Below are 126,727 nucleotides of genomic sequence, written 5' to 3'. Positions count from 1 at the left end.
TTAGGACTAGCTAATCCTCCCTTTCCACATGGGATTAGTAGTCCCCTCCTAAGGAGGTGTTTTTGGTGGGCCCGGTATTAGCAATCCCATCTAAGACTAGGATTAGATAAAACAAACATGATACTAAATTTAGTCCAAGCCAGTCCAAGCCAATCCTGTGTACCAAACGAGCCCTAAGGGCCCATTTGATAACCATTTCTATTTTAGTTTTCAATTTTTAGTTTTTGTGCTAAAGTATAGAGGAACAAGAGAGTGAGAATAAGAGTGGAGATGAGATTTAGAGGGAAGATGAGAGGGGAAGATGGGAGGGAGGAGTAACAAAAGTGAAAACAAAAACTAAAAACTGAAATCTATTTGAAATTGTTTTCACTTTCAAGTTTTTGTTTTCACTTTTGTTACTCATCCCTCCCATCCTCCCCTCTCATCCTCTCTCAATCTCAAGATAAAACCTATGTCGTTGCTCTCAGGTTAGGATTTGATCGTGGCGAAAATGACTATAAGGTTGTGAGGTTGGTGAGGTTTGCACGAAATGGAAGTGTGTTTGAGGTTGAGGTTTACAGCCTTAGATTGAATGCTTGGAGAAGAATTAGCGCAGTTCCTCATGTTTCATATGCCCATGTCATTGTTTGGGTTGACAAATGTGCATTCTTGAATGGACTTGTGTATTGGATTGTAGTGGAGATGCCTTCTGATAAACCTGAATGTACATTCATTCTTGCTTTTGATTTCAGGAGTGAGGAGTTTAAAAGTGTTAGTGAAGTAATCACAGCCGGTCAAGTCTCCTTGAATGTCTTTGGAAAATCTTCATCTTCATTGCCTTAGCTGTGATTGATTGTAATCCCTAATTAGTTGTAATTTGATTGTAATTCCTAATTAGTTGTAATTGATTGTAATCTCCGATTCTTACCTTTTGTAACCCACACAGATTGTATATAATCTGCATCAATAATATTGAAATATTCACTGGGAAGATTTTCCTTACATGGTATCAGCCTTCATTTTCTTCCTCTGAAGTTTTTCTCTCTTCGATCCCCATGGCCACTGCCTTTGCTTCCTCTGCTGCCTCCCTTCCTGGCCCCAATACCAGTCACTTTCTCAAGCTCGACTCCAATTACCTCTTATGGCTTCCCCAAATCAAACCATTTCTCATCGGCCATGACCTATGGAAATTCATAGATGGCTCCAACCCCAAACCCTCTGAATTTATCACATCCACTGCCACAACTCCATCCACTCCTCCCACCACAACCACAGTTACCAATCCCAATCCTGCCTTTCAAACTTGGTACCAACATGACCAATTAGTTTTTAGTTATATTACCACCACTCTTACACCTGTTGTTCTCTCTTTAATAGTGGGTCATGACTCTGCTCAAGCCATCTGGGAGTGCCTCCAACATCATTATGCCCAATGCAACCTTGCTAGTGCATCCAGTCTCAAATTTCAGCTTCATGACATGTGCAAAGGTTCTCAAACAATTGATGAGTATCTCAATACCGTGAAGTCTCTCTCCGATGCTTTCTCCTCCATCAACAAGCCAATCTCAGACGAAGACCTCGCCACTGCCGTTCTACGCGTTCTCGATCTGGACTTCTCCATGCTTGTCACCACCATCTTGAATTAATCTGCCCTCCCCAGTTTCATTGATCTTCGCTCTCAGCTGCTGGTCTTCGAAAACCAATCGTCCAGGTCCTCAGCAAGCAACACCACTGCCTTCATCACCACTCACAATACATCCGCTCATTCTCTCCCGCAAGGCCACACCAACTCGCAACAAGGCCCTTCTCCTCAGCGCGGTAGCTCTCGTGCTGGTCGTCACGGTGGGTATCGCAGATTCTCTCATGGAAGTTCTCGATGTGGTGATCTTAATCACTAGCATAACAATGCCTTCCCTGGTGCCGCACCCACCTGGAATCAACATTGGATCGGTTCCACTTCCACCCGTGGCCCAGCTCCCAAGCCCCATTGGAACCAACATGGCATACTAGGCCCACCACCACCTATTTGGTGTCCCACATGCTCCACAAATCAGCACCTTGCTGCCCAATGTCCACACAAGTACAGTGGCCCAGACTTTTTTCCCTCATTTGCTGGCACCCATGCTATCCAGCCTTAAGATCCCCATTGGTATCCAGATACGGGTGCCACCCATCACATGACAGGCAATATTCATTCTCTTCAGCAACCCCAACCATACAATGGTAATAACTCAGTCTATATGGGCAATGTTGATTCTCTACCCATTTCCCACACTGGTAACCTTCCACTTTCCCTTGGACCCTCTCAATTTTCTCTTCGTAATGTCTTCGGTGTTCCTAATCTTACCAAAAATCTTCTTTCCGTTGCTAAATTTACTCATGATAATCTTGTCTTCTTTGTCTTTGCTCCCACTTTCTATCGCATTTATGACTTACAAACTGGTGCTCTTCTCCTTCAGGGCCCCTGTAAGGATGGGTTGTACCCCTTAACCTTGTCCTCGCCTTCCACTTCTCCCGTTCCTCATGCCTTTGTCACCACCTCCTCATCCACCTGGCACAACTGTCTTGGACACCCATCTTCTTTAGTTCTCTCTCGTCTCCGCCCTCACTTAGGGTCTCAATTTCAATTAAATAAGGAATTTTGTACGGGTTGTGCTCTTAGTAAGTCAACCCAATTACCATATTCTCCAAATCCAAATCATGCTACCTCTTTATTTTCAATAGTTCATTCTGATGTGTGGATGTCATCTATTCCTTCTGTGAGTGGCTTCCGTTATTATGTATTATTTACTGATGATTTTTCTCGCTATTCGTGGATTTATCTTATGAAACGCAAATATGAGGTTTTCACTCACTTCAAAACTTTTACAGCTATGATTCACAATATTTTTCACTCATCTGTCAAATTTCTACAAAGCGATAATGGTACCGAATACACCAATCACGCCTTCACTAATTTTTGTACCACCCATGGAATCCAACAACGTTTTTCCTACCCCCCACACGCCCTAACAAAATGGCCTTGCTGAACGCAAACACCGTCACATTGTTACCATGATCTACACCTTCCAATATTCCTCATCGTTTTTGGGCTGAGGCTGCACTCACTGCAGTTCACTTAATCAATTTACTCCCCACCCCTGTCCTTAATTGGGTTACTCCATATTCTTTACTCTTTTCTTGTCCTCCTATCTATTCTCACCTTCGTGTCTTTGGTTGTTCCTGTTTTCCCCATCTTGGTCCCTATGTCCCCAACAAACTTCAAATTCAATCCTTAGAATGTATTTTCCTAGGCTATAGCCTTCACCACAGGGGCTACCGATGTCTTAACCCAACCACTGGTCGGGTCTATGTCTCCCGTAATGTTATATTTAATGAATTGTGTTTTCCTTTTAAGTCTTCACATGTATCTAATCCAACTGCCACGGTTGAACTTGATATATTTCCACAATGTGGTTTTTCTGCTGAATTACCCGCAATTACTACCATAGCCCAGCCTCCACCTCTTGCCCTTGCTGGGCCGCCACCACCATTGATCTCTTTGCCTTCCTCTCTAGGCCGGTCATCTTCTCTAGGCCCACGCCTCTCTCTTGTCCAGCTAGCTACCTCCGTCCAGTGCACTGGCCCATCTTCATCAATGCTTGCACATGCTCCTCTTCCATCCCCCGCGGCGGCCCAACCATCTCATCCAATGACTACAAGACTTCGTGCTGGCATTCTCCAACCCAAAAGTCGAACTGAGGGCACTGTTCGGTATCCCCTTCCTCATGGCTTAATTTCTGCTATTGAATCTCATGAACTTACTTGTTTCTCTCAGGCTAACAACCATGCTAAATGGTGTTCCGCCATGACTGATGAAATCAATGCTCTCCTTAAGAATAACACATGGTCTTTGGTTCCTCCCTCTCCCTTACACGCTTCAGTTGGTTGTAAATGTGTATTCCGCATCAAGCGCCACTCTGATGGTCGTCTAGAGCGTTACAAGACTCGCTTGGTTGCCAAGGGTTTTCACCAACAACCGGGTATTGACTATAACAAAACCTTCAGTCTGGTTGTCAAGCCCGCCACTATCCGTATTGTCCTCAGTCTAGCCGTTTCTCGCAGATGGTCTCTTCGCCAATTGGTTCGGGGTGGAACCTCAACTTTCTTCATCCATTGATCAAGTGGCTGACCTTCTCACCAAATCCCTTCCCAAACCGCGCCACAATAATCTCCGATCCAAACTAGTCCAACCAAGCTCATCCAGTTTCCAAGGGGGGTGGTGTTAGTGAAGCAATCACAGCCGGTCAACTCTCCTTGAATGTCTCTGGAAAATCTCCATCTTCATTGCCTTAGCTGTGATTAATTGTAATTCGTAATTAGTTGTAATTTGATTGTAATTCCTAATTAGTTGTAATTGATTGTAATCTCCGATTCTTACCTTTTGTAACCCACTTGTATATAATCTGCATCAATGATATTGAAATATTCACTGGGAAGATTTTCCATACAAAAAGGATTAGGGTTCCTCTTCATCAAGGGCCTGCATATTTTTGTGAAAGTCATATTCGAGTGCTTGAGAAATCACCTTCATTTTTCCATCTAAGACATGGGCACCTAAATTGTTTTTGTGACATATAGGTTCTTAAAATGGATACTTGGAAAATGACCCACTTGATTCTTCTTCCCAAATGGGGATTTGTATCATGGCCTTTGGGGTTCAAAGCAAATTGCAGATTTCTTGTGGCGATGCCTCTTCCAATTTCACGTCCAAAACAAGGTGCAAAAATGGTTTTATATGATCCTAAGTTGCACCAAGCTAGCTATACCGAAATCAAAATTAGAGATTTTGATGGGCATGTCGATGCTTATAGAGAGAGGTTGAGGTGAGGATATCCTCTCTATCTTCCAAAAATGTCATCTATAATAATAAGAGGAGGATAGGGGAGGACTGAAATCGAATATACCCAAGTGGTTGATAACTGAGTTTGGGTCATCCATAAATGTAGTGCGAATAGTTTTTATTTTTCATAGAAGGGAAAACTTTCACTGTTCACTCTCTCATCATGTATAGGGTTTTAAAGGAAATTTTGAATATGTGCAATCACTCACAAACCACACATACATATATCATATAAATTCATGTACAATTTGAACAGAGACGAATGAACTTATGGTTCATTCAGAGTTAAGTAGCTAAGTAGTATAAGTAGGTTTATTGTGACTTTGTATGTAAGAAATCAAAAGAACATGCTAACTGTTTACTCTAAAAAGCACCAAGAACCCTTTTGATTTGGTCTCACATTTTGTTGTACTTTTAAAATATCATGCCACATGCTCAACCTTTGTTTCACAATTAAAAAGCTATATTAAAAACAATTATAAGTAGGAATTGTATGGAAAGCTGGCCGGCATGTTTGGCTTGGAAAATTCTTGAAAAATTCACGAGGATATCATTGTTTTGCTATTCCAACCAATCACATTCTGCCATATATATAATTATGTGGCTATATGCCTTTGACTGAATATTGATTCAACACTGCTATTCTAAAATTTGCCTTTGGCGTTATATAATTATGTTTAAATTGGGGCTTTAACAATTTTTATGCATTTTGTAATTTTGATTGAAGTCCTATCATTTATATCCGCGCCAACATTTTAGGATTAATAAACTACACTCCGAGTTACATTTTCGTTCATAAACTCCAAAAATAGCAGTCATCCTGGTTGAGGTCTTGAAGATAACACTTGTAGAGCTATCCTCTCTATCTTCCAAAAAGTGTCGTCTATAATAATAAGACCATAAGCAAATGAGTGTCTAGTTTGCGGTGAACTGAAATCGAATATACCAAAAGCAAAGTGGTCGATATCAGAAAAGGAGAGGACTGAGGTTGGGTTAATCCATAAAAAGAGTGCACCAAAAGAAAGGGCCTAGCTTGAGAGGTGACCTAGTTCCAACAGAACATACCAAATTGGCCCAATGGTTGCTGTTCTAACCCAACGATTTAGAACATTTTAATAAACGCTGTCAATAATCCTATGCTAATTAATTGTTCCAATTTTGAGCCTTTTGAGGTTTAGTGTCTGGCAGTCTGGTTACTTTGAAATTTAGTAAAGTTATGAACAATAACCTACATATACCACACTAAATCACACATGTCATAGATCGAATTAAAATTGAATCATAAATACATCTCACTTGTACAAGAGACTTGATAACGACGTGATCTATAAATGTGGACAAATAATTTTTATTCTTCATAGAAAGGGAAGCTTCACGGGTCACTCCCTCATCATATATAAGATCTTAAAGTAAACTTTGAATACGTGCAATCACTCGCAAACCACACGTATCTAGTTAATTTACGTTAAGTTTGACTACCAATGAGTTTACAGTCCATCCAAGGTTAAGTAGCGAAGTAGTACAAGTAGGTTTATTTTGACTTTATATGTAACAAATCAATAGAACATGCTGACTATCTACGCTAAAAAGCACCAAGAACCCTTTTGATTTGGCCTCAGATTTTGTTTACTTCTAAAATATTATATGCCACATGCTCAACCTTCGCTTCAGAGTTAAAAAACATATTAAAAACAATTATAAGCAGCACGAACACGATGTTGTTTGACAATTTTTTTAGTTGACTTAAGCCTTGAGAGTTTCTTTTCGCATGCAATGCGTGCGGGTGAATATAAATACAGAAGAGCAAATGGAAAACAGGTTGGAGTTTTTTTGCAGAAACCTATGTCGAAAATCTGATCGATATAGTTGACTAAGGGGACACATCCATGGAAATCTTGGATCTTGGTCACTAAAATAACATTTTTAGAAAAGCACAGCACCATTTTTTCAAAACTGTCTAATATTATTGTTGACCAACCTGGTTTTCATTTCATGTCATGTGTAAGTGAACTATTTGTTTCTTTATGAATTTGTTGTTGCAAAGACACAACCTTTTTTGTCAAATGAGGATCCAAATTCCACGCACGAAGAATGTGTGATGTTTCTGCATCTTTGCTGTCTTACCAAGTTGTTTGTCTCTTGGGTTGGTCCAGCTTGCTTGTGAGATTTGTAAATGTCAAACCAATCTTAATTTTATATTCATAATATAATAAGAATCTATTTCCCTATGAACCATTCAAAGTAAGCATAGGGGTGGAATTACTTGGCTCACGAATCTTTGTCTGCTTGATGCTTTTTTTTTTTTTCTCTTTCTCAAAGACAAATTTCTAGGAGTGCATTTAGAAATGGAAAACAGAAATGCTCATTTGACTGTCAAAGCTAGTTGATTTTTATGGTCTCAAAGCCTTATAAGTAAAAGAATTCAAAATCCCAATGGATCTTAGGCCTAGGGGACCTTACCTTCCCACATTTGCGGCAGAATAGTAGACTAAAATGGTTGGGATTATCTAACTTGTCATTTTACAGTCATCAAACCTCCAAAAGTTTATTAGGGTTCATTGTTCATCCACATATAGTATCAGTAGGTTTAATAGGATCCATTATATGTAAAAAGGAGAAAGGAGTCTGATGAGAGAAGAACTTAATGACAGATTAAAAAAAAGGAGAGGAACTTGTATATTAATAATAAGAACTTGTATCAGGTTTAATATATGATTCAATTTATTTCTCAGAAATTAATTTACTCCAATATCCCAAATTGATTAATTGAAATATCATATTATAGATAACAATCATTAATTTAAATACCCTAAACCCCAACCCGAAATATCAGATTATATTACATTTGATATACAATACAATACAACAGTCCTAATCTCTTGGACCACAAGGGTCCAAGAGATTTGTGGTCACTCACCGTTGGATGTAAATTCAACGGTTCACTCACTCTTGCACTCCTTTTAAGAAACTTTTTTGAACCATTGGATTAATATCCGACGGTAGGTGACCACAATTTCTTGGACTCCTGTGGTCCAAGAGATCAGGACATAGCATATATATATATATATTGACTAAATAACAATCATTTGATTATATAGGCGCATTTCACAATAAATATAATGGACAATATGAGTGACTTATTCCCCATGTTATTCACATGAGAGGTACTTTTTCAACATACTTTTTCTACATATACTTCTGTCATGCAAAAAAGTTATCATAGCGGAAAGTGATTAGTTAGGGATAGCAAACAGTGATATTCTCGTAATATACAAGTTCATTTCTTCAATTTTAAAAAAGAAAGGTAAAATTAAGCTCCAATTCTCAATAGGTCAGAAGAGAAGTGAAATGTCAACAAATATCAACTTATATGGGTAAAATTAAGCTTCAATAATGAACAGGTCAGAAAAACAAGCTGTTGTTTTTGCAGAATACAAAGTGGTCTGAAATTTAAATCTCTTCGAGCAGAAAAAACAATGAATTTGATGCATTTCCTCAACAAATCACCCCAACCTTTAGATAGTTGCCCTTCACATAAAACAATTACAGATTCATGGTCCCTTGGAAAGCCAGAACAACCCCCATACTGAGAGCCAGAATTTCAAGTTGCAGGGTTCCATCCATAAGGGTATTCAGGTCGACCACTAATTTCTCTATTATTTAGCCCTTCTAATTCCAACACAAAGATCCCACTTTCTGGTATGAAAAACACAATGCAATCTCCAGCAACAAGCTTCTTCTCAATATTTAATTTACTCCAATATCCTAAATTGATTAATTGAAATATTATATTATAATGCATTTGATACAATGGATAAATAACAATCATTTGATTATATAGCCTCATTACTATAAAATATAATGGACTTTATGAGTGACTTCTTCCCCATGTTATTCAGATTAGAGGTACTTTTTCTACATACTTTTGTTATGTAGAAAAGTTATCATAAGCGAAACGTGATTAGTTAGGATATTAAAGAAAAACACAACGAATTTGATGCCATTTCCTCACAATGAATTTTCAACTTGTTTCCCATGCCCTTCACATAAAATAATTACAGATTCATGGAGCATTTTGCAACCCAAGCTTTCAAATTTGTTTCCATATCAGTTATGAAAGAAAATGAAGAAAAAAGAACAGAGACATAGAGCATGAAATTTGCAGACTAGAATCTGGCTTTTAGAAAGAATACATAACCAGGTCCCTGGAAAAAAAAAACTTGAAATTGAATTAGAATAACCCACAATTTGGTGGAGAGGGATTTAACCCGGATTTACTACAAGAAATTGAAACATCAAAAGAAAGATCAAGAAAAGCAACTGTACAATAATGTCAATAAAAGAGAGTTTCTCATTCTCTATCTTCCTACATTTTCATTGCCTGAATCTACGAGTACGGTTATGTACCAGAGAAGTTTATTTACTTCTATGGTATCTTCAAGATCCATTGGTCCTAAAGGCAAGGCATGAAGCATCACGGTTATGGACCTCAGCCCATATAAAGTCTTCTAGCTGTCTTCAAAAACTCACTGCCAAAGCAACCAAGAAAACACACAAAACATCATGAGTGTTGCTCACACATCTTGGAAAGCCGAGAAAGAGAAAAAGAAGGTACAAGATTTCAAAAGCAATAAATATTCACAAAAGTACCTGAAGGGTTCATCTTCAGTGTGTTTAATAGCACCTTCTGCATCCCGGTAGAGCACATTTCTCAGCATCTCAGAATTTTCCAAGCCAAACATGTCGGCCAACTTTCCATACAATTCTTTGTATGATCCAAGGACAGAGAGATCAAGGGTCCCCACATCCCCCGATTCAATGAACACTTTGCAATAACTTGTATCCAAACTAACATTGCTTTTCTGATGATCTTTGTTCCAGGGAGACCCTTCATCAGATGAATTTTCCACTGAACCATTGCGATGTAATGCAGAGCCAGAGCCATCAGAACAATTTCCTTTTTTCTCTGGATGCCCATCTGATGAACTACAATCACCAGAGGAGCTCTTAGACATCTGTTGCTCTGTAAGAATTAGCTGACCAAACAATAATATGTGAGGCGTCTTTATCTCACCATTGCCCTTCAAATGCTGGGAGGGAATTCCCTTTGTCAGACAACAAGAAATATTCTCATTGCTTTCAGCCATGTGCATGAAGTTGCCCTCAGGGATTCCAGAAGGAGCAAAATGACCAAGTTTTTGATAGCCAACTGGAAACATACCCGAATGAAGTTTGTTGAAGAAGACATCCGATGAAGATAGTCCAAATTGAGCTTGCCTGGCTCCCTGTATGCCCGCTGATATTTTGTCTGATACACTACATAAGGGGTTGCTCGAATTTAGGAAGTTGCTACAAACTGAAGGCATTGGAAGTTGGCTAACAAGGGAATAGTCTGCTGGGTTATGTTGAAGTCGCAGCTTCTTTCTTGGCGGAGAGAAGGGAGAAAGATGGATGGCTGGTATGCTTGATACCAATTCGACCAACCATGGGCTAACACGTTTCACATTTTGGAGCAGATCCGGCTCGTCCCATGAAACCTGAAATGATGATATTTTGTTTAATGACTGGCAAGATGATAACTGCATATTTGTCTACTAACAGTTTTAGTATAATTGATATCATGCATATATACTAGGCTAACAATTTTGCAACAGTTTGGGAAGCATTAGTGAAGATAAGTTTTATGCAAAATTTGGAAAGTTAAACTCTGTCTAATAAAAACTATGTAGAAGGTACATGTAACCAACCTGTAGAAGGCGCCATGGAGACTCAGGCCAACGGCTGGGATCTGCAACCTGAACATAAGATATGGTTCCCATGAACCAGCTTATCCGAGAAGAATCCTCAGTTTCAAAAGGCATTTTGAACCTCATTCCTGAGCACCATTGAATTTGCATTGCAGCTCTAACAGATGTGGCCTTAACACAAAACTCTGGTGTGCTTGCACGAGGATAGTACACAACCTCAAAGGGCTGGCCACTGGCAGCAAGAGTTGCAGCTTCAATAACATATTCAGCCCTGATTTTACCTCTCCCCTCGCTACTAGAATTTCTTTCCATCAAGTTATTGCCATTCTCTCTTGGAAAGCCAGAATAACCCCCATAATGAGAGCCAGAATTTTCAGCTGCAGGGTTCCATCCAGAAGGGTACTCAGGTCCACCACCAATTCCTCTTTTAGCCCTTCTAATTCCAACACAAAGATCCCCACTTTCTGCTCTGAAAAACACAATAGAATCTCCAGCAACAAGCTTCTTCTGGTTCACAAAATTACTCCATCCTGTTGTCAAGAGGTGACGACGAGGGGTACCTCTATAAATATGCCTAAACTTCCAAATCTCACCGTGCACGTCCTTAGCAAGAATGGTCTGAACAGGAGGCTCAGCGGAGTAATCCAAGCGAGGGAAGATAGTCTCTGCACAGTAACGAGGCACAGAGAACCCTCCCCCATTGTTAGCATCAGATTGGGTCAATGTCTTGGCAAATGATGTGGGTTTTTCCGGATTCTCAACTGTTACATTGTTTTCCACAAACCCATCCTCAAGATCAAAAGCATTCTCTCTTATTGGTATCAGCCTTATTTTCGCATAAACCTCATCCGTTTCACGATCTGCCATATATCTAATAGCAGATATCCTGGAAAGAATGAGTGGAGGAATTCTAGAATTCCCAAAATCTACTTTCCCATGGGCACACTCAGCATGTCCCTGAGGAAAGTAGAAGACTTTAGAGTTGATGTGTGGCATTTGAACCATGCCACCAGCGCACGCATGCCAGAATTTAGAATCCAACCAATTCTCTGAGTTGTTGTTCATAGGTTCTCTTACAGAATCCATTACTGTAATCATAATGTCAAACAAACTATTGACCCTTTAAAGCATAAAAATTCCTTGTCTGGCTTATTGCTTGCCTCAGTGAAAATGCAGCTGTTAACACATGAGAATTACAAAAACAAAAGAAAAAAAACTTCAAGTTAGATATGTTATTATTGGTAAGGGAAGAAAAGCCATAATTTCTTAAAAGAAAAAAAAAACTCAAAACAGAATTTAAATTTTTTTTTAAATAGCAAAAAAGAAACTGACAACTGGAGAAGGAAAGTATCAAACTATCAATCACAAGCTAATGGTCAATGAAAAATCCAGGAACTTTTCAAGTTCAATTGCTGGGAATTATGAGAACACACAGAAAAGCCAAGAAATTTGGAAACAACAAGAACCAACTAACGGAGCAGAAACATGAGATTTAAGCAAGACAAGTTAACAAGAATCAATGATTACCTCTCTTTCAGAAGAAGCAAAAATATGACAGATGAAGGTCCACCAGGATTTGGAATTCCCCTGAAATATGAAGTCCAAAAAATCTAGAGAGTTGGTGTGTGCTGTGACTTTGTGGATGTGAACTGTCAAGGGTCGGCTTCTCTGTCCTTTGTCTCTCTGTCTGTGTGAAAAGCTCAAGTGGGTTCTCTCAGAGACACACAGAAACAACAAGTGAAGGCTGAAAAAGAAGAAGAAGAAGAAGGGTGTTGCTGAGGCTGAAGCTTCGTTGCCGACCAGAGCAGACTGTGTTAGGAGTGTGTGTGAGAGAGAGATTTAGACGACAAGGGACACATACCAAAAGGCAAAAGCCTCCCCCTTTTTTATATTATTCTTATTTTATTTTATTATTATCGCGGGTCCAGAGATTTACGTGCTATTTTCGACAGTTTCGGATCGCAAAAGTCCAACTGGCTTTGCCAAATTTCAGGTGAATTCCCTCTCTCTCTCTCTCTCTCTCTCCTGTTTTTCTTTTCTTTTTTCACAATTTCTGTTCCCATGATTTTAAATATTGGTAACATTTTATTTGTTTTGCTTGTGTCTATTTATTTTGTATGTATTTTGATGAAACATGTGCAAAGAAAAGTCAATGTTACTTGGAAGGCACAAGGCTCATGGCACAAAGTAAGCTAATTAAGTGGCATTAAACATTCCAATAAATTTAAGCTCATGCTCCATTAAAGAAGCTCATTAGTAGTAGTGAACACTTCCTACGAATTTCAAGGCCATTTATTTTAGTGTCTCGCACTTTGGAAGCCATGAAAACTCATATCTCAAGTCAAGAGTCAGAGAAACTCAATAAATCCACCGGATTTCAACTTGTGTTTGTGCTCTCTAAAAACCACATCCTTTTTAAAACCCTTTACCTCTTCCTTTTTCTTTTGTCACGAACTTTGTGTCTTCAAAAAGTTGATCAAACGTTATTATGCTCATTGAAGAATTTAGTAAAGTTTGTAACGCCTTCATGTTATATTCTCTTACTCGATTTCACGAATATAGGAAGCTTAACGCTTGTAAATTAAATTAACAGAATTTGCAAAAGTCAACTCGTGTTTTTCACACACAACACATCGGCAAGTTTGACTATTGGAGTAAATCCCTCCACATAAAAAATAACAATAATTACTTCTCTCAAAATTTCCAACTAATAATGTGAGAAATTTTTGAGTTCTATAGCATTAATTATTCAATAAAATATATAACAACCTACTCGTAATAAAAACAGGTTTATTAAAAAAATTATCCAATCAATTGAATATACGAAAACATAAAGTATAACTAATTAAAATGGGATTGGAAAAATGAAAAAAATTAAATAAATTTGAGAATGCGAATAAATCGCAAAATTGTTACAAGATGGCGACATTCATGCCACTGCTGAAATCAAGGCAGTGGTTTTAACCAAAGTACGTGGACTCCTATGGTCAAGTTTTTATTGTCTGAGGCCCTAACTCTTCGGGGCTAACCAAGGTTAAGTTCGTGTTTAGTGACTTAAGTTAACTTAATCCGGGTTCAGTTTGAGTTGTAGTGCATTATAAACCCTGGTCAATAGTCCACAGTCAACCCCCAACGTGTGACGTGTCCATATCTCTTCACTGGTTGTTTGTTGTGTCCCAGATTTGTTGCTCCTGGACATGATCTTGTCGTGCTGTTTCTAAGGCTAAGAACAGGACAAGATCATCTCAACTACCAGGTTTTTGAATCTCTCTTTTCACATTATCTTTTTCATTTTGTTTTTGTTTTTTTTATCACTTAACCAATAAAGAAAAAAAAAAGATGTCATGCCCTAAATATATAAAGTAGATAGAATAAAATTCGCAATTGTTTTACATTCGTGTAATTTTATGTGGTCTTAATTTTACCAGAGTATCGGATGGAATTTCTACTCATATGTACCGGGACCATTCAATTTTCTAACTAATTAATTACATGTTATGTTGTAATGAAATTTAAAATTGTTATAAATCTGTGATTTTATGTGGTCTTAATTTGATTAGAGTGGAAGTTCCCCTCATACGCACCACGACCGTTCAATTTTATATATACCTAATCGATTTTTACGTAAGAGATTAAGGCAGGAATTAGTGTTAATATTTTTGGAATAGAGAATGAACTTGATAATGGAGGCACCAAAAGCGACGTCTAATACATTAGGACAAATTAATATGACAAAAAGATGGGATATAAAGAAAAGCCAAATCATTCGGCTAATGACTTCGGTCGGTCTAATAAGGGATAGTTGTTAGCTTTCTCAAATATGAAAATGCAAAAGGGTTTAGGGTTTCAATCATGTGACATGCACGTGAGTTAAGTTTTTAATTGAGTTTTGCTTCATTTCTTTATATCTCTCTCTGAAATTACAATCAATTTTGACTCCATCAAACTTGACAGAATTACAACCAAAACTGTTAAAAGAAGACGTGAGTAGGAAGTGACCCTGTAACCAGACATATATGTGCTGCAACTGGACATTGAGATGTAGGGATCAGACCTAACCAGTTGGAGGAGATGCAGACACCTGACAGCAACACAAATTTGATCTAAAACTCTCATCAAAACCCTAAACATATATCTTCTTCCTCACCAAACTTTTACGACTTGACCCCAACAATTTATTGTGTTTAGTTAATGTGGCATCTCATCAATGTGGTTGGGCATTTTTCTTAGTCTCCGCCATAACCACAAACACAACAAGTGCCTCCTGACCAACCTTACGCCCCATTCAAAGGGTCTCTAAATGGGTGTTGTCTTGTCACTTTGGGGTTCATTGTCCATCTCAGATGGGCCTTTGATAAGGACTTTTGCCACAAAATTATTTAGAGTGATGTGAGGATTGAGAGGGAATTGTTTAGAACTTGAAACGAGTGTTGTGAAGTTTAATTGTGATTATTAATTTCTTCTATCTCAAGCAACAATAATGGAGATCGCATTGCTATTTTGAGTACTCAAAAGTCAAAATGCACTCTACTTCTTCTCAAAGGGAATGGGAACAATTTTTCACATTTCCTCCTTTAACACGTGTGATTGAATTAATAGTTAGACGGATACTTTAAACTTTGAAAATAAGGAACACGTAGAATTTCTGAAATGTACATTTGATTAGATATTGTGATATACTTTTGACATTATGTTTCATGTGACTCGATATTGAAGTTGATATAAGTGAGTTTTTTACCTGGTTAATTATTAGTAAGCACGTTTTAAATAAAAACAATATTATGATAACTCTAAAAGAATATTAACAATTGCAAATGATCATGTCCTAAGTTTGATTTTCCTATCCCAATATCTTTTGTATAGAAATAGTGTTAAAATCTATGTCCATAAAAAAACCGAGTGAATCATCTATATATATAAAGCAAAAAGTAGAGAATGGTAAAACATTCAAAATATCAGAAAATGCCCTTGATTAATGCAAACATTAAGAAGTGAAATTATTAATTAAATGAGTATAATATGGTAAATTCACACTTTTTTATATTTAAAAAATTAAAATTAAAAGAAAAATATGATAATGAATCCTATTTTTATGAAATAAAAGTTAACTACCCATTATCTTTTTTAATTTTAAAATAAATTTAAAATTTATAAAAAAATATCTCTCGTAGACGCGGAAGCGTGTGCGCGTAAAGACTAGTCAAAAAATAAAGAAAAGAAGTTAAATGTTAATTTTGATTTTACCGTTTGATTGAATCGGCATCGAGTAAAAGAGGGAACACCGACAACTGAGAAAGCAGAGTCACAGCACAAGCAATAGCAGCCGTCGCTACCATTCACCGGATCTACTAACGTAATGTTTTCATTTTCAACGACATTTGTAAACGAGCGGGTGCACTTCCTCCACATGGCTGCATCGAACTTGAGATAGTTTCCCCATGGGCCCCACGTCCTGTTGTAAATCTCGTCAGTGAGATAGATGGGATGGGATAATGGAAACATGACGCGTCTAGGTGACTGGGTCCCACGTCCGAATCTGTGTCGTTTCTTCTGTTGGCCCTACAACAGTAAAATTGTGAAAAACTCAGCCCACGTACGTAACTCTAGATTAAAAAGACAAAAAGATAGCTGAATGCAATTTTGGTTGCAATCGGAATAACACTATTTTATTATGCTCTTTTAATTAATACGGTCATTAGCATCTCATAAATCGCTATATGATATTTGAATGAGTCAAAATTGATGCACTCCAAATCTAATTACTGTAATTACATATCTTATATTATTAATTAACTATTCGCTTACTATGACATTTTTCTCCGCTTTATTTGAAGAAATTCCAAATCCAAAGCACTACCTAAGCATTGTAGAGATGCCCTTATATAGCAGATTGTGAAATGTAGCTTACGGATCATAATCCGGTGATGTCGGATTTGTGTTTAATGGCAGATTGTGAAATGTAGCTTAAGGATCATAATCCGGTGACGTCAGATTTGTCATTTCCATTAAACACAAGTCTTATTGGAGTAGGTCGGGTCATGGTAACCTTCATTTTCTCTCAATTTTAATGATAAATGCAATTTCCTATAGATAGAGTAGACAGATTGGTGTGAACCAGTCAAGTTGATAGTACAAAGTGTTTATTATATTTCGATGGCTTTGAAGTAGCAGGTTTAGGGGTTTTAATCAAGCTCTTAGCGTGGGTGAGGAGCCACACTAATTGCATTAAAAACGCATTAAGGAGGCTGCAAAGCAAAGCAAAACAAATCAAAGCAATAAATTTTCTGGTCCCCAAGTTGCTGAGAGCAAAATAGTCGTCGCTAAAACATGCAATGCAATTTGCATGAACATATACATACTGTACACATTAACATCAACAACATTGAATGCTTACACATGGAGACCACATAACATACGCAGCGGCTGCTCTCTCTCTCTCTCTCTCTCTCACATGCCGCTCTGCCAGCCATGGCCGCTGCTCTCGCTTCCACACTCAATTAAGCCTTAATTAATTGGTCAACTTAGCCGCTAAGTTTCATTTATTTTTATAATATTTATGACTGACAAAGATCAATTCAATCGAGTCATTGACTCTGTAAATTAAAATGGTTGATTTATGATCCCAAAGTTTACAATATTTGTTGCTTGCTTTCAGTTTCGCACTTGTTCTTCGGACTAATGTTTGTTTTATGAAACAATCTTATGACCCAAAAACAAGTTGTCACACGTGAGGTTGGGGACAATTTTATCAAGTTTGACTGCCTGCCGGCCATAATTTGTGAGTGAGCATAAAAGTTTAACATATGCACCCGTATGAAATTGTAACAATTTGGCTCCACCTTAAGTCGGTTATGAGAAAGTATGTTAAGTGATGATATGTCATGTGCCGGACTCAACTTTTTTCACTTACCTTGAATAAAGTAAAATCGCTTTCCTACCCATGTGCGACCAACTCACCGACAACTAAAGTTCATAACCGGCTTGTAAACGTCGTGAGTTATAAGTTGACAAGCTCAATTCAACAATCAACATCCATCTAATTTCTCATGTTGCACACAAAATGATTCATTACAAGTTTTTTCAGTGGAAAAAAAGAAAAAGATATGGGCCTAAAGAAGATTAATGACGATTCAGTTGGGCCATCTCCAATAAAGGGTTTTATCATCAACAATGGCTGGAAAAGGTGTAGCCCAATCTCAAAACAACACCACCAAGTCATTCTAGAATAAGGATGTTATCTAAGGCCCTTAGATGAGGTCATATCTCTTAACCGTTGGATCAAACTAACTAATTTAATCCAACAGCTAACTAATTTGATCCAACGGTTAAGAAATAGAGCTTCATCTAAAGACCTTAGATAAGGCATTTACTATAGAATTCTAACAACATGAACACCACTGAACCCAAGTGTCGAGTTTTCAAGTTTGGTAGACATTTCAATGACGGGCATTGTAACATCTGATTCCCAAATCTTCCATTTTTAAACTGGCACAACACCAAAAAAATAAGGCCAGAGAAAATTGTTGGGTTTGGTGCAGGATTTGAAATTCCAGTTTGGGTTTTATTTTAGGCCATGGGCACCAGCTAAATGCTTGGGCTTGAAAAATATCCTTTACGAAAGAAAAGCAAAATTAAGGGGGCTTAACTTCACCATAACTTGATACTTTAATTATCAATACAAAAAGTATTACTATTAGTTAAAGAAATTACCCACCACCACTCGGAGCACAATTTAAAGTTTCACCACAGGATTTAAAAAACTCAGGACCGACATGTGATATATAATCCTAATATGGACAACAAAATTTTCTTAAATTTGCATCTTTTTTGTCCCCTGGTTGCTACATGCATGTAACATGTGCATGCAGGAGTGAGTGTATATCCTTAATGTGATTCTTTAAGTGCAATTATATATTTGTTGTTGGAATTTACTTGTTTTTCCTCTCTATTCTCTATATTGCAAGTGATCTAGAGAAGAAATGTTGTTTTTCTGCTAGTGTGTGGACCGTGGTGCTTGTGTGTGTATTCATTCTTAACCAACTTAGAAGACTGATAACACCCAGAAAAGAAAGGATAGAAAATTGAGATATATGATATTAATACTTATGCATATATTACACTATGTAGTATATTCTGAGACTAATATGGTTTCCTCATTTACTCTCCTCCCTTTTGGCTAAGAAATCTGTGTATTACGTGGTTAACATGGTTTCCGAGACAGAAACACATATTGGCTCCGTCTATGTTCTTAAGTAAACAAAATCTCTCCCATTTGATTCTTCAGCCTTAGTCATATTCTCATCAGTTTCTTAAGACATGGGGCATTCAGTAATACCTTCTTGTTCTTGATCTTGTGGTTCAACTAAATCTCCACAATTCTTTAAAGAAATCATTATGTATGTACAACTAAAAACTTCCATAGAATACAGTGGACCTTTGAGTAGTATACTCTTCATGGAAATACGCGTTAGATCCACAAATAATATACCGTTATTGTAATAAGTCTCATGGTTGAAAAATATGCCATGCTCCCATTCGCCACACTTAGAACGTCTAAGCCTCCCAAGAGGAAGAGGAAGAAGATATTGTTCTATATCTATTTTGTAATTTAGCACCCATTGTTTGTTATCATAATTATTTTTCAATCCCCATGTCTTCATATATTTATCTTTTGATGAAGAAAAATCCACTAGGGCCAAAGATCCCTTAAAATTAAGTGAAGAAAATTTCAGAAACTCTGCTTTTTCTCTAAACTCAAATTTCCACCCTCCAAAATACAACTATTCATGTATTTTCAAGACTCAAAATTTTTATTCCTCCAACCTTGCAGACTCACAATTTGAGTCCACAACTTTATTAAATTGTTTAAGAATGATTAACACATAATTTTTTTGTTTGTCGTTAATTTTTCTTGACATTATTTTTGTTTCAACCTTTGTGATTTAAGTTTGTGAACATTTTAACCTTAAAAAAATAAAATTCCAAAGCATAATAGAATTTCACTTAAAAATAAAAACAAGTAGAACCCATCTTTTGCAATAAATAAAAAATCACCCAGCTTTTTTCAGCCGTTGGATTCCAATGTCTTTCTCTCCTGAAGCTGCCATGTGTCGTGCAAAAGAGCTGCTGGCCAGACAGCTTCGCTGTCATGCAGGGCCCACCTCTTTTTCCTTTTCACATGGGCTGCAAAATAGAGCTTTGGGCTCCACACAAATTACCAGTCCATGAAAAAACTTGGACTGGAATTCCACCCCAAATTTTACCTTTCTCAAATTTCCACCCCCTAAAATACATGGGTTGGAGAAGAATTTTGGGCTCAAAACTGAAAATTTAGGTTTCCACCCAATGGTTGGAGATGGTCTAAGGCAACGGGATGAGGAGTCCAAAAGAAATCCTCTTTCTAGGAGTCAAAAGAAAGTATACATAGAAACATGAAAAATAAGTTGTTATCATCTCCATTAACCTAACCAATGCGTGTCTACATGTGCAGATGCCGACTTGGGGCTTAGATAGCATAGAGGAACTGAGGGTAACTCCCGCCATATATAATCCTAACTTTTTCATCACTCTCTCTGACCTGTAAATTGTAATAATGGACAACAAATTTTTCTTAAACTTGCATCTTTTTAAGCTTTTTTTTGTGTGGTCAAAGTGGACTTTCATTCGTAAGTAAGGGTTACAAATGAAGCCCAACATAGCAAAGGTCAAAAGGCCCAAAACAAACAAAACCCTAGCAACTAAAACAAAATAACAGAAGGCAGCCGCCATGAACATCCCTGCAACAGGAGAAGCAGCAAGCAGACAGCTACACACCAGGGCCAAAACAAAACAACAAACTTCCACTTCAACACAACAAACAACAACCCTAAATCCACTGGAACAAAGCCTTAAAATTGGAAAAGCATAAAACCAAAAAAACCCCAAAAACGAACTCCACTGCGACGCACTTCGCACCCATTGTACCCAAAATCGCATCCAAGGGAACAACAGCCATACATCAAAAGAAACTGAAGGCCAAAACCAGCACGTAGCCAGCAGAAACAACAAGAACCAATTCGTGGAAGGTGGTGGTGCGAGCACTCGAGTTGAAACCCTAATGTTGATATATATATATATATTTATACTTTGTCTTTCATAATTTGAATATCTTTACGCACCACTGTATTAATTTGCAAATCATTGTGAGCTACCACATCATGGTCCAATAAATAATATACATAAATTTGAACATACCATACAATAAAGATTAAATTAAGAACATTTTCAATGGTATGTTTACTAATTCATAATCAGATTAGATTAGGAGGGAATTGACTTGAGGATGAATTGAATTGAGGAGAGTTAGAATTCGGATTCCTATTGAAGTTGTTTACTAAACCATATGGAATTGGAATAAGAGTGGTACTAATTCCTTATAAGTTGTTTACTAAATTCCCATAAATTGGAATTGAAACTAAATTGATTACTAAAATGTCCTCCTTGTTGGGTTAAAGTATATGGTAAATTTAGAATTTTAAAAATCGTGTGAGGATATAATGAGTAAAAAGGATGAATTCATAATGGATTAATTTTCTAGAAATTAGAATACCACTCCAATTCCTCCAAAATCATGGGTTGAATTCCTAATTTTATGTGGGTCCCACGCCCATTTTAATTCCTCCATGTAAAGTAAACATATGAGTATACGTAAAATGAAGGAATTCAACTCCTTATTTGATTCCAATTACGGATTAGTAAACACGCCACAATAGTAGTAGCAAATTAAACTCTTAAAATTAAAGTTTGTTGATTTATGTGGCAATTTGAAAAGATTTGTTTGTTATTGTCACACACCTTTACTTTTTACCATGACTAGAAAGTCTAAAATTGACCCCAAAAATGAAAAAAAATGTCACATCACATGTAACAATCAAAGTAAGGTTCTGACTATTTTTTTTTCCCAGTACAAATCATATGAACTTAAGCTATAAGCTCATCCTATAAGCATTGGGCCTATCCTATAAGCTATAAACTCAACAGTGAGGAGTTTGGTTCAGCCTTTGGGTCATCATAGTCAATTTTGGGGCCAACCCCAATTAAATCATGTCCCCCAAACGTGGCCCTAATTTCTGCAAAACATAGTCATCATTGAAATCTGAAAAACCAGCAGCATTGTTTTGCAATTAGGTTTAACTACCCAACATTATTTAAACCAAACTTATTAGGTTGCCCAGACTTTTCATTCTCATGTCTCACACAAATTGTTTCTTTTTCTTTTTGATTGGTTTTTTATTTATTTATTTAATGTCATTGCAATGTCATATCAAACCTTCCCAATGAAGCGTTACTTAAAACATGCATTTGAGATGATATCATATCATATGATTAGCAGTCCAGTCAGCTTAAGAAAATGGAAGTAATTATCTGAAATGATTGATGGTAATTCTGTTTGGTTTATGCGCATAATCAATACTATCGTTGTTGGTAATAAAGTTGATCTTTTTCTTTCATTTGGTTTGCGTTTGGTTAGATTGAGACGTCTTGCCAAAGTCCTTGACATACGACCTTAGCGACATTAATCACCATTTCTAACCTCCAAACCCAGTCCAAAGGGTATAATTTGGGTAAATTTTTACGTGTAACTCAATATCTCTTCACATGATATTACTAATTCACTCAAATCATAACACACAGTGAGCAACGAGTTTATATTTTAAAATTTGATGTTAACAGATATACATGTGTTATAACATAAGTGAATTGATAAGTCAAATTTCTCGTATCTTTCGCATTGTCAATGATGTACTTAATTCCGACCCAAGTTGGGTCACTTCAACTTTCAAGTTCAACTTTAACCTGCCAACCCTAACTGTGTAGCAATGACTTTGGGCAGTAACTAATGATAATAATACTTAATTACTAAAGTAATGTCCTCCTAACTTTGATTTCAATGCCATCTTAATGAGTTTGTTTCGTCAGATGTGGCATGTGAAACTCTTAACCATAATTAAAAGACGACCTTCTCTCTCTCTCTCTCTCTCTCTCTCTCTCTATATATATAATATGACTTTTCACTGGCTTTGTTCGATCAACATCTTCATTTGAATCATTTCTCTTTTTATATTCAAAATAAAATTAAATAAAAAGAGCCCTTCTTCTTGTTTTGATCATGAGGGGTTCATTAGCCTTTAAGCAACGGTGTTGCGAAGAACATAAAGCATTATTTGTTAGCGCATTCTTAGCACCACACCATAAAGGCAAAATTGGCAAAGCATGCCACCTTAAAAAAACGTAGTTAATCAGTTAAAGAAAAACATTACGCAATTGCCCAACTGAGCAAATCAGAATCAGATCCATGCACCAATAAAAATATATATGTGGATTGTGAATCTTCCAACCTCTTACTATTTCAAACTTAATTAATTTCAAAGATTAATCAAAGGAGATACTCCTTCTTTCTGGCGGATCACAATTTGACATAGATGCAAAAATAATTTATCAAAAACACAAAAAGAAAAACTTCTGCTCACATGTCACACTGCTATTAGCAAGAACGTAGGAACGTCTTTTTTTTTTTTTTTTTTTGGGATAAAAAACGTAGGAACTCATACTTACATAATAAGGATGGAAGAAATAATATGTATGAATATTAGGAAATTGACCCATGACCATATGTCATACTTCATTTCATGAGCTTGACCTTTCAGAACAAGTGGAAAAAATGTAATAGGGTTTAAGGGATTGTAGGTTCAAATCTATCATATGCCAAACAGAGCCCTAGCTAGTAGGCCCATTTGCGTTATTGTGTCAGCATCCAAACAGAACCATGTGCCTTTTCTTAAATAATTGCAAGGAAGTCTTGCAGATTTGACATATTTTGTTCTCGACTTCTCATCAAATTGTTGAGGGTTGATTGATGACCCTCTTGCAAACTTGAAATGTGCACAAAATTGATGACCTAAAAGCACCAGCAACTGGTAATATTTGTATACAAAACTGATTGTTGCAGCAACAAACTGTCATCATTTGATTATGCTTTCCTGCTTCTTCAAGCAAAACTTCTGGGGTCATTTTGGTTGGTTCAGTAGGCAACAAAAGGGCAAAACCCGAAAACCCGAAAATAATAATGAAAGAAAGAAACCATAAGAAATCTCAAATTCCAGTACTCATTTCAGAATTTTGCTACTACAAATGAACTGCAAAAAGAATTCCCTTGCAAAGGAAGATAAAAGGAAAATGAATGCTGAAGGAGACAACACAGACTCAACTTCTAAAAACCTTAAAAGAACTACTAGCCATCATCATCACTACATCTAAAGTCTACCATTAAACTTGCATCTCTCTACCCCCCCTTTTTTTTTTTCAGGTCTCTCCTCTACTAGCTAAATATATGGTCATCTAATTTGCTCCTATTTCCCCCCCCCATTCCATCCCTGTACAAAAAACCAATGAACAAAGAAATGAAATGACACTAAGACAAATAACATAACAGAGGAAGAGAGAAGGAAACTATGTTTCCAACTAGGAATATTATCCTCTACATCCTCCCTCGCATCACATGTAATCCATGGAGATGCTGCTGTTAGTATTCGGAATGAGTTCGGGAGTTTCGCTCATAGCTGTTGCAGTCTCTCCAAAAACAACCAACTCGCCACCCTTGGTTCTCATCTCAAGAACCTTCTTATGGGAATTGGAGTGCAAGGATGGAACAAAAGTAGGACTGGCAGCAGGCCGGTACTCAGGAAAGAGCCGGCCTGACTTGTAGCGGACGCCACAGGCATTGCATAGGGTTTTTGGTCCCATTGGGCCTGCCCTCCACTGGGGTGTCTTAGTAATCTCACAATGCAAGCATTTTCTCACTGCTGCCTGTGTAGGACCGGAATTTTGATTCCCCTCCAAAGGAGCCAGGGGAAGCGACACCTTGAGCTTCTTCTTCTTCTTCAGCTCCCCAGAAGCTTGTTTTGGTATCTTGATCACAGGACGAGACTCTGCAAAATTCTCAGAATCAGAAGGGACCTTTGGGGCAAGGAATGGCTGAGCCTGGGGGGCCTCTGCCTCAGTAACAGAGGAAGCAGGGGAAATGAGTTGAATTGCGGGGCGAGGGTTGAAGGTGGCCGGGCGTGGACGCTTGCTGCGAGCACGTCCACGCTTACCGGGAGCAGCGACCGGTCCAGGACTTTGTGGCACATTCTTGTCACCAGAGCAAGAGCTACTGCTATCAAGCACAGAAATTGGGCTGGAGGTCTGGAACTGGTGGTGGGATGTGTCCTTGTTGATGAAGGAGTCTGGTTTGTTGATGGTGAGGCTTCCACCAGAGAAGGAATCCTCAACAAAGTTCGACAGCCATTCCAATTGAACTATGTCTTCAATCTGTGACAACAAAGAAATGAAATTCAGGCCAATTAAGTTCCCAATTCAAGTTCGAATTTCAAATGAAACATTTTTGTCTCTACCCAAATTCAAATTTGATTAACAGATAATAGTAGTTGACCTCCAGTTCAAGAAGAAGAAGAGAAAAAAAACCCCAACAGCTCTTTGACATGTCATATGTACATGAAGAGTATTGACCGCAATACCCGCTCTTTGAAATTTGAGTGTACTCATCACATGACATGTCACATGTCACGCCCATTTCAATTTTTCACCGCGCAATTATGAAATGAAACTATTCAAACTGTTGATGAAACCCCCCCCACCCCACCGACATACTAAACGACGGCGTTACGTGGTCAAATGACTAAAATACCCTAAAAACTGTTTTTACCACATCCAATCATTCACGAACAACACTATCCTCTCAACACCACCCACCCACCACATGCGGCACCAGAGGACCATGCCCACCTTTACGCGGGCTTGCCAGCCTGGCACGTCAATTCTAATTTTACGAAAATCATGTAAAATCAAAATAAAAAATAAAAACTGTCCTAATTTCAACTTATGACGTCATCGTCACATTCATTTCACGCAAATCCCGTGAAACCGACACTGCTAAATGCCACGGAAGCACCGAGAGAGATAGCGAGAGGGAGGGAGTGTGACTCACCGGAACGGAGAGCTCGGCGGAGAGGTCGGAGGCGGAGTTGCCGGCTGAGAAAACGGCGTCGTTGGGAGCCGGGAGCGAGCCGGACTGGTTGGGCCAGAGGGAGTTGTTGTTAAACGCAGCGTTACAGTCAGGGGCGGAGCCCAGTCCGGACTCGACGTCGTCGTTTGGGAAGTCGAGGAGGTCGTCGATGGTGTCAAAGAAGCTCCCGCAGTCTATCTCGTCGATGAAGTTTCCGATCATTGTCTCTGAAAAATTGTCCTGAGATAAAAAAATAAGAACGAAAAGCCAAAAATCAGCGACAAAATCACTTCGTAGAATTTGAATTTGAAGTTATAATTTTTATAGGCAATGTGGCGCATAAAGCGCGTGGCGCATTTTAGCAGCGATACGCAATTAAACGCAAAGGTTCTTCCGGTGCCACTTTACTTATTTCACACTGATGACTTGAATTTCTGGAAGAAAAAAATAACGAAAATTAAAAAGAGGCGAAAATCAAGGTGAATTTGGAGCTTTCAGTAAAGTTACACCACACATGGCGTAGGGTAGCGCCAGCTGGTACCAACTCAAACTCCGAATTTTGCTTTTTGTTGTTTTTCTTTTCTTGAAAACCAAGATAAGGAATTTTTGGCTGAAAAAAGGAAATAAAAAGAGAGAGAAAATTGAACGAGAGGAAGCGGAGGCAGAGAGCAGAAACCAGTTCAAAATGCGTTCAATTTCTGAAGTGAATGCGAACGAAAAACGAATAAAATTCATTTGTTTAATTTGAAAATTAGTGAGAGGAGGAGTAAAATATCAACGAGTGTTTTCCGTCATTTTCTGAGAAACCAAACAGCGAATTCAAAAGAGGGGTGTGAAACTAGGGAAAATGGAGCGCATCCATTGCCGACGCTACTGAAACTGTGAAATTTGTAGAGAGAGAGTGGAGAAATGCAGAGCCAAACCTGTTGAGTTTTGGTTTTGAACTCAAATTCACTCCCGCCTAAACAAAAACTCAGAGGAAACGAAACCAAAGCAGCAGAGACCAAAATTTGCAGCCAAAATCCAAACGAAGCCCTAAACTGCCAAAACCCTATTCCTGGTTGAATATAAGGAACGGAGAAAGAAGAGAGAGAGAATGGGTTTTGAATGAAGAAGTGAATTGAGTTTTGAAAGGAGAGAGAGAGAGAAGGAAAGGGCTAAAAAGGAAGAAGAAAGAGAGTGATGTTGTGTAAAATGGTAGGTGAGCATCCTCCTTCATTGCTAGCTGTCTTTTACTATCGTCATCTTCAAGCCTCCCCACGGGCCCCACACCTCCCTCTCCTCTCCCCTCCCACCGCTCTCTCACACCTTTTTTCTCCTTTTCCATTTTTAAAATTTTCACCGCGAAAATGCAAGAAAATATAAATTAAAAAAACCAGAGCAAAACAAAGCAAATCAAAAGCCCAAAAAATACTAAATAAAAATTAAAAAAATGGAGGTGGGGTTTTGGTCTTACTTTTTCGCTTTCAGCTTCTCGGGCTCTCTGCTTATCGCTTGCTCGCTCTCTGTTTCTCTGAGCGACTGAGACAAGAGATTACTTATAGAAGCCTCTCTGCGCCTTTTGTCAGCCTTTAACCGCCGTTTCTTTTTACCTTTTACTGCTCTTATTTTTTACCCACCCCCTCCTCCACAAAGTGTTTCTTTAACGGAATTCCAGCCCTCCGTTTTCCCTCAAAACAGCGACTTCCTTGTCCCTTTCTTACACGCCTAAACGCGTTACTCCGTTATCCTTATCCCCTCCCCTACCCTCCCCGTTACGCGTAAAAGTTTGAATATTACTGCCCGCCCAACATGGCAACGTATTTAAATTTTAAAATTAGTCGGTCTTTTTTGGCAGTATATCCATCACAACACATGCTTGCCTTTTTCTTTTTTTCTTGTTTTTTATTCCTTTTTTATTTATTTATTTATGGATGTGGTTTTGGTTTTCCTTCTATGCCATAAATGGTTTATTATTACCAGCTGTTTTTTATTTATTTCCAACCAAAGCTTTACCAGGAACCTTCTCAGAGGTGAGAGATTTCAATGGGAACACTATTTATTACATTTTTGTATGTGGACAAATTCCTGGATTTTCCTTTCCTTATATTTACCGAGGTCGAGATGCTATTTTCTCATGCTTGGTAAACTAATTAAAATTGCCACATTTGTTAAACTTGTCTTACTAACAATAATGGGGATGTGATTTGGTTGTCAATAATTGCTATGTAATTACATATGTCCTGATTTAGTAATAAGTTACGATAAGGTTAGAGTAGATGTGCTGCGAGAGAGCGATTGAGTTTACTAATCGTGGGAGTTGATTTAGGTAATGAAGATATTATTGCATAAGTGGGTATGAAGCTCACTTTAAGGAGTTCAAAAAGATATTACAAATATTCACATAATGAATTGAATCTTAATGGTTTACACGACGAGTTACTACAATAAACGAACTCTAATTTATTATTGAAGTTGCTTAGAATTATTCACATTAGAGGTTTCAAAACACCTCACATATATGTTCACCTCGTGTCAAAATCTACCCTTTTCTTCCCATTAAATTGCTTGTTATTGTCAGATTATGAGTGAATGGGATTGACACCATCCAAATTTCATCATATGATTCATATCCACCATATCCTCAACTATTACCCAAAACTAGAAAAATGTTGCATTTTAATGCATCACCTTTCAAGACCCAAATTGATGCAATTCCTGCATGAAGGTGACACCGTACCCAAAAAACTATATATCTATACGTACAAGTACAACTACAAGGCAATAAAAAATTTGGTGCAACTCGGTAATTTAGGGTCCCTCTTTCGGTAGAACAAAGAGTGAATGATTAGTTTTAGTGCTTTTAATTTTTGACACATAGCTTTAGTGTAGGTCCACGCGGGTTGAAATACTGGGGGCCACTCTCACCAATCATGGCGGTAATGGTATGAATTACTTGTCCGCTACCATAGAATTCGTATGCTACAAATATTTAACGACTGATGTTAACATTTTTCGTAACTTATCGTATTGTATGTCGATAAATTAACACTGAAAATCGCAAAAATGGTGAGAGATAATGGTAAATGCCTAAATGGAATTACAACATGGACTTTATGCAAAGTGGGTAATCACCAGCTGTCATTTCTAACATCCTATTACTTTAGGATGATACCCTCAAATCTCCACTACCTAACGCCATTCGAGCTTTCTGGTCAAAATCAAAGAACAAAAAAATAAACCTATAGTGTGCTCGAATTAGGAAAGTGTACCAGCAAATCAATGTATTAATGTGGAAATTAATTAAAAAAATAATTTCATAAAAAAGTGAGAGAAAGGTTAATAAAAGTGACTTCACAGCTGAAGCGTGTCTCATTTGGGCCTCTTGGCAATGATGGGCTTTCTTCTGCTTTCTCTTTTTTATTTATTTATTTAAATTTTTATAACTAACTTGAGCTCTACTCTTTGCATCAATCCCTTCTAAAATACTCTGCCAAAATTTAAAAAATAAATAAGTAAAATTTTTAAAAAAGAAGAAAGAGGACCCTTTTATTCTTTTATGATTAACTTGGGTTACACTCTTTGTATCACTTCCTTCTAAAAGACTTTTCCATATTCAGGAAAAAAGGGGAATTTGGTTAAAAACCCATATGGACTTTTAGCCAGTCAAGGTTTAGGCTTCTTCCACCATATTGAAGACTAGTGGGGTAAGTGACATAACAAAATATTAGGTTCATTTGCATATAAAATTGATGTCATAATTAATTTATCAACCAGTTTTAAAAGAATAGAAAAAAAAACCCTTTTGGACTTGGTACAAATTAATATATCTAGAGTCATGTTTTGAGAATATACGAAATCTTCCTGATATGCTTTTTGGGAGGAGGAGGGGGTGGGAAGATTTCTTAATTAGTGTTAAATCAATGCAAGGACGTCCAAAGGACAATTATTTAGTAGGGTGATCACCCTCAACCAAGAAAGAATTATTTCTTCCCTTCAAAGATAAGGAAACTAGGGATTTTTATGGTACGTACCATTCTTTACACAAATATATAAGTATATATAAATATTATGGTATAAATAATAGAAGCACCGACGAAATGCATTATATAACTTAAGGCAACGTGCATGCAAATGGCGATAGATTAGTGCCCCCATTAATTATGCATTTTGTATCCATTTAATCCCCAGCACGACGTCGTTGGGTGGACCAATTAGTGGAAGTAACATCTCTATCTCTCTGTGTCGAAATTACTAATCTAGAGAACATCAAATTAAATTGCACCATGAGTATCTGTCGCTGTATTATCATAAAATAAAATTCAAATCAATTTTAATAAATAAAAGCAAATCACACTCTATTAGTTGCTCTCTCTGCAATCGACAATGTGTCGGTAAGAAAAATGCTGAGGGAAAGTTCACATCTGCCGCTGTGCACATGCCATTGCAACCCTCTACTAACCGTGCATAATGCCAATTTTTAAATGCCACGAATATCATAATAAACTCAAGTCATTGTAGCTTTGATTAGCAACAAATTCCTCGCGCTTAGTTCTAATTCTTATACATTCCCGGCTTCATTGATTTCTCAATCAGCAAACCTTACGAATTACTTTAAATACATCGAATTCGACTATGATAGACACAAAACGAGACCCTATGTTATTTGGTAAGCATCTCGTGTATTTTTTATTAAGGTCGAACCGATTCGTGGGGCACATAACATAATTTCTTTTTAATTATGTCATGAAATCGGTTTAATTAAAAAATAATTAATTCACTGTGTAGTTGGTCATTCACTGTCTCTAAACAGGGGCAAGTCGTACTCAGAAGTATAACATTTTTCTTCCAGAAGGTGCATATTACGCGCCAACAAAACAGTTTTTTTATGCTAATTGTTAGTTGTCATGTATCCATGGAGTTGATTAGTAGAAAAGACCGCGTAACCTTCCAAAGACAAATTTACCCATCCCTTCTCCATCTTCGCATTCCTGATACACGGGCATTCACGTAAATCGACATCACAGTCTCTGACGTGGCGGTACCCGGCGCGACAGGCGGGGGGAAGTCATAATGTCCAAAATGTCATATGCAACGTGCGTGCGAGCATGTAAAAGACCCCATGTTAGAGCGGGGCCCGCCTTCACGATCCACCGTCAACGCGTAGATGACGTGGCCTCCGTAGATTGACTGCATAAGGTGGAACCCACACAGCGAATCAACCGCTCACTGCCAGCTTGGATATGGCAAGTGCTAAAGGGAAAGAGAGCACCAGAGGTGGGGTAGGGTCACGTGACTCTGTCTCGGGATTCATCTTTCCTTGCTTACACTCACTGCTTTGGTCTACTTGGACTTATCATTGCATGCCACGTTTCACGCTCTAACTTTGCTCAGACGAAAGCTTCGTCATCCCGTTGGATTTCTTTCTTTTTTTACACCTTCCAACCAGTCGTGACCGCGAGATATTTTTGATGGGCGGTGGGGCCACGAGCACAAGCTTTGTGGGGCCCTGCATCACAGCCGTACAATATATAGTTGGCGACTAAATGTGATGAGGGACTTTTGTGGGCCATAGCATGCTTGTGTGGGAGTGTTTTTAGTCCAAAAATCAGTGCATAATTTTGGAGAATTATTATATTCACTCCAAATACCGTCGGTTCTAAAAAATGTTCTCTGCACACCCACCCCTGGCCCCTTTTTTTGGTTTTTTTTTTTTCAGATTACCCAACTTGGGCATTGTTTGATTTTGTTATTCAAGAAGTTCAATAAAGAAATGGTGTTTGTTTGAATGGTAACAAGTCTCTAACCATGTGCTCCATGTTTCCACATTCTTCATGAAAATTATTGCATATACCAACTAATATGTGATATATATATGGTTCATAAAATGCATCATTATTTGTCGAAGTATGCGTGGGTCGACAAATTATTTTCAACAATTGTATATATGAGACGGTCAAATATATAACAATTGGTTTCTCAAAAGATATCAATGTATCTCATTGTTTATGTAACATTTTCTTTCCTCTAAGAATAACAGAAATTGAATGAGATTAGTGATTAACAATGTGCGCTATGATCCAATTGTTAAGTAATATACATCTTTGGTAATACTTGTTGTTATTCACTCTACACCTTAGAGCATGCATGTTTGAGTTGTACTCATCTTGAAGGAGCAAGATTTAAGATATAGATGATAAGAACATTTTCCTCTTTAATTAAAAATGACTTATTAATCGAAAATGTAAGTTAGATCAGTTGATCCAAGCAATGTTCGAGTCGATTTCGATCCTCCAACCTACGGCCCAAAACACAAACAAAAAAGTAGATGTCCATTTTGGATGGCTGTAAGTCACGTGAGGAACAATTGGGTTCATGGTCCCCCAATCCCCACTAATCAATGCATTTATTAGTAACAACCCCCACGGTATTACCCTACACCGCACCACACACAACCACTCACCCCAAAAAAACAGACTCGGACTCAGTTACTGGTACTTTGCTTAGCGACAATCCCAATAAGTGCCACCTCATCTAGTGTAAGACGTACAACAGTAAGCAGCGGAAAAGAAAGCACATTGTACCATCCGAATATGTTTCCTAAACAAAACAAAACAAAATTCGAAAGGGGAAAAAGAATAAAAAGAAAAATGTAAAATGACCGGGAATGAATATGGCGTGTCGGTGCCGACAGTAGCGGAGAGACGGGGTAACCGGGAGTTGGAGGTGGCAAATGTCTGACAAAATGGGTTGTTTACCGGCTACGGAAGGTTACTGGGCCAGAACCTATGCACGGGGATCCTAAACGTGTCGGTGCGTTTATTTTTGACTCTCGTGACAACTCTGTATCTCTAACGGTTTTCGGTTGTTTTTTTTGGCTACTAAATTTTACAATTACAATTTCATCCCTGTAACTTTTTCTTTTTTTATAATCTTATTTAGTAGTAAAAGTAAATTAGATAATAACGTGGGAAAACTTGATAAACAAATTGGATGAGTGTCGCAGTATGCTCCCTATTAGTAATATGTTAGTTGATATGTCAAGGGTCATTTAGTCTGATAACAAGGACGGATGTACATATAAGGTTAAAGAGATCGTGATAATATAAGCGTTAACAACTGCTTTCAAGTACAATAAAGTCTTATATAACTATATGTGATTGGTTAAACGCATACATACAAATAGTAAAATACAGAGTCAAAATGGCCTCCTGATCTTTGTATAAATTTAAATGTATTGATGAACCAAGACAAAGAAACCTTAAACTTCAAAGAATGGAGTGTTGGGGCTTCTTCTCATCACTTGACATAATAAGTAACATGGATGATCATCAACATTTGAACAAGAAAACCACATTTTTGTCAGATTATATGGCTGAGTCGTCGCAAACTTATGCCCCTTTTTGTCACATTATATATAAACAAAATATACGTTATCAGATTATTATTTCCTCAACTTTAATTTAATAAAATAATACCTCAATAATTCAACTAACCCGATCCATCAATCGATCTTGGAACATGCTGTCATGCAACACCTTACAAAAATTCATATGTGGCAGCTGGAATTTGGCAAGTTTCGAACCCAGAATAATGTTTTGACCCGAAGAAAAAAAACAAGAATAATTATAATTATAATCAGCCACATGTGGAGGTGGTGGTCTTGCTCCAGTGGCTTATATGGCTACTAAATATTCTGATATTCACATCAGAATTAGAATAAATTATTTTATTTTATATTTAAAGAAAAGTATATATATATATATATATATATATATATATATATATATATATATATATATTAGAAATTGATATTGTGATGGAGTGATAGTGACAGAAAAACTTGTATGAATATGAGATATCACTGTTTTGCTAGTCAATTACAATCTGTCACATGAAAAAGTTATCACACGTGACATGCAGTGATTGGTCAATAATAGCAAAATAGTGATATTTCCGTTTAACGAAAGTGTTTCTCGTGATATTGATGTGGAAAATTATTTATTTAAATGCATATTGCACTATTGCAGTGAGCGTTATAAGCGCCGGGAATGGGTACGTGAAAGCGATGCTTACATGTGATGTGAGAGGCAAAACCAAAATTAAATTAACACCTAATTAATTAATTAAGAAAAACCACCCACAAATGTTTTTTAAAAGAATAAAAAGCCAAATACTTCAGCCTTTGATTGTGGCCACGTGCCACGTGGGTGCCTCAATCAGATGACACAACGTGGGGACAACGTTCCGAATTTATTATTATTATTTTTTTTCATTTCATCAATTTATCAAATGCAAGGGTACTACGGTCATTTTCCCAATGATTTTCAGTGTAAAAAATGGAGAGTGGCAAGCCACTCCCGGATCTTTAAAGGCATTGTGGCCACTTTGTCGAGTGTTCATGGGTGAGGGAGCAGTGTAGCTATCTCTCTATCAGATTTGTTAAAAGCATGGTTCCCCACAAATTAATGGCAATTCTTCAATTACTTTCTTTTTATTTTTGCATGACATTTTTAAAACCACACTTTTTTTTTTATATATATAAATTTTATTTGTATTAGTATTTCATTGCTATGCAAGTAGGGGTTTGTGTGTGTGACAAAGACATCAAAAATTTGCACAAACGTATTTGTTTGGCTTTCTTTCTTTCTCTCTTTGCGTAGACTGTGGAGACTCAGAAAAACCTGTCGGCAGAACTTGTCTATATACCATATGTATTTCTAGGGTTCTGCTTAACTCAACCTCAGTTTGAGCTTTGGTGAGATTGTATTGTTTGTATGATTGATTCAAAGATTTATTTTAGACATTTACAAACTTCAATTTGGTGTGAAGTGACAGGTCCTTGCAATCATGCCATCTTGTTCCCGGTACAATTTTATCCTAAAAATCCGACTAGTTCGAATAATCGTGCCGAATAATATGATACTGATTCGGATTTATTTATTAATCGGGTCGTGTCGTGTCGGAATTGCTAAATAATTATGTTAACTCAATAATAAGCAACAAAATAGACAAAAGAGGAGTTAGTACTTTGTGGGATTATGGATATCTGTTATGCAATAATTAGCTATAGCTTGCTAATTTCGTGTAATTTCGTGTTGGATTCAAGTCGTATTAGGTAGTAACTCTCGCCCCTAATCTAATCGTTTTAGGAAAGCCCAGCCCAATTTTGCAAGCTGTTCCAGTTAGGTAAGGCTATGACAGTGAGATGCTTATACGACAAGAAGTGCAAAAACATAGGCAGGTCCATAATAAAGCCCAATTTAAAGATGTTTTAGCAGAATTAGGCTGACAGTAACTAATTCTTAATTCAGTAGTACTTTCGAAAAAGAAAGTGACGAACCGGTCACATTAAACACAATGAGCTATGCATGCAGGGTGTCGTAATATAATGAATGATCACGAGTTTGCATGAGCAAAATGCAATACTTTGTGGCTACATTGATAGAGAGTGGTGTGAAGGACGACGATGATGGTTTTGACAAGAAGAGTATTAAAAGCAGATAATTTAGAGGCAATGTAGGCTTCTGATGGCAGCATTTACATGTTAAATTTTGAAACATGACAGCTAAGTTTCTAATTTGAATTTTGTTTATAAAGCTTAATTTTGGGCTGGGCTGGGCTGAGTTTGAGTTCCACTTTATAATGATCTTCAACACATATGATGTATGTATCAGAAAACAAATTTTTTTCCTTTTTTCTTTTTGGTCTGATTTATGTTATGATATTATGTATAATCCTACAAATAATCCAATCACAGGGAAAAATATATATCATTGATTGGATGGAAAAATGACTGTAAACAGTCAGATTTTTCAAGATCAGCATCTCTCTTTACATCAATTTTGTTCCTTGCCGGGAGTCGATATTTTTTTGGGCATCTGCCTGATAAAAAGATACTTGAGACTTTCTGGGTGAAAATCATGGTTTTACCAGGACTGATTTGGATGCATCCAAATGGTTGATTCTACATGTTCCAAGAAGGACTTCTGGAAGTTCCTCTTCTGTGTTGGCCTGCAAAAGATTTTCCAATGTTAGCATTTCTTCAAATTAAATGTCATCTTTTCAACTTGAAATTTGTTTACATGCAGTTTGTGGCATTTTGTGGCATTATTGGTTGTTTACCTGTATCAAAAATGCCATTTCTATGACCAAATTGTTGAGGTAACCAAGAACAAGATTTACCACCCCCCTTGCCACGGTTGAAGACCCGACATCAATCCCAAGCTGATATCAGAAAATTCATAGGTTAGATATAATACCATGATCAGGCCTTAAACCAAAACTGCCAAACATGATTAGCATTTGTAACTCTCACTTCATAACATGATAAAGGATTTGGTAACTTACCTCAAGATAGTTCTTCCCACGAAAATAATTTACTTCAAGTGCTTGACCTACCAAGCATGCTTTCTTCCCAACACTCTGCTTGACTATCCATGATCCCTAAGAAAACAGCTCCGGCAATGTAATCAGTAAAAATATGAAAGACGTATGTACTATACGAGTATCTGTTTCTTGAGCTAATTTGGTACTGACCTTAGAAATGTATGGTATTAACTTAAATCTTGAATTCCTATAGGAATCATCTCCATTGACAAAGTTATGTAGTAAAGGATTTTCCTCCAAAGGAGTTTTCAGCATGTAATAGAACGCCAAAGTGTACATGGTTGTTCCGGGGACCTGATCAAGCGTATTGGATACTCAGTAATCTGCTTCTTGATGATGCTAATAATGATATTACTTTATGATATACTCCATGTCAAACTTACTTGAATGTTTACAATGAAGAAAAATTCTGATCCACCTCGCTCTGCATATTTCTGCATGCATCCATCCAATAGATTGTATAATTAGAATTTCTTTTTTGAAACATATATATGTAGGTATGTGGAATCAGATTTGTCCAATAGTTCATTTATGACAACATAAAAAATACAATAAGAAATGAGAGTTCAAACCTGAACAATACCACCATAACGGCTGCCTAGATCATCTTCTCGCTTGTCAGATCTTAGCCAATCTACACCAACCAGTTGCATCAAGGTGTTTTTTGCCTTGATCTGGTACAAAGATTATGACTCAGTTCATAAATTAGAGAAAGCAAACACCAAATTCATTTTCAAAACAGAAAAATGGTATGTAGTATATTGGTGAGATGCTCAATACGTCATTTAACAAGACCATCATAAAATTCTTTAATACTATTTAAGCCATGTAAAGGAGGAGCATTAGTAAACCCATCAACAAGAGTAAAGCAGGTTTGCAGTCAAAACATGCTTTATGAAATTTGGTTGGTGTTTTATAATTGAATTATTACAGTTCCTATGCAAGTCAAGTTTACTACTCATAATCTAGAACTTCCAAGGAATCGTCTTGTATTTTAGATTCTTTTGTTTCTTCTCAATATTAGGAGGAGCTGAAAAACAAACGATTACCTTCTGACGATCTTGTAAGTAACTTGGCCCGCGTATCAAAAACGAAGAAGGATCGGCTGATCCCCAGCTGCAAGGTAAAGCACAACTTGGGTCCTTTTGAAGAGTTGCCCCGTAGGAGCATGATATGTTATCTTCCCTAGACACATCTTGTAAGTCCATATAACCCTTTTTCTGAACTGTAGTGTGAGGAAATTTTAGGCCAATCTTAGTCAAAATAAAACTGACAGAAACACCTAGATATATCCATCCAGAGCAACTTAAGCTTATGAAATAAACTGACCTCTAAGTTCATGCAATTTTTTCACGAGAACTGCGGCTGATGATAGTTTGGGCTGTTGTATATTCTGCAGAGTGTTGAGACCATAGTCAACAAATAATAATTCACTTTTAAATATAAATCATAGATAACAAAGTTAAAAGATCATTTCCTTGGACAAAATGGCGCACAATGTGCATGGCAGAATATAAAACATGACAGGAGCAATTGGAGCAAACATTGAGTCAGAACATTTGGTTAAACTATTTCTGTTATCTAAGGGATCAGTCTAGTGATTAGTAAAGTACCGTGGAGTGCTGTTCCATGCTCAAGTCTGCAGACCACTCATTCTCAAATTGGTCATATTCTGTTGGTTCAGGAACATCAAAGAACTCATCTGCAGCGTCATGCAGCCCCTTTAAACTTGCACGACCTTCTGGTTTTTCAACCTCATCTTCCACGAGAAGACCCTCCTCTATCTTTCTGACTTCTCCAGGGTGCTGAACTTCAGTCTTAATATTGTGCTTTCCACTTTGAGATAACCTGATATCTCCTGTCAAGTCTCTGGATGAGAATTCAGAGGAACAATTTCCAGTTTTGGCTCCAAACAGCTCTCGTAATGCTGCAAATTACAAAAACAATGAAGGTTGTATGAACAAGAATCTAAAAATAGAAAGGATAAAAAATTGCAATCCTAAGCTAGTAATGGAAAGATACCAGCAACTCTCTCAAGCATACGGATGGTAATGGATCTTGCAGATGATGGACGCAGATATAATTTCCAGAATTTCCAGTCAATAGCAAGCATGTGTCTCACAAGAGATTGTTTCCCTTGGTTCACAGGAGTTATTACATATCCTCCACCTGCATGGTTACAGAAATAATATTCATATAGAACTTACTTAGGATGAAAAGTAAACCCAAATCCCACCCATCTCCCTAAGCACATTTGAGCTGCAGATGAAGGAAAGAAGAGAGGAACAAAAATGCATGCTGCGCTGACACATTTTTTTGGGGCAGTGGAAAATAGTTAATGAGCAGGAAAATAGATAATTCACTGCTAAATAGATATCAAGCCATAAATGTAAGTCAATCAGTAATATCCAGCTCAAAGCGTACATTACTTTTAAGGCAAGCACGGACATAGCCTCTTTTTGGTGGACATTTCTTGTGAGACACAGAATGGTATAGAATTACTGTGACAAAATCAAATAAAGAAAGTTAGGGTCAGCTAATAATGGCTACATAGCTTTAGCTATGATTTAAATTTTCTGCTGAATTTATACCATATGTGCCATCATCCTCTCTTCTCCAATAGCGACGTACCAGTAGATCTCTTCGTTGCATCCCCCTGGAAACCATGACTTCTCAAAAAACAGTACATTTATTTTTAATTTGTTTATAAAAAAAATGAGGTTCCAAATCTAACCAAGGTAGCCAATCACTGTATAACTTCTGGTGAACAATATCTGTATGACCATCAAGGTGCTCAACCACGCTACCCCGGTAGAAACAGAAGTCCCATCTGCAAGACACTTGGTAATTCAACCTCTGGAATGAGAACAATCCATTATTAGGAAAAAAAATATAATATTTTTCTTTTCAAAGAAAGCAATTACATCGAGGATTCAGCACTGATAGTGAATCTTGTAGTGTATAAAGCACAAGGAGATTTTTTTTTTCTAAGGGAAAATGGCAGTGCAAAAACATGTTCTTCCACAAAAGCATTTGTCTTTTGCATACCGTCCCCTACTATTCCTATATCCACATCCAAATACTCTTACCATTACTTGAACCAATACAATGAGGCCATTGCTACTATAGCTTCTAATAGCATCAAAGGCTCCATTTTCTAAAAAGGTTGACGTAACATGTCAGTGATCTTACTCTGATCTTGAGGGACCAAGAGATAAAAGGGTCCGGAAAATGGCCTCTGAAGTTCCATCAACCAATCCTATTGCCATTATAGCCGGATGGTCGTCCCAATGCTGAGATTAAAAATGCCATTCAGCTAAGAAAAGAAGAGAACAAAGTACAACAATCAAGAATTCATGTATCAAAAGAGAACCTCACCCTTCCACGGGAATCCCAATCTTTTGCTTCTTTAAAAAGCCGTAATCCTGCATAATAAATGATTCTTTTGATATATAGGCATTCAGTCTCTTGATGCAGATAAGAAACTTAAAATGTCTTACCATTCTGACAACCAAAAATTTTCCATGGTGAGGGAGCAATAACATCAGATGTCATAGATTCTGTGTGAGTCAATGAGCCAAAAGTCCAATCAACAGAGATTTTACGTTCTGCCCTCCTGGAACCACCCCGTCTGCCGAAACATAAAAACTATAAATAAAACAAGGGCAACTGTAGATTTGGAAAATGATATGTAGTTTCAACCTAACTAAAAAAAATAAGTTCAACATCAATTTTAGCTTCAAATCTAAAAGAAGAGCATGTAATTGTTCTCACTACTACATGCAACATCAATTTTATCAGATGATCAAGAATTTTGTTTTCTTCGGTAAAGCATTTAGGGTGTCCTACAAGATATGTGACACGTACAAATGCACAGTAATTTTATCAGTCTATAACAGAATATAGTTCAGGTTTGCACATGGGGATAAGAATAAGAGCATCAGATGGGGCAAGAAAATAAAACAACAGCATTTATGCTTCTATTGTCCTATATGCAAGTTTTAATTATAGCTTTTAAAATCAAGATCTTAAATCCTGAAAAGAATATATACCAACACAGGCATGCACAATAGTTACACAATGAAAATATACAAGCATATAAATTAGTAACTAGGAGACTGGATGTGTTCAAGGTGCAACTGATACATACATAAAAGATGGCCATCTGCCCTTGGAACAAGCCACAAAATTATTCGCTGTATCCGGGCACTCCTGAAATCATATAAAACATAAGGTACATATCATAAATGAAAACTGCTATTCTCATAGGTTGTAATTTAGCAGCCTGAAACCTTTAATGCAGCATCCTTCAACGAACGCATCCATTTTGCTGCTTCTTCTGGACTACTTGCTCCCAACTATAAAAAGTTTAATTTCAATTATGTATCAATATATCAAAAAATCTACCTAATGATGTATAACTTGAAATGCACCCCACCTTGAGCTGATCATTGTGATTGGAAGTATTGTAGAGCGTGAAAATAAAGAACCCCTGTATGTTGGAAAAATCGTTACAAACGTACATACTAAAAAAATGTATCTCTCGCATGCCAACAAAATTGCTCCAAAATTTCTGAAAAACATAGGGTTTTCCAAGGTCCATACTTTTCTATGAATGCTTGCCTTGCCATTATCTGTGACCCGAATGCAGCTGTCTATTACTGCACTTCTAACTGGTTCCTGACAAAGAAAAAGTTTCCACTGAGCATTTCTTACTGATTTGTGCACTATCATCAACAACAAAATCCATACTGAAAATTCAAGAAATTCTGAAAAGCATCTGGACGTAGTTGATAGCACAAGTAAATGGGAGGTTAAGATGCCATCCAGAAATTAATATGCATCAATCCAGTATAGCAAGCATAGTTTTATACCAACCATAAAAGCAAATATGAAATAAATCCATTAGTCCAATTAAAATTGAACAAAAACAAAGCTTTCAGAGAACAACACAATTTTACATACATGATTTTCATATGAAAAAAATCAAATCAAAGCATATATGGTATCTGCATAAACAAAAAACAAAAAAAATCAAAACCAAAACCCAATTCCTGATTCTGCAACATGGGTTTTTACACAAGCATAGGAATTCTAAGAAACAAGCCGGGAATGCAATGCATACGATGAGAGAGAGAGAGAGAGAGAGAAAACTGAGATGAAAGATGAATGCAAAGTACCTCCGAGTCAGAAGAAGGTTTGGCTTTGAAGCTCCTCAGGCAATTATCCTTAAGAATAAAGTACCTTTTGCGTGAGTATTGCAACCCAAGCCGATTGGACCCAATGATGTAAAGCCAACCTTCCATTGTACCATCATTCTGTGAGATACCCATTTGAGAAAAGATCACAAGACACCAACTTTCTGATTTCCCAAGCACTATTTCGGAGAGTCTTTAGCTTATCAAAGATGATTGTTTGTGTTTTTTTTTCTTATTCAAAATTGTTGTAATGCTGGATGAACAAAAAAAAGATGCCAATTTGTTAAAATTGTGGATTGGGGCAGGAAAGATGATCCTCTGATCCCACCTAGGGGAATCAGAGAATCAATTACAGAAATTTCAGAGCTAGATTCTCAGAGCAATGCTCTTCTTTTTTTTCTTTCTCCCTTTCTTTGTTTCTGTATTTCTTTCTCTGTTTCTTGTTCCCGGTTTTGAAAGAACTGATTTTGGCGTATATATACGATTCAGAGTTTGGTTGTGCAATTCCAATTTTACCCCTTCGTCTTATTTGTTGTAATTTAAGTAGTTTTATATTCATTCTCTTGCATATAATTTTATTTTCTTCTTTCTAAATGGTATGATTTCTGAATGCAAGCATTATGCATAAATACATGGTGCTGCATTTTGCAGTTTTTCAGAAATATAAAATGTATATTAATCTTTCCAAAGAGGCTAAGTACCCTCTAATTGTTATTTTTGTTGGTAAATACCTCCTAAATGTTGTGGTTTGATTAAAGAAAATAGTCAATATCTTGAATGCAATTAATAGCATCTTTTACAGTCATTGTCATCATAATTATCATACAGAGTTGAGTAGTGTTCTCCATTTATGAAAATTTGGCAGAATGGTTGGCAGTGTAATATAACGTTTTTTTTTCTTCATAACTTACTAATATTTGAGATGTATCATTTTTTGCTCAAAAAGTGAGTCAAACTTAATATTAATTCTTGAATTAAAACTACGATATGTCAAAAAATTCATGTAAGAACTCTTTTTGGAGTAAGTTTCGTTAGCATTGTTCAAAAAGTAAAGGAACATGAAGGTATGATTAAGTGGGTTTGTGAAGTTATGATGCATGAATTGAATTTCCAAATAAATATCATTTGAGTTTAAGCAACCAAGGGCAAGAAGGTCAATTGGGAATATTTGATCCTTCTTCTCTATCCAGAGTTCCGCGTAGGTGTGACACCCTATAAAAAAAGATGATGAGTTGTAGAGTGAATAATCCTTTTTTATTGGGTTACAAGAGTTAATAGTCTTTAATTAATGGTAAAAAATTATAAATTAAGTTCAAACATCTAGACATTTTTAAGAAACCAGCAAATAAATCTAAGATTTAGAAGAGGTTTTAGAATATAATTTTTATTGGTTAGGAAAGAAACATAACTGCCACAGCAAGGAAGGAAGGGGCAGAGCATGGCCCATAATAAAAAGAGAAGGGTGTCTTTTTGCTTAAAATAAGACTTGAGCTGTTTAGGCATCCAAGTGGATGGTGTCCAATCAATGGATTCCTTAGTCCTTCCAAAGGTTGCCAAAATCGATGCTCTGCTTCTCTGTCTGGCAATGGTTCCTCCTCCTCACCTGTCCTTTTACTAGGTCAACCAAAACTTTATTCACAAAATCTTCCCCAAAGCAACAAAAAACTAAAATGGGAAAGAAAGTCTCTCTGGTACCTTCACAGACAAGGCAGGACTTTGGTTTTTGCCTAGTGTGTAGTAAGAAGTTCTATGTACAAGAGGGGTTTCATATTGATATTGTTTATTATACATTACTATGTTTTGTGTAGTGATTGCAATGACTACTTATAATGTTCTTTTGAATGATCTGAAGAGTGCATTTTGGATGCAAAATTTTACTTATTCAGAAAAATTCAATTAGTTACTTAAACTCTAACAGAAAAAAAAAAAAAAAATGAATCCGTCAATCAAACGACTGTAAATAACATCCACTATTTATAGGACTAGTCTCACTTGAAATAATTTCATACTCAAATTATGTCCTGTTTAGAACTTGGACAAGACTAGCAAGCCAAAGGGGAAGGAATCTTACTTACAAAATGTAGAAAGCCATCTTAGTATGTAATTGTAATTATATTTCATAGTCTTCTTGAATGTAGTTGTGTCAATTACATCAAGAAAAAGAATGAACTTTTCATTTTGTGAGGTTGTTGAGATGTCCATAAAAGTTTAGTGGACAGCTTAGTAAATAATTATTAAAGAATATGAGACTAAAACTCCAATGATGTTCTTATTAACTTTAATTACTTTACATGATGAAAAATTCAGAACTTTATGCTTAAAATCAGTTCATAGACTTTCTTCTTCACCCCTTACTCAAGTCAAAAAGCTTAGCAGTAAACCAGTAAAAAGGGTCAATGTGACATGAAATTAGTAGACCCACCAAAAAACTTTTGGTTTTTAAAATTTTATACTTGTTCATTGTGGTTGCTTCTTTAAACAAAAGCAAAACTAGGGTCACTCTCATTTTTCTTTTTGACATTATATACCTTTTCTTGACAAAACTTATAATTGCAGATTAACTTTATGCATGGAGCTAATTATAACTCATATGAGTCTATCCTAAGACTGTCTTTACCTCAATTTTCATACTCTTTTTTTTTTTCTTCCCCAAATGATTAAAGATACACTTATATATATATGCATGATAATACCTATTTGGAGACATGGGCAGTATGACTTGTGTGATATTGATTGCTATTGACTACCTATCCATATTGCAGAACTGAAAATGTCAAGGTCAGTAGTTCCTTACAAAATGAGACATTTTATTTCCAAACTCAAACCATTGCCATCCCTCATCTTCAATGTCTGTCAAAATCAAAGCCTATGAACTATCTAACTTGCATTAATAAAAACGAATTAGAACCAACAAGAAAGCGCATGTAGATGCAGTGGCTCAGAAGTCATAGCCTGATGATGACCAAGCTGTAAAAAGTTGCCCAACCCAAGCTAACCCATGATGATAATGGATTTTCATGAGCTAACCAACCATATATACTTTTTGGAGAGATACAAGAAAGAAAGGTCTGTCCAAAATTGGATAATATGAATATGATGAGAACGTATGGGTTGCGTTATGGCAAATGCTAAAGGAAGAAGCCTATAATAATAAACTTGGTAGTTTTTAGGTGGGGAGAGAGAGGGTTGGTTGGTTGTTTGATGGTGACTATTGACTGTTGAGGGATGGAATGGAATGATGGGGAAGCAAATCGCATTCATGTTCTTGGTGGGCTGAGTGACGTGGTCGCAAATCTTTCAGATTGAGTTTGTGCTGCTGCTGGGATTTGAGATTGAGACGACGACAAGGCCGCATATGTTAACTTACAAGGTGACAAAGTGTGATGGAGGAGGCTTTGGAATTCGGATCATTATTAATGATTTCCATTTTGCCAGGGCTTTTTTTGTCCTTTTTTATCTATGCATAACGCATGCATGCAGAGGAGCGATAATATACTAACTCACACACACTATACAGTCTTTAATTGGTGTGACATTATTTCATATCCCAATTTGGTGAAGAAGTTAGCTGTCTTGGTAAGCTCCAAATCGCCCAAGTTATACAAGATGAGCTACGACGAGAAGAAAGCTGTATAAGGACCTGTCGTTTGATGGAAGCTGCAACTTGCAGGCAAGAGGAGCTGTCATTTGGTTGCATAGTCGTAATTTTGTTTGATGTTAATTTAGGGGTTCGTTTACAGTTCTTACAAAGCTTAATTTGTAATTTTATGTATTGGGAATTAATGAAAAGACTCAGAACTCTGGCTAGAAGTCCCAACGTGCTGTAGCTTAACTTTATTTTTGCTGTTTTCTAGTTCTTACAGTGTGCTCTGGGTAACAAGAAGAATGACAGAACAATGTTTTACATACAAGCACTGTAGCTTGGTACTTATATTCATCCACATTTTAGGCCATCAAAAAGATCAAGTTTTCTGCCATATTATCTAAAATGATTTATAACAAAGTATTTTCACTATCAAAACACATTTGAATCTTCGTGTATCTCTAAAGACTAGGTCCATAATATAACGCTACATTCAGCTTTATAAAGTGAGAGGGTCAATGCACAGCAAAATTTATCTCACGGTAACCCACATCATATAGGGTAATTTCAAATTTTAGGACCCAGAGTGACTGCCAACGTTCACACACAAGCGTCCTGGCTCCTAAGCTCCACGTAATCATCTACAAGTTCAAGTTGTTTCACCAGATAAACTACAAAGTAAAATAGTTTCGACTGTAAAGATCATTCTATCGCGAGTGTGTAATTCCAGGTTGTAGAAACCATACCTTGAGGAATCAAGATGATGTCTTGCATATCGAAAAATCTATGTGTAGGTAAGCTATACTAGCCATGAACACGAAGAAAAATGTAGACACTAACATTAGTGGTTCTGCCAGCATAAAAATTGGGTTGAAGCTGTAGTAAACCTGCCAAATTAAGTTCAGGAGAAGGAGTGGGTTCAGCCACTACTCATTCTATTATATTAAGGAAGGTGCACATGCATATACATAATGCATTTAAATTCAATTCCTTCACGAGACAGGACTCTAAGAAAATTCAAACTCACTTGATCCATAATATTATAGAATGAACATTTCACAAGTAGAACATATATATATTCTAGGATCAATGACCTACCCTGCAATGCACAACTAAAATATATGCTAACCTTTGTGCCATATTTACCATTGGTTGAGCCTAACTGATCCCAGATACGCTCCCACCAATGACATATAGACATTTTTGAGGTTGAACTTAACCACTTGGAGAGCTTGTGCTCTTTTAAATTCATGTAGAGTGTGTATAGGACTATAATAGTATCCTAGAATATGTCATTGGTGGGAGCGTATCTGGCTACATGTGGAGAGTTGACAGTCCTGACTTTAGGGTTTAGGATAGCTTACCTCAAGCAATATATAGAATACTTAGGAGAGTAAATTTCAAGCAATATTAGTTATAGCCTAGTCACCTGGAAAGGAGAGTTGTGCTCTGGAACTACATTTTCCTTTTCAAGAACCACCACTGTCCTTCCAGCAACATCAAGGTATGAATATTTGGTCTGCAGATATAAGAATGAAAAGATATGCTCACAATCACCATCACATAAAAATAAAAAATAAAAAACCATTTTATTTGCAGCAAATAAAAAGGTTTTTTTATATATATATAAATATTTAGATAGTCCTTTTTTTTGGGGAAATGAAAAAGAGTTAAAATCTTGTAATTTTTTTTTAATGCACTTTGCAAACAGTATAGAGGGGAAAAAAAGTTGAATTATCATATGGTTGCATCTATCAATATGAATAAAGCGCTACAACTGGATTACCTCTAGATGTTGCTTAACCGAGAAAGGAACCACAGCAGAAGGATCTTTTGATCCCTCTGGTAGCACAACCTGAAATATAGCAGTTCGTGAATCAGTAAGTTAATATTACCATGTCTGGGGGGAACAAAAAAGAAGAGCTAACAAAACCAAAAATAGAGCAATATGGATACAAAAGTGAAGTAACTAAACCCACTTTTATGATTAACTTGTCTACCACCGTCTCAGCAAGAGGACAACCAAAAGTGAAGTTGAGATATCGCCTGCCATCAGGTGACTCAAAAAGGAAGTCTTCCAATGGTAGCCCATACCCAATCACAAAAGTAGCTTTCCAACCTCCAAACAAAGGATACCTTGGCTCAATTTCAAGATCTGACTGAAAAAAGTATTGAAGAAACAAAACAGAATCAGCATTGTACATATGTAAAAGGAAAACGCCCTTGAATATATATGTTCCATTTCAAGGCAAAAAAGTTACCTTTAGATAATCTATATGTAAATGTGATGACGAGATGTTGCCAATTTCATCTCGGTAAATGACAGAATGGACTCTAGGAGGTAGTCTGGCTAGAAGATGTTTGAATGAAGAGATTCCACCAGAAGATGGCCTAGATTGATATTCAACCCTGCCAAAACGAAGCCTTGGAAGTTTAATATTAAAAACAAACACTCATAACAGTTTTTTATGAGCATTACCAAACATTATTCCTTTCCATTATTTTTTGCAGCAAACATAATGCAAATTAAAGGCTGTCTTAACCTTGGTCATGAAGTCCAAATCTCCAGAACGTATCTGTAAAAGTTTGAATTTCTTCAGCTGTGTGATGATGAAATGATATGGATTTTACTTTTATGTCTCTGAAGTTCAACTTTTGATATTCACCAACATAGCACCAACATAGTTTTATGAGAAGTCTATTTTCCTATTGATTCATGGGATTATTTCACTCTGCAAATATCAGTTTTATTCAAAATATTAAAACTCTTCACATATTGTAATTTCTTCTAGCAATTAAAAGGAAATGATTTTCTTATATGAGATTATGGGTATGTACCAAAGGCCCCTTCTTCATTTTCGTCTTCCCCAAAATCTCAGGATCAACCTTGACCATATCTTGGAGACTCAGTTTTTCTAAGTTGGGTGATTGTTTTCACATCCATGAAATACATAGATGCATAAACTTACACAGAGAGCAGGATTTACAACATCAGCATATAATAAATATAGAAGAAAAGACCAGCAGCAGAGCCTACCTCGAAAAAACACCTTTATGTCGCGCACCAGCATGTGACAACCTGTAATGCTCTGTGATCTGAAGATTGCCCCAGTGAGATATTTCCACTTCACGTACAAGCTCCTCAACGACAGCAAATGGCTTGTTATTCTCAAAATGAACAATTACTGGAGAATAAGAGTATGCAGGGCGATCCTTGTAAGGGCCATACTTTATTTCAGTACCAGCGCGGTTAGTGGACTCTACTCTTGTAAATGATTCCACCTTAGTACTAGGTGTTCTTATAAAAGTAGTCTGCTGCTTAATATAATACGGTGACAATATTATTGCACTATCACGATAATAGACCAACTGAGACTCTGCTTGGTTTATCTCTGCAGGGAAAGGCTCCAGAGAATGTGTCAATATATAAAGCACTTCTAATGTTGCAGTTTCACCTGCATTTAATGGGTTGAGCAAAGATATGGAAAAATATTTGGTCTGATTTGGTGCATCAGGGAGGTCAGTGGGATTCACTTCAAGAGGCACATAGCTTTTCCTTTTCTTTTTTCCAACAGTGAGAGCTGCTTTGAGCGAAGCAATATGATCAACCTGTGTAGGTGGAAAAGCAAGAAGTACTTCCGAAACAGGAGATGCACCGGTATTTTCAACCTGAAAGACAACCCCAGCAATCTAATAAACATCCCAGTACATTAAAAAGCTATTTTCAAAATCACTGATGCTATATGATCACAAAGTACAGTTGTCTACGGTTCATTTTTGTCATTGTTACAAGTGTTGTGTCCCACCTGCGGTGCATTGTGCAGCAAAACTCGCAGGTGGTATGCCAATTTGTAAAGAAAAGACTAAAATTTCAAAACTTCTGATACTGTAGCTCAGCTATACAGATTATACCATATTCAGACTACGTTTCGTAAATCTATTACATTAAAGATTGAAACTAAGCTCAATAATCTACATTGATGCCGAAAATTCGACATGAAAGATATCTATAAAATTGTAAACTATGATATCAAAGATGTAGACTTGATTCCACACCCAGAAAATTTTCCAATTTCCACAGATTCGGTACAATTTTCTACAATAATGAGTCCAATCCAAGAGTGTAAGCAATACAGAAAATACAGAAAATATATACCTTTAACGTCAAGAAAACCTTAACAATGTGAGAGGACAAGTCAATCTGCGAAGAATATAGATTGATCAAACATAAATGCATATAAATCATAACGATGAAGATAATTTGAGCGCTGGTGAAGCGGAAATGAAAGGGAAGGCTTACTCTGCGCTCAGCGTTGAGGATCTGGAGATCCTGAGGGGAAGAGGAGTAAGCAAGCAGTGAGAGATGGGACAAGATCCAGAAAGCTACGATTACTCGACCTAAGCTTCGCAAAGCGTCCATGGCTTCCAGTGAGAGAGTGCTTTGACTCTCCTGCGACGACTGGGGCAGTGTATGGTGGAAAGACTTGAGCTAGGCTCACTCTTTAGTGGTGTTCGAGCTTTGACCATTCAGGAATGGAGGATCAAGGTTTTTGGGCTTTGTTTGTCTGGGCTTGTTATGGGCTCAACTTATTCATTTTTAAATAAGTCCATTGCTTATATGAGGGAGAGGCCTGTTTGGCAATCCGTTTTCCCAATAAAGAACTTATAAGAGGTTTCGACCAAAAAAAAAGAGGCAACAAACTTATAAGCGGAAGTGTTTGACAAGGGGTTTGTAGCTCAAGTGCTTAAAAATATTTATTTTTATTCATATATCCGATATCCTATATGTTCCATGTGTATTGGATGGTACACCACCCACGTGGTGTACCTGAAACATATAAAAATTTATCGATGTTCTAGATTCGATTTCCCCTCACCCAAAATCATTTAAGTGAAGGTGCTTGCTACAGAAGCACTATCAAACAAATTGTTTGACGAAACTATAGAGTTGATCAATAATTTATTTTAATTTTTTTAAAACCACAAAATTTTCTTTTCTTTTTGTATAGGTATGGTTGAAAAGCCAGCTTGTTAGACAAATTTTAGGAACACCATGTGTCATGTAGTGGGAAAGTCAAACAAAAATACGATGCAAATTGGTAAGGAATGGATATTAGGTTCAATTTTAAGAAAATAGGCAAGTTAGGTGGATTTCTATCTTTATTCCGTTTCTCCCATTTTATTTGAACCAATACTTGTCGACAAGAAATTTTTTTAAATGTTTGGTTGTATACAATTATATATTGTGGTGATGTCGTAGTCATAAAAAAAAGCTTGCAAATCATAACTGGTGATAAAAAAAAAACTTTATTTCCATCAATAAGATTAGAATTAGATCCAAAAAAAAAAAAAGAATTATACTTTTGCAATGGTAGAAGAAAAGAAAATGCTTCCATGCTAAGTAGGGGCAGAATTTGGAAATAAAACTATTGGAGGATCCAAATTGAGGAATTCATTAACCATCCTTTCCATAAAGTCGAAATATATTTTCTCGGTTGAGAGATAGGAAGAGTCAAATCCCATCCCATGCAAATTTGATAACTTTTGCGAGACAAAGAAAGGTCTTATTGTCACGTTCCATTCTGTCCGCCATAATCGGGCCCTTCTAAGAATGGATAGCTATAAATCTTTTACAAAGTAGACTGTACATACGGAGAATTTGAAGCAGGTCTGGCCAAATATTTTTAATGAGAGTTTCATTAAAGTCGAATATTATATAGTACTCATCCGACGTTGGAAGTTACGAAAAATAAATTAAGAAAAAAAATATAGGTTATTTTTCTAGAGAGTGATGCACCAAACACTGCCTTTTCCCCGTAACAGCAGGAACTGAATTATCTCTTAGATCCTCCCCTTTGGACTCGGGACCTTCTCCAACCTGCCCTGTACCCCAAAAGCTCAAAAGAGTTTAGAGAGAGAGAGAGAGAGAGAGAGAGAGAGAGAGAGAGAACCCATCTTCAGCACTGCCTTTGAATGATATATACGTCTCTTTGGTGGAGCTGTTTTGAATGATATTGGAGGACAGACTGAAGAGTGTTTAGATATGGCGTGCGTGAAGTTGGGATCTAAATCTGAAGTCTTTCACCTTGATGGCCAAACTTGGTATGTTGTTTTGATGCTGGCTTTTCTTTTCTGTTTTACATTGAGAATTTAGAATGTTGGGTTTTCCATAACACTGGGAATGGCATAATGGGTTGGTTTCATTTGCACTTTTAGATTGTGAGATTTCTGGGTTTTAATTTTCTTGTGTAGGTTCTTTAGAGAATTACTCAATTGGGTTCTGTCCTTTTTGTTGACGTTCTTCCATGGTTTGAATCATAACAAGAAAAGGAGATAGATTTCAGAGAATATAACAGATGAGTAGAATCTATATTTGGTTGATTCTTGCTATGAGACCAATGGGAAAACAGAGAAACTTTTTCTCGTGAGACAACTTGCTTGGTGTCTTGATCGATGTCAACGTTTACACATATTCCTTGTTGCTCCCTTGCAACGAATTAATAAGTGTACTGTATCAGTTGTACTTTTGTTAATCAGTTCTACCTCTATGCCCTTCTTCTTCTTCTTCTTCTTCTTTTGTTGAATAATTAATGTTCTCTATGGCAGGCTTTGCTCAACTGGACTTCCCAGTGACGTTGTCGTTCAAGTCGGAGAAACGTCTTTCCATCTCCACAAGGTGAGTTTTACTGGGTGAATTCTACAATATATATATATATATATATATATATATATATATATATATATATATGTAGGATACTATCATTTGAAAGGCAATGCTTGCATAACTCACACTGATGACTCATTGGCTTGAATCTGAGGCACACAAACAAAATGCTTCTCCTCTGCCTTTTGTTCTTGTTTGATAAAAAATACTTTTGATGTTAACCCCATTTCTACATATGCAGCTCTGTGTTTATTTCTGCTCACTGATTTCTTAATGACACTCTCTCCTCATCTGCTGTATATTCTCATACACTGTATTTTGTTTCCACCTTTTCTATATCCACCAGTTTCCTTTGCTGTCTAGAAGTGGATTGCTAGAGAATGTTATTGGAGAAGTTTCTAGTAAGGATGAGCATAAATGTATTGTGCAACTGCATGACATTCCTGGTGGAGCCAAAGCATTCTTGCTGGTAGCCAAATTTTGTTATGGTGTGAGAATAGAACTCAACGCTTCGAATGTAGTTAGTGTAAGGTGTGCGGCTGAGTATCTTTGTATGGGTGAAGACTACGGAGAGGGAAATCTCATAACACAAGCAGAGGATTTTCTAAACGAAATCTTTAGCAATTGGAGTGACTCCATTAAAGCACTTGAAACCTGCGAAGAGGTATTGCCTCATGCCGAAGAGCTTCACCTTGTTTCAAGATGCATCAATTCATTGGCAATGAAAGCTAGTGCTGATCCAGGTTTATTCAGTTGGCCTGTGTCGGGAAAGGATGCAACGGAGAGCTCAGAAGGTGTGGTGTTTTGGAATGGAATATGCACAACAGCCAAGCCACATCCAGTCAGTGAGGATTGGTGGTATGAAGATGTCTGCTTCCTAAAGTTTCCTCTTTATAAAAGACTGATTCTGGCTGTTGAATCAGGGAGCATGAAGCCAGAGAGGATTGCTGGCTCCATCATGCACTATGCAAAGAGGCATCTTTCCTTGTTGGGTAGGCAATCGAGTTTTCGAAATGGAAACCATGCTGCCTCTTTATCAACTGTTTCTGCTCCATCTAATCCAGACCAAAGGAATCTCCTTGAAGAGATAGTGGAATTACTTCCTGATCATAAGGGTGTCACACCAACCAACTTCCTGCTAAGGCTTCTGCGGACATCTATGATTTTGCAAGCTAGCACATCCTGTCGAGAGAATTTGGAGAAACAGGTTGGGGCCCAATTGGATCAAGCAGCTCTTGAAGATATCCTGATACCAAACATGGGGTACTCAGTGGAGACCCTCTATGATACTGACTGTGTTCAGCGGATTCTTGATCACTTCATGCTTATGGACCGCGATTCGATTGAGTGTACTTCAAGCTGCATAGTGGATGAGGGCCAGTTGATGGGTGCATCTCATTCACTGACCCCAATGACCATGGTAGCTAACCTGGTTGATGGCTATCTTGCAGAAGTAGCACCTGATGTTAACTTGAAGTTGCAAAAATTTCAGTCTCTAGCTGCTGTTATCCCTGAATATGCCAGACCATTAGACGATGGAATTTACCGTGCTATCGATATATACCTCAAGGTACATAGATCTTTACTCTTATTTATGATCATGGTTATGAAAATCTGGTTGAAGGACTTGCTCTACAACTTCCAAAGCATTTCCAATATTTGTTATAACATCTTCTACTTGCTAATCTTGATAGTTTTTAGTGCTTTAGGACTGTTTAATTTTTTTGTAAATTTCTAAACCAAAACAAGGCATTGAGGCCTGCACATAGCATAAGAATAAGAAAGCAAATCTGCAATGCTTTTGGGAAATTGTTGCAGCCATTAGAATATGTTAATATTTCCATTACTTCTTAAGCTAACTTACTTGTTTCTCAAGTTCAGGCCCATCCCTGGCTAACAGACTCCGAGAGGGAACAAGTCTGCAGGCTCATGAACTGCCAGAAGCTCTCACTGGAAGCCAGCACACATGCAGCCCAGAATGAGAGGCTACCGCTCCGTGTCATTGTCCAAGTTCTGTTCTTTGAACAACTTCGGCTGCGCACATCAGTTGCCAGTTGGTTCTTTGTATCTGACAACCTTGAGAACTCACAAAACCAGAGTGGGAATCTTGTGCTTGGTCAAAACGAGGCATCTGCTCACGCTGGCACCGCTCGGCGTGATCATACTGTGACCGTTGATGACATGAGGGAACGAGTTTCCGAGCTAGAGAAGGAGTGTTTGAGCATGAAACAAGAGATGGAGAAACTGGTGAAGACAAAGGGGAGCTGGAACACATTCTTGAAAAGGTTTGGTTTGAGACTCAAGTCAAAATCTGATGCCAAAAAAGCATCCAAGCCCCGCAGTGATTCCAAAGAAGCACCTACATCTATAGCACCACCACTTATGAATGGAAAACAAGATTTTGAAAATAATGAATTAAGAGATTGAATTTTCAAAATACTAAAATGAAAATGAAACTTTTTTTTTTCCAGTCTAGTTAGTGTTGTTTATGATCTAGGCTGTGGCTTGTAATTATTGTATTCCATGGAACTTTCTCTTTCTCTTCCTCAATTCTATTTTATGTTCAAAGAATATTGGGAATATTCAAATACACAATTGAAGGAAAAATCACTGGATCCTTGGTTGTATTATCAAACATTCTCAAACACGAAGACCCATTTGAAAACAATTTGTGAATGTATTGATTTAAGAAATCAACACTTCAACTTTGCTTCTTTACTTTTTGTTTTTGTTTTGATGAATTCACCTTTAACTTGCTTCCGTGAACGGTTCAAGCTGCATCTAATGAAAATTCATCACACAATTGTAAATTTGTATAATTATTATTTATTTATATGTTATAATTTATTAATCTAAAAAAGGAATATAGAAAATGACCAGTTGGTCATGCAATTTGCAAGTCTTTTCAATTAGGTCCTCGTAAAATTAAAAGCATACCATAATTAGGCACAATATCACGAGAGGACGTTTAAGCCGACACACAGAGATTCTTAAGTGATGCCAGTTGTATACAATTATGTGTATCTTTTTTCTCACATGACTCATATGCTAATTTGGACAATAGTGTAAGGACGTTCAAGCCTATATAGTGGTTGCAGCTGCTCAGCACTTAGGATCGAAATTCCAAAGTTTCTTTTCTCCCAATGTAACCAAAAAGTGATAGACACGTGATTGTAAATAATTGGTCACATAACATATTTTCTCTTACACATGAACTTGATTGGGAAATTGCCCAAGCACATAAACTTGATGGAGAGAGAAAAAAAAAAGGGAGATTCATTATTATAGCCAATATAGGAGCCCAAATTGTTAAAAACACACTATATGAAATGGACTTTAGAAACACACCTAAAGCTCATTTACAACACAACAAAGAGGCTTTTAACGGCTTATAAATTACAAAACTGCCATCGATTTTTAAAACAAATTCAATCCCAAAACCTTATAAAAAAACCCAAAACACTCAATAGAGCATCAGAGTAATTTAATAATCAAAATTAAATTCAATAAGGCCAACTATCAAATTTTGAGTGTTTTTGGGTTTGTTTATAGAAATTAAATGATGTAGGGTTTATTTATAGTATTAGTGTTAAGAATGGGTATATGTATTTCAAAAAAAATTATATCACTTCCAATTAGGCAGAAAAGCACATGAGAACGTTTAAGTCTAATCACAAGAATTTGATTGAAAATTTTAAAACAATAGTGATACAAATGAGAAAAAAAAAATTACACACAAATTACAGGACCTCTCTACGTAAATCACAGACTTAGTTGTTTTTTTTTTTGGCATTTAATTATTTAATGAAAATTTTGGCTTCTTTCCAAAATTAGAAGATGAGTTCGAATATTCCATATCCCCTTATATATGAAAAAATACATTTTATTAAAATTATAAAAATCACAGGACCAAATGGGTAATTTTCCTAAAAAGAACGAGTATTTATATTTTTTGGACCCAGCTGCCGTCAACTATAAACTTTACTCTTTCGAGTAAAAGAACCCTAAACAGAGACACAGAGGCATCGATTTCCTCTTTAATCGAATCCTCCAGAAGCAATTGCCAAATCAAATCCGTCTGAATCAGAAAAAGTCCCAAAATCCACCATGGACAAGCTCCTCAATCTCAATTCCAAGCGCCAGAGAGATCGAAAATGGGAGGATCTAGACCCAGACTGTTTGGCCAACGTCTTCGTCAAAGTCGGAATTGAGTCTCTGCTCTTGTTCGTCCCCTTCGTCTGCAAGTCCTGGTACAGAGCGAGCCAGAACCCCGTGTGCTGGGAACGCCTCGTCTTCCCAGACAGCGAAGAAGAAGCTACAGACGATCCATGGAGCCTCGACGACAATGCCGCCAATCTTCCATGGACCTACGCCAACCACATCGAAGGCCAGCGCTTCGATTACTTCGTGAGGAGATTCGCGCGCGAGTTTCAAATCAACTGGAGCCGTTTCTCAATCCCTAGCTTCATCAAAATGGTCATCAATCGCAGCGGCGGCAACGCCAAGTTTCTGAAAATCCCCGGGATTTGCAGCCACTACGTGAACGCCATTGAAAAAATACTGGAACACATCAGCAAGAACTGTAAGGGCTTCGTTGGGCTGCACGTGGCCGACGCCACGATTGGCACAAGCGAGGCCTCTGCGATCGTGAAATTTGTGCCCAATTTGAAGTACATGTGCTTGAGGCAGTCGTGCCTGGGTAAGAACGATCTTGTGATGTTGCTGAAGGAGTGCAGAGAGCTTGTGCTTCTGGATGTGAGGGAGTGCGAGGGTTTTGACGAGCGTGATGAAGAGATTTTGAAGCTTGCTTCTCATATCTCTAAGTTTAGGTGTAAGGGTTCCAAGACGCTCGTTTTGAGTGACAATGATTTGGAGGTTGAAGATCGTGTCGTAATTGAGATTGATGAGTGAGGAGGAAAGGCAGAGGAGGAGGTTTATTTTGTTGGTGAACTGAACTCTGTGTATTGTGAATCTAATGATGCAAAGAAATGTAATGGAATTCTACAGACCAAAAATGAATAAATAAATAAATAAAAACTGTACTTGTTCTGTTGAATTTGCTAGTTCTATTTTATTTTTGAATGTAGTATGTCGATATCAAGAAGAAAGAAACGGACTTGCCTTTTGATAGAAACTTGTGTGCATTCCCAAAAGAATTAAAAAAGGCCTTGTAGTGAATTCTACACGCGAAAAATGGTACGAAAAAGTGTACTATGTGATTGAGCCGGCCGTCTAAACCAAACCAAATCAAATCGAATCAAATAATTTGTTTAAATGTTCTTAACTGTTATGGTATAAATATTCTTAACTGTTATGACATTTTTGTCTTGGTTGTGACCTTTATTGGCATGTCTCATTCCCGCGCTTGATATCGACCCTTTAATTGGGAAAACTAAAATCCCTAATTCATCGTTTCTACTTATGCATGCTCTTATATAAATTTCTCTAAAATATTGTTTGATTTATAGTATAAAGTTCATTTTGATATATGTAATAGTGTTGTTTGATAAATTGCTTATAATGGGAAATCAATCAAATGAAACCAGTTTGAGGTCTAAATTGAACTAATTCAAAATGTTTCAATTTCAACCCAAACCGAAAAAATAATAATAAGGCGGGCAGTTGGCCCGAAAAGGAAATAAGGCGGGCTCAGTTGCGGGGCTGGGCCCATTTGCTAATTCTAACCAGATAAAATCTCTCTTTGCAAAGAAGCGAAGCTAACAATTCCTTCTGTAGCTCTGTTTCTCACCTAAGATAAAGCGTTCATCGTCACTGTAAGCACCCTTAGCTCTTCTCTCTCTTTATATACTGCCTCGTTCGTCTTCTTCAAGCCTTTTCGAAATGTAATTTGTGTTTGTATGCATTTTGTGCTTGTATTTGCTGATTTTCTGTATGTCAAATTTCTCTCTCTCAATTTCTCTGTGGAAGAAGATAAAAATATTTGAGCTTTTTCCGCTCATAAGTCGTTTGATGAAATGCCTAGCTGAAATTTTCGGCCAGACTTACTTTAACATAAGTGAACTTAATGTTGTGTAGTCTCCTGCAGTCCCATAAAGCTCATTTTCCTTTTGGTCTGAACTATCTCTAACTTTCTTGCAGACATGGTTGCCCTTATTCACTGGCAGCGTTTCCTCTCTAATTTACTTAATTAATCAGTGTAAGTGGCTGCTGAGAGTTTTTGATATCAAGCATTTCACACTATGCCCCGTACCCTTTTGTAGTTAGTAGAAGTTTGGACAAATTCTAAAACTATAATGTCATTTGTAGTCACCTCATCCTTCATAATCACCTCCTCCTATTTTAGCAGCCATAGGGTTTCTAAATTAAGAGCGTGCGAAAATACTATGACAACTCCATGTTTTCCTTTTGTTCGTTGCAAAAATACATTTTTCCTTACTGAAAATATCCATACAACTTCAACAAGAAAACCAAATAGTATTTTAAGGTCTACTGTAACGAATTGCACAAAACCAAATTATGAGTCCTTCACTGGAGAAGGTGCAGTTTTTCTTGATTTGGGTGATCAAGACGAGACAGGGTCCCCCTGGGAAGGGGCAGTTATTTACAAGAGAAACGCTTCCATATCACATGTTGAGTATTGCACAACGTTAGAGAGGCTTGGATTGGGGAACCTTTCAACAGAGGTCTCGAAATCTAAGGCTTCAGTGATGGGATTACGAGTCACCAAAGCTGTGAAGGATTATCCACAGGGTACACCAGTTCAGATCTCCATTGACATAACAAGGAAGAAGCAAAAGTTGAGGCTTGATGGCATCATTAAAACTGTTATCGCACTGACTTGCAGCAGGTATTTCAGTTGCTTATTTGATTGATGTCTGGAATGCCATCGATGTATAAATTTTTTTCCTCTTAATATATTTTATTGGTGCTTCCACTTTATATAGGATCTTTTCTGTATGAGTCTTTATCTATAACCCTGTATAAGATAGGAAGTTGAGGGTTCTAATCAAATACCTGTATATTTACTTGGTTTAACTGTCCTTGGTCTGAGCTATAGTATGGAAATGACATAAGTACATTTTATATTTTGAGACTAGCAGTTACGGCCCATCTGAAAACACAGGTTGTGTTTGATAAAAAAATCCGTCACTTCCGTTAGATCAGGTCTAGACATATGGGTTGTTGCAAATAGTGAGCAAATGTTTCACTGTTGAAAACCTGCCATTTTCCTAGGTGAGATGCCTCATGCCTATCAGCTTTAGATGTTAAATCAGGAAAGGGGAGAAAGATAAGATGAAAAGATACCAGTACCTAGCAAGAGCTCCTGTTAAACTTCTACTTTTGCATTCACCTCTCCTGGCAATCCATATCTTCTAACAACTAAGACTGGTTCTATGTTTTATTGCTTGTAAGCAGGTTAATGGAAATATCGACTATATTATTTCCATCTATCTTTTCTTTAAGGTATGCTATTTCCTCTGATTAAAGATTGTGTTTATGTTGAAGGTGTGAAGATCCAGCGGCCGAGTGCATCTTCTCCAACTTCTCCCTTCTCCTAACTGATGAACCAATTGAAGAACCTGAGATCATCAATATGGGAGTGATATATGGGGACACTGGGATAGGTGGCCAAGGGGAGGAAGATGATGAAGGCACAATTGATTTTGAGGATCAGCTGTATTTTCGCCCCGGGGACAAAGAAATAGATATTTCAAAGCACATAAGAGACATGGTGCATCTAGAGATTACCATCACCGCAACATGTAATCCAAGTTGCAAGGGTTCGTGTCTCAGTTGTGGTAAAAATTTGAACACTGGCAGTTGTAATTGTAGCAAACAGCAGGCTAAGAAGGGTTTTGGACCGCTTGGAAACTTAAAGATGCAATTGCAGCAGCAAAAAAAATGACATGTATATATTTTCTGGAATTGCACCAAATGGTTTTAGTTCAAGCACATTGTGAATCCCATATTATTCCTATTAGAATTACCATGAATTAATATTCCGTTCTATTTCAGGAAACATTGCACCTCCTTAGAATTCAGTTGATAGAACATATAAAAATTCTTATTTCTTGGAATTGAGAATTACTAAAACAAATTAGGCTCGTCGTCCATTGTCGCAGACATGAGTTAGGCGATTTAGTAATGGCAGTGAACTTGCCCCATTTTCTTTCTTTTTGCCCAAATAAACTGTTTAAATTATAACTTGTGTATAATCTATATATATAAAGTAAAAGGCAGAGAATAGTGAAACATTCAAAATACCAGAAAATGCCCTTGGCTAATGCAAACATTAAGAATTGAAATTATTAATTAAATGAGGATAATATGATAAATTCACACTTTTTCATATTAAAAAAATTAAAATTAAAAGAGAATTCAAATAATGGATCATACTTTTATGAAACACAACTACTCATTATCTTTTTAAATTCTAAAATAAATTTTAAATTTTTTAAAAAACACTTCTTGTTGGCGCGAAAGTTCATACGGAAAGGCTCGTAAAAAATAAGTAAATGGCCTCAGCACTGACGAATAAGATTTGGAAATCTTCTTACAACCTATAGATTTGTAATTAATACAATAGCACGCAAAACGACGCCGTTATACTTGACATTGATTTGGGCCTATCGTCTGACCCAAAAAAAAATACCACGCCCAGGCCAGCCCCAAAGCCATACCCATTTTCACAGTCGAGCAGTTTTCACCATCTTAATTCGGGTTGAGAGAGAACCTAAAACCCCAATTCAATTAGCTTGGGCGTTGATTGTGTTGGGTGTGGCGATGCCAAGCGTTGAGACAGCAAGAAGCGACCCTGTGATCAACTCGACGTTCAAGAGGTGGGGCAGGAGGCACCCGTTTATCAGATACGGACTTCCGATGATCTCGCTCACCGTGTTCGGTGCAGTCGGACTGGGTCATATGATACAAGGCGGCAAGGACGTTGCGAAGGTGAAAGACGATCAGGAATGGGAGATAATTGAGACAAGAAAAGCACTTTCGAGAACAGGGCCGGTGGACGCCTACAACCCAAAAAAGACATCGCTCGAGGAAGAGCTGAAGGTACAAATTTCCCCATAAGCCATAAGCCAGAAGTAGCCACAAAAGTGCTTTTGCTAACCCAGTTCTTGTTTATCTGGTTTCTGTTTGTTTATAGGCTTTGCAAGAGAAGGTGGACATAAACAACTACGACTACAAGAAAATCCCGCGTCCAAATGAAGGCAAATCAGCCTAAAGGCCGAGTCTTTAAGTCTTGTGCAATTTCTCTGTGTTGTTGTGTGGCATTTGAGCTTATGCCATTATGTAATTTTTGTAGGTTTTGTAATGACTGACTAACTCTGTTTTTTTGTTGGGTTTAATCTGGTTTAAGGGAATTTACGTTTTGATTAATAAAAAATTGGCACCATGTTTGATGTTTGTCTTGTTATAAGCCTGCGATGTGCAATTATTTGGTTGAAAACAGAGGCCTGCAGCAAGTTGTGAATAAGAGAACAGCCGCAGAGAACTCAGAAGCTGTTTGTGGAATAAAAAAACAGGGGAATGCATGCATGACATAAACCAAAACGTAAAAACGGAGCCATTTTTTTGGGTCACAAGCAATTGCCGTTTGGTAACCATTTCAATTTTAGTTTTAAGTTTTTATTTCTTTTTTTTATATACAACGACACTACTCTTAAGGGGAGGGGGCTCAAGCACCAATGTGCACGCATGGGGTTTCGAACGGGGTGCCATGGGGGAAGAGGGAAGTCACCACCACTGCGGTAGAACCCATTGTGGTGCTTCAAGATTTTGATGTCATGCACTGTGTTGTACAGTTAGACTGCGTTTCTTAAGCTTGGGTTTCTAATGCTCTTTCTATGGGCAAATCTTGGAACTTTCGTTTTTATACCTTGCGTTGCGCCCACCTCGATTGATCGCAGACATTTTTGGTGTTCATGGATGCTTCAAGAGCCTTTTTGAGAGTTTTTCAGAAGGCCGCTAGTGCTTTTTTAGCACTCGACATAAAATAGCTAAGAATGTTTTTTGAGTTATAAAAGCACATTTTCGTGTTTTTTGTATGTTTCTCAACATCAACATCCTTTGGTCATAGTTGTTGGAAATCATTACAAAAAGAAAACAACATCCTCAAATGACAATGGCATAGAAGAAAATAATTGTAGAGTCGAATCGAGTAGATGTATTCCATGCATGCCTCATACATGTAAAGAATCCGTTCGCACACAGATGAAAACTACTCATAATTTGAAAAAAACTTTGTCAAATGAATTGAGAGAACGTAAATTACATATGAGGTGAAGGGCTCACCCGAACCATTTTGACAATTACATACTTGTACCCATTCCCTCATAGAGAAAACCATTTTTCTTTATGTACACCAACCAACAACAACACAATAGGAAATACATAATGTTATAAACCCTACTCTACTTGTTCCTTTTCTTCTTTCCTTCCCAATTATACCTTTTTCATCATGTTCCTCTTTTTTTTTTTTTTATTGATTTACATATAGAAGGCAGGAGGCAAAATCACAGCCAAAAAAACCTCTCCTTATCTCTTTAATTTTATCTCCTTCTCCCAAAGAAAATTGAAAATAAAGGGGAAAAAAAAAGATGAGCACACAGCAATCCTATATGATTACCTCGGCTTTGGTTGTGAACATAATGGTCGGACAAGCCGCTGGGCTGATGGACTACCCAACAGCATAGCCTGAGATCGAGTAAGCATCTCAACCATTGATGGGGTTTGATAGGCCTGAACAAGACTTGAACCGTCGGTGGAGTCACCTCTTGCTGTCGCTCGTTGCCATGAGTGCGAGCTCAGTCCTGAAAGAATATATGCTCTCCCAGATGCCTCGTACACATGCCTGCTTGCCATCCTCTCTTGCATTTCCTTGAGCTCAGCATCCAATGCTACACAAAGGCGGTCATTGGATTTTGCTGACACAGTCTCTGACAATACCCTTCGACAATTTTCAAGGGTTGAAACTGCACCAGCTAAGTCTCCCAGCTCAGCTGCAGCCCGTGCTTGTGCCATTGCCTCAGCCGCTTGGAGCCTATTACGTTGCCTGTCCACTTCTATTGACACTAGTGCTTGCCCAGCTACTTCAGGTCTCTCAATTTTAACTTCTCCACTTTCTATTGTTGCCATTTCTTTAGTTAAGGGATCCTTGTAAATGCATCTCACCTTTATCAATGATGTCAGATTGCTAGAAGACTCTGCTGGGACATTAACTGAAACCAGAAAATCCCTCTCTTCATCTGCATACATATCTCCAACATCAATAAATCCTCTGCGTCCATCAGCCATCACCCGACTCGGGTAGCTTCCTGCTTTTAGTGAACCAAGGAAGAGAGTTGTGTTCACACACTCAACTGCCACCTGCAGCTCTTGCACCACAACACTCAAAAGCCCCCCAATGCACTGTGCAAATGCATCCTGGATGACAGCTTCAGTCTCAATGAAAGAAAAGGTCCCTCCAGATATCTCTGAAATTGAGTGCATTGATGATGCATCGTGATCTGCACCAAATCCAAATGCATGCACTGGAATCTGGAAGCCTGTATTGTCACCACCATGAATAGACAAAGGAAGGAGCAACTGATAATTTGGTTGAGGTTGGTTAGCCCCAGAGCCACTGACAGTATAAGTGTCCTGCCCATCAGACAACAGTATTATACTGGCAACAGGATTCTTTCCCCTTCGATCTTCCAATACCTTGCCACCCTTTCTTAGGCCCTCAGCAATGTTGGTCCCACCATTTGCAACCAGAGAGTTAACAGCTTGCAGTGCCTGCTGGCGTCCAGTGTCAGTCATTCGGCGGAGGGGAAAGAGACGACGGGCTGTTGAAGAGAAGGCAATGACTGAGAGCCTGTCATTGGAGCCAAGATTCTGTATTACAAACCCCATAGCCCGTTTTAGCAATGCAAGCTTGGTTCCTGCCATGCTACCACTGATGTCAAGCACCGTGACTAGGTCTACTGGAGCACGATGAGTCTGAGAAAATTGTGCCAAACTAGACTGGTTTCTGCTAGGATTCTGTCTTGTAACTGAAGTAGCAGCTTTCAGATGGACCAAAACGGTAAAATTGTCATAAGAACTGGACTTTGGAACAGCTGAAACCTCTGGGAATGTTTTGATCTCTATTGTCCTACAAAAATTTTCACCAGTGCCATTTTTATTGCAAGAGCTTCTCTCATCAAACACAGGTTGGTGATCTAAGGATTCATCGTCATTAAAGACACCTGGCTCATGGGCCTGATACAGTGGCACAATGTGTCGACGGCTCAAATCTCTTCGAGGAGGAGGTAGTCGACGAACCATAGTCACCAAAGCATCATTCTGAGGCCAACCAACTGGACCGATAGCTGCCCTTCCAGGAGGAGGATCCAGATTAGGACCCTGCACTGGGATTTCTTTCCATTTTGCCCTACAAACTGGGCAAATTTGGTTGCCGTGTTTGACATTTGATGTGATGCAGTGGAAGTGGAAAGAATGTGAACATTCTGCGGTGAAAAGAGCATGGCCACCTCCTTGTTTCATTTTAGTTAAGCATATCGAGCACGTCTGCTGAAAACATAAAACAAGTGTAAGAAAGAATGCGTAAATAAGCCATATCAATCAAAAGTTCAAAACAAACATACACATGGACACATACATAATTGCACACTGGTATTCTGGAACTTCAAAATTTTAAACAATCTCAAAGGAAATATCATTCATCATCATAGTACTATGAAGATTCTAGTGCATGGAGGAATTCAACAGTATTGTGCTAAGTACAAGGACAAATATAGTACTGAAAATACACAAACATTCCACAATTGCAAGGAATTCAACAGTATTATGCATTTAGAATTACAATATATATCATTCAAATGTTTTTTTATTTGATTTAATATGGGTATAATTGGAAAATTATACAAACTTTGTTTTCCATTCATACTCAAAACAAAAATGGGAAAGGAAAAAAAATGATATCTCCCGATTACTTTCCCAGCATTACCAAACATGGGAAAGGAATCTTCATTTCCCATCCCTTGGGAAATGACATAGGAAGGGATTTCCCCTCAAATCCGTAACATGAACCAAACGGGAGGGCAGGATACTTTTGTTTTTCTCAATTTTGTGGTAAGTCTGCCGTACATTTTCAAAAGCAATGCCTTTTAATATAGGGTACACTAAGCAAGTAGAATTATCACATACCGACAAGAAAAAGGAAGTGATTACTAGTAAGCTGACAAAGTCAATGTTAGGTGTCCAGTAAGGGGTATAATGGGAAAATCGCAAAAATAATCATGGAAACCCAAAAATTTGCTCAATTTTATGCCTTAAAAATCAAAACAGGGAAAAAAAAAGGTTCACTAAGAAAAAGATAGAAGTTGAAAAAAGAGAAAAAGAAACGATAAAAAAAATTAGTGAGGGAATACAGGAGCAACTTCATTAACAAAAAATTGAAGACTACTCTATGATTTGTTCGGTTTGAATGAAATATAAAATTTGCAAAAAGAACAGAAAGAACCATTTTTAAGAAACCATAGAATGGACCTGAGGTTTGAAAAGAGCCAGAGAAACCAATTTATCAAGCAAAAGGAAAATCATAAGTTGCTTTATAAGACTACTTTCCCCTTTCTTTTATCTTTGATGAAACTCACTGCCGGAAAGCTTGCAGATTAACAGTGAACAGATGAGGCCAGCAAATGGCCAAACAAGCTACTTTCCTTTTTTCTTCCATGGGAAGGAGGAAAAGGAAAGGTAAAACCTTTAGTCTTCTTTTACTATTTTGGCAAACAAGAATGGTCCTGAAAGCGACTTGTGCATTAACCCCACATGCTCAAAGAGAGGAAAACAACATAACATTAGATTTCCATTCATAATTTTTTGTGCTCCTCAAAATCTGCTAAAATATGGTATCATCAAAGACCTAATGTGTATTGAGGGAAAAAAGGAAAAGAACTAATCTGTAAATTCTCAAAATACTTTTCCTGAAAATATGCAGGCTAAGAAGCATAAACCATGAACAAAGAATAACGTTATTAGTGAAAGATCATGTAGTTTCATCCATTTTGTAGATGAAGTAATATATCAATCATAATTATTGGAACCAAATTCGAAATCAGATTTTAAAGTCACAGCACAAAAGAAATGGAAGCAATTTCTAAGCTATTTCAATGTCATTGAAAAATCAGAAATGAATGCTCCAAGGATCCTAATACCCCTGATTGGTTGCTTGAGGAAAGCAAGGAAATTTAATTTTGAAACGAATATTGTTCAAATAAATTATTTCGTAACATCTCAAAATATGAAAAGAAAATTAACATAGACATACCAAATAAAGCAGCATGAACTATATACTTTATATGATATATAAATATATATATATGACCAATATTATTAACCATTGAGCTAAGCTGAGCTGAAAGTTCTGCCTTCTAAAATACTATACCGAGGAAAACTGGAAAACCACAAAGCAGACACAAAACTTCATTTTCTCAGCACATAAACAGAATCAACTCAAAATGATAAGAACCCATCAATTTTGTAAACACACACACAACCACATAACCCATTTCATCCTTTATAATGAGATGTAAAGACAAACCTTGGACGATTTGCTTCCACTTCTAGAGAGCTTCAAACCATGAGAGGATGGCGTTGGCGTGGTGGGCCTGGACGAGCCCATGGCCCAATTGGCAGGTGAAAGCAAAGCAGCATCAGACAATCTCTCGGCTGAGTCCAGAGAGGAGGGAGATGAATCCTCTAGTGTTTTTGGAAGATACACACACAGATTCAGTCCCAGTGCTAACTTTGCTTTCCTCCATTTGCTCCCCATTTTTCACTTGAAGATTTCAAGGTTAAAACCCAGAACCCAAAACCTATGCTTTGAGCCTCAGCTCAAGAAATTTAAAAGAGAGCACAGAAAGACTAAAAATTTAAGCAAAATTCACAAAACCCAGATCTCAAAGTGCTTAAATTGAGCTGCTTTAGCTCTTTTCTCTAGCTGGGAGAGAGTTCTTGGAATGAGAGAGAGATAATGGGCTTTAAGAAAAGTTGAAATGGAACACGAAAATCGAGAGAGAGGGAGAGAGAGAGAGAGAGAGAGAGAGAGAGAGGTTTAATGGGAGGTGTTTTAGCTAAACAAGGAGAAAGGGAAAATGGGGCTGGGCTATATTTGCAGAAGAATGAGGCTAAATGTCAAAACAGAGCAACTGAGTCATATGGGGGGGGCTTGTACCAGTCTTCTTCTTCTTGTTGTCCCTGGCCGCCATGAGAGAGCAGAAGAGAGTGGCTTTGCTTGGTCTTAAGAGGCTGTGAGTGTGGGTTTATTGAGGATGTTGACCTTTGTTGTTGGGTTGAAGTAGGAGCTTAGCTGTAGAGAATGGTAAAAGGAGCAAAAGGACATAAATACAAAAGCACGTTTTGGTTGAATAGAGGAAAGTTGGCTGCTTTGTATTATTATCTCTCACTTTCTTTTTCATCAAATTATCATTAATTGAACCACTACTTTTCTTTTCTCTCTTTTCTTTTTTTATTTTTTATTTTTTATTTTTCATTTTCTACTTGCCTTCTAGTTTCCATGAATTTTTTGCATAAAAAAAGAAAATATAAATCATAGTTTTGAACTTGACATTGACAAGGGGTAATTTGGAAAATCATATGATGTATCTTTAGTCAGCAGCAGCTTTACAGATACCCAAATTTCATCTTTTATTTTATCAAACAAAAAGAAGAAACAAATCATCTTTTATCTTTCTGGGCGAGATGATGTTTGCTGTAAAAAGAATATGAATAAAATGATAACCTTTCAAACCTGAAAATGTCCACCAAATTCCATGCCAAATTTTCACACTTACAAATGCCGCATTTTCTTAATGTTTTTTTTCTCCACATAACAGTAATATTCTGCAACAAAGAATGCCATAATATTTTTTTGTTGCCTTATTTAGCAAATTCAACTCTCTTGGAATGTTATCTATCTCCATGTCTGTATAGACAAATAAACCAACCGGTCCTGCTTGATTCTTTGTCCTCACTCATGAATCATGATCAAATCATTTTCCAGCAGCTTTGGTTGATTAATATAGTTTCTACCTAAAATGAGAAGAAATTAAAGAGTTCAAGTTTAACGAGGGTAAATTAAACTACCTATCATTTTATTCATTCAAACATCGACAATGTATCAAGTACTGTATCGTTTTTTTTCTTCATATAATATGTATAAGTATAAAGGAGTAATAATAATGTTATGCAGATAAGCAGAAATATTTAGTGTTAGTGGCTGGTTGTCAAATCCCTCTTTCTCTCTCTAGAACATATCTTTTTCTTACTTTGGCTAATAAAATAGCGTTCAAAATGTTGAGTGGATCATGCCATAATCTCCTTCTACAGGCCCCCCTGATCATAATTTATTTGACAAAAAGAATACCCCATTACAACATGTATGGCTCAAATTTTTTTTATTTTTTGTCATGAATGACAATTGGCTTTGGCCCCCATGCTGTGCTATGGATCATGATGATGAATCATTGTTGGCCATGGAGTCAAATGGTACCATTTTTTTTAATCATGCAAATTTTTCTTTGAATTTTCTTCTTCTATATATATATATATATATATATTTTTTTTTTTTTGCCCCACATGAGCTGATCATGATAAGTTTGCCACACGTGCACATCATCACAGCAGTCGTTTTGTGGTTCCCATGTCAACAGGGTTGACATTAGGACTGGATCTCATCACATGACTTGGATTTCTCTTTTGTTTTCCTCTGAATTTATTTCCCACTGCTTTTGCTTGTTAATTTTCTTTTTCCCTCTTTTGACTTTTAAGAGCCTAATTAGGGTTGATGTTTTGATATATTCCATCTAGATTTCCCATACTGTATAACACAACGCTTGATCTAAAAATGGAGTAATTATAGAATATCACGATAGTATAATCACGTGGTATATTTTGTACACATGTTATAATATAAGTGGACATTTATTAATATTATTCCCTAAAAGGGGAAAGATAAACAGTGTAGTCCACCCATATTATAACACGTGTACAAGATGTACAACGTGACCATAATACCGTAGTATTTTCCTAGATATGGTAAAAACATTTTAGGAAGAATTTCAGACACAAATTTGGGAAAATATTCCGAAAATGAAATTTGTAATATTCCCAAAGTAGTTTTATTTTCCTATGGATTTTTTTCACAACCAAATGGGCCTTAGATAGAGGACCACAATTCTTGTTCTTTTTCAATCATGCAATCTCCCTTATTATAACTAGAAACCGAAAGAAGAAAGAAATAGAAGAGACTTTTCAGCACAATGTAGGGTTTTGGCTATGTCTATGGTCATCATATATTGGCTCAATATTTCTTCAATAAACAAATTGTATTTATTTTAAATTCCACCTAAAACGATGTGTTCAAAGTTTCAAACCTTGTAAACCTAGTGATGAGTATGATATGTGTTCCTATCTGTTTTATTATAATCATTTATTAACATGGTTTCGTGTGTATTTTCAAAACATACAAAACCTTGGTGGATGAACCCATGCACATCACCACCCTCAGAATTTGTCAAATCGATTCAATGGTCAAAAACTGGCACTTGGGAATTTTCAACAAAACCCTAAACGCGAACCACTATGCTTTGATCATTTCTACAAGACTAGTAGGCTATGGCAGGCATGGGTTCTTCGAGAAGAATCGTGCTTGAAAATTACAATTTTGATGTAAAATGCTGCCTAATATATATATATATATATATATATATATATATATATATATATATATATATATATATATATTCTTGGAAGACTATTGAGTTGACTGAGTTATTTGTCTTGATTTGCTATATCTTGATTATTTCCTAGGTTAATTTTGGCTAAAAGTGAAAGTGTACTCATCAAAAAAAGGGGAAAAGGTTGGTTCTTGCCAAGAGGTGTGGCCTTGGTTGAAAATTGAAATTGGGTCAAATATTCCCCTTCCCATTAGGGTTTGGAATAGTATATAGCAGTCTAGGCACATTAACAGCTTTGTTCTCTATGCAAAAATACATTCTTCCATATCTCTATCTAGAGTCAGTTGGGTAGTGGAATTTTTGGGAGAGAATTTGTATCTCCATTATTTTGAAAATATTTGGTGATTGTCTACAGAGAAAGAGGCATCAAGAATCTCTCACAATCACAAGAACCTTAAAGAGACACATGACATCTCATGAGCAGCTTCTGAAATTGAGAGTGTGCTGCTCACAGTGCACTCAGCCTCAAAGGAGCCTCAAAGCATCCAACAAGACACCAAACACTAAATCCAAATCAAGACTTAACCATCATGTAGTGAAGTGAGTGGGAGTTCCCTATTCCCACTTTATACACTACTCTCCTACCCTCATGGCTCATGGCCTCATATAATAATATCACAAGACAATACCCTTTTAAAAGAAAGAAAGAAAGAAAAATGCTGTGGCTTTTTAGAATGCTAAAGTTATTCCTCTCCCCAACAAAAGAACATCAACAAGGAACCAAGAAAGTGACCCCCTTTTTATTTCACCCCTCCTTTTGAGAGCACACATGCATGCCTCACACAACACAACTAGCCCTAGCAAGTGAGAGATAGAGAGAGAGAGAGTAATGAAGGGTTCCTAGCAATGAGTGGAGATCCATTATAACAAAGAATCCTCATAAAAACCCTTTGTGGGGAGGGGATAGGATTCCCTTTTACTACCTCTAAATTTGCCAGACTTTCTGGGGCAAGTCAACCAGAAAGCTGACCCTTTTTATATGCAAGAGGAATCCCTACTCTTATGGTGCTCCCCACTTGGGTAGTGAAAGTGAGATTAAGGGCATTGGATGTCTTGCATATTTTAGAAAATACTCAAATTCATGCTTTACTTAAATAATTAATCTCTTTCTCTCTCTTAATTTTTATAAAGATTAAGTAAACTACATAACTGATTATGTTGAATCAACGCGATCGACGGTTAATAGACATCCACGCATATTTGTACATATCAAATCTATTGAAGGATCAAATTTTTTCAACCCAGGTTGGTTCTAGGTTCTCCCTTCTTTTAGAGAACATACGAACATGATTTGTAGTGTAGAATAAAATATATTGCAAAAGCTGGAGAATTTTTTTTTGTGGGAAGGCAGAGATTATGTAATTAAAATATATTTAATGCAAAAGCTGGAGAATTATTATTTTTCTTCATCACTCGGTTGATTTAGTTTGGAACATTAATTATTACATGTATGCTAATCCTCTAATACTCTTTAATTAGGATAATATAAGATGGACTTAAACCATGCATATCCACTGCAGGGAACCAGTAGCCAAGCAGCTTTTTTCCTTAATTATGATGTCACATGTATTGATCAACAGTAAGTCAAACCTAATCCATGCCTCCACTGGGGTCCACATGTTTTAAGATGATGGCTATATTTGGGATTGTGCAAGTCCCTTTCAGACCTTTTTTTCTCTATTTTTCTTTTTTTTCATAATTTTACTTTTTATCAGCATATTCTTGTATGTGTATGTGCATCATGTATCATGATGCTTTATGGGTACAGTGGGTTTTGGCATCATTGGGTTGGGCTAGGTGTGCTCCATTTGAGCTTCATCCTCAGCTTTGAATGTGACTTGGGCTTGGTCTGGCCTCAGCTTGCTAAGGTTTAACCCAAAGCTGTTGCCCTTGCCAACTGGTAGTTTCAATAGGGGATTGTTTTGCACTTTGCTGCTTAACAATTTATTTAGCTTTAAGCATGCTTCACAATTGCCAACTTATACAACATTTGGTAGATTTAACTGTTGGCGAGTAGAATATATCCTATTCTATTTGGGTTTTATTTATTTTTCCTTTTGTATAGATATTATGTAATTAGGATTCCACTTATTTCCTAATTAAATCCTACTAGGGTTTGTAACCTGTATTATAAATACCTCCTTTCGGAGAATGAAATATATCTGAAAATATTCTACCCATATTGTTTGACTTGGTATCAGAGCCGACTTTCTGGTGACCTGTGTGTGTTGTGCCCACCCGTGTTCTACTGTGTGCCCTAATTTCTTTTAGGGTTCTTGTGTCTGTGCCTTTGCTGTGTTCCGCTGTGTGCTCTGTCGTGTTTGTGCCTCTACTGTGTTCGTGCATCTGCCTCTACTGTGTTTGTGCCTCTATTGTCTTCGTGCATCTGCCATATTTGTGTATGTGCTGTGATCTGTTGTATACCCTGCGTGATTTGTTGAGTTTCTGCTACAATCATGGGTGATAATTCCATTGTTGGTGCTGCTGCTGCTTCTGCAAATTTGCGTGTTTCTGACTCTATTTCAGGTACTGGCTCTAATACTTGGATAATTGACACTGGTGCTTCTGATCATATGACTTATAATGCTAAATTTTTTGATGAGTTGTCTAGTAACACCCGTGACCCATATATAACTAGTGCTAATGGTTTGCCCTCTCCAATTACTGGCGAGGGCACTATTTCTCTCACCCCAACTCTGTCCTTGTCTCGTGCGTTATTAGTTCCCAATATCCATTGTAACTTGTTATCTGTTGGTCGCTTACTTGATACACTTAATGTTTCTGCTACTTTCTATCCTACCCATTGCTCTTTTCAGGATCTCAAGACTCACGAGGTGATTGGGCATGGTAAACGGATAGGGGGGTTGTATTATTTGACATTACCTTCTGCACCAGTTCGTGATCGTGTCGTTAATACTGTTCAACGTTGCGGTGTCAAAGACAAACAGCAAATTTGGTTATGGCATCGTCGCTTGGGACACCCGTCATTTGGCTACCTTAAGCGTCTGTTTCCATCTTTATTCCGCTCCTGTGATGAGTCTAGCTTCAAATGTAAGACTTGTGTAATGGCCAAGAGTCACCGTACTGTTTTTCCCTTAAGTAATAATAAAGCTGCCTTGCCTTTTGAGTTAGTCCATTCTGATGTATGGGGTCCTGCTCGTGTGACTTCAAATGGTTTCCGTTGGTTTGTTACGTTTATTGATGACTGCACTCGCTTAACATGGGTGTATTTGATGAAGAATAAACATGATGTTGCCTCTATTCTCCCTGATTTTTGTGCCATGGTGTCTACTCAGTTTCATGCTTATGTTAAAGTTTTTCGGACCGATAATGGCGGTGAATATGTGAATCATACATTGAATCAGTTCTTTCGTGATCACGGTATCATTCACCAAACTACCACTCCATTCACTCCTCAACAGAATGGCGTGTTTGAAAGGAAGAATCGTCAGTTACTTGAAGTTGCCTGTTCTCTTATGTTGGATATGTCTGTTCCTCATCATCTTTGGGGACATGGTGTCTTGGCCGCGGCCTACTTGATTAACCGTACTCCTAGTCGGGTTCTTGATTTCAAGACTCCACTTGATGTGTTGTGTGCTCTTACTCCTCCGGTTTCGGTCTCTAAGTTACCTCCGAAGGTGTTTGGGTGTGTTGCGTATGTTCATGTCTACTCCCATCGACGGAGTAAACTTGATCCTTGTGCTCTCCGCTGCGTCTTCATTGGTTATTCTACTACTCAGAAGGGTTATAAGTGTTATCACCCGCCTACTCAGAAGGTACATGTCACTTTGGATGTTACTTTTCATGAAGAAGTACCCTACTATGTCTCTCCCTCATCTTCAATTCAGGGGGAGATGGGGAGTGAATTGAAGAGTTTCGGAGTGGAAAATATGGAAGTTTTTGGACCTGAAGAAGGAATTTCTGGCGAACAGGAAGCGACCGGTCGCAGGGAAGACGCGACCGGTCGCCAACGACTCTGTGATGAAAACGACCGGTCGCACATAGGAAGCGACCGGTCGCTCGCGTCGACGAGCGACAACAGTACCGATACGAGTGACGTGACCGGTCGTTAGGAAAGCCGGGACCGGTCGCCAGACGAAATTGTTGGTGTTTTCGAGCCTCTCTCAGAAGGACATAACAGTGATATTGGCAACTCTTGTACAGATGAAATTGATAATAGACCCCCCTCTGCCCTGCCATTGCCTCAATCAAGTTGTGATAATGAGGTACTTTCTAGTGATGTGCCTACCTATTCTTTGCCCCCACGTACTACCCGTGGAAAACCTAAAGTGCAATATTCTCCTGATATACATGCCAAGTCTAAATATCCCATTAACCATTATATGTCAACTCATCGTTTATTTAAGTCATATGCATCATATTTGTGTCAATTATCTAGTGTATGTGTGCCAACTAAGTTGCAGGATGCTCTTTCTGATCAAAACTGGGTAGATGCAATGCATGTTGAGATGGAAGCCTTGAACAAGAATGCTACTTGGGAGTTAGTTCCTTTATCAAAAGGAAAAAAGGCAGTTGGGTGCAGATGGGTGTTTACTTTGAAGCACAAGGCTGATGGTTCCATTGACCGTTACAAGGCAAGATTGGTAGCAAAAGGGTATACTTAGACATATGAAGTGGATTACACAGAGACTTTTGCAACAGTAGCTAAGCTCAACACTGTACGCGTACTCTTATCCTTAGCTGCTAACCGTGACTGGCCGCTGCTACAATTTGATGTCAAAAATGCATTCCTCCATGGTGACCTCAAGGAAGAAATAAATATGGATCCTCCGCCGGGTATCCCTGTGACTTCTAAGGAGGGTGTGGTGTGCAAGCTACGGAAATCCTTGTATGGATTAAAGTAGTCTCCAAGAGCGTGGTTTGGAAGATTTGCTACATCCATGAAGAAGTTTGGGTATGTACAAAGTAACTATGATCATACTTTGTTTTTGAAACGTCATAAAGGTAAATTGACGGCTTTAATTATTTATGTTGATGATATGATTGTGACTGGAGATGATCATGTGGAGATACAGAGTCTTCAGAAGTATCTGGCTTCTGAGTTCGAGATGAAATCATTGGGTGATTTAAAGTATTTTCTTGGGATTGAAGTTGCCAGATCTAAACATGGTATTTTTCTATCCCAAAGAAAGTATGTTTTGGATTTACTTGCAGAAATTGGAATGTTAGATTGTAAACCAATTGATACCCCTAGTGAGCAGAATCATAAGTTGGGGATATATCCCGATCAAGTTCCGACTGATAAAGAACGTTATCAACGACTTGTGGGGAAATTGATTTATTTAGCTCATACCCGTCCGGACATTGCGTATGCTGTAAATATAGTGAGTCAGTTTATGCACTCTCCTAGTGTGGATCATATGGGGGCTGTGACTCGTATTTTAAGGTATCTGAAAGTAACTCCTGGCAAGGGGTTAATTTTCTCCAAGTATGGCCATACGAATGTAGAAGGGTATACAGATGTTGATTGGGCAGGTTCAGCCACAGATAGGCGTTCGACATCTGGGTATTTTATGTTTGTGGGTGGCAATCTTGTTACGTGGAGGAGCAAGAAACAAAAGGTGGTGTCTAGATCTAGTGCTGAGGCCGAGTATCGGGGAATGGCCCATGGTGTATCTGAGTTACTATGGTTGAGGAGATTGTTGAAAGACCTTGGTTTTAGGCCTAATAAACCCATGGATTTATATTGTGACAATACGGCTGCGATTGCAATTGCTCATAATCCTGTACAACATGACCGTACAAAACATGTGGAGGTTGATCGAAATTTCATTAAAGAAAAGTTGGATGCGGAGATTGTGTCCTTCCCCTTCATCCGTTCAGAGTATCAGTTAGCTGATGTTCTTACGAAAGCTGTTTCTACAAGTATCTTTCTCAACTCGCTTGACAAGTTGGGCATGCGTGACGTCTTTGCTCCAACTTGAGGGGGAGTGTTGGCGAGTAGAATATATCCTATTCTATTTGGGTTTTATTTATTTTTCCTTTTGTATAGATATTATGTAATTAGGATTCCACTTATTTCCTAATTAAACCCTACTAGAGTTTGTAACCTGTATTATAAATACCTCCTTTCGAAGAATGAAATATATCTGAAAATATTCTACCCATATTGTTTGACTTTAACCTCTCATGGTAACTGATTGTTGATCTGGTAAAGCACTAATTCACCAAAAATTTAATAGAAAAACTATTAGAATGAAAAGGAAAAAAAAAATGTTGAAGCCCATTTTCTATGAATGACTACTCTAAAGATTGAAATATCCAAACAATCAATTGAATTCAAGAATCTCTCTTCTTTTCCTCCCATTTCCTCGTATAATCCTCTGTTGTAAGTTGTAACAATTGGAAAGGTCAGTTGAGACTTGAGATTACTTGCAACTCATAGTTTTTCAGTATCTCATGTCTCAAGCCTTTGTCCAACTTAGCTCTATGTGTATCCTTCCATTTTGTGAGTCAATCAAATGGTACTTTTGGTTGATGCGTCCATTGTGTACAACATCGTCGAGATTGATTTCTACGTACCCCAACGATTCCTACACATGAGGAGATGTATAGAATCAGAGCAATGCAAAGCATTTGGAGAAGATCAGTGCATGCATGTATAAGAAGGGGAACAATGATAACCATACCTTTGCTCGGAAAATGGCTCTGCTTTTGCTCATGACCTCAATACGAATCTTGTCTTGTAAAGGAGGCTCATCAAGCATAAATTGGAAATCTTCATTCCAAAGTGGATCACGAGTTTTTTTCACCATCTGCCAAGAAAAGGAGTTTGTAACATGAGTTAAGAAAACAGGTAAACTGTGTATTGTGAATTTGTGACACAAGCCTATGTTCACATCTCTGAACTCTTGTTGATAATAAAAAGGAGCTGGTAATTATCAAACGGGAAGTTCACCTTAGTTTTCTTTTCTTCACCTCTGAAGCAAAGCAAAGCATAAGGATTGTTGTGATGCTCCCCTTCTACATCCTCAGCTCCCTGGATCAGAACAGATAGTAAACCTGCTCCACCGAGGGACTCGGAACTGTCTGAGGACCTACTAATTCCACTTTCACTTCTCCCATATTCAGTACCATTAAGCTTACTGCTTTCTGATTTGAATGGAACGAAAGCAAGCTCCACCACAATTTGTCCCCTACGCTTCTTGTTTTGAGGATCATTGATATTTGTGTTCTTGACCAAATCCAGCACAAGTTCCTTTGTCAAACCGGGTGTTAGCACTTTTAAAGGAACTAACTGCATTCCCAATTTGTCATGTCTGCCAACCTATAAACAGAAAAGAAGATCAACCTGAAATTGAACCTTGTTTACAAATTCAAAAACTAACAAACAGAACCTTTCTTGTACACCTTCCTAAGAATAACTTAAAGAGACTAAATACTAGTGATCAACAGTGAAAAGATACTGCAATTACTCTTCACTTTTTTTTTTTGTTGTAATTACTTTTCACCCTTATTTAGCAGAATGGTGAAAGATGTAACTTTTTAATTTCTTTTCTGGAATATTTATCATAATGACCGATTTTGTGAGAACTAACATATGGAAATCTGGTGAAAATGGGAATTATTGTTCTCTGAATTTGTTTTCAAACAAAGTTGAGATCAGGGTTCTAGAACCAATTCCAATGTAAGAACAAGGACCTCCTTCTGATTCCTTTTTATAAAGAGACAAAGGGCTACATCATTGAAAAACTTCAAATTCCTTAACATTAAGCATAAATCTAAGCAACAAGGGTTCACATAAACTGTGGTAAAATTGCAGGAAATAACAAAAATATGGATTAAAAATCACAATTTTAATAAGTCGTATTTGAACCAAAAGATAGAGGTGAGAGGAAAACCTTGTCCCAGTCATAAAGTTGTAACTCGAGGGCTTGAGTTTGAGGATCCTTCACAAGAAGCTTGAACTTCTCATTCCATTCAGGATTCAACTTATTCATCTTGACTGTGGTTTTCTTTGCTGGCAACCTATCTTCAGTAAGGCTTAGTTTGACGTAAGGATCAGAACTTCCCAAAATGTCCATCTTCAGAAGTTTCAGTGCTCGAACAACTTTGACATGAAGTATACCTACAGGCTTCTTGGCCACTCTATTGGAAGATTTAAGGGGAAAATTAGTTTTGTAAAGAAATATTTGAAAGAAGAGCACTAATAAATTTTCTATCAACAAATATAGCAACATTCATCTTTCTGATGGCTCCACATCTGTGAAGCCTCATTCAACATGATTGATTCATGACTTAAAATGGATATAAAGAGAATAAAATATATATCTAATTAATTTTTGGTGAAAGAAGGGGGCTAAATGTTCCAAAGCATAGCTATATCATCTCATAATTACTCACGCTGAAGCATCAAGAACAGGTATTTCTAGTGTTTGAGGCCAGAGATAGAGGCTTGCGACTTGTTTTTTGATGGTCTCCTGCAAACATGTGGATGATTAGTTGATTCATACCAACCAACCTATGAGCAAACATAAATTGGCTAACACAACCATCCAAACCCAGGTAACTAATAACCAAAATCCTACCCAGAAGAGAATTATTGGTGTAGCACCTGAACAAACCGATAGAGGCCTGGTATGGACATGATGTCCCCTCCCAATATTTTGATTCCAAAATCTACATGTGGCTGCAGATAGATGGAGAAAATCATTTTATCAATGCAATCTAAATTAAAAAGTACAAAAAGAAAGAGTGAAAAATTATGCTCTTTTGAGACCTTCTCCAATAAAGACACCACAATGCTTGCAAAACATGGAAAAGTCGGCACGAGAGGTTTCAAAGTTACCCGTGGCGCTGCAAATACTTGCAAATCCACTAACTGAGAATAAGCACAAATCAGTATTCTGAAAATAATGCATCAAATGTAGCAGCATATAAATAAACAGATTTTTCCTTTCAAGGATTGTGTCTTCATTTCTTACCTGAATTGTAATTCTCAGAGACAACAACTTTACCACCAGAACTATGTTGGGATTACCAGCCCATCTAAATGCCGGTTCCATAACTAATTCGTTCTCATTAGTCTCATAAACTTTTAGACCTGAAAGATTCAAAAGGTAACCAAAATATATGATGGTAAATCTAAAAGGGTTGTGCCATGCTTAGATTATCAAAGTGAGTAGACTAACCATATAGTATGGGCGGCATAGTTCCAAGACTTAACTTGTCAAACTCAATTGCCTCAATGTGGAACTTCCCTATGTACTCTTTGAAGATAGGTGGTGCCATGCTTCCTATTGTACTACAAATTGCCTGAAAAATTAATAAACTGATTCTCAAATACCAGAAGATATGATAAAAGAACTGTTAACCAAATTATCACCTTGTCAAGGTATGGCCAGATATCAAAGAGAAACTTGTTTAGCCAATCTACCTGCACAACGATACATATAGTTAAAACATAGATGTGAAGGCTTAGCAGCAGTGAGAGAAAGAAAGAGCAAAATCTTGATGTAATAGGATTAAAAGGAGATACTAACTCGATCATAGTCGCTGAATTTTACCCACATTGGCATTTCAGGTAGAAGACCTTGCAAAGTACTTGAATCTAATTCATGCAGTGGCCTGATGACTGGATCCTGCAACATTAAGTATGTCGAACACTTTACAGACTAAACACACTTCACAGTCACTTTGTTTAGCAGTGTTTCTTTGATGTTTATAGATTCGAAACCAACCTCTTAGTTACAATCAAGGCTTCAAGTGGGGGAAAAAGCAGGGAAGGTGAAGTTAAATGAAAAATGAAAACTTCACGTGATCCTACTTAAATATTCCCCAGAAAAAAAAAATAGTGTTCTCGTGAAGCTTCAAAATATAGGACTATGGTGGTTGAATTAAAACCATGAATTGGATAGCGGATTTCACTATTCAACGCTTACTGTTGCAGTGGAAAAAAAGACCACTTTCTCTGATTTGAATCTCCAGTAAAACGGGAGATTCTCTGAAACAAATAAGCAACCCAATATTCTAAACGCATCTGATACAACAGTCCAACTTAAACTTTCCTCTCAAATAACAGAAGATACAAGCTAAAAGCTAACACAAAAATTACAATTGGAGATTCACAGTTTGTTAAATCCATGCAAGACTGGCAAGTTGAAGAAAATTTTCAATCTAAAATACCCAATTAAAGCCTTGAAAACCCAGTAATGAAATGCTTCAAAGAATCCTTACAAAGAAAGATGAAACAAGAATGATAAACATATATAAGAGGTTACCTTCACTTCCTCAGGCTCTGAATAGATGAAAAGGAAGAAACCCACCAAGAGTCCAAGAAGACTTCCAATGCCAAAACCAAAAATCCCCAAGAGAGTGCTGAAAAGTCCCATATTCTCAAGACTGCAACTTCAAGAAGCTATGGAAGAAAAAATGCAATGACAGAGGAAAAAAGATATCAATAATTCAACAAAACAAATAAAGAAAGGTCTTTTAAGTGAAAAATTAACTTGGGTAGGTACCGAAACACTGTGTAAGAAGAAGAGCGCCAAAAAACCAGAAGGCACGGCGGTGTCGCTTGACCTCAATTTGGCTTCAAAGTTTCAAAGTTTCAATTCCTTTGGCTCAAAGGAAACTACTGCCTTGTCTGCTCATGAGAGCCTCCCAATTGTCTCTACGTGTACATGTAACTTGTAAGTCCTCCTGACTTAACATGTTTTTATTGGTTACGTTCTCAATGTTGGAAATGACATTTGCACCCCTTTGTCACCAAATTAAAAATTTGCTTTCAAATAGAGTATTATTTTTAAAATTTGTTTGTTTGTTTATCTTGTTTATTACAATAAGCACAAATTTAGCCCATGTCTATTTATGTTACCATAAGAGCAGGGATCTTGTAATAATTATAAAGGTTTTTGTCCATCTAAAATTTTTTTTAATACAAGAACAAGCGATACTCTATTTTAATCTAATCTAAACTATTGGAAGGGGGAATCAAACTTAAGTGCAGAGTTAGGAGTACATCCGCTCTAACCAATTTGACTAAACCCATGTCTGCATCCATCTAAAATTTTAATCTTCTATGTTGGGTTTTATTATCTTGGATATCAATTCAATTATGTTCCACATTTTACAATAAGAGAAGATATTTTTCACACATAAAAAGGTTTTAATTTGAGTCGGAAAAATAGTAATTTATATGTAATCAATTGTTGCATTTGTATAAAAAAGAAAGAATATGTTTTTTTTTTTAAAGTTAGCCAACGGGGTGTAGAGAAAAAGGGCTTTGACTTGCATACCAGAGGTCTCAAGTTCGAACTCCCATGACATCTTAATTGTGTGTGTATGAGAAATTTCCCTTATAGTTTAGACGATCACGTTTACTAAAACAAAAAAAGACAGGCATGCTTTGTCATTGTTATTACTGATTATGTAAACACATTTTCAAGAAAATGTACATATCGTAATTAATTGTGCTTATCTGTCTTTCCCATCAACTCACCAACTTGCTTTCCATGCTCTATCTTTTCTGGTCCTCCTTTTGAGAAAGTTGGTGACCCACAATTATTTGTAATAGCAATGACGATTATTTGCTAAATAATTATAAAGTATACTTTCATAGGGAGATAAATAAATATCTTCTACAAAATGATATGGTCACTATGTATGTCATTGGGATATCAAAACAACTAAGTAAATGTTAATTAAAAGTGTTTTAGTACCATATGGTAATTTGCCTTTATTTCAAATGTTAATTAAAAGTGTTTTGAAGAGTATATAATAATTTTATTAGAATGCTAATAACAACTCCCGAAATAAAAGACAGATCGATGAAACTTCGATATGTGCACTGCAGGACGACAATAACAATATAAATTCGATAGAATATGCCTGTGAGTCACACACATGACTAAAGAAATCTATAATTCTTGGGGAGAAATACCTAGGACACTGCTAATGGCCAACTAATAAAAGTCATTAACTACCTCTGATGAGCTCTATAAAATTCTCGACCAAAAAAAAAAAAAGCTCTATAAAATTCAATTATATTCTAATATTCGGTTTGGACAACTAACCCGGCCTGTATGCCTACGACAACACAAAAGGTTATATGCCAAAGTCATATTTTAATTTGATTGTAATCTTTAAAGACGCCATTTGGCACGTTAAGATTGGTCTAAGAGATTTGGTCTCAAGATAATAATTATTTAGGGGAAAAGGGTCAAAGTTTTGGAGGACTGATATCAGATATCATCATGAATAAGCCTTCCTGAGTTCTACTCACAAATAGATTAACTATGCTATTTGTCTGCATTATGTATAAAATATTAGATTTGCTAGATATAAAATTGTGTTCATATTGGCTTTTTGTTTCTTTTTAATCAACCGTTCACATTTGCTTTTGAGATTGCTAATTGTTTGATTGTAGAAAACATTTTATTAATTATGATGAAAGATTATTCTTGCTGTCTCTGAACATCTGCAGATGTCAATCTGGAAAGCCAAATCAAACATATCATGTGAATTATTTGTGTGGATTTCTAGTTACAACAAAGAAAACACTTGTATTCGTTAAAGAATACACAGTTCCACATCGGAAATTTAACAAAATAGAAAGTCTCATATAATAAATGGCTTCATTTCTAATAACATCGAGGTCTTTTGTATAAAACTCCACACCAGCTAAACAGGTGGTTAAGTTGGGGATAATATCGATGTTACTAATGATTTTTAGAAAAATCAAAAACAAAAACAAAAAACAATAGTTGTTACATTATTTTATACAAATAGCACCCAAAGAAAAGAAAAAAGAAGAAGATTTGTATACATTTTTGTATGCGACACTGCTCTAAATTCACAGCTTCAGCGTTAGTATCAGCAAACAAATCCACCTCTCCTCCCTGTTTCTGAGCTCTGCATCCAAACATGGAGTTCATTAAACAAAATAAATAAGTATATAATCTTTCAGCGTTAAACATGACCTGATATTTTACCTCTCTAATAAATTGAGGCCAATAATAATCTTCCCAGACTAAAAGTCTTAGATTGAATTGAAACCCAAGATCACTCATGTTCATGACCTGAAGGGTTTGTGTGCTTTCTTTCACATAGTCAAGACCCCTCTCTAGCTTTCCAGGTTCCATATGCCTCAAATCATCTTCCAGCTAATCTCAACATGTATCATCCCATTCTTTGAATTGATTAGGTGGTATTTCTGGTTGATCCGGCCGTTGTGCACAACGTCTCTAAGATTAATTTCCACATGTCCCAACGATTCCTACGCGGTCGAAACAAAATTAAAAGTTCAAATCCTTGTAACTTATGTGCAGAAATTGTTGCTACTACTAATTGCTAAGTATGAGTGGTTGAACTCACACACCTTCAACCGGAAACTAATGCCTGTCCTCTTGCTCAGAACTTCAATGTGAACTTTCTGGTCCAAAGGAGGCTCATCCAGCATGAACTGAAATTCCTCGTTCCAGTGCGGATCACGAGTTTTCCTAAGCATCTGAAGAAACCAAATTTGTGTCATGTAAGGGTGAAATGGATAACCAGGCATACAAACTTGCAATGCACCTTTGCTAACACAGCTTTGGAGACTTATACTGCTGTCTTATAGCATCCACTATGAAATTGCTGCTTAAAAACCAGAGTTTGACAGTAGCAAAGAGTTTATATTTATTAAAACCCAGACTTACATGCGTTTTCTTCTTTTCTCCTTTAAAGAGGATGAGAGCATAAGGATTATTGTGACACTTCCCCTCGACATCCTCAGCTCCTTGGATCATAACTGATAGTACACCTGATCCACCTTGGGTACTATCATCTGATGACATTGACATATCAATTTCGCTTTCGTTTCTCCTATAAGCTTCAATAGGTCCACTGAAGTTTCCACTATATTTGATTGTGTCTTCTTTGAAAGGCACAAAAGTTAGCTCAACCAAAAGCTGCCCTCTTTGCTTCTTGCTATGAGAATCAGTAATATTTGTGTCCTTGAGCAAATCGAGCTTAAATTCCTTCATCTCATGGGGTGTCAGCTGTTTGAGAGGAACAAACTGCATTCCTATCCTATCATGCCCCCCAACCTGGAAGAGCAAATACAAATGATCAGAAACAACCACCTAACACGTAACTACCCTATTTCTTTGCTTCAATTTCTGTGTTTAATTTGAAAGAAGTAAAGAGAGTAAAGAGAGGTAACCTTGTCCCAGTCATAGACTTGTAAATGAAGAACTTGGGACTTAGGATCCTTCACAATAAGCTTAAACTTCTCATACCACTGAGGGTTCAAGTTTTTCTTCTTGATAGTCGTTTTCTTTGCTGGCAGCCCATCTCCTGTCAGGCTGAGCTTGACATAAGGATCAGATGATCCTAAGATATCCTTCCTCAAGAGTTTAGTTGCACGAACAACATTCACATGTAGTATTCCCACTGGCTTATTTACGGCCACTCTGTATGAATAAAAAGTACGTAGTTTGCTCAAAATATTTCTGTAAAGTGACTGAGCAAGGAACGTGTATCATCTCAAATTGACTTACGTCGAAACGTCAAGAACAGGTATTTCAAGAGTTTGGGGCCAGAGATAGAGGCTTGCAACTTGCTTCTTAATAGTCTCCTGCAGGCAATTATATTTACATAGTTGATTCATATCCAACCAACCATCCAAATGTCAGACAATCAGAAAAAATCCCAACTCCCCATGAAAGTATTACCAGTGCAGCACCTGAACAAAATGATAGAGGCCGGGTATAGACATGATGTCACCTCCCAATATTTTCATTCCAAAATCAACATGAGGCTGCAGACAGGTCAGAGAAATTCAGCATATGAAACTTGTCTCATTTATCGAACCTATTTAAGGTACGAAAGGGGATACGTGTTAACTACGGCCTCTGCTTACCTTCTCCATCAAAGACACCACAATGTTTGCAAAACATGGAAAGGCAGGCACAAGAGGTTTCAAAGCTATCCTTGGTGCTAAAAATACTTGTAGATCTACTAACTGAAATGAAGTTTAATCAAATTTCTGAAACAAACGCATCCACATTGAAGAAAATAAAATTCTTCATTCCTCTGTCAAGGAATGCTTTCTTAGGCTCTTCTTACCTGAATTGTAATAGGTACAGACAGAACTTTTACCACCAAAATTATGTTGGGATTGCCAGCCCATTTAATTGATGGTTCTAGGATTAATTCCTTCTCATTAGTCTCATAGACTTGAAGACCTGAAATTTGTAAGCCAAAAAAATTGATAACAACACAAGGACAAGTGAATGATGTTTTTTTCGCTACTAGAAATGTGATCGTTCCACTACGATGCATACAATTATATATCAATATGATTTCTTGGTCACAAGGTTTGCTCAAAATTTCTTGAAGCTTAGGTATTATATATGACATCTTTTCTTTCTTTTTGGGGGCATCAAATGATGTGTTAACCTTAGAATTTTCTTTTTTTGGATCAATACCAATTCATGCCCACGGTTTATGCAGTAAAGCGAATTAGATGATGCTGGGAGCAAACTCACCATTAAAAATAGGAGGAAGAGTTCCCAGATTTATTTTCTCAAACTCAATTGACTCAATCTGAAACTTCCCAATGTACTCTGCAAATATAGGTTGAGCCACATTTCTTATCATACCTCCAATTTCCTGCATATTATGTTAAACTCATGTCTCAGACAGACATAATGGAAAGGGAATAAATCAAGAAGAACAATGGCTAATGATCAGAATATCACCTTATCAAGGTAAGGCCATAAATCTGAGATGAATTTATTCAACCAGTGTACCTGCACAGTTGTGAATATAACCAATACAGAATGAATAAAGATATAGCTTAGGAGCAGCAAGAGAAACAATAACAGAAACTCTACTGATGAGTGAGGTGATTGAAAGGCGATACTAACGCTATGATAATTTGGGTTCTTCACCCACAATGGAATTTCTTGAAGAAGATCTTTCAAGGAAAGTTCATCTAACTCATAAGGTGGCCTGCTTACTGGATCCTGCAAAGTATGTCAAGTTATTATACAGACATGTTATGCATGATGTAACATTGTTCTGTTTTTATTTTAGTTTTTGGTATTTGGATTTTCATTATTCTGAATGAAACTATCGCACTCATAGAATGAAAAAGGTAAGAAAATCAAGTGATTATAATTCCTTTAAACAAATATAAAAACATCCCACATAATCAAGCTATTCATCTTTTTTTTTTCTTTCTCAAACTTCAAAAAGAAACAGTAGTTCCATTGCACCCTCACCTCAGAACATGAGATAAATTGTTACAAAAGAAAGTAAAACTATGCAAGGCAGGTAAATAATTCATCCTGGACAATACATGTTAAACAAAAAGAAAACAGAAAACAGAAAGATTGATCAAAGAAGAGCAAGATGAAAATGGATTTACCTCAACTTCTTTGGGCTTTGAATAAATAAAAAGGAAAAACCCCACCAAGAGTCCAAGAGGGATTCCAATTCCAAAGCCAAGGATTACCAGTAAACTGCTCAGAAACCCCATCTTCTAAGACCTCCGAAAAAGAAAAGAACAGAAAAAAAAACTCAGAAAACCTGCATGCATTGAGAAAGAGCTAAGACAATGAATGAAGGGTTAATTTCCAGCAAACAAAAATGACCAGCGATAAACTCTAGACGAATGTACTAAAAAAACGTAACGAATAAACTCCCAACTAAAACAGCCAAAACGGAGACGTTTTTCAACTAGTTCAAACACAACCAAATGTGTACACAAAAGAGCGGCAAACTCTAAACATGATTAAGGAAAAAAAAAAAGACATAATTATTAATAATACCCTTGTAGTTGTTGTACGTTGGGATGTTTCAAACTCTTGGGATCCACATGAAATTTATTTGAAAGCCACGTAAACCTCAAAGCATGAATGATCTAGTTTCCATTGTGTTGATCCTTTTTCTGGCAATTGTTATAGAGGTTATGGGCTGTTTTCAAGCTGTCGAAAGTCCATTTTAATGGTTAATTTTAGATTTTGTGTGGATGTTCTTAATTTGGTTACAATTATTCGCTAATTCAAGAGCCCTTTGGACCATTATTATATCTCAACAAAATGTGATTGACTAGAAAAAAGAGTTTTACTTTAATGGGATTGTATTAAATATTATATTATTCTCAATTGCTTTTCTAATTGGATTTAGATTTATAATCCTGTTTTCAGCTTAATAAACTTGGATTTCATGAACAGAGACTTGGTAGTGTGGACTTGGTTGGTGAAATTTCCTTGACCATATTTTAATTATACATGTAATTTTTGCATGCTTGGTGAGACAACGGTCATGGTTAGATCAACTAGTAAGGATATATAGTGTGTCCATTTTCTTGCAATCGAGTTTGAATTACCCTCTAACAACATTCTTTGTTTAATCCGATTGACCAAAAAATGTATCCACAAATATTCTTTTTCCTTGTTTCTATCAAGCACCTATCTCAATGGAAGAAAGCAAGAATACAAGCCTATAGCAGCCAAGAGAAACGATGTACGTCTGCTATTGCTAAGAGCCAACTGCGCTTTACTTAACTTACTAAAATTGTGGACGATTTCTTCCTTCTTCTTTTTTTATGCTCGTTGACGTTTTTTTCTTGTTTATGGGGCATCCAGCTTTGAAATGTTTTATTTAAAAAAGATAAATACAGTGAGACCTTGGAAGTGTTGTTTTCTTGTTACATTGTCTATCGATTGGTTTGAAGAAAATGGGTAGTCCAAAGCTACAGTCTTCTTAATTTGCTGGCGGTATTGAAAAGCCAACTCTGAATTGATAATGAGACGAGTTTTGGTGTAATTAACCAACTATATATCCATAATTAGTTTGAAGGTCTTTAGTGGCATATGCTTTGTTGGTTCATTTCAAGGTTCGTGTTCGTGTCAATATCTAAACTCAAACTCGACTAAATTATCAAGAGCATTAGAATAGAAAAACAACACAAAAGCAACATCCTCCATGAGCGTCTTCAATTTTAATAACGTTTAGGATTTTATTTCATTGGAAAATAACAAAAAAATATCCTTATTTCTGAACATGTTATAATGGATTTAAAATGTTTACCTCGAAGCAAATTCGCTTGTTCTCGTGCGAAATCGTAGCGTGTATGATTTTTCTAGGCCTAGCAAAAACAAAAAACCAAAAGACAATATGAAAATCAGAACTATAACATTGAATTTGGGCCTATGATATCCCAACCCAACATCAACAATCCCACAGAGCAAAATGTCTTTGTGATACAGCTTTTAGCCCATATCCAACCCAGCTCCAATCTGTGATAAAATCTCTCAGCTGGGGCTTTTCATTGCCTTAAAAGATCTACAAGCTCTTCTACTCTTTGAATATGGGCTTTTGGGTTTTTAGGGAAACTGCCAAGGATTCACTTTCCTTGTATTTTGTTTTTCTGGGTGTCAGTCTGAAGTGATCATCTTTTGTAAGAGCAATTGGAAGTTGGAGGCAAGTAGTTTATAAAGTGACAGGATTCTGCAGGATCTATCATTGCCTCTGTTTTCTTCTCTCTCTTCAGACTTTCAACTTTATCTGAATCAATGTGAAAGTGCAAAGCAAGGACTGGACATTTTGACACGTTCAGGCTTGTACTAGGAAATAACTTAATGGTTTCCCATCAATTTCATTATGACATTACAACAACAAACCAGATTGGGGTCTTCATGCAAGAAAATAAGAGACTGCAATTGGCATTGGAAAAATAGAAAAGAGAAGAAGAAGAAGAAGAAAAAAAGCTGCTTTCCACTTGAGAAAAATCATGAAAGTACTTGACCCAAAAGCACCTAGAAAGCATAGGTCATAACATATTGGTGCTTCCACATGATAGCTTGAATTCCTTATCACAATCATAGAATAAGATGTGGGAATTGAATTACAAGAGCAATTAAGCCAATTAAGCAAAGCAACAGAGAATTTGGGCAGGTTGAAATCAATGAACACTTAATTACTCTCTGCAACAAGTCTTTTTTTTTATTTTTTTTATTTGTTAATGCAGCTTCCATTGGGCTAAATAATGTTGTAAAATGAGTGCAAATTTTACAATTGCTCTAGCTTGACCTTCACCTTCACCTTCACCTTGACCTCAAGTCTACCCAGATTCTTAAGGGAGCTAATCAGAAGCTTTAATTATTTAGAAACTTTTTATATATATAAAAAAAAAAGGCCATGCCCTGATTAACATTTGCTTTCAAATTAAGAAATTTGAAGCTCAGTTTGGTTACTTCTAGGAAAGCCCAATTTCCATTGAAGTTCTTTGTTTTTTAGCTTGGTATTTGCAGTTCTTTCTTCTTCTTTTTTGTTGGTCTGAGCATTTCTTTTGACTAAGAAGTTTTGCTTGGGAATGTCGGCTCTTAGACTATGTCTCCAATTTATAATTATATTTTACTCATCATTTATGGTCAACTCATAGCCAAGTGACTTCAAGTTTCATTTTTTATTTGGTCAACTCATAACTATGATTGTTGTTGTCTCTATTTTATTTTGTCTATTTTTATGTAGTAGAGGCATGTCCTTAATAATTCTTGTTATAGCTAACTAGTCCCTTGCCAATTGTTTTTATTTTATTTTTAAATTTCATTTAAAATTAAAAAAAATAATGCGTAGTTGTTTTTCATAAATATAGGACCAATTATCTGATTTTTTTAATATGAAAAAAATGTTAATTTATCATATTATCCTTATTTAATTAATAATTTCAGTTCTTAATATTTGCATTAACCAAGAGCATTTTCTAGTATTTTGAATGTTTGCTTTATATATTTAGATTACTCTATTTTCACACTAATATATGTACTTTTATGAATTACTTTGCAAACAAAGTTGCATTATATCCACCATAATTTGTCTTAACTTCCACTTACTAAAAACAACTCACAAAGGCCAATGGAGTATAGCTTAATTGGTTGAGCTCCTTCACCTCCACTAATATGGGCAGAAGTTCGAAACCCCTAGACACCAAATTAATATTTGTGTAAAACCCCCTTCCCCAATCGCTTGTGCTAACAAAAATAAATAACAACCACATACTTCTCATCTCTAGTCTCTACTTCTAGAAGTACACCAAAACCCAAACTCCTAATTTTATTTTTATATTATATATCTAAGTCACTTGGATAAACGTCACAGTCACGATATAATCATTCTTAATATAATTAATTCTTCAAGGCCTAAGATTTCAAAATAGAAATAGTCTAAGAGTGTGTGGTGGTGGATGACCTTTTCTTTTGTACTTTTATTTGAGTTTGCTAGCCAGCTACCATATGATATGAGGCCTTCAATTTGCTAAGAATAAATGGAGACCAAGTTAGAGCTCAAAATGACAGGTTCATTAGGTTGAGATTTCAATCACATTTGCAACGACCCATTTTGCAAATGGAAAATACTTCCCTCCTTATTAACTGAGTATGAGTTTCTACATTATTGCAAATAGCAGTATAACATGGGTGCAAATGTTTTTCTTTTTGTGTTTTTGATTAATGATTTTTGCTTATGTGTCAAATTGTGATTCGCAGGATGAGTATCTCCCTACAGGTAAGGAGGCAAGCAGTATCCTTTGCAAATTGAGCTTACCAATCTGATCCTTTCCATTTTTTAATCTCCAAATTTAGAAAATTAGGACCCAGATTAGCAGATTAATTAGTTTATGTACCAAATTTGGCTTTGTTTGTGTTATAAATCATGAAGAATATTGAACCACCATCTCAATCCTTATTGCATTACTAATCTTATTTATAAATCATTGACTTTTTATATCGTCATGCATGCTCTGTGGTATACATTTTTTATTTGGTAGTCAGATTCTTTTCACTAAATAAATAAACTAGTTCTACAATTAATATGCTACTAAAATTCTACGAGCCAATTAATATAAAACTGAAACTTGTTGCTTGAGATTATCTTAATTAATGTGATGCATGATTGCATTATGCGCATCTAGAAGGTCAGTTTGTCAATTCCCTCTCTCCAAGGGCAGACCTACAAAGGGGCTTGACTAGGCTTTAACTCACTGCTGGTTTTGTACTTTAATAGTAATTGTACAACAAAATCCATTATAATTAAGTATTAGTCCACTTATTTTAAAGCCTATTCTATCCAATCACATCAGATTTTTTATTTATTATTATACCCACTAAAATCCTACCATATTGTCTATAAAAGAAATATATAATCCGACCATATAATATTAATTAGCTCAAAAATTCCTGGTTATAAAAGATCTCCCCTAAAAATTAAATTTAGCCCACGCCTAGAAAAATTCAAGGGTCCATCATTGTCTTTCTCTCGTAGCCAAGGAGATTTAGAAAGATGGAAAAAAAAAAACAATAATAAATTGAGTTTAGACCCATAAAATTCATTTTTAATCACCTACAACCCTTTCCTTTATTTTTTTATTTAAAATACCCAATTTTTTCAAATAAAACCCGATGACTAGGATCAAAGTAAGCAAGATACCTAATCTAGCTTAAAATCTTACTTATTATATTTTTAAGATTCCAAAACTACCCATATTTACAAGTTAACGTGTTATGTGGGGGTGTAATTAATGACACACGTTAAATTTGGAAAGATCTTTGAATGGTTGTAAAGGATGTAGGAATTAATTTAGAAACTTATTTGAAATTAAATATTAAATTCAACATTAACGTATTAGTAATCAACATGTGATTAATGTTTTGGTTTATTTAATAAATTTTTGTTGTTGTTTTCTTTTATGAATTATACTACTAGTAATATATTTTATTATAGTTTTATGAATAATAGTGTACTGTTGAAAAATATTTTGATAATCTATTTATTGTTTGTTTTAAGAAAATTATATATATTTTTTTATAAATGAACCTTTTTTTGCTCTAAATAATGTACTTAATTTTTCTCTCTAAATAATGTACCCTTTTTTCTCTAAATAAAGTACCTATTATTTTTTTTTATGAATTTTTTTTTATTTAAATGAACCTATTTTCTCTCTCCAAATAATGTACCTATTTTTTCCTCTAATAATGTACCTAGTAAAACAATGTACGTATTTTTTTAAATGAACCTATTTTTCCTCTCCAAATAATGTACCTATACACATTTATAAGTATATTGTAAAATAATGTACTTATATTTTCTATAAATTATTGTGTACCTATTTTTAATTTATGAAAAATGTACGGAAAATTCAATTACAAAGTAAATGACTTAATTTAAAAAAATAAATTGGTAAATAATATACCTATATTTTATTTAAATAATATATTTATATTTTTATATGTATATATTTATATTTATATTTTTCATAGGTACATTATTGGATATGTAATTTACTGATTTTTTTTTTGAGTTTGCAATTTTAAGGGGCGATATGTGAGAGGGAACAACCAAAAGAAATGGGTTGATTGATATGCTATTAATAGGGAGTATTAATTACAATTATGGCAGTTAATGAAATGCTTGAAATAAATTATAAATAAAATATAAAGTATAATGGCAAACGATGTAAAAATATAGGAATATTATGACCTCTTATATCCTAGTAGTCATTTAAATTTGAAATTGGATTTTATACATAGATTTATAGAGTTATGGGTATATGTCTAAGAAATAGAAAATGTAGGGATCTATATTGGTGAAGCCCCAAAAACAAAGATATGTATGTCAAAACCATTTTTCGTAGTTATAAAAAGAATTATGGCACGTAGGGGACACTCTTTAGGAGGGTCCGTACGATTCACCACTGAAATTGACAACCAATTAATTATAAGACCACTGAAATTGAGATGTCAGGAATCAAGATCGATCTGGTATTTTTTGGGCAAAGAGCAGTTCATAAAAAACAGCCAAAACAGGCCAAGCAACTAACATCGATCATAAATGCATATCCTATCCACCTTATCGGCGCCATTGATACAAAGATTTTTTCAGTTTGGTTCGATTATAAATGCATGCATATGCATGTGTCTGCTTTCTGCTCCACAGCATTTGCCAGCTTCTTGAATTAGGTCAGATGTAGCCGTAGATACAACTGGATCATATATTGCTGGAGAGAGACATGACACAATTTTGGGTCATTAATAAATAATGTCTATATATTTTACTAAGAATATAATAAGTAAAATTAAATAAAATGTTTCTTCATAAAAATTTAAGTATTTGTTTATTGGAGAGAATAGGTATATTTAAAATTTTCAAATAATGTTTTTGGAGGCTCCGGCTTTTCTTAGTACCATGTTAGCTGCTGATGTTTGAGGTGTTGCTAGACCTCGTCTAGTTTCAATTTAGTTTCTTTTGATTTTGGGGTTTTAGCCCTCCATTGTACCAAAATAAAAAATAAATAAAAAAAAATAAAAGGTAAAAGCCTTGTCTAATGATTTAAACAAATTTGAGTCTCCTCACTCATCGTCAATTAGTTTTGGATCGAATATTACATTCTAATATGGTATCAAATTATTCACATATTGGGTCTAATAATCACACATGCTCCCATGTCCCCGACATATCTTGTCTAGGCATTTGAGTGTGAATTTCACATTAAATAATGAAAACATTACCTAATAATTCAAATGTCTCGAGTCTATTCACCTAATCTCAATTGATTGTGTATTGAATACTCGCATTTTAATTATATAAAAAAATCTTATCCTATCAACCAATTTTGCACTAGGGGGGGTTTAGTAGATGCACATTTTAGATAAATTCTGTAATAAATTGTAGCATCATCAATCACATATAAAATCGAATTCTTAACTAAAAAGTGGGAGAGTTTTTTTGTTGTTGTTGTTATGGTAGGGCATCAATTATCCTTTGTTCTTCAATTAAAAAACCTCCTTTGTAGTTAAAATACAAATAGAAATAGAATAAGATTTTGTTTATTATAGACAGAGATGAAAAGAGGGCAGAGGGTGGTGGGGTTGGGAGGAAAAGAAGATCTAATATCACCACTCTGTGTGGTATTGGTCAGCCGACATATGCTTATTGCTTGCAAAACGCAAAGTGGGTTGGTGAAAACGCTTCAATACCAAACACAAAACGCATTTTAAAAAAATAATTAAAAAAATGTCTTGCCTAAATGGATAATGAAGTTTTTTCATGCTAGTCTTGCCCCAAACTCCTAATAAGATCCTTCTTCTACACTTTTGTTAGGTGCCTCTTTTCCACTGTTCACACCTACATGATCCTCTCTCTCTCTCTCTCTCTCTCTCTCTCTCTCTCTCTCTCATGTCAAAGTAAACGAGGAAAAGTCTTACCAGATATCCAATAAAAAACATTACATTCATTGGATGTTTCATTTCCCAATTAAGGAAACAACTCGGAATATCACCACAAATTCACCAACTATTTCTGTATGTTTTTATTTTTATTTTTATGTAAATTAGTCCATCTCCAAATGTTCTATTATTGTTTGGTTATGTCAATTGGATTGCCACAATTAGCTAATCACCGGTCTAATTTCAGTTAATTACAACACATTAAATTAAATATGCGGGCACAAATTATTTGAGTTATGAATTTTGCTAAGCGCAGTCACCCACGCACGATGTTCGCCTAAAAGCGGGTACATATAAATTTAAAGTCTTTTTCAATCTTTTGGTAGGACTCAAGTTTGAGAAATTGGTTAGAAAAAATCATCATATATATATATGTGGAGTAAATACCTCATAAAATGTAACAAAACATGATCAATTTCTCCTTTGGTTTCTTCACCTACCCCCCCCCCCCCCCCCCCCCCCCCCCAAAAAGAGTGAGTGGTGGTTGGTAGTGGGCATGACTTATCCAAATAGCTCCTAAGTTTGGTTTTTAATTAATTTCTTGTTGCATAGCCATTGACGTATTACCTTTAGTATAGTTTTGTTTTTAATCTAGTTTTCTTTCCTTATTGTCTTTGAGTATTACATTTTGAGGCTCCAAAGCCTTTCGATCGGCAGTGTCAGCTTTGCTTAGTCAAGGACTCAAAACAAAATTATTTTATAAGATTTTTTCTTGGTCAAATTTGCCAATTAGGTCATCAAATACCAAATCATGTTATAGGACTCAATCAGAACAGGGTATTATTGTCTTGAATTATCTGGTTTCATGCTAAGAGATATATATAAGAGTCATGCAACTCTTCAACGCTGTTAACAATAACTTTCCTTCTGGGCAACTCCTTTTACCAAAACCCTGTCTGGCTTCCCATATATAATGGCGAAGCTGCCTCCCTGAATTCTGCTGTACAGAACACCTCATAAATAATGTGACATTAATATATGGAATTTAGGAAGGAATAAGATCAGTTATATAACAGCCAACGGGGTCTAGGGTTTTGGCTCGAGAAGAACTTATATGTAACAGAGATGCCATCGTGGTAATATTCCAAGCCTATCAAATATTGTCATGTCGGAAAGTTAAAACACATGACAATGAGTGGTTGGTTTGGGATAGCGCCATAGTGGTATACCTGTACATGTAAGTTTTTTTTCTATCGTGGCTGAGCTTTTTCCTCTCATCTAGGAAAGCAATTAAAGCAATGTTTCTGCAATTAATGTTGAAAGAAATGTACAACTTATCATTCTAATACTGCACAAATCAAACGTGGGAAATGGAAGAAAATGACATTTCCTCGTGGTCCTCATTTCTCAGCGTTCCCAAACATGAGAATGAACATTCTCTATTTCACTACAAAAAAAATTGGCAACAATCACCATTATTTGGTGACTACCAAAAAAGATATTTTTAGTGACTAAAGCCTTTAGTCACCCTCGCATTAGTCACCAAATATCACCAAATAATGGTGACTGTTGCCACTTTTTTTGGTAGTGTTTCCATATCCTGAGATTAGATATGAGAAGTTCATTCATAAGAAGTTCAATCCGCAAATCAAACAAGCCCTTATAATCCAGACAATCACTTGTACTGGAAAAAAGAAGATAGGTTTATTAATGACTGCAATTAATAAGGTGTGGAATTTGAGGGATATAAAAAGGCCACGACAGACTCCATGCCAAAATCCCACCAAACACAAACCAAATAAATTAGAGGGGATGGGGTTGGTAGGTTTTCCACTAAGAACTGGTGCATAAAAAGAAAGAAGTGGTCCTAAATTTGGAAATTTCATGCAACATAAGATTCAAACATATTCAAACAAAAAAACAAATTCAAATATATGGTAGAAATTAATAGAAGAGGAGAACAAAAAGTATTCAATCACCTAGGTTCGTTGAATCTTTTGAAAAAGAAAAAGAAAATCCCTATAGGATGAAGCAAAATCACCCAATCATGTTTTTATTTAACTTGGTTTGGTTTTTTGGTTTGGTTTTCCACTAGAAATGTCAAGCTAACATAGCGTGCAGAAGTAACTGAAGGCCCGGTCATATAGATTTTTATATATATAGATTTTACCTTTTAGGTGCATAAACTTGGACCAATTTTAGAAATGATCAATAGGAGATGAATAATCGTCTAATACCGAAACTATTAAATGGGATATATTCTTTAGTTACATGGAGGCATTTTAAGATTGAAAAAAACTTCACACCTAAGTTCCAGTGTGACGTTAAGTTGAGAATAATATCGATACTATTCTCTCACAAAACTCTATGACTAGCCTTCCATTGTACCCAAAACTACTAGTCATTTTTACAAATATGACGTGCTGCTTCCGTGCTCTCTCTCACAGCCTGCTCACCAACCTCCTTCCTTCCAGTTACCATTGACAAGTAAAAGCCCGCGTTTTTGAACCCCACCTAAACTACACATGTTGTTCACAAACACACAAATTCGCCACGTGTCGCGCTGCCAACCGTTCAAGATCATGAAGATCCAAGGGCCACCTGCAGTTTTCAACTAACCCATCGGCCTACCAACCCCAGAGCTCTATGCAGGAAGGCCCCTATATAAACAAGGCAAATAAGGGTGAACCAACTCAGGAAAATTTTCACTCATACATAGGAAATTTTCCATCCAAATTCAGCAGCCTCTTCCTTTCCCATTCCCTTATTTTCTTTCCATTTTTAATCCCATTTTTTGAGTTATAAAAAAAACCCTTTTGCCCTTTGTGCCATTTTGTAATTTGTCCCCTCATCAAATTTTGACATTTTTCCTCATCCGGTTCGTCAAGTTTGGCATTATTTGTGATCTGGGAAGCAATGGAAATCGGCAATAAGGATCTACACGGCAATGGGAATGGCTCCTCCCTGGAGTCGTTTTGCGTGGGGCATGATCAGCTACATGGGACACAGGACCCATTGAACTGGGGCATGGCTGCTGAGTCACTGAAAGGGAGCCACCTGGACGAGGTCAAACGGATGGTCAACGAGTACAGGAAGCCAGTTGTCAGGCTGGGTGGAGAGAGCCTGACCATAGCTCAGGTGGCTGCAATTGCAAACCACGACAGTGGGATCCACGTGGAGCTCTCTGAGGAGGCCAGGGCTGGGGTGAAGGCCAGCAGCGACTGGGTTATGGATAGCTTGAGCAAGGGTACAGACAGCTATGGTGTAACCACTGGTTTTGGTGCAACCTCACACAGGAGAACCAAGCAAGGTGGAGCCCTCCAGAGGGAGCTAATTAGGTAATTAACTCTAATTAATTCATCAATTCAACATATCAAAGCATCTTGCTCTTACGCTCCCCCATGAGATGATTTAGGAAGCCCATTATAAATGCGAGTAGATACTCGTTATCTCACCCGACAATAGCAAGTAACAAATTGATATGGACTTTTCTGTGTTATGTTGATTTTTGTTTTTTTTTCTTTTATGAATATGCTTGAATTCCATGGTGGGAGTTTAATATGATTGAATTGAATAAGGATAGGGTGTGGCCATAATTTTTGATATATTTTTTCTTCTGCCACCAGCTATTTTTAGGTAGGTGAAGTCTTTAATTGAAATGGCCTTACCACCAAAAAATAAATAGAAGGGAAAAAATCTAGAGAAGGAGAATGACCATTTCACCAAAAATTTATAATAATTTTTATTTTTAAATACATTTATATAAATTTCTTTTCATAAGATTATTTTTGTCCAAACGTGCGTGAGTCATCATGTGATTGAGTCTTTCACCTGAGAATATAAATTCACTCTCCAAACTAAATAAAATAAATATTTTTATTTATTTACTACTATAACTGGTTTTTTATATTTTTTAAAATATTTATATTCATGGTAAGTTGAGTAAACGAGGATAGCACTCCCTTGCTATTAAAAAGATGAATAAAAACAATTTCTATTTGTCAAAACATTTTGATAGTCTTGTAATTTAATAAAGATCAAATAACTAATATTGATAATAAAAATAATTTTATGACCGGTCAAAGTAATTGGGGATTTAGCGCGACACAGACACATTATATTTATACTATTATTTAGGAGAAGATTTGTCAATGATTTTCGATAAAATAGTTCTATTTTATTAATAATTATACTATTATTAATAAAATAGTCCTATTTTACATTTGCTTGACATAAAGTAGAATAGTAATTTATAATCATTTAAAAAAAATAAACACAAAATATATTAATCAAGAAAGCTCTCATTTTTCACAACATGTTGAATTTTGTGCACATGACCGTCTGTTCCTTGCTGATCCAATATAGTCTGGTCCTCTTACACAATAACTATAGAGGTCTCTGTTTTGGGACAAAAAAACACCCACTTTACTAATTTTACTAGGCAACGTGTCTAGCCCAGTGGAAATGAATTTTATCGTGTTAAAAGTGTGTGAGAAAACCGCCCTCTCCCGATATCAGCTTTTATAATTTTAAAAAATATATATGGTGTTAATTGAGTTTCTTTTTTTGTTTGTTGAACAGATTCTTGAATGCTGGAATCTTTGGCAGCAGCACAGAGTCTACCCACACATTGCCTCACACCGCAACAAGAGCAGCAATGCTTGTGAGGATCAACACACTCCTCCAAGGCTACTCAGGCATCAGATTTGAAATCTTGGAGGCCATAACCAAGTTCCTCAACAGCAACATCACCCCATGCCTTCCTCTGAGAGGAACAATCAGTGCATCAGGGGACCTGGTTCCTCTCTCCTACCTTGCTGGGCTTTTGATTGGCAGGCCCAACTCCAAGTCCACAGGGCCCAATGGAGAAACCCTTACTGCTGCTGACGCCTTCAAGTTGGCTGGGGTTGATGGTGGGTTCTTTGAGTTGCAGCCGAAAGAGGGTCTTGCATTGGTCAATGGCACTGCAGTTGGCTCTGGTTTGGCTTCTATGGTTCTCTTTGAGGCCAACACTCAAGCAGTTTTAGCAGAAGTCATGTCAGCAATTTTTGCTGAAGTTATGCAAGGGAAGCCTGAATTTACAGACCATTTGACACATAAACTGAAGCATCATCCAGGCCAAATTGAGGCTGCAGCCATAATGGAACACATTTTGGCTGGAAGTGATTATGTAAAAGCAGCTGAAAAGGTGCATGACTTAGATCCTCTTCAGAAGCCTAAGCAAGACAGATATGCTCTTAGAACTTCTCCCCAATGGTTGGGCCCACAGATTGAAGTGATCAGAGCAGCAACCAAAATGATTGAGAGGGAGATCAACTCAGTGAATGATAACCCATTGATTGATGTCTCAAGGAACAAGGCTTTACATGGTGGAAATTTCCAAGGGACCCCAATTGGTGTTGCCATGGATAACACCAGATTAGCCATTGCTGCTATTGGCAAACTCATTTTTGCCCAATTCTCTGAGCTTGTCAATGACTTCTACAACAATGGGTTGCCTTCAAATCTCACAGGAAGCAGCAACCCAAGCTTGGATTATGGGCTCAAAGGTGCTGAAATTGCAATGGCATCTTACTGCTCAGAGCTCCAATTCCTTGGCAACCCTGTCACCAACCATGTCCAAAGTGCAGAGCAACACAACCAAGATGTCAACTCCTTGGGATTGATTTCTTCTAGAAAGACAGCTGAGGCTGTGGACATATTGAAGATCATGTCATCCACATACTTAGTTGCATTGTGCCAAGCTGTTGATCTGAGACATTTGGAGGAGAACTTGAAGAGCACAGTGAAGAGCACTGTCAGTCAAGTGGCCAAGAGAGTCCTAACAGTGGGCTTCAATGGTGAGCTTCACCCCTCTAGGTTCTGTGAGAAAGACTTGCTCAAGGTGGTTGACCGCGAGTACGTTTTCGCTTACATCGATGACCCCTGCAGTGCTACCTATCCATTGATGCAGAAACTGAGGCATGTTCTAGTTGAGCATGCATTGAACAATGGTGAGAAGGAAAAGAGTTCAAGCACTTCAATCTTCCAAAAGATTACAGCTTTTGAAGAGGAGCTTAAGACCCTCTTGCCCAAAGAAGTTGAAAGTGCCAGGCTTGAATATGATAATGGAAAACCAGCAATCCCAAACAGAATCAAAGATTGCAGGTCTTACCCACTATACAAGTTTGTGAGAGAAGAGCTGGGAACTGCTTTGTTGACAGGTGACAAAGTAAGATCACCAGGTGAGGAAAGTGACAAGGTGTTCAATGCAATCTGTGCTGGAAAGTTTATTGATCCTCTGCTGGACTGCTTGAAGGAGTGGAATGGTGCTCCTCTTCCCATATCTTAGAGAGTGCTGGTTATGGCTTTACTACTGCAAATTACTTAATTTTCTTTTCAAAAATTTATGTTTTTTTTTTCCTTTTATACAAGGCTGTATGGCCTTGAAACTGGAAAGTGCATGGTTTTTTTTTTCTTTTATTTTCATTTTATTGCTTATATGTTGTCTACATTGTAGTCGATCTTCAGCAGATCAACAAAATGTATTATAAACAAAAGTCACAAAAGGTGGCTTTATTTCTTTAAATCTCTTTCTCTATCTCTGAGGATGTGTTCTTTTGCCCAACCTGTATGAAAGCTGAAAGCAAGGAAGCTGACCAACTGGTATTGGTAAATACATTGATCAAAATGATAGATTTTGTTAACTCGAAAAACATGTAAGGTCTCAACCAGCTGGCCTGATTGATTTCCAGTTTTGTGGAATAAGAAATAATTGCTTCCTACAAGTACTGTTTCTCTCTGTCTCTGTTTTCTCTACCTCATTTTCTCAAAATTGTAATCGTTGTTGTTTAACTTCATTTAAACAGAATCCACAACACAAACTTTTGTTATAAAAAAATAATCACTTAAAAAGGTGAAACCCTTCATGGCATCGCGGTAGTGCGTGTGTGAGAAATCTCCATTCCTTGTAATTTAGACTATCGCTTGTACTAAAAAAAACAGAGATGAAACTCATGCTTTTCAAGAGATGTACATTCTCAATCAATAAAATCCATTTGAATCGATGAGATGGGAATAGTGGGAACGGAAATGACAGGATGCTTATTAGATGTTACACCAACCCCATTGTTGTTTAACTCCAATCGGAACCTTGTTTAATAAGTCAAGTTAGATAAGATAATTCTTTGCAAATGTCAAAAGCGTTACTATCATGTGCTGAATCACCAACCTTGGTAGGTGAAGGTGAAGATAAAGGTAATCACCAACCAAAAGAAAACATAAAAATGGGTGGAGGAGGAGGAGGGGGAGGGGGAGGGGGAGTGGGGGGAAGCTGAAGGTCTCAATCAAGGATGGCCAACAAATCAATAGCTTTAAAAGTAGGACTGGTGTTTGGTATATGTTCATATCATGTTTGCTTGGTATTTTATTTATTAACTTTAATTCAAATGATATTTGTAACGGTCGATGAAAAATAGATTCACACATCACATATTTTATAATTATTTTAGCTCAAGTATTAAGATAGATTTATGATTGTGAAAAAAAAACCCCAAAGAAAAATAAATTAAATCGAAAGAAAAATCAAAAGGAGCTTTGGGGGTTGGTGATATTGAGTGACATCTCTCCTCCACGTATGCTGCTTACTATAAATACCTCGCAAACCCACACTCGCTTTGTGCTTAGCTGCTCGACCTCTGTTTCTCTCTTTCTCAAAACACATTTCAGAACTCTCGCAAATTTCATCGATGGCGTACGAGCGGGTTCTCCTGGGGATGGGCAATCCTCTTCTCGACATTTCAGCTGTCGTTGACGATGAATTCTTGACAAAGTAAGCCCCCATTTTGGTATCTTACGTTTTTATATTCCCATGCTCTGGTACTGTTTGGTTGCTCAGAAAATGGTAGGAATGTGCGATCTGTTGTCAATAACTTTTATTGGGCAAACTCGTGTAGATAGATCTGAAAATTTTTTGTTTTAAGAAACAGAGGATTATGATAAAGAAGATAGATCTGAAGGATTTATTGTTCTTTGTTTTGTTTTGTTTTATGGGCTTAACCCAAAACCTCATCTTTTCCATTATGGTAGCAACCCAGATGAGCAATAGTTGAGTTCTTGTAGCTGATATATATGTGACTGTTTTGGTTTGGATCTGATCTGATTAGATATAGTGCAACAAATTCTCCTTGTCACTGATGATTGGGATTGTGTGCTTTTAATAGAACTTCAATGGTTTTTCATATCATTTATGCGCTTTGCTCATGCTCACTTAGTTAAAGTGGAAAAGGCCAATGTGGTTACTTGCTTGTTTGATTTTGTGATTTTTTTGTATTCACGGTATGTATGACTATGAAAAATCCATTTTAACCCTCAATGAAAGTTTCTTTATTTCCTCTTTAATTACTTCCTTTGTTTATTCTTTAGCCAACTCTTCAATTACTTTCAAGTGTTATAGCCTCATATTAGTTTTGCTTCAAGCTTAATTTGTTGTTACACTGGAACTATAATCATAGATTAATGTTGTATTTAAATGTTTCTATATGCTGATTGTATTTTTTTCTCTTTCTTTGATCTATGCATCATGCCGTACGGAGAACTAAGTTGACTTGTTTATTGACAGATATGATATCAAGCCGAACAATGCCATTCTTGCTGAGGACAAGCACCTGCCCATGTAATTTCAGTTCATTTTTGGTTCTCATCCTTACTTTCTTGTTTTCTTATTAAATCACTTTGGTTTAGAAAAATGTTGTCTTTTATTTCCATAGCTTCCAGTCAGTAACTAAAACCAATTAACTTTCCCTGTTTGAACCCCATATCTTCTTATTGGCAAAAGGTGTTAGTTTTCTAATCTGTAAGCTCTATGTTTATAAGCTCCTCTTAGAGGTTCATTTAAACATAACATCATGATTGGTTTCTGGCATTTGCAACTTCGGAATATTGCATTTGCTTATTCAATCTTTGTGGATGGTTTTTCACAGGTATGAAGAAATGGCTTCCAAGTCCAATGTAGAGTATATTGCTGGAGGTAAGTTGATAAGTTGTTCTCTTTGGTATTTGGTGATGCCATTTTTATGATCTTGTCTACAAACTTGCTTGATAATAATGCCTATTTTTCTATCCTTTGCAATCTGTTGACTAATGCACTATATGTTTATTGTGCTCTCTTTAGGTGCTACTCAAAATTCAATTAAGGTTGCCCAGGTTTGTTTACGTATTTTTAAGAGAATTTTGTATTTTATTTAAGATCTGATTCAATCGTATTGTACTGATAACAAATCTCAATTTCTGTGTTATTTTGTTACAGTGGATGCTCCAAGTTCCTGATGCGACTAGTTACATTGGATCCATTGGGAAGGACAAATTTGGAGAAGAGATGAAGAAAAATAGTAAACTTGCTGGTGTTAATGTGAGTTTCTCTACATCTTCACCTACCCTACTGATCCCTCAGCTATCAAATTATTTTGAGTCAATAAATATTTATTTACCTTTGTAATCAGGTACAATACTATGAAGATGACAAGGCTCCAACAGGAACATGTGCTGTTTGTGTAGTTGGTGGTGAGAGGTTAGTTTTACATCTTTTGCCTGTTCAAAAAACTGTTGCATGCTGATCTTCATAGCCATCTTCATGCTGATCCTCTTTTACTTTTATTACTTGCTCTGTGTCATGCATTTAGATTTTACTCATGGTTCCCATCGTGATCCTTGTATCAGTCATAGGTCATAAATTTTTGGAACAAAAGGCCCCTGCATGAAGTTTTCTATTTCTTTTTCTCATCAACTAATCCTATGGTTTATTAAAACTTTGCTGGGATTAATTTCCTGTTACAAATAATTGTACAGGTCCCTTGTTGCTAACTTATCAGCTGCAAATTGTTACAAATCTGAGCATTTGAAGCAACCAGAAAACTGGGCTCTGGGTATTACTTCCTTTGCTCTCTTGTTAATTCAAACCTCGTCTTTTTTAGTAGTTTTGGTCATTTGTCCTCTCAGACTCATGTCTGCATAAACGCATGCTTGAACAGTGGAAAAGGCAAAATATTTCTACATTGCTGGATTTTTCCTTACTGTGTCTCCTGAGTCCATCCAACTGGTTGCTGAACATGCAGCTGCAAACAATAAGGTATCAAAACTGTAGTTTTTCTTGGATTGAGTATGAACAATGTGGTTGGAGTCTTTCTCTTCTTGTTGTTAAATTCAATAGCTTCAGCAGCCTTCTCTTGCATGTGTAGGTATTCATGATGAATCTATCTGCTCCTTTCATTTGTGAGTTCTTCAAGGATGTGCAGGAGAAAGCCCTGCCGTAAGTCACTTCTGCCCTCAACCCCACACCCCTTAAAATAAAAGTAAAAAAGTAAAGAAAATAAGTTTCTTGGTGTTCATGGTGTCCCTTAATGGAGAGTACTGAATTTCCTTTTCATATAGGTACATGGACTATGTTTTTGGGAATGAGACAGAAGCAAGAACCTTTTCAAGGGTTCATGGCTGGGAGGTAACACTACTTGGTCTTGGGTATCTCAAATTTGACAGCATAACTTCTAATCTCTACCAGTCACTAATTATAATGTCTTTTGCAATCAGACTGACAATGTCGAGGAGATCGCTATAAAGATTTCCCAGTTGCCCAAAGCATCAGGTGCTCACAAGAGGATTACTGTGATCACTCAAGGTGCAGATCCTGTTGTGGTTGCTCAGGATGGGAAGGTGAAATTGTATCCTGTGATCTTGTTGCCTAAGGAGAAGCTGGTTGATACCAATGGAGCTGGTATGTGATATCTTACCCCTTAACTATAAGCAATTATCAATGTTTACCGGTGAAACACTTGAGTGGGAAATCGGGATTACAGATGAAGAACAGAAGAGGTCATGTTCAATAATGATTAACAAAACCCATGATGTTTCTTGTGGCAGGGGATGCATTTGTTGGGGGATTCTTGTCTCAGCTGGTTCAAGAGAAGCCCATGGAAGACTGTGTTAGAGCTGGTTGTTATGCCGCAAATGTTGTCATCCAAAGGTCAGGCTGCACATACCCCGAAAAGCCTGATTTCCATTAGGCCCCATTTCTCAACAGTTCAGCTCCATGTAGTTCCATTTGTGGTAGAGTTGGATTTCATGCTGATATAATTGTCAGAGCCGGCAGTGTTTATCTCCTAAACCCATTTATCTGGTATAGGAGTTTGTTTGTTTTGATGTTAATTTTGTTTGTGATCCTTGTCACATAAAGATGACATCGATGGCAATTTTATTACAGAACGTATTTTCCATATTAATATCAAAAAAGCTGAACAAGTTATCGCAGTCTATTTTAGTAATTTTATTTTCATGGTTTAATTTGAGAACGCTGCATTCTCTTCAAACTTGGCTGATGCCCTCGTAACTTTTTCATCCATTCACATTGTAGGTATATAGTATAACTAAGTCACTTAAATCAAGCACTATAGAAAAATGAAGAAAGCAAATCGGCGATAAAATTACAATTCGTAAACTCATTTACAAGATTAGATGGCTTCATTTGCCCAATTCTGGTTACAACTTACAATTAGCCTGGGAAGCACCACTAGGCTCCTTTAGCACTCTAATTGCAGATAGATGCTTTGACTTAAGGAGGCTCTGCTCATCTAAATTTGGAAATGAAGCATGCAAAAGCATATGATCAGTTGGAATATTGGCCTAATAAAAGTTGCTTCACCATCAAGGAACTTAGAATTAGGGATCCTCCTCACTTTTAGCATCTACGAGATGGCTATGAATGCTAAGTGTGAGATATTTATGAATAATTTCAGTAGCATTACGTAGAGTAGATTAGTAGATTAGGCTATGGTGGAGTTTTTGCGATTAGAGAAATAATGCTATTTCCTACACAAAGTTACATCTCTATCATGCCAATCAAATCACAGTTGTCGCACTAGGTATGACTTGGAAAACTGAATGTTGTAGTCACAGAAGGACCCTCCATATAATTTGATCATTGAACTGAAAATCATGTAAAAATGTGTAGATATTTGGGCACTTGAATCGTGGGTTTGTGGAGAATTTTTGTTTAGATAGTTACTCTTGTGAAGGTACACAATGTACAAATACAACACAAACTCAGCATCTGACTTTCTACCATATCTTATATATCTTCCAAGCTCCAAGCATGTGTTATGAAACCTGTGGAACATGGCACCTCAATGATAATGAAGCCCCTAATCAAGTTCAGCGCCGATGCAGCAAAGAACGCTGAGGAAAATGCATTCATTGCAAGGAATGCAGAGCTTTGAGTTGGTGGAAAACTGGAACACTCCCTCGGCATGATCAAGCAATGCCTTGAACAAAGGGTGGCTGAGCAAGGCAATCTTGATGACATATCTTTTGCAATCTTCACCAACATACACCACCAAATGGCCTTTTGGGACATCTTTTGGGATATAGTCCTTCTCATCAAAGCAGAACCACATGTATCTATTGCTAGTGTGAACCCAGATTGCACTCTTTAGGACAGTAGCGCCGGCTTTCCTGCATCTACGAAAGCATTGCTTGATGAGAAACTTGCTCTCCGTTGGCTTCATCGATGTTGATGACAACTAGACTCTGAGAGTGAGAGAGTGAAAGAGAGGGCACTGAGGATTGTATGGCAGCAAAGTTTAGCTTTATATAGCAGTATGTAGGTGAGAATTCCCAATGTAGATTATCTACTGTAGGGATATTGTAAAATATATAGATTATTTTGCCACAATTGTGTTTATTTTGCCACAATTATTTTGCCACCATCACTCTGAAACTGTTTTAAGGAAGCAGAGAATTGAGTCGTAATGTATGACAAAAAATTCTTGAAATGGGAAAGAACCTCAGACTTATGTTTCATGAAATATAGCCAAGTAAACCGAGTAAAATCATCAGTAAACAACACATAATATTTATAGCCTTTAACAGAAGAAATAGGAGATTTCCAAACATCAGAATGCACAAGAGAAAAAGGAGAATCGGTACATACTTCATTAGAATTTTTGAACTGAAGTTGTGTGGATTTACCCAAAGCACAACCTTTACAGAAGGATTTTTGGAATTTAAATTGGGAACCTAACAAGTGCTTTTTGCCTAAAAAGGACATTATTTTACTAGAAGGATGACCTAAGCGACTGTGCCATATAGATGATGACTGAAGAGAAGCAGATAAACACGTAATACGAGACGTAAGAGATGGAAGCTTGTAAAGACCGTTCTTACATAGGCCTTGAAAGAGGAGAGAACCATTAGAGCAATCAAAAATATAAAAGTGTTGAGAATCAAAGGCACACAAAACATTATTATCACGACAAAGTTGTGCAATAGACAGAAGATTTTTACGCATGGAAGGAATCGCATAAACATTGTTTAATTGGAAAGAGTTGGAGCCAATGGAGAGTGACATGTTACCCGTATATGAAATATGTTAGCGAGATATCCCTATCCTATCAGGATATTGTTTTATTTATTTCTTTTTGTATAAATATTATGTAACTAGGATACCACTTATTTTCCTAGTTTAACCCTACTAGGGTTTGCAACCTGTATTATAAATACCTCCTTTCGGAGAATGAAATATATCTGAAAATATTCTACCATATTGTTTGACTTGGCATCAGAGCCGACTTTCTGGTGACCTGTGTGTGTTGTGCCCACCCGTGTTCTACTCTGTGCCCTAATTTCTTTTAGGGTTCTTGTGCTCGTGCATGTGCTGTGTTTATCGTATCTGCTTCGTGTTGTGTTTGTTTCCGCTGCTATCATGGGTGATGATTCCAAGGTTGTGATTGGTACTAGTGCGTCTACATCGACTGAGGCACGTCCCTCGCGTGATTACTCTACCCCGATTACGTCTGACAAATTGGATGGCTCCAATTATGCCTCTTGGTCTCGTGGTGCGCGTATTACGATTACTAGTCGTCGTATGGCAAGTTGGATCAATGGGAAGAAGCCTGCTCCGTCTCAAGATTCCGCTGCCTATGCTGAATGAGAGGAAGATAATTGTCTGGTGCAGTCATGGCTTCTCAATTCCATGACTAAACCAGTTCGTGCCTTGTTCGAACATGGTGATACTGCTTTTGATATATGGGAGGCTGCTCGGAAGACCTATACTGTGACTCAAAATAGTTCTCGTTTGTTTCAACTCCGACGGCAATCCATACTTATAGGTCAGAATGGTGAATCCGTGAAAGTGTTCTATGAAAAACTTCATGCTATCTGCAGAGGCGGCCCATGGGGTGTGTGTTGTGTAGATTTCAGCTGCACCAAAATGGATTCAGCTGCATCCTCAACTTGTGATACTCGCAAGTGCACGAGCCGTTCGGTAGTATAGCGTATGTAAGTGCGAGGTCGATCCCACGAGGATTGGTGATTGAATGATCCAATTCATTTCCCTACACAAAACATAAATGAAAACAAAAGGAAATAAATAAAACAAGGAAGAAAGAAATAACTAACTCAAGCAGATAAGTTCCCAAGTTCAATTTAGATTAATGGATTGATTCTAGCTAAAGTATGATTAAGCCATGGTGTGTGGTCATAACCTTGTGTTCCTAATTCCCTAATTTGATCATTTGTTGTCTAACCTAAAATTAAGCATTAGGAACCCATTAAGCATAGAAGAACATTTTAAACAACCAAGTATGTATCTAATCCCTGTTGTCGAATGTCCATACATACTCTTCCTATTCATAGTTCAATTCGAATTAAAGCATGGTGTATACTCTTAATTCAAACCAAGATAGCTAACATGCAAGCCTAAATGGTGATCAATCATTCAAACTAGCATATTAACTTATAAGCATAATGAATAAGAACATGAACCATAATTGAAACTTGGAAACTAATCAAACTTGAAACTAAAGAAAAGAATTTACATAACAATGAAAATTAAGTAGATCTTGGAAAAACTTAAGGAGAATTTCAGCACAAAGATCTCATTATAACAATTGAAAACTAGAAAGAGAAACTAAGAGAATTTGAGGGAGCGAAGGGAAGGGAGCTCTAGAGAAGTGTTTGAGAGCTCCCCCCCCTTGGGGTGTGTTTACAAGCTTAGAGAACTTCCCTATTTATAGGCCTAGGGGAAGTGAAAATCTGAATTCAATATGGCTAATGCATACAACACTTGTTTTATAAAATCTGAAATGGTTGATGCACTTGTATTAGAAAATCTAAATTGGGTGATGCACTTGTATTAGAAAATCTTGAATTGGTTGATGCACTTCACCAATAGATCCCACCAGCAGCCCTAGCTCATCTTCATGTCACCATGACCAAGCTTCCAACCAGAAATGATAGCTCATACCTAGCTCACCATGACCAAGCATCCAACCAGCACATGCTGAGGTCAGCATGACCAGCAACTTCAAGGGCTTACAACTTGGGCTTCTCTTAATCAAATTAGGACTTTAAGCACTTGAAATTGAAGTTCAGAATGTCTTCTTTCCAGCCATATGTTATTTGGGCCAATCCAAGGTCGGAGGAAGAAGTTAAGGCCGAAACAAATTGCTAACTCATTTTCCGCGCTGATAAGATCCATCCTGAGCATGGTTCTGTGTTTGCTAGGTAACGGACTCCAGATTTATCCAATGGGGCTGAATTTTGGATATGTTATAGTACACACCCATTGGAACAACTTTCATGAAGAATGCGGCCTCATCCGAGCTGTGTAGGTTGCTGAAACAAATATTGCAATGTGACCTACGAAACTGGGCTGGCAGGGGACTGTAGCCAAAATTGAGTTTGTCTTTAAGCTCTTCATCCATTCATCCAAATCAGGCTTTAACATGCATGGATTGCATCATTTCCTATCCAAAGCCATCATTGTTCCCTAAAGCTGAAAGATAAACACAAAAAGGATTAAAAGCACAAGTTTAACTCAAAAACATAACCAAATCATAAGCTAGAAGGGTACAAAATGATATACAATTATGAACCGATCAGTGTGCGAGCAGGGCCCCCAAAATTTAAGGACCCCAAATTTTTCCGAGTCAACGCATTCAATTAATTAAAACATGAAAATAAAAATGAAATATTAAATATCACCCCACAACGCCACATGCAAGGCCCCAAAACCAAAACCAAAACCAAAATTGAATTGAATATTAATCATCAACAACTTCCACAACTTAGAGAGTAGAGGCCCTAATTTAATTCATTTTCCTATTCCCAACTCTCACGCTACAACTCTTCTTTTTATTTATTTATTATGGTTTGAAACCTGTGTTTTCCTCCTCCCAACTTTCGCGCTGCAAAACCATTATAATATTCTTTTCTCTTTCAGTGAGTCTCTCTCACTCTCCTCCATCAAAATAAATCACTTTCTCTTCAGTACCAGTGTACCACCCTCTTCCATCAAATTTTGGATTGTAAAAACCCAAGCTTTAGCCCTTTCCCCAAAATCACAGTTCTTTTCTCCCTCCCTCATTCACATGAGAATTCACCGAGCATTGAAATTGGAAAATCAATTTATCAACTCTGTGATTTGGAAGAGTGACTAAAGAAATTTTTCTGGGAAGCTCTTTCCGAAGGTGTTCCTCCCGTGTCAGAAAATTTTGTTTCTATATGGATTTTTTTTTTCCTCCTTGTATATGTAGGGCCTAGACATCCATATTTGCACAGGGCCTCCAAAATCAATGGACCGACTCTGGCTATCTGGCAAGAGATTGATTGTCTATGTTCGCATGAGTTTAGTTGTTCTACTGATGGGGCTTGTCGTCTGAAGGAAATTGAAGCCGATCGAGTTTATGATTTTCTTGGCGGGTTTGATGATCGGTTCATAATTGTATATCATTTTGTACCCTTCTAGCTTATGATTTGGTTATGTTATTGAGTTAAACTTGTGCTTTTAATTCATTTTCTATTTTGATAAGTCCATAATTTCATACACTTGCATGCCTTCTTTACTTAGTGATTTTGCTTAGTTTCTCTTTATTTTGAGTCACTTACCTATGTTTGTGTGTTTTGTAGGTTAAGATAGCAAGAGATAACATTTGATGCAATCCATGCATGTTAAGGGCTGATTGGCATATGAGGAATATGAGCTTAAAGACAAACACATTTTGGCTACAACCCCTTTCCAGCCCAATTTCGTAGGTCAACTTCTTGGCCTTGGATCAGCATGCTATGGGGCTCGAATGAGGTGAAGATCTTCATGAAACTTGTTCCAATGGGTGTCTACTACAACATATCCAAATTTCAGCCCAATTGGATATTTTTGGAGTGCTCAGCCCGTCCAACACCCAACCTTGCTCAGCAGGATTTGCAGCTGCCAGCTTTGAGCCTTGTCTTCTCCTTTAAGCCATGTGCCTCACCCATGCTGCAACTGACTTTGGATCCAACATAATGAGTGAAGTGGGGAGGCATTCCAGCTATGAAATTCTAAAGGAGCAAGTTGGTACATGCTGGAGTTATTATAGAGAAAGCATGTGCATGCATGTAAAGCAAAGAAATGAAATGAAGTCAATTCCAGTCTCTGTTCGGCTGCCAACTTGCAAGGCCCAAAACGCACACTTCTACTGCTCCGATGGGAATACTTTCTTCATAGAAGTTGTTCCAATGGGTGTCTAGTATAACATATCCAAATTTGAGCACCATTGGATACGTTTTGAAACCTCTGGCCTTCCTACACCAAGACTGGTTCAGAAAACTCGTTTTTCAGCAACCAAAAGGCAACCACATGGGTTGGCAACCAAAAGGCAACCACATGGGTTGGCAGCAAAGGCAGCCACAACTGATCACCTTTGAACCCATGTGAAGATGCTTGAGGTGCAGCAAAAGATGAAGGATGGTGTGGGAGTTCATCATGATGTTCCTCCCTCTTAGCCCTATAAATAGAGAAGCCTTCAAGCTTCAAAACACACCCCAAGGGGGGGAGCTCTCAAACACTTCTCTAGAGCTCCCTTCCCTTCTCTCCCTCAAATTCTCTTAGTTTCCTTTCAAGTTGTCAATTGTTGTAACAAAATGAGTTTACTAAATTTTCCTTCAAGTTTTCTTAGTTCTACTTTACTTTTATTTGTAATGTACATTCTTTCTTAAGTATTCAAGTTTAATTAGTTTCCAAGTTTCAATTATGGTTTTTGTTCTTATTCATTATGCTTATAAGTTAATATGTTAGTTTGAATGATTGATCACCATTTAGGCTTGCATGTTAGCTATCTTGGTTTGAATTAAGAGTAGACACCATGCTTTAATTCGAATTGAACTATGAATAGGAAGAGTATGTATGGACATTCGACAACAGGGATTAGATACATGCTTGGTTGTTTAAATTGTTCTTCTATGCTTAATGGGTTCCTAATGCTTAATTTTAGGTTAGACAACAAATGATCAAATTAGGGAATTAGGAACACAAGGTTTTGACCAAACACCATGGCTTAATCATACTTTAGCTAGAATCAATCCGTTAATCTAATTGAACTTGGGAACTTATCTACTTGAGTTATTTTCTTTTCTTTCTTTCTTGTTTTATTTATTTTCTTTCTTGTTATTCTGTTTTGTGTAGGAAAACTGAATTGGATTATTCAATCACCAATCCCTGTGGAATCGACCTCGCACTTACATATCTTATACTACCGAACGGCTCGTGCACTTGCGAGTATCACAAGTTGAAGATGCAGCTGAATCCATTTTGGTGCAGTTGAATCGACGCAACATTTGATCCACCGTATGATTGTGTTCGTAGCCGTATTCTTGCTCTTAGTCCTGTTCCACCTCCTCTCGAAGCTTATGCCTTGGTCATGGAGGAAGATACTCGTCAGTCCGCTATGCTTGGAGGAGGATCGCTGGCTCTCAAGGTTGACCCAGCACGTCAACGACCGGTCGCCCAGCACGACGTGACCGGTCGCTCTCCGTCTAGAAAGTTTGGATCTTCTGCTGGATCTCGTTCTTCTGCCCCTACCTCTACCTCTCTTGAAGGTCCGCCTAATTGCCGCCATTGTAATGGGAATCATTACTCTGAGAAGTGTTTTAAGGAGCATGGTTATCCTGATTGGTTTGCTGACTACAAAGCTCGTATGTATGCCCCTAAGGCCACTTACACTGTGACTCCTGATGAGGCCCGTCCTCCGGCTCCATCTGCAAATCTGTGTGCTTCCAATACTATGCCAGGTATGGGTTTTACTACATGAATAATTGACACTGGTGCTTCTGATCATATGACTTATAATGATAATATATTTGATGAGTTGTCATATAACCCTCGTGACCCCTATATTACTAGTGCTAATGGTTTACCTTCCCCAGTTACCCGTGAAGGTACCATCCATTTCACTCCTTCTTTACCTCTGTCTCATGCACTTTTGGTTCCCAATATTCATTGCAATTTGTTATATGTTGGGCGTTTACTTGATACACTTAACGCTTCTGCTACCTTCTATTCTACCCATTGTTTTTTCCAGGATCTCAGGACTCACGAGAAGATTGGGCATGGTAAACGGATAGGGGGGTTATATTTCTTACAGTTGCCGGCTGCAACAGTTCGTGGTTGTGTCGCTAATAAAGCTCTGAGTGGCAGTGTCAAAGACAAGCAACAACTTTGGTTATGGCATTGTCGCTTAGGACATCCGTCGTTTGGTTATCTTAGACATTTGTTTCCTTCATTATTTAGTTCGTGTGATGAGTCTAGTTTCAAATGTGAGACTTGTGTAATGGTCAAGAGCCACCGTACTGTTTTTCCCTTAAGTAATAATAAAGCTGCTTTGCATTTTGAGTTAGTACATTCTGATGTCTGGGGTCCTGCTCGTGTGACTTCTCATGGTTTCCGTTGGTTTGTTACGTTTATTGATGACTGCACTCGCTTAACATGGGTGTATTTGATGAAGAATAAATATGATGTTGCCTCTATTCTTTCTGACTTTTGTGCCATGGTGTCTACTCATTTTCATGCTCGTGTTAAAGTATTTCGGACGGATAATGGCGGTGAATATGCGAATCATACCTTGACCCAGTTCTTTCGTGATCAAGATATCATTCATCAAACTACCACTCCATTCACACCTCAACAGAATGGTGTGTCTGAAAGGAAGAATCGTCAGTTACTTGAAGTTGCTCGCTCTCTGATGTTGGATATGTCTGTTTCCCATCATCTTTGGGGACATGGTGTCTTGGCCGCCGCTTACTTGATTAACCGTACTCCTAGTCGGGTTCTTGATTTCAAGACCCCACTTGATGTGTGTTGAGGCCCAAAAAATCAAGGGTTGGGCCCAAATAAATTCCCGGCCCAGTACGACACCTTATTAAGAAGAAACCCGATGCGGAGCATGCGAAATTCTTCATGCACGCTTGCACGAGCCACGATCACGTGCCATGCCAAATAAATATGCAATTTATCACGCTAAGAATTAAAATGAGCCTATAAAAGGCATTGGCTCTACAAGCTCATGCTAATTATTTTGTCAAGCATTATGTCTCCTTTCAAAGACGACAAAATTCAAGCACGCCAAGCAACATGCCATGCCAAGAAAGAAATCATTATTTCACACATAGCCACGCTACAAGCTTAAGTGGGCCCAAGCCACGCAAATGCTCGGGGCTTGCTGAGTGGGTTGTGGTATGGATGGTAACAAGCTTTCATAAGGCCCATTGATGAGCCGAGAAATGGAAGTTTTGGGTTTCTTGGGAGCCCAAAACTCAAGCCTATTTCTTGAGCCCAAATATATGGGTAAGCAAAGAAAAGAGAGAAAAGGAAGCCCAATACTCTAGAAAAATTAGCCATTCACCTTAATAAAATAGCCCATCACTTTAGGAAATTAGCCCATCCCCTTAATAGGCTAACCCATCACCTTAGAGAGGCCCAAGTAACCAAGGAAAATATCTGCCATCTCTCCAGTACTTAGCTGGAAACAAAAACCAAAGACAAATCCCAACACAAGAGATCCAAAAAACCAAAGGATACTTGAGCAAAACACCATTCAGACCAGCGCCCTTACCAATTTCTTTCTCCCACCAGGTCTGGCCATAGAAGAGGGAAGGAAATAAGGTGAGATGATAACCAAAAATAGGAGTTCAACGCTGGAGCAGCTGCGGGAAGGCTTTAGAGCTCCCAAAAACCTTGTCTTGGTGTGTTTGGACTGAGGAAAATTGCATAGAAGAGGATGAATCGAAAGGAGAGAAGAAAAAGGGAAGGGGAGACTTGGGAAAATTGGAGAAAAGCTTTTAGGGTTTCTTGGGAAGGAGGAGCTTCCATCGGCTATAAAAGGGAGTGTCTTCTACCCATTGAAAACAACTCAATTGAAGGCAAGCAAAACTAGACCCAGAGAGCAAGCATCATCTCTCACCTCTGGAACCCTTCAATTTGGAGCCACAACTCTCCATCTCCTCCAATTTTCTCTTCTAGCAAGCTATTCCAGATCTTGACAGACTTTTCGTCAAGCTGCTGGAAATTACTTAAACCACCCATCGTTCCTCCTCATCTCTCTCCCCCCCTTAGCCAACCTTCTTAGAATCACTTCCCTTTCCTTAGAACCCCTATTCCTCATAGGAATTCACAGCCTTCTCTCTGTTTATGCTAAACTCATGCTTTTCTCTCTCTCAAATTGCTAAACTTGTGAAAGCTTAGCTCCCATGCCACAAGCTCCTCATGCCAAGCCATTCCATTGCTAATTTGTCACGTTTATTTGGTTGATTGGTGAAAGAATCCAAGGTGTTTTCTAAGGTTGTCACTACTTCTTTCAAAACTCTCTTGGAGCTTGGTCTTTGAACTCAGAAACAGGGGCAACCTTCTCCGCTCATCCTTTACAGCAGCCCAAGCCCATTCGTCTGGCTGCTGGAAGAAAAAGACCCCTACAATGTGTTGTGTGCTCTTACTCCTCCGGTTTCGGTCTCTAAGTTACCTCCGAAGGTATGCTTATGTCTACTCCCATCAACGGAGTAAACTTGATCCTTGTGCTCTCCGCTACATCTTCATTGGTTATTCTACTACTCAAAAGGGTTATAAGTGTTATCACCCGCCTACTCAGAAGGTACATGTCACTTTGGATGTCACCTTTCATGAAGAAGTATCCTATTATGTTTCTCCCTCCTCTTCAATTCAGGGGGAGATGGGGAGTGAATTGAAGAGTTTCGGAGTGGAAGATATGGAAGATCTTGGACTTGAAGAAGGAATTTCTGGCGAACAGGAAGCGACCGGTCGCCAACGAATCTGTGCTGAAAACGACCGGTCGCACATAGGAAGCGACCGGTCGCCTGCCTCGACGATCGACAACAGTATCGATACGAGCAAAGCAACCGGTCGCAGAGAGGAAACGACCGATCGCGAACGAATCTGTCCTAGAAACGACCTGTCGCACGTAGGAAGTGATCGGTCGCCTTCCTCGATGAGCGACAATAGTACCGATACGAGTGACGCGACCGGTCGCCAGGAATGTCACGACTGGTCGCCAGACGATATTTTTGGTGTTTTCGAGCCTTTCTCAGAAGGACATAACAGTGATATTGGCGACTCTCGTACAGATGAAATTGATAATAGACCCTCCTCTGCCCTGCCATTGCCTCAATCAAGTTGTGATAATGAGGTACTTTCTAGTGATGTGCCTACCTATTCTTTGCCCCCACGTACTACCCGTGGGAAACCTAAAGTGCAATATTCTCATGATATACATGCCAAGTCTAAATATCCCATTAACCATTATATGTCAACTCTTCGTTTATCTAAGTCATATGCATCATATTTGTGTCAATTATCTAGTGTATGTGTGCCAACTAAGTTGCAGGATGCTCTATCTGATCAAAACTGGGTAGATGCAATGCATGTTGAGATGGAAGCCTTGAACAAGAATGCTACTTGGGAGTTAGTTCCTTTACCAAAAGAAAAAAAGGCAGTTGGGTGCAGATGAGTGTTTACTTTGAAGCACAAGGCTGATGGTTCCATTGACCGTTACAAGGCAAGATTGGTAACAAAAGGGTATACTCAGACATATGGAGTGGATTACACAGAGACTTTTGCTCCAGTAGCTAAGCTCAACACTGTACGCGTACTCTTATCATTAGCTGCTAATCATGACTGGCCGCTGCTACAATTTGATGTCAAAAATGCATTCCTCCATGGTGACCTCAAGGAAGAAATATATAAGGATCCTCCGCCAGGTATCCCTATGACCTCTAAGGAGGGTGTGGTGTGCAAGCTACGGAAATCCTTGTATGGATTAAAGCAGTCTCCAAGAGCGTGGTTTGGAAGATTTGCTGCATCCATGAAGAAGTTTGGGTATGTGCAAAGTAACTCTGATCATACTTTGTTTCTGAAACGTCATAAAGGTAAATTGACGGCTTTAATTATTTATGTTGATGATATGATTGTGACTGGAGATGATCATGTAGAAATACAGAGTCTTCAGAAGTATCTGGCTTCCGAGTTCGAGATGAAATCATTGGGTGATTTAAAGTATTTTCTTGGGATTGAAGTTGCCAGATCTAAACATGGTATTTTTCTATCCCAAAGAAAGTATGTTTTGGATTTACTTGCAGAAACTGGAATGTTGGATTGTAAACCGATTGATACCCCTAGTGAGCAGAATCATAAGTTGGGGATATATCCCGATCAAGTTCCGACTGATAAAGAACGTTATCAATGACTTGTGGGGAAGTTGATTTATGGGGGTTTCACTAAAACACCCAAAATGGGGGCTGAAATTATAAAAAAACCCAACACCCAAAACACTTTATAAACACACCCAAAACCCATCATTACACACACTCAAAACCCATTTATAAACACACCCAAAAAATATATAATTGTTTATTTTAGAATTGATTTTGGGTGTGTTTCTATATTTAAATAGTGTGTGGGTTTTTTTATAAATACATGCCTAGAATTGAGTTTATTTATAATAATCTATTGATTTATTTAGCTCATACCCGTCCGAACATTGTGTATGCTGTAAATATAGTGAGTCAGTTTATGCACTCTCCTAGTGTAGATCATATGGGGCTGTGACTCGTATTTTAAGGTATCTGAAAGTAACTCCTGGCAAGGGGCTAATTTTCTCCAAGTATGGCCATACGGATGTAGAAGGATATACAGATGCTGATTGGGCAGATTCAGCCACAGATAGGCGTTCGACATCTGGGTATTTTATGTTTGTTGGTGGCAATCTTGTTACGTGGAGGAGCAAGAAACAAAAAGTGGTGTCTAGATCTAGTGCTGAGGCCGAGTATCGGGGAATGGCCCATGGTGTATTTGAGTTACTATGGTTGAGGAGATTGTTGAAAGACCTTGATTTTGGGCCTAATAAACCCATGGATTTATATTGTGACAATACGGCTGCGATTGCAATTGCTCATAACCCTGTACAACATGACCGTACAAAGCATGTGGAGGTTGATCAAAATTTCATTAAAGAAAAGTTGGATGCGGAGATTGTGTCCTTCCCCTTCATCCGTTCAGAGTATCAGTTAGCTGATGTTCTTACGAAAGCTGTTTCTACAAGTATCTTTCTCAACTCGCTTGACAAGTTGGGCATTCGTGACGTCTTTGCTCCAACTTGAGGGAGAGTGTTAGCGAGATATCCCTATCCTATCAGGATATTGTTTTATTTATTTCTTTTTGTATAGATATTATGTAACTAGGATACCACTTATTTTCCTAGTTTAACCCTACTAGGGTTTGCAACCTGTATTATAAATACCTCCTTTCGGAGAATGAAATATATATGAAAATATTCTACCATATTGTTTGACTAAATAGGCATATGATCTCCATTGCCAAGGTGAACTGTATCATGACCATTGTATGGGAGGCGTTGTTGGAGAAGGCTTGGATTCCCAATCATGTGAGTGCTGGCACCTGTGTCAGGATACCAAGAAGGGTCATGCAGAGAAGGAGTGGTATAAGTGGGAGCAGGTGAATGAGTGGTTTGCGGCTGTCCTGCAATATGTAATCCAGCGAATGCAATGTGCAAGGAGTTGGGTACATGTGGACGGGCAAACTGAGAAAGCATAGGACATGTCAGAGCAAAATGACTTGAGCCATGACAGAGTTGACAAGAGGTACTAGGTGCTATACCCAAAACACCAAGAGCCGAGGAACGAGAACCAGAGTTGTTTTGATGACCATTATTCATGTGGTTCCAAACTGTGCATGTTATTGTTTCGTGAACTAGAATTTGAGAAGGAAGGCCGGGAGGCACCCTGGGAGGCAAGCAAGGCAATCGGCTGAGAGGAAATGGTAGGTCGACGGCGGGACTCTTGAGTCAGAAGACGAGATCGTAGAGCACTAAAATAAGGAAGAGTATATAGGCTCTCAAGAGCTGTCACCAACATCTCGTGCTCATCACCAAGTCTGTATTAGAGACTGGTTCTCCTATGGGAGCTAGCTGGTTAGAAATCGATTTGGCCTCCTGAAGATAATCTGAGACAGATCTAGTCCCACGAGAAATCTCATTAAGACGACGCCGAAGATGAGAGGAGTTGGCAGTTGACTTCTGAGTGAAGTATTTGGAGATAAGAGACCACATGGAGGCAGAGGTTTTGCAGCCAACTATAGAAGCAAGAATGGGTTTTGACAAAGTAGCAGATAGTGTACTGACAAGAGTCTTGTATGTGCGAACCCAATGATTATAATCGGTTGAAGAGGTGGCTGGACATAGATGAGTGCTATCAACATATTTGAATAAATCTTGTCCAATAAGGAAGGCTTCGACCTGATGATACCACAAAAGATAGTTATCATCATTGTTTGTACCGTATCTGACCCTCCACTCGTACAACGACACGTGGATCTTAGAAACTCGCCCAAGTACCCAAGGCCTCGGAAAATCGGCATCGGCCACCGATGGCATTGTCTCAAAGCTGCGAACAGCCATTACAGGTCCAGCTCGTCTACAATCGGCATCCCTTACCGATTGTAGAGAATCAACCTCGAAGTATCCGCCCAAAATATCTAAAGACTCGTGTCGACCTCAGAGGGCCCTCCCACGAGTCCCACATCGAAAATGAGTACTAAGAGCATACAAAATGCCCTCTATAAATAGGCCCTTCCACTACAATACAGGGGTAAGATTTTTAAGCTTGACTTCTATACTTTTATATGGTCAACAACAAGAGCTCTTAAAAACAATCTTACTTGAGCATCAGAGGGTCTTAGGCTGGTTCCACACCGGTTTCATAGACCTCGCGAACCTCAAACTCTCTTCTATTCAGGATCTGCATCTATCACTCAATCGATCTGCTAGATCGTCCTCATCACTTGTAAGTTGCACTCATCTCTATCTGTTCAGATTTAGCACCAACAGATTGGCGCCATCTGTGGGAATTGCTTATCGATTAACCCATATCTAAAAAAGGCTCTGAGACCAAAAAATGAATCCATCTTCGGTCCTCCCTTCCGATGGCCCCATCCTCGGCCTCGGCGGCGAGCCAAGTCTAGCTCCCTTGCTTCAGACACCACGAACAGAAACGCCTGCTCGACCGACCACCCTGGAGGCTCGTATGGAGACCCTACAGCAGGATATGGTAAGAATGCAGGAGCACAACAATATTCTCGCCTCTAAACTGGATGACACCCAGAGGCAGCTGCATCATCAACAAACACTCTCCGCCCAGTCGCAGAACGATCGGGAACCAACCACACAGCTCCGGCAGGAGAAATCGTTTAAAAGCGTACGGAAGCCCACTGTCCAGGATAGAGGGAAGCAGCAGGCCACACAAGAACCGACTGTCTCCCGAAGACTGTTCGTGCCCACTCCAAAGGACCGCCATCCCGAATATCGAGTTTATTCCGATTACCGCGATAAGATCAACGATCGGCGGAGGGAACGGCAGTCCTCACCCATCCAGGTCCGGGCGAAACTCGACGATCCACGCCTGGAGGAACTTGGACCAAAATCCCCCATACGCCAAAGGTACAGTACGATCGGTCTGGAAGAAACGGACGAATCGGATTACGTTCCAACATCTCCAGGAACCACCATCTCATCAGCGGGGCCCTCTACACAACGCTACAACCACCGATCGAACCAGGACAACGATCGGCGAAAAGGAAACTACGAGAGAAGCCCCAGTCGAACGGCAGACCAAGAAAAACGAGGTCACAATGCTGACCAACGCACGGGGAACCGAGGGATCGAGCCCTTTGGTGACGATCTTCCCTCTACCGATCCGACTATTCGTCTCCTCCTACAGAAGTTGAATCGCATCGAGAAGGAACAAAATCAGGCTCGGACACCAACGTGGGGAACGGTACAGCCAGGGCCATTCACCAATCGAATCCGGACATTCAGACACGAGAAAGAGGTCCAAGCACTCCGCATATCGTTCTACTCAGGGGTGGAAGATCCCGTGACCCACATTCATACCTTCCAATCAGCTTTGGGTTGCAAAGGACTGACGGATGAAGGCCAATGTTTGCTATTCCCCTCCACCCTGACTGGAGCCGCTCTGAATTGGTTCTACCGAATGGAGCCAGATACGGTTGACACTTTTAATCAGTTGAAGCAAACCTTCCTCAACCATTTTATGATTCAGACCGATCGCCTGTATTCCGCCGATGACCTCTATACCGTTCGGCAGCAAGACGATGAGCCATTGAGAGAATATGCGGCTAGGTTCAGCCATGAGTACTCCAGATGTCCAGAAACTGACGATAGGGCAGCCTTCGGTGCCTTCAAAAGCGGCCTTCGGTCGTCTCAGTTTCGTTATTTGGTCCACAGCAGCAACTGGACCACCTACTCCGAATTAATGAAACAGGCAGCTATCCACGCCAAGGCCGAGCACTTCAACTCCAAAGGATCGGCTTCGGCCCTACCAAACAAAACGGTACCGACCGGTCAGCCTTCGACACAGCACTATGACCGATTCCCGGTGGATCCGGCGACAAATCAGGCCCCCTACCGAACGGCACCCCCTGCCCCTGCTTTTTCCGCGCCACGAAACAAACGGAAAGACCACTTCCGAGATCGGTAGGACACCAACAAAAAGGGCAAGGACTCCGGTAGGCAGGGCGACTTCGGTGAGCCGAAGAGGAATCGGCCAGAGGAAATCTTCACTTTGCTCAACACTACTTATGAGCATGTTCTCCTGACCGAAGGGGACATAATACCGAAGCCGAACAACCGGAAGCTTCCTCGGCAGAGTGAGAAGGACACCGGTGTGTTCTGCCGATACCATCAATACAATGGCCACGACACAGAATCGTGTATCGCCCTTCGGAAAATTGTAGAGCGCCTCATCAACGAAGGAAAGCTGGATCAGTATTTGAGCACTAAACCAGCCTCGGATAAACCACCGAATCGGCAGATCAATATGATTAGTGGAGGGACACCGATCGCCGAAACTGGCAACCGATTTGTCAAAGATTATGTGCGTGCCGTTCGGTACCCCCAGATCTTCAGCGTAGATGAAGGCCGCAACAACAAAGTCCAGCGAATCGGTTGGGAGCCTATTACCTTTTCCGAAGAAGAAGAGCGAGGCATCATCTTCCCCCACTCTGATCCCATGATCATCCGAGCCGACATTTCAGATTTCGACGTAGGCCGAATCCTCATCGACATCGGCAGTTCGGTCAATGTACTATTCGCCGACGCTTCCAATGCCCTCGACATAGATCCGCAACATCTGAACAAGGACATCACCCCTCTCCTAAGCTTCTCTGGTGACGTGATCGAGCCAATCGGCAGTGTCCTACTTCCGTTTGCGGTTGGCACAATTCCCAGGCGAACGATCATCTATACCCACTTTTTGGTGGTCGATTGCCCAACAGCGTATAATGCCATCATCGGCAGGACGGCGCTCACCAGAATGAAAGCCATACTGTCACCACACATGCTCCTCCTCAAGTTCCCCACCCACGCTGGCGTAGGCCAAGTGCGAGGGGATCAGTTGAGTGCACGGACATGTTACGTTTCAGCAACCAAATGTTCGGCACGAGCCACGCCTCGCGAAGCATACTCGGTAGCTGCTAACGCTACTGTGCCGAACGGCAGAGGGGCGGACAAACCGGATGATCCCAGGGATGAAGCTGTCACCCCACAAGCACAACCCGTTGAAGATTTGGAATCGGTCGTCCTCTCCGAAACAGAGCCCGGCCGACAGATTCGAATCGGTACCACCTTGAGTCCGGCACTACGTACCGACTTCATTGCCTTCTTGCGCGCCAATACAGAAGTCTTCGCTTGGTCGTACGATTGTTTGTGCTTGATAAATCACGCCCATGAGCTGGCCGAAGGAGCCCTTTCTCTCGGCCCTGGCACTTGTTCGCAGAAGCTGAAACGCAGCGTTTCGCCAGGGTATTTCGCCTTCCTAAAAATAAAAGAGGAAATTCCTCGGCCATCTCGACCGCGGCACTCTGGGCCAGCGCGGCCTCAGTACCTGACGTCTCTCGACTCCTCTTATGACCCGAGGCTGTGTATACAAGGAAAAAAGACAAGAGTCAGATGACCAGAGACAGAAGTGGTTTAGAGCGGCCGGTGAAGAATAAATGATAAAAAGAAAAATAAGCAAGGCCTACCAGCAGCAGTGGATGGTCGAGACGTTGGGGAGGCCGGCACGGTCCTATGCGTCAGCGTCTTGCGAACCCCCACCACAGGCGTCGCCCTGGGAGCTGGGGCCACGGTTGATGATGGGGCCGCAGTGGAAGCCACGGCCGCTGATCTAGCCAAGGGAGGGGCCGGTACCCTGGGGGCGACCACGGCCGGGGCACTTGACCGAGGCGGCCCAGCTGATACCTTCTTCACTTTGCTGCCCTTGGGGGTGAGAGGGTCCCAATCTGCATTCGTCAGGGCCGCCCTCACGGCCTCTTCAACAGGCTGAATAAATCTGGCCGAGATGCACTCCTCATACCAGACCCTTCCATCCTCGTCATACGCATTGCGACGCGACCAAGGCGTCAGAGTCAGGAAAGTCATTCCCTTTCGGAGCTGGAAGGTGATCTCAGCCACACCATGTTGTTGGGAGACGTCAGCCCTCCAGGACGATAGCCGGTTGGTTGACAGAGGAAGTAGTGGGGCCGTCTGGATTAGGCCGAACTGCCGTGCCACGAGGTTCGGCAGATACACTTCGGCCCCGGCCTTGGACAGACCACAATGGAGGTCGCGCGAAACCAGGAAGGAGCCCCAGATCTCCTTCAGATCGTTCTCCGTCTCAACATCAGGAACGACGGAGAGGTCGTGGGTCAGGAACAGAGGGAACGACCGAGCAAGGCAGACTCGGAACTGCGTACCAGTTCTCTCGGCCAAGCCGTAGAAGAATTTGTAGCAGAAGGCCATGACATTATGCTTCTTGGGGGCCTGAGCAAATTCGTTGGCTAGCGGCTCGGTGTCTTGGGGAGCGGCCACTCCCCTCAGCTCGGGGAAGTAGGCCTGCAGCCAGAACTGGAAGGCCCACAGTGGACCACCGTGCTTCGGCTTCATCCCATCGGTAACGATGTCATGAAGCGTGCGGTAGATGTGGCCGAGCAGGAATGGGCCGAGTGCTAACCTACCGCCCTGCGCTAGGTAATCAGCCAGGTGGGCGAACTCCAGGGTGACCTTATTCGCCTGGGTGCAAAACACGAACTTGCACAACCAGTACAGCAAGAACGCGGCGTGTTCAACCTCGTCGAGAGGGGCAATGACGTCGTCTTCAACGCTGTCTTCTACGCCGAAGTTGTTGTAGAAGCTGGAGTAGTTGAGCATGTTCTTCGCCTTGCTCCCAGCAACTCTCGCAAGAGTAGGCCACGTGGCCTTAAAGCTCCCTTCCACCTCGGGAGCAACAAGGGCGGCGTTCACTTCCACGCCGAAGGGGGACAGGCCGAACAGGGCGGCCATGTCTAGAACGGTCGACGTCATCATGCCGAACCGAAAGTTCATGGTGTTGGTGGCCGACGACCAGAAGCACAGGGCCGCGGCCAAAAGCGACCGATCCATGACGAGCGGCCGATCGAACAACTTGATCAGGTGGTAGATGCCATGATCCTTCCATTGTTGACCGAAGAAATGCTCCATCCTCGGCAGCCATTTTTCCCAGTCTGGGGTCACGGTTGGCCACTGTTGCTGCGGCCTGAGGACGTTCCAGTCCTGGAAGTCTCCCCCGTCGAAGGCCGAGAGATCCACCAGATTGTTCTTCAGATGGGCCACAAGCCTCTCTGGCATTCCGCCATTGATGGAGGGGCCGAGAACGCAGGAATCAGTGGAGGCGCCATCGTCATCGGCCCAGGGCATGATGATGTCAGGGAGGATCGAGCCCTGAATATCTCGGCAAATAGCCTCGAATTCGGTTTGGAAGGTTTGGGACCGAACTTCAACGGAGGTGGGGGTATTGGAGGCCATTGGAGCAGGTTTAAGATGAGTGTTTAAAGGGGGGAATAAGGTCTGTAGTTTCTGGAAAAATCGCGAGCTCACGAGGGGTTCTCTGGTAACCTTAGAGGTGCGAAGGTTTGATGGGTTTTGAAGTTTGGAGAAATGGGTCTTTGGCAAAGCTTGGGCGTCTGAGGATTCTGAAAGCGTAAGGAGAAAGCAAAGAAGTATGGGTTTTTATATTGGCGCTAGAATTCGAAACGAAAGGGTGTGTCTCTCTCGAGAGACGTAACGTTCTGTCAGCACGCTCAGCAGGCGCAACGACGTGTCAAAAGCCCAGAGGACGTCGCTTCCTCTGATAAAGCGATGCGACGCCCTGGGCAATGATGGCCTACACGACGTGCTTGAAGCATTAAATGCGCCGACTGGCCTGCGCATTTAATGCCCCAGTTGTCAATCACTTCAGGAAGGAATGCAAAGGGTCCATCCCTTGGAATCCATTCGGCCCCTACCCATGCCGAGGCCGAAGAATCCAGGGATGTGGGGGCAATGTTTGTGCCTGATAAATCACGGCCATGAGCTGGCCGAAGGAGCCCTTTCTCTCGGCCCTGGCACTTGTTCGCAGAAGCTGAAACGCAGCGTTTCGCCAGGGTATTTCGCCTTCCTAAAAATAAAAGAAGAAATGCCAAGGCATGATCATCTCGGCCTCAAGCGTAGGCCGAGGCCGAGGCCGAACAAAATCACGGTCAAGGCATTAAAGGCAAATCATCACGTGACAGCATGGTCCCAGGCTTCATTCAATGAAGTAGTGCCTGTTTAATGCAGCAAACCCATTGGCCACAAAGAAGCATTTAATGCTTGAGGGAAGGTGGGAAGTGACTGAAGTCAGGATTTGGTGATGGAGATCAGAGTGATTAGACGTGGACATTCTCACAAGAATTCTGACAGCCTGAGATATTGGTTCACCAGCTATCCAGGCCATAAATGCGTCTCCACGGCCAGAGGCTCAGAACCCACGATCAAGAGCGGCGGCCGAGATTCACCGGGATTTCTGGGGTCTCACCACCATACTTCACGATCCCAAATGTCGATTGGACTGCCCACTTGCGCTAATCAGACTCCACTATGCGTAAATTCAGCCTCGATTACTCATCCAGTGACTCTTCCTATAAATACAAGACTCGAGCTACATTCAAAGGGTTCAACACCAAAACAAAGCCTCCCACGGAGCAACTTATTTTTTCCTGTAATGCACTTTCAATATCTTTACTTGCTTTCCTAGGAGTAGTGGTAGATTGTAAGGAAAATCCATTCATCAATATATCATACGACCCTTGATTTTCAAGGCGCCGGAGCACCATCCTTGTTGTTCGTTCACTCACCCCATATATCATACGACCGTCGCTCCTTGAGCAGCGCGCCGGAGCACCGCCCAAAACCCACCACCAACACCATCACTCGACGGCCTTGTAGTTCAGGCCGTGAACCTAACAGCCGAGACCAGTTCCTCTCTCGGCTACAATCGTTTGACCAGGAAGACAGATCAAACAGGCGCACCACTTATCCATCCAACACTCATCAACATATCGATGCACGGTAGACCGTGCTGGCACGCCGGCGCACAACCGCACCGCACCCAAAAGCAGGAAACCCCGTGTTAACGCATATCCCCTCGGCCCGGAACTCCAGGTCGTGAGATTTGCGCGACAGACAGAATTATCTGGTTTCATGCTAAGAGATATATATAAGAGTCATGCAACTCTTCAACGCTGTTAACAATTACTTTCCTTCTGGGCAACTCCTTTTACCAAAGCCCTGTCTGGCTTCCCATATATAATGGCGAAGCTGCCTCCCTGAATTCTGCTGTACAGAACACCTCATAAATAATGTGACATTAATCTATGGAATTTAGGAAGGAATAAGATCAGTTATATAACAGCCAACGGGGTCTAGGGTTTTGGCTCGAGAAGAACTTATATGTAACAGAGATGCCATCGTGGTAATATTCCAAGCCTATCAAATATTGTCATGTCGGAAAGTTAAAACACATGACAATGAGTGGTTGGTTTGGGATAGCGCCATAGTGGTATACCTGTACATTTTAGTTTTTTTTCTATCGTGGCTGAGCTTTTTCCTCTCATCTAGGAAAGCAATTAAAGCAATGT

General features: G+C 38.2%; 13 protein-coding genes and 1 pseudogene across 15 annotated transcripts; 6 read left to right on the top strand and 8 right to left on the bottom strand.

Moving 5' to 3' along the window:
* Positions 1–9,067: 9,067 nt before the first annotated feature.
* LOC110767771 (auxin response factor 18-like) lies at positions 9,068–12,479 on the bottom strand. Its single transcript, XM_088249225.1, has 4 exons — positions 12,136–12,479; positions 10,609–11,784; positions 9,512–10,398; positions 9,068–9,390 (listed from the first exon to the last, which is right to left on the bottom strand). Exons 2-4 carry the CDS (start codon positions 11,704–11,706, stop codon positions 9,351–9,353), a joined length of 2,025 nt encoding a protein of 674 aa, XP_088105351.1. The 5' UTR covers positions 11,707–11,784; positions 12,136–12,479; the 3' UTR covers positions 9,068–9,350.
* An 11,251-nt stretch (positions 12,480–23,730) lies between these two features.
* Positions 23,731–27,256, bottom strand: BME3 (Plant-specific GATA-type zinc finger transcription factor family protein). 2 transcript variants are annotated; one of them, XM_088248999.1, is made up of 3 exons: positions 27,108–27,256; positions 25,634–25,891; positions 23,731–24,957 (listed from the first exon to the last, which is right to left on the bottom strand). In XM_088248999.1, the coding sequence occupies exons 2-3, from the start codon at positions 25,871–25,873 to the stop codon at positions 24,142–24,144; spliced, it is 1,056 nt and encodes a 351-aa protein (XP_088105125.1). In that variant the 5' UTR covers positions 25,874–25,891; positions 27,108–27,256; the 3' UTR covers positions 23,731–24,141. The 2 variants fall into 2 exon arrangements, with proteins under 2 accessions (XP_088105125.1, XP_021826743.2); XM_021971051.2 differs by lacking the exon at positions 27,108–27,256 and adding an exon at positions 26,575–26,860.
* Positions 27,257–35,299: 8,043 nt separating this feature from the next.
* On the bottom strand, positions 35,300–41,664 carry LOC110768018 (protein ENHANCED DISEASE RESISTANCE 2-like). Its single transcript, XM_021971703.2, has 21 exons — positions 41,200–41,664; positions 40,625–40,699; positions 40,458–40,511; positions 40,312–40,377; positions 40,170–40,231; positions 39,520–39,650; positions 39,398–39,444; positions 39,212–39,312; positions 38,754–38,849; positions 38,611–38,675; positions 38,449–38,520; positions 38,042–38,188; positions 37,633–37,946; positions 37,349–37,412; positions 37,069–37,244; positions 36,592–36,693; positions 36,403–36,453; positions 36,170–36,313; positions 35,981–36,076; positions 35,756–35,857; positions 35,300–35,644 (listed from the first exon to the last, which is right to left on the bottom strand). Exons 1-21 carry the CDS (start codon positions 41,350–41,352, stop codon positions 35,552–35,554), a joined length of 2,211 nt encoding a protein of 736 aa, XP_021827395.1. The 5' UTR covers positions 41,353–41,664; the 3' UTR covers positions 35,300–35,551.
* A 3,496-nt stretch (positions 41,665–45,160) lies between these two features.
* On the bottom strand, positions 45,161–49,290 carry LOC110767639 (Ribophorin I). 2 transcript variants are annotated; one of them, XM_088248455.1, is made up of 9 exons: positions 49,101–49,290; positions 48,957–49,001; positions 47,838–48,469; positions 47,062–47,209; positions 46,780–46,959; positions 46,587–46,655; positions 46,230–46,319; positions 45,547–45,687; positions 45,161–45,471 (listed from the first exon to the last, which is right to left on the bottom strand). In XM_088248455.1, the coding sequence occupies exons 1-8, from the start codon at positions 49,218–49,220 to the stop codon at positions 45,556–45,558; spliced, it is 1,416 nt and encodes a 471-aa protein (XP_088104581.1). In that variant the 5' UTR covers positions 49,221–49,290; the 3' UTR covers positions 45,161–45,471; positions 45,547–45,555. The 2 variants fall into 2 exon arrangements, with proteins under 2 accessions (XP_088104581.1, XP_088104582.1); XM_088248456.1 differs by having other exon boundaries at positions 45,161–45,441; positions 49,101–49,285.
* Positions 49,291–50,473: 1,183 nt separating this feature from the next.
* Positions 50,474–54,091, top strand: LOC110767457 (BTB/POZ domain-containing protein At5g03250-like). The gene is made up of 4 exons (XM_088247877.1): positions 50,474–50,902; positions 51,407–51,476; positions 51,811–53,034; positions 53,346–54,091. Exons 1-4 carry the CDS (start codon positions 50,844–50,846, stop codon positions 53,889–53,891), a joined length of 1,899 nt encoding a protein of 632 aa, XP_088104003.1. The 5' UTR covers positions 50,474–50,843; the 3' UTR covers positions 53,892–54,091.
* A 1,336-nt stretch (positions 54,092–55,427) lies between these two features.
* LOC110767402 (F-box protein FBW2) lies at positions 55,428–56,520 on the top strand. Its single transcript, XM_021970931.2, has one exon. The coding sequence runs from the start codon at positions 55,572–55,574 to the stop codon at positions 56,373–56,375; it is 804 nt and encodes a 267-aa protein (XP_021826623.1). The 5' UTR covers positions 55,428–55,571; the 3' UTR covers positions 56,376–56,520.
* A 571-nt stretch (positions 56,521–57,091) lies between these two features.
* Positions 57,092–59,447, top strand: LOC110767409 (BTB/POZ domain protein, putative (DUF177)). The gene is made up of 3 exons (XM_021970945.2): positions 57,092–57,238; positions 57,564–58,272; positions 58,932–59,447. Exons 2-3 carry the CDS (start codon positions 57,719–57,721, stop codon positions 59,329–59,331), a joined length of 954 nt encoding a protein of 317 aa, XP_021826637.2. The 5' UTR covers positions 57,092–57,238; positions 57,564–57,718; the 3' UTR covers positions 59,332–59,447.
* Positions 59,448–60,126: 679 nt separating this feature from the next.
* Positions 60,127–60,842, top strand: LOC110767830 (cytochrome C oxidase assembly protein). Its single transcript, XM_021971492.2, has 2 exons — positions 60,127–60,488; positions 60,583–60,842. The coding sequence occupies exons 1-2, from the start codon at positions 60,210–60,212 to the stop codon at positions 60,658–60,660; spliced, it is 357 nt and encodes a 118-aa protein (XP_021827184.1). The 5' UTR covers positions 60,127–60,209; the 3' UTR covers positions 60,661–60,842.
* Positions 60,843–61,772: 930 nt separating this feature from the next.
* Positions 61,773–66,823, bottom strand: LOC110767745 (Zinc finger (C3HC4-type RING finger) family protein). Its single transcript, XM_088249335.1, is given in 3 exon segments — positions 61,773–62,085; positions 62,088–63,992; positions 66,025–66,823. Coding segments are annotated over 3 exon segments (2,169 nt in total). The 5' UTR covers positions 66,256–66,823; the 3' UTR covers positions 61,773–62,052.
* Positions 66,824–75,350: 8,527 nt separating this feature from the next.
* LOC110767848 (synaptotagmin-3-like) lies at positions 75,351–79,847 on the bottom strand. The gene is made up of 13 exons (XM_021971513.2): positions 79,702–79,847; positions 79,462–79,598; positions 78,724–78,822; positions 78,567–78,617; positions 78,373–78,496; positions 78,166–78,284; positions 77,961–78,062; positions 77,796–77,870; positions 77,585–77,661; positions 77,083–77,329; positions 76,140–76,508; positions 75,871–75,996; positions 75,351–75,774 (listed from the first exon to the last, which is right to left on the bottom strand). Exons 2-13 carry the CDS (start codon positions 79,570–79,572, stop codon positions 75,646–75,648), a joined length of 1,629 nt encoding a protein of 542 aa, XP_021827205.1. The 5' UTR covers positions 79,573–79,598; positions 79,702–79,847; the 3' UTR covers positions 75,351–75,645.
* Positions 79,848–81,841: 1,994 nt separating this feature from the next.
* SYTC (Calcium-dependent lipid-binding (CaLB domain) family protein) lies at positions 81,842–85,773 on the bottom strand. Its single transcript, XM_021971690.2, has 13 exons — positions 85,596–85,773; positions 85,093–85,191; positions 84,925–84,975; positions 84,712–84,835; positions 84,290–84,408; positions 84,084–84,185; positions 83,907–83,981; positions 83,722–83,798; positions 83,385–83,634; positions 82,879–83,268; positions 82,560–82,688; positions 82,174–82,457; positions 81,842–82,093 (listed from the first exon to the last, which is right to left on the bottom strand). The coding sequence occupies exons 1-12, from the start codon at positions 85,704–85,706 to the stop codon at positions 82,329–82,331; spliced, it is 1,656 nt and encodes a 551-aa protein (XP_021827382.1). The 5' UTR covers positions 85,707–85,773; the 3' UTR covers positions 81,842–82,093; positions 82,174–82,328.
* Positions 85,774–96,071: 10,298 nt separating this feature from the next.
* On the top strand, positions 96,072–99,961 carry LOC110767468 (phenylalanine ammonia-lyase 1). The gene is made up of 2 exons (XM_021971014.2): positions 96,072–96,731; positions 97,975–99,961. The coding sequence occupies exons 1-2, from the start codon at positions 96,310–96,312 to the stop codon at positions 99,722–99,724; spliced, it is 2,172 nt and encodes a 723-aa protein (XP_021826706.2). The 5' UTR covers positions 96,072–96,309; the 3' UTR covers positions 99,725–99,961.
* Positions 99,962–101,038: 1,077 nt separating this feature from the next.
* Positions 101,039–104,673, top strand: LOC110767821 (adenosine kinase 2). The gene is made up of 12 exons (XM_088249311.1): positions 101,039–101,203; positions 101,993–102,046; positions 102,354–102,400; positions 102,545–102,576; positions 102,680–102,781; positions 102,873–102,940; positions 103,219–103,295; positions 103,401–103,498; positions 103,608–103,678; positions 103,801–103,867; positions 103,957–104,140; positions 104,287–104,673. The coding sequence occupies exons 1-12, from the start codon at positions 101,121–101,123 to the stop codon at positions 104,427–104,429; spliced, it is 1,026 nt and encodes a 341-aa protein (XP_088105437.1). The 5' UTR covers positions 101,039–101,120; the 3' UTR covers positions 104,430–104,673.
* Positions 104,674–105,018: 345 nt separating this feature from the next.
* Positions 105,019–106,007, bottom strand: LOC110767359 (protein SMALL AUXIN UP-REGULATED RNA 12 pseudogene; annotated as a pseudogene).
* Positions 106,008–126,727: the final 20,720 nt, after the last annotated feature.

Source organism: Prunus avium, chromosome 2 (assembly GCF_965620075.1).
Source record: "Prunus avium chromosome 2, drPruAviu1.hap1.1, whole genome shotgun sequence".
Classification (NCBI taxonomy): domain Eukaryota; kingdom Viridiplantae; phylum Streptophyta; class Magnoliopsida; order Rosales; family Rosaceae; genus Prunus; species Prunus avium.
This window is presented reverse-complemented; position numbering and strand designations above follow the sequence as displayed.

Coding starts and splice junctions, on each gene's coding strand:
- LOC110767771 (XM_088249225.1), bottom strand. CDS start 11,706: ATGATTACAGTAATGGATTCTGTAAGAGAACCTATGAACAACAACTCA. Junction 10,399..10,608: donor CTCCATGGCGCCTTCTACAG/GTTGGTTACATG, acceptor TCATCATTTCAG/GTTTCATGGGACGAGCCGGA. Junction 9,391..9,511: donor ACTGAAGATGAACCCTTCAG/GTACTTTTGTGA, acceptor TTGCTTTGGCAG/TGAGTTTTTGAAGACAGCTA.
- BME3 (XM_088248999.1), bottom strand. CDS start 25,873: ATGATCGGAAACTTCATCGACGAGATAGACTGCGGGAGCTTCTTTGAC. Junction 24,958..25,633: donor CCGCCGAGCTCTCCGTTCCG/GTGAGTCACACT, acceptor TTGTTGTCACAG/ATTGAAGACATAGTTCAATT.
- LOC110768018 (XM_021971703.2), bottom strand. CDS start 41,352: ATGGGTATCTCACAGAATGATGGTACAATGGAAGGTTGGCTTTACATC. Junction 39,651..40,169: donor GGCAGATGGCCATCTTTTAT/GTATGTATCAGT, acceptor ATGTTTCGGCAG/ACGGGGTGGTTCCAGGAGGG. Junction 38,189..38,448: donor TGTCCGTGCTTGCCTTAAAA/GTAATGTACGCT, acceptor GTAACCATGCAG/GTGGAGGATATGTAATAACT.
- LOC110767639 (XM_088248455.1), bottom strand. CDS start 49,220: ATGGACGCTTTGCGAAGCTTAGGTCGAGTAATCGTAGCTTTCTGGATC. Junction 47,210..47,837: donor CATAAAGGTGTTTTTTCGAG/GTAGGCTCTGCT, acceptor TCGTTTTGGCAG/GGTTGAATATCAATCTAGGC. Junction 46,656..46,779: donor TAGACAAGTTAATCATAAAA/GTGGGTTTAGTT, acceptor GCTATATTTCAG/GTTGTGCTACCAGAGGGATC.
- LOC110767457 (XM_088247877.1), top strand. CDS start 50,844: ATGGCGTGCGTGAAGTTGGGATCTAAATCTGAAGTCTTTCACCTTGAT. Junction 50,903..51,406: donor CACCTTGATGGCCAAACTTG/GTATGTTGTTTT, acceptor TCTCTATGGCAG/GCTTTGCTCAACTGGACTTC. Junction 53,035..53,345: donor CTATCGATATATACCTCAAG/GTACATAGATCT, acceptor TCTCAAGTTCAG/GCCCATCCCTGGCTAACAGA.
- LOC110767402 (XM_021970931.2), top strand. CDS start 55,572: ATGGACAAGCTCCTCAATCTCAATTCCAAGCGCCAGAGAGATCGAAAA.
- LOC110767409 (XM_021970945.2), top strand. CDS start 57,719: ATGTCATTTGTAGTCACCTCATCCTTCATAATCACCTCCTCCTATTTT. Junction 58,273..58,931: donor ATCGCACTGACTTGCAGCAG/GTATTTCAGTTG, acceptor TTTATGTTGAAG/GTGTGAAGATCCAGCGGCCG.
- LOC110767830 (XM_021971492.2), top strand. CDS start 60,210: ATGCCAAGCGTTGAGACAGCAAGAAGCGACCCTGTGATCAACTCGACG. Junction 60,489..60,582: donor CGCTCGAGGAAGAGCTGAAG/GTACAAATTTCC, acceptor GTTTGTTTATAG/GCTTTGCAAGAGAAGGTGGA.
- LOC110767848 (XM_021971513.2), bottom strand. CDS start 79,572: ATGGGACTTTTCAGCACTCTCTTGGGGATTTTTGGTTTTGGCATTGGA. Junction 78,285..78,372: donor TATGCCGCCCATACTATATG/GTTAGTCTACTC, acceptor TGAATCTTTCAG/GTCTAAAAGTTTATGAGACT. Junction 75,775..75,870: donor GAGCCATTTTCCGAGCAAAG/GTATGGTTATCA, acceptor CCTCATGTGTAG/GAATCGTTGGGGTACGTAGA.
- SYTC (XM_021971690.2), bottom strand. CDS start 85,706: ATGGGGTTTCTGAGCAGTTTACTGGTAATCCTTGGCTTTGGAATTGGA. Junction 85,192..85,595: donor CAAAGCCCAAAGAAGTTGAG/GTAAATCCATTT, acceptor CATACTTTGCAG/GATCCAGTAAGCAGGCCACC. Junction 83,269..83,384: donor AAGTCTATGACTGGGACAAG/GTTACCTCTCTT, acceptor TTGCTCTTCCAG/GTTGGGGGGCATGATAGGAT.
- LOC110767468 (XM_021971014.2), top strand. CDS start 96,310: ATGGAAATCGGCAATAAGGATCTACACGGCAATGGGAATGGCTCCTCC. Junction 96,732..97,974: donor CTCCAGAGGGAGCTAATTAG/GTAATTAACTCT, acceptor TTTGTTGAACAG/ATTCTTGAATGCTGGAATCT.
- LOC110767821 (XM_088249311.1), top strand. CDS start 101,121: ATGGCGTACGAGCGGGTTCTCCTGGGGATGGGCAATCCTCTTCTCGAC. Junction 102,577..102,679: donor ATTCAATTAAGGTTGCCCAG/GTTTGTTTACGT, acceptor ATTTTGTTACAG/TGGATGCTCCAAGTTCCTGA. Junction 102,782..102,872: donor GTAAACTTGCTGGTGTTAAT/GTGAGTTTCTCT, acceptor CTTTGTAATCAG/GTACAATACTATGAAGATGA.